This window comes from Solanum stenotomum, chromosome 8 (genome assembly GCF_019186545.1).
Source record: "Solanum stenotomum isolate F172 chromosome 8, ASM1918654v1, whole genome shotgun sequence".
Lineage (NCBI taxonomy): Eukaryota > Viridiplantae > Streptophyta > Magnoliopsida > Solanales > Solanaceae > Solanum > Solanum stenotomum.
In genome coordinates, this window is record NC_064289.1 from 10,501,978 (window position 1) to 10,644,468 (window position 142,491).

General features: G+C 33.2%; 15 protein-coding genes and 1 pseudogene across 20 annotated transcripts; 9 read left to right on the plus strand and 7 right to left on the minus strand.

The window, feature by feature from the left end:
* Nucleotides 1–7,301: 7,301 nt before the first annotated feature.
* LOC125874276 (SKP1-like protein 1A) lies at nt 7,302–7,757 on the plus strand. Its single transcript, XM_049555129.1, has one exon. The coding sequence runs from the start codon at nt 7,302–7,304 to the stop codon at nt 7,755–7,757; it is 456 nt and encodes a 151-aa protein (XP_049411086.1).
* Nucleotides 7,758–9,955: 2,198 nt separating this feature from the next.
* On the plus strand, nt 9,956–16,932 carry LOC125874994 (phospholipid-transporting ATPase 6-like). Its single transcript, XM_049556043.1, has 11 exons — nt 9,956–10,168; nt 10,843–12,787; nt 12,881–12,991; nt 13,410–13,686; nt 13,775–13,863; nt 13,963–14,050; nt 14,134–14,343; nt 14,444–14,569; nt 15,442–15,540; nt 15,645–15,836; nt 15,937–16,932. The coding sequence occupies exons 2-11, from the start codon at nt 11,010–11,012 to the stop codon at nt 16,606–16,608; spliced, it is 3,642 nt and encodes a 1,213-aa protein (XP_049412000.1). The 5' UTR covers nt 9,956–10,168; nt 10,843–11,009; the 3' UTR covers nt 16,609–16,932.
* A 1,603-nt stretch (nt 16,933–18,535) lies between these two features.
* Nucleotides 18,536–25,667, plus strand: LOC125874995 (casein kinase 1-like protein 2). The gene is made up of 14 exons (XM_049556045.1): nt 18,536–18,863; nt 18,955–18,995; nt 20,080–20,149; nt 20,235–20,383; nt 20,459–20,554; nt 20,639–20,709; nt 22,061–22,122; nt 22,205–22,268; nt 22,361–22,445; nt 22,532–22,658; nt 22,799–22,881; nt 22,955–23,018; nt 23,319–23,455; nt 24,995–25,667. Exons 1-14 carry the CDS (start codon nt 18,788–18,790, stop codon nt 25,271–25,273), a joined length of 1,404 nt encoding a protein of 467 aa, XP_049412002.1. The 5' UTR covers nt 18,536–18,787; the 3' UTR covers nt 25,274–25,667.
* Nucleotides 25,668–35,645: 9,978 nt separating this feature from the next.
* On the minus strand, nt 35,646–38,916 carry LOC125875139 (eukaryotic initiation factor 4A-8). Of its 2 annotated transcripts, XM_049556232.1 has the most exons (5): nt 38,806–38,916; nt 37,988–38,057; nt 37,754–37,860; nt 36,932–37,362; nt 35,646–36,503 (listed from the first exon to the last, which is right to left on the minus strand). In XM_049556232.1, exons 2-5 carry the CDS (start codon nt 38,053–38,055, stop codon nt 35,868–35,870), a joined length of 1,242 nt encoding a protein of 413 aa, XP_049412189.1. In that variant the 5' UTR covers nt 38,056–38,057; nt 38,806–38,916; the 3' UTR covers nt 35,646–35,867. The 2 variants fall into 2 exon arrangements, with proteins under 2 accessions (XP_049412189.1, XP_049412188.1); XM_049556231.1 differs by lacking the exon at nt 38,806–38,916 and having other exon boundaries at nt 37,988–38,064.
* Nucleotides 38,917–39,880: 964 nt separating this feature from the next.
* On the plus strand, nt 39,881–42,354 carry LOC125873140 (glycylpeptide N-tetradecanoyltransferase 1-like). The gene is made up of 2 exons (XM_049554019.1): nt 39,881–40,031; nt 40,802–42,354. The coding sequence occupies exon 2, from the start codon at nt 40,827–40,829 to the stop codon at nt 42,123–42,125; it is 1,299 nt and encodes a 432-aa protein (XP_049409976.1). The 5' UTR covers nt 39,881–40,031; nt 40,802–40,826; the 3' UTR covers nt 42,126–42,354.
* Nucleotides 42,355–43,171: 817 nt separating this feature from the next.
* On the minus strand, nt 43,172–48,881 carry LOC125875004 (U-box domain-containing protein 35-like). 2 transcript variants are annotated; one of them, XM_049556054.1, is made up of 11 exons: nt 48,470–48,601; nt 48,329–48,384; nt 47,973–48,058; nt 47,364–47,485; nt 47,054–47,245; nt 46,029–46,647; nt 45,380–45,463; nt 44,846–45,274; nt 44,015–44,767; nt 43,455–43,525; nt 43,172–43,316 (listed from the first exon to the last, which is right to left on the minus strand). In XM_049556054.1, the coding sequence occupies exons 3-10, from the start codon at nt 48,027–48,029 to the stop codon at nt 43,478–43,480; spliced, it is 2,304 nt and encodes a 767-aa protein (XP_049412011.1). In that variant the 5' UTR covers nt 48,030–48,058; nt 48,329–48,384; nt 48,470–48,601; the 3' UTR covers nt 43,172–43,316; nt 43,455–43,477. The 2 variants fall into 2 exon arrangements, with proteins under 2 accessions (XP_049412011.1, XP_049412010.1); XM_049556053.1 differs by lacking the exon at nt 48,329–48,384 and having other exon boundaries at nt 43,175–43,316; nt 48,470–48,881.
* Nucleotides 48,882–50,672: 1,791 nt separating this feature from the next.
* LOC125872506 (60S ribosomal protein L18a-like protein) lies at nt 50,673–53,682 on the plus strand. Its single transcript, XM_049553244.1, has 5 exons — nt 50,673–50,910; nt 51,480–51,614; nt 52,904–53,030; nt 53,168–53,285; nt 53,548–53,682. The coding sequence occupies exons 2-5, from the start codon at nt 51,605–51,607 to the stop codon at nt 53,599–53,601; spliced, it is 309 nt and encodes a 102-aa protein (XP_049409201.1). The 5' UTR covers nt 50,673–50,910; nt 51,480–51,604; the 3' UTR covers nt 53,602–53,682.
* Nucleotides 53,683–54,153: 471 nt separating this feature from the next.
* On the minus strand, nt 54,154–57,334 carry LOC125872490 (threonine synthase, chloroplastic-like). The gene is made up of 2 exons (XM_049553227.1): nt 57,038–57,334; nt 54,154–55,834 (listed from the first exon to the last, which is right to left on the minus strand). The coding sequence occupies exons 1-2, from the start codon at nt 57,268–57,270 to the stop codon at nt 54,499–54,501; spliced, it is 1,569 nt and encodes a 522-aa protein (XP_049409184.1). The 5' UTR covers nt 57,271–57,334; the 3' UTR covers nt 54,154–54,498.
* An 875-nt stretch (nt 57,335–58,209) lies between these two features.
* LOC125872498 (PHD finger protein ALFIN-LIKE 3-like) lies at nt 58,210–64,108 on the minus strand. Of its 2 annotated transcripts, none has more exons than XM_049553236.1 (5): nt 63,850–64,108; nt 63,297–63,329; nt 60,508–60,736; nt 59,176–59,305; nt 58,210–58,841 (listed from the first exon to the last, which is right to left on the minus strand). In XM_049553236.1, exons 1-5 carry the CDS (start codon nt 63,953–63,955, stop codon nt 58,569–58,571), a joined length of 771 nt encoding a protein of 256 aa, XP_049409193.1. In that variant the 5' UTR covers nt 63,956–64,108; the 3' UTR covers nt 58,210–58,568. The 2 variants fall into 2 exon arrangements, with proteins under 2 accessions (XP_049409193.1, XP_049409192.1); XM_049553235.1 differs by having other exon boundaries at nt 58,210–58,844; nt 63,850–64,081.
* A 3,165-nt stretch (nt 64,109–67,273) lies between these two features.
* On the minus strand, nt 67,274–82,630 carry LOC125872488 (polyadenylate-binding protein-interacting protein 4-like). 3 transcript variants are annotated; one of them, XM_049553224.1, is made up of 15 exons: nt 82,482–82,630; nt 78,332–78,527; nt 78,121–78,267; nt 77,686–77,819; nt 77,258–77,448; nt 74,436–74,613; nt 74,098–74,331; nt 73,645–73,763; nt 73,419–73,488; nt 73,268–73,301; nt 69,565–69,884; nt 69,006–69,146; nt 68,187–68,279; nt 68,020–68,082; nt 67,274–67,634 (listed from the first exon to the last, which is right to left on the minus strand). In XM_049553224.1, the coding sequence occupies exons 2-15, from the start codon at nt 78,462–78,464 to the stop codon at nt 67,614–67,616; spliced, it is 1,878 nt and encodes a 625-aa protein (XP_049409181.1). In that variant the 5' UTR covers nt 78,465–78,527; nt 82,482–82,630; the 3' UTR covers nt 67,274–67,613. The 3 variants fall into 3 exon arrangements, with proteins under 3 accessions (XP_049409181.1, XP_049409182.1, XP_049409180.1); XM_049553225.1 differs by having other exon boundaries at nt 78,338–78,527; nt 82,420–82,620; XM_049553223.1 differs by having other exon boundaries at nt 82,420–82,610.
* A 1,346-nt stretch (nt 82,631–83,976) lies between these two features.
* On the minus strand, nt 83,977–88,037 carry LOC125872487 (phospholipid:diacylglycerol acyltransferase 1-like). The gene is made up of 6 exons (XM_049553222.1): nt 87,619–88,037; nt 87,005–87,227; nt 86,639–86,922; nt 85,870–86,197; nt 85,166–85,422; nt 83,977–85,031 (listed from the first exon to the last, which is right to left on the minus strand). Exons 1-6 carry the CDS (start codon nt 88,035–88,037, stop codon nt 84,551–84,553), a joined length of 1,992 nt encoding a protein of 663 aa, XP_049409179.1. The 3' UTR covers nt 83,977–84,550.
* Nucleotides 88,038–99,843: 11,806 nt separating this feature from the next.
* Nucleotides 99,844–106,929, plus strand: LOC125872495 (protein Brevis radix-like 2). Its single transcript, XM_049553233.1, has 5 exons — nt 99,844–100,578; nt 100,687–101,069; nt 105,325–105,460; nt 105,607–106,001; nt 106,630–106,929. Exons 1-5 carry the CDS (start codon nt 100,459–100,461, stop codon nt 106,706–106,708), a joined length of 1,113 nt encoding a protein of 370 aa, XP_049409190.1. The 5' UTR covers nt 99,844–100,458; the 3' UTR covers nt 106,709–106,929.
* A 3,770-nt stretch (nt 106,930–110,699) lies between these two features.
* On the plus strand, nt 110,700–120,753 carry LOC125872497 (transcription initiation factor TFIID subunit 12b-like; annotated as a pseudogene).
* A 1,984-nt stretch (nt 120,754–122,737) lies between these two features.
* LOC125872502 (uncharacterized) lies at nt 122,738–125,153 on the plus strand. Its single transcript, XM_049553240.1, has 2 exons — nt 122,738–123,888; nt 124,863–125,153. Exon 1 carries the CDS (start codon nt 123,278–123,280, stop codon nt 123,728–123,730), a length of 453 nt encoding a protein of 150 aa, XP_049409197.1. The 5' UTR covers nt 122,738–123,277; the 3' UTR covers nt 123,731–123,888; nt 124,863–125,153.
* Nucleotides 125,154–133,857: 8,704 nt separating this feature from the next.
* LOC125872493 (serine/threonine-protein kinase RIPK-like) lies at nt 133,858–136,112 on the plus strand. The gene is made up of 5 exons (XM_049553229.1): nt 133,858–134,413; nt 134,496–134,631; nt 134,803–134,939; nt 135,038–135,161; nt 135,273–136,112. The coding sequence occupies exons 1-5, from the start codon at nt 134,000–134,002 to the stop codon at nt 135,866–135,868; spliced, it is 1,407 nt and encodes a 468-aa protein (XP_049409186.1). The 5' UTR covers nt 133,858–133,999; the 3' UTR covers nt 135,869–136,112.
* Nucleotides 136,113–139,956: 3,844 nt separating this feature from the next.
* Nucleotides 139,957–140,601, minus strand: LOC125872504 (uncharacterized). Its single transcript, XM_049553242.1, has one exon. The coding sequence runs from the start codon at nt 140,477–140,479 to the stop codon at nt 140,099–140,101; it is 381 nt and encodes a 126-aa protein (XP_049409199.1). The 5' UTR covers nt 140,480–140,601; the 3' UTR covers nt 139,957–140,098.
* Between the last annotated feature and the right edge of the window lie 1,890 nt (nt 140,602–142,491).

Here is a 142,491-nt window from a genome sequence, read left to right on the forward strand (position 1 = left end):
GCCAGTGAATTATCCATGCTTATGGAAGTTTCCTAATGTGATTGACTGGACCAGAAAGGAGATAAAAAAAAGTTGGAAATCACTCGCAGGGCGGTGTATGAAGTTTTCGAATTTTCTTGCTGGGAATAAAGTTGAATAGGTAGGGAAAGAAAAGACTAAAGAGGGAATAAAGGAAAAAGTTTATGTCTAGGTAAAAGTATTCCCATCTGATTAAAAAGGAAAAAACAGAAGCTAGGAAAAAACAGAACCTATGTGAATTGGGCACACGTCATGAGTTCAAACTCTACGGTAAACAAAAACTTGATATGTAATATGGAATATTAAATAGACGGTTTCATTATTCACTAGGTCATGAGTTTGAATTCTATGATAAATAAAAATTTATATGAATTAACTTTAGAAAGAAAAAAAAGTTTGTTAGCTAACAAAATTCTGGTTGAACAAAACTTATCCCTGACAAACTACATCATATATATGAAGCCTACTCAACAGTATCCAAGACACTTTCCTATCCACAATGCACCTAATTCTATGTTGTCCTACCATAAAATATGGTTAATATTTAGTATTCAAATCATATATTATAAAAACTAGCTACATTCATGTCATCTAAAATCTATGGTTCCTAATATCCTCTTTTTTGGTACCCACGTCTAATCAATTAGGTTGCATCTTGGTAACCGACATAGAAATATTAAACAACAACCAAAAAAAATAAGGTTAAGATGACAAATCGATTAAAATAATTATGTTTGCTAGTTAAATATATCAAGAATTAACAATATACATGATTTTGTATATCATACATATATATTATATATTTTCCCAATTAAATAATGCATTTGAAAATCACATGTAATTTTCCCAGATAACTCTACTACACTAGCCTTAATTGTAGTACATGCCTCCTCTTTTTCATAGTGGCAAGCAACTACTATAGTACTAGCTATAAAGAAGAATAAGGTATAGTCTTTTCTATATATAAAAGTCACAATAATAGGAATCTCAATACGTGGCATAAAGTCCTCCATGTCGAAAAGGGAAAAAATAATTTTAACTTTCTCCGTCGAAAAATAAGTGTCAATTAAGAAATTCAAGACAAAAAATAGTATTTAAAAAAAAATTATATTCTCATACTCTGTCTTCATAAATAATGTTCAATTTCTTACTAAAATGACACTTACTTTGAGACGAAAAAGAGTACCTTACTAGGTAAGTCAGTAGGAAGTTTCCCATAACATTCCTCCTTCTGGAAGTGTTGAATTACTTTGCATATTTCTTCTATTCATATATTCAAACAAGAAAGACTCGATACATACGTAAATGTATAAAAATAGTTGTGGTATGAGAAAAAATAGAAGTGACAACATATATACTCTATAATATTGTTGTGTAATTATAGCATTACGTGTAAGGAACATTCATGGTCAACAACAATTAATTAAATTCTTTCCTCCCTAAACAAGAAATCAAGAAATAGAAAAGATAGAAAATTAAATACAATTTTTATCCTATATAGGTAGAAACTTATCATCATTTACAATTTAAATTTTGCTAATCTACTGTTCTCTCCATCTCAATCGATGTTATTTTAAGTAAATTTATTATGAAAAAAAAGTGATATTTTTAAACTTTTCACTTTATTCTACAATTACAAAAACATTAGGACTTAGCATACGTTAAGATCATTAATTTAAAAGTTTTCATTTATTTTCTAAACTTTACGTCTATTCAAATTACATTGCAACAATTAAAACGGAGTGAAATCATGTTATTGTAGTAAGTTAAAGTTGCTTTACATTTTTCTATTGTCAAATTTGCCCTTGAAGTTACGATTGCCTTTTTATTACGTTGGTGGTCATATTTGCACCATTGAAGTCAAATAATTATGTAAATTTAAGATACTTCTTTATATGACATGTGAATGTGTGGTATCAATTGTTAGAAAAAAAACACAAAAAGAAAAAAAAACGAGTACGAAGGAAGGAGAGGGGAAAAAGAGGTAGGAAGTTTTTCTGGAGAAATATTTGACTAACTTAGAAAGATACGTAACAAAAGAAACCGAGAGGATGAAAACAAAAATGTCTATAATTTTAATGTGCTTGAAGCATTAGTTTTATTTCATGTTACATATTTTTCTTTTCAACAGTTAATTTAAATAATGTCACATAAATTGAAAGTATATCGAGAGTACATGATATATATTATGAATGGCCTAAATTGATCCACTTGTGGCAACTTCAGTAATGGCGAGTTCCGTGCATTTGTATGGCCGGTTATTAAATGCTGCTAATTCTCATGTCCACGCCTATTTCCCATTGACTTTAATAAGCCCTACAAATAAATTCCTAACATTAATTTAATATTTGTATTAAAGCTCAATTGTATTTAAATTTGCGTTGTATAAGACCTTATTTGAAGGAAAGCATGACTATATCTTAAGTTGTTTTTCCACGCTTTATTTATTTATTCAAAGTATAACTTACAGAAATTATATACATTTGGGAGCTAATTACGTTCTATCCCGAAAGTTTTTTCAATTACAAATTTTTTGAAATTGTCATTGCTCTCGGATACATGACTTGGTTGTACGATACTTTGCAAATGATACATTACTTAATGAGAAGGGTGTATCCTAGAGGAGATAGGGATGTATCCTAGAGGGAATAAGGATGTATTCGAGGAGGATAAAGATGTGTCAGAGAGGATGAAGATGTATTCGAGAGGAGATTTTTATAATTTTTTTAAATGGTATGAAATTTTAAAGATTATAATATCTTAGATGGTGTATTTGACTATTTGTATAACTTTTTCTAATTCGAAGCCCTACTACTCCTAGTAGTACTATAATTTACACTATTTCACCAGAAATTAAATGCAAGATTTCTAGAAACTCATTTTCTAAAATCCTTTTATATTATTGAAAACAAATAGTAAGAAACAAAAATGTACTAAGTATTTCAAAAAACTGACCAAGCTACTACATTTTGATGTTGAAATGTATGGGCCCAAGCACACATGGGTTGAGTGTATTTTTTTCTAATTAATCAACAAGACGAGAGTCAAGTCCTTGTAAACTTTATATTGGAAATGACAATTAAACAACTTGTAATACCACTCTTACCCTAAACTTGTTAATCACGTTTAGATTTTTTTGGCAAATTTAGAAAAGGATAACACATAAACAAAAAGTCAATGATAGAATTAGTGTGGACCCTTATATGGAATAAGAAATTATGAAAAAAGAAAGATGCACATAAATCTTTTAGTACCATCAAAGGTTGTTGGGAGAGTCGGATTTTTAAAAAAATCGCTTACACTTTGTTTGAATGGTTGTTACATAGTGTTTCATAATGTATTGTATTGTATTATATTGTATAATTTTAATGAATATAATGTTCGGATAGACTGTATCGTTCTTCGTTGTTACATGATGACTTACGTCAAAATTTGAATGAAAAAAATATTAAGGTAACAACGCAACCACACCAAGTCGATTGTTACATAAAATGAGACATTTTGTCATTATATAACGAAGGATTTAAATTATAATACAAACAATTAAAACAAACAGTGTATTTAAACTAACAATACAATACAACATATAACAACCATCCAAACAAGATGTAACCGAAGAATTTCTTCATATAAATATAGGATTTGAGTCAAAGCTATTGCATACTGTCGAATGTAATTTATATGGTGGCCGGCTCCTCACTTGGTTATGTATGGTGGTGTAATAAGTGCGTACCATGTACCCCTCGCTCCCTCCATCTTTCACAAAATTCTCGAATTTAAGGTCTAAAAATGAATTCAACAAAAAATTATATTGTTTACGTATATATGATTAAAATTATTCTTTATATATATAGTAGATATCAAATTCTATTCAAACTTTTAATCATATAATGAGATTTTCTAGCGTGAATCTAAATCAGTTACATCAAAAGAGAAGAAGAATTGATAATGAAAATGAGTCATGTCCTTTAAATCAATTCTTAATAAATAATCAATTTAAATGAAGAGTTCGATTAATTTGGTGTAGTGGGAGGCCTTAAATGTGGTCCCAAACCTTAACTTCTCCAACGACCCTATTTAATATTTACTCAATAACGTACAACTACAAGAATTATACGAACATTTAATTTAATTAATCAATTCTTAATACTAATATGCTCTCTCCAAATAAACTTTGTCAACTACAATTAGAAAATAATAATGTACTAAAACTTAATCATCACTTCGTTTCTTTTTGTATGTCATTCTTACTATAAATTGTTGGTCTATAATGGAGTACTTGTCATTTCATAAAATCAATGTATAAATTACAATACTTTTTCTTTTATACCCTTGATATTTAATTAGTCTTGAAAATAAATATTTGAGCAACCTAGAAAAATTAATAGTAATTAATGTTCATTGTAATTACTTTATACATCGATTAATTACTCTCACAATTGCATTACCATATAAAATCTGAGTTTGAAAAAGAAATCCCAACAAACAAATTAAAAATAAAAGATGAATTTATTTATTAGTTATTGAAAAATTGACTTAAAAAAAATCATTAAATAAGGATAGAACTGTAAACTTACTTAATTTCTTAATGTAAGAGAAATCTAAAAGATGACATATAAAAATGAACGGAGAGAGTAATACTTCTGAACTACTCAAAAACCAAATAAAGAAATTGATCAACTCCCTTTGGTTCAAATATTTGTGTCTCTAGCAAACTAAATTTATTTCAGAATATTTGATGTCTAAAACTATTAAGTATATGTTTTCTCAAATTTATCCCCAGACCCCACTTAGTGGGATTTCACTGGGTATGTTATTGTTGTGTTTTCTCAAATTTATCATCTTTGTTCCAATTGGTATATAATTAAGTAAGATGTTTAATCAATGAAGAATTTTCTAAAGATACGTTTGAAAATAATTATTTATATTTTAGTGGGATAAAATTACTACAAATTAATTTTATCGAGTTCAAATATCAGAAGAATAAGATTATTAGATGACAAATGACACCTTACATGACGTAGATTTATGTAGCAAATAAAAAAAATACGATTATTCTTAAATTCTAGGTAGGATTTTATACCTTGTAAGTTGTAAATAAATATCCTACAGAAAGAGACCTACTTTTTGTTTTGTTTTTATCTTTCTGGCCAAAATTTTAAATTTTATACGAAAGTTCAGTACATACTACATATCATGTAGGGGTGTGTACTATTCGGATTAAATCGAATAATCAAATCAAATCAAATTTTTATTTGGATTGGTTTTTTGGTTTTTTGGTTTTTCGGATTGATTTTGGATTTAATAAATTACTTTGTTTGGTTTTTTGGTTTGGTTTCGGATTTTCAAAAATAAAAACCGAAAAACCGAAGTGTATATATATATAATGTTTGGGTTTAGAATTAAGTTGGAGTTAACCACTTTTGTCCCTTTTGGTTATTGCCTTTCATGATGATTACATTTATATTTTATGTTTGAATTACATCTATAGTAGGTATACTTATAAGTATTGTATTTTAAGTTTTACTTATGATTTATATTAGAAAGTATATTTAAGAGATTAAATATTATTACTTTGGTTATGTTATTAATTATTGACATAACCGAATAACCAAACCGAAAAAAGCCGAACCGAATAGAGGAAAACCAAACCAAACCAAATTTATTTTGGATCAGACTGGGTTACACTTTTACAAAATCAAAAACCGAAAAATCCAAACCGAATAGTGCAAAACCAAATGCACACCCCTAATATCATGTGCAAGAAAAAAGGGGGAAAAAACATTGTAGAGTAATACGGATCCGGCTCCTCTCCATTTTTATTCTCTCTATTTTTCCCAAGTTGTTGCTTAGATGTGAGACACATGGCATAGATAAAAATTAATGACTAAGATTTAATTAATTAAAATAAAATTCTAATTATGATTTAGATAATTAATATTTCATAAGAAAAATAATAATAACATAATCATAAGTCATAACAATATAATATCTTGTCCATAAATATATTATAAAAACTTTTCTCTTTTCTTTTTATTTTCCTACACGAGTATTTATCTTCCGTTTTTTTTAAAAAAAAACTAAGTGTTAGATAGCAAATTTGATTTTTCTCTTTAAAACTAGTTTACATATAATTAATAGCAAAAATAATATCACGGAAAAAAAATTAGAAAAAGAAATTATTTTATAATATATTTATGGACAAAAAGACAAGATAATACTAGAAAGAAAAAGATTAGAAAAAAGGAATTTTTTTAATAATATATTTATGGACAAGATAATATATTGTTATGATTGTGTTATTGTCATTTTTCTTATTAAATATTAATTATCTAAATTATAATTAGAATCTTATTTTAATTCAATTAAATCTTAACCGTTAATTTTTATCTATGCCATGGCCCATGTGTCTCACATTCAAGCAAGAACTTGGGAAAAATGAAGGAAGAGAAATGGAGAGGAGCCCGATCCTAGTTATACATAGTCATTTTCTTAAATTTGTTAAAATATGAGTATTATTTAAACAATCAAATTAAGTTATATTCTAATCGAACGAACAACAACAACATACAAGTAAAAATCCACAAGTGGGACATGAAAAAAGACAAAATGTACACAAATTATATTAGATACAATATTTCAATTAAATACTTTAAGATCAAATTTGAAAGAAAAAAATTTGCAAGTATTTTCATAGTTTAAGAATCTGGTTAGGTATGCATTTGATTTTCAATCAAAGTTCTATAAAAAAGTTAATAATACAAACATAATAATAGAAATTAGTAAATGTTTTTTCTTGTAAATATTAGGGATGGACCATATTAGACCACACATAAAATAATAATATAAAAAATTCAAAATTATGATTAACATTAGTCTAGTACTTTTGCACGGAAAACGAAATACCAACCCCCACCCAAAGAAATATATGTTCAATTTTATATTGGAATTATTTAAAAGGTATCAAAGAAAAAAATGTTTGTGTTATGGTTTTGAAACCTTTAATTTTCCTTTTAATTTTTCATTAATTAGTTTTAAAGAAGGAAAAGAAGCCATTCTTTTTCCTAATTTGACATGGTTTATACAAAATTGAGTTTAATTTTCATATTTCTTTTTTAATTTTCTCTTTGGACTTCCTACTTTAATTAGGATAGTGAAAACCTGAAACTCTATAAATTAAGCCCTTCAAACCTCCGAGACATTATAATCATTCAAATCTCCTTTCAATAATATTCTCAACAAAATAAATTAACATCTCTTAATCAAATATATTTTTTACTATCATGACTTGTTCAACAAAGTTCTTAATTCTAAAGACTTGTGATGGCAAGGAATTTGTACTCGACGAGGCGGTAGCCGTGAGGTCACAAGCCGTCAAGAACATGGTGGAAGACGATTGTGTTTCAAATGTCATTCCCTTGCCTAATGTCCATAGCAAAATAATGACCAAAGTGATTGAATACTGGAAGAAACATTCAGAAGAAGGCATCTCGAAAGACATGTTGATGGATTTTGACAAGAATTTCGTGAAGGTGGATCACTCGATTTTGCATGATCTTATCTTAGCTGCTAATTTTCTTAACGATAAGGAGATGCTGGATGCAATGTGTCAAGAAGTTGCGGATAGAATCAAAGGTAAATCTCCAGAGAAAATACGTGAAGAATTTAACATCAAGAATGATTTTACTCCAGAGCAAGAGGACGAAATCCGTAAAGAGAATGCTTGGGCTTTTGAATAATTTTATAACACTACTGTTATTTTTGATTTTTCTTTTTTTTAGTTTTACCATTAGAACGGTCTAGTTAGCTATATCCTATTTTATGTGTCTACTTTTATAAAAAAGATATTCATTTTTTTACAAATTTTAAAGTAATTTATTACTTTATTTCTAATATATTCTTATTGTTAACAATAACTATTTATAAAATTTTAAATTTATTAGTATATTAAAAAATGACAAGGTAATTTTTCATATTAGTGATTGTCTTTTTAAGAGTGTGTCAAGGCAATAATAACAAGTTATAGTAGGATCGGAGATAATTGAGATTCCTTTTATGCTTAATCAAAAGGTCTCAAATTTAAGTCCTAAAAAAGAAATCCACTAAAAGCATTGTCCATAAAAATAAGTTCTATAATAAACGTTTTTAAATTTTATCGAGCTTCAATATCGATACCGACTCCGTAACAAAAGAGGAAAAAGATAGTTAGTTATTGAGTTCCTATTCTGATTAATAGAGTCATGTGGGGCAATTTGTCAGAAAAACCAATCATCTTCGATGTGTTGCTTAGTGCCACGTATGAAAAAGAGGGAACAAACCCCATTCAAAATTCTCTACTAATCTTTGTTTTGTTTGGTTTATTCTTAATTTAATTTAATTTAAGTAGGATTGATTAAATTATGATTTTATCTTATAATAACGACAAAAAAGTGAAAAAAATTTTAAAAAATATTTTTTGTACCCTGTTTTTGATGAAATGGTTCTATACAATCCTTTGTAATGGAAATAAAAATATTTTGGAAAATTTGATATAGAAGTCAAAATAATTTTTATTTTAATAATGATTCACAAAATTGGTTTATTTTTTTCGTGAGGATTTATTATATTTTTTACGAAGAAGGGTGATTTTTAGTCACGGTTCTAAACTTCTAATATTTATATAAGAGCATGATTTTTTTCCCTTTTCATAAACTCCATTTTTCTAATCGTGTTTGAAAAAAATTCACTTCATTGAGTCAATCACATAATTTATTTATTTTTAGCTGTTATCATATACTCCCTCCATTACATATTAATTTAATTTTTGAGGTGTTTCACACCCTATAAGAAAAATAGATTAAGACATAAATTGAACATAGTTTTTCATTTTTATCCTTATTAATTATTATCAAATTTATGATTAAAATATCTAACTATTAATTAATCACTAATTCCAATACTAACTAATGAATGGTAAAATTGGAAGAACACTCTAAAAATAGTCTTGAAAACGAAATAATTAAGTTAATTTGAAAAATGAAAAATGCCTCAAAAATTAAATTAATATGGAATGGAAAGAGTATTAAATAGCGTGCAAATCTTTAATGTTAGTAGAGTATGTACTTGCTACCTGTTTTGTTGCCATAAATGCAAATTTCACATACACATAATATTTTTTAAAAACATTGTGAAATAAAGCAAACGTTTCTAGTTGATAGATTTTTATAACACTTCAAATCTGTATGAGATTTTCAAAATTATTAACTCAAAAATTTGCTATTTTTAACATGAGTAACAAGTACAAGCAAGAAAAAGAATTACTATTAAAAATCTAATTAAAATAAGTATTTTTTATCACATAGCGGAGGAAAAAAGCCAAGACAAGTCGTGACATGAATAAAATGTGAATTTTTCACCCTAACTCAGAAAAAACGAAAAACTCACCTAATAAACTGACCTTGAAACTTGATCCAATTTATTTTAATCACGATTTTTTAAAATTATATATAATTTATGAATCATACGTTTAACATGCAAATGTACAAAGTTGATCAAAATATTAATACATAATTACATACCTAATCTTCTTTTTTTAGATAACCAACCTCACTAAGACTTAGTCGTCATGGTAAAAAGATATTTTTGTATAAAACTTTAGAAGAATGATAGGTAAATATCCTTTTCAATACAGTTACAATTAATTAAAATACGAAAAAAGTGAAAACATCTTAAATACATATATACATATTTCATTTAAAAATAAAAATTCAAAGAATGATTTAAAAGTAGTTGTAAATGGCATGTCGTAGTCGAAACTCAGAAACATAAATTTGTTATGATATATTCATAAAAAATAATTTTAATACTTTATTATATATACAATGTAATTTTATAACGGAAGTGTTACGGATGATTTCGTGTACATATACCTACATTTGTTATTTTCTGAAATAATACTAAAACTAGTTTGAATCTTCAGAAGGAGTCTATTTTTTGGACTAAACCCAAAATCCCCTCTTCTCTCTGTCACTTTCTCTCTCTTCTTCTTCTTCTCTCTCTCCTACATTGTACATTGCGATCTCTGCAACTCCCAAGCTATTTTCGTCTTCTCTGTGTAGCTTGACTATCTGGGTCTGCGTCTGTTTCCTCTTTGGTGTTTTGTTGACTTCAGGTGACTCTTTTTTCTCATTGTATTTATCATCAAAGAAGAAATGTATTTTCCACTCAACCCTTTTGTTTTTTGCTTCAGTTTTTGGTTTGTTTAGAATCAGTTGATGAATTGGTTAACAAGTATGGTGGATTTTGGTTTGTCGGTTAATTTACTGTGTTTGTTATGTTAATGCGGTTGATTAGCTGCAGCTTAGCTGAAATTTAATGTGATTTTCGTCTTTTTTCTCGTCATTTCTTCTTAATTTTTTATTTACCGTTTTATGGGGAAGAAGGGGATTTTTGGAGCCAAATTGGGGTTTCATCGTTTCAATTTTGATATCTTGTTTTTTGGGTTGGTCAACTTTAATTAGTTGTGATTTGGGTAAGAAGCTAAATCTGCGGTGATTTGAGTTTCTTGTAGATATGCTTCTGGTGGGGTTTTCCCCCAATTTACTTAAGTTGACTAAAATGTCGTTCAAATTTTTTGTGAGTAATTGGATGGGTCTTAAACAATTAATACATCCATGTTATTTGTCTAGGAGGGATGTTTTTTTGTTGAATCATAGTGTCGCATTCTGCTGAGATTAATTTGTGCTTTCGATTTTTCAACCTTTGAGCTGTGGGCTTGGCCTGTGGATTTCTTGTTTGAACATGTGTATTGTCTAATTTATGAGAATCATTTTTTTCGATTGACAGTTCAAACTGCACGGTGTTGAAGGGAGGCTGATCCACAATCCAGTTGAGCAGGATATTGTGCATGAGGGTGCCCTTTAATTGTCCTGGTGAAAGAAATTGATAAGAATATTTTTTTGAACTATAATGTGGGTGTATGATTGATTTTGGCTTTCGTTGGGAGGAAAAGAATGGCACGAGGTAGCAGCAAAAGGGCAAAGATCCAATGGAGCAATCTCTATACATTTGGTTGCTATCGTCCACGAACTGATGAGGAAGAGGGCCCCCATCGGCTAGGGGCTGGGTTTTCTAGAGTAGTTCATTGCAACCAGTCCCATCTCCATGAAAAGAAACCTTTTAAGTACCGCACAAACTACATATCTACCACTAAGTATAATTTCATCACATTTCTACCCAAGGCTACATTTGAGCAATTCAGACGTGTTGCTAACTTGTATTTCCTCCTTGCTGCAATTCTGTCAGCCACAACAAATCTTTCTCCATTCTCATCTGTCAGTATGATAGCTCCTTTGGTCTTTGTTGTTGGGTTGAGCATGGCGAAGGAGGCATTGGAAGACTCGCGGCGGTTCATACAAGATATGAAGGTCAATCTGCGAAAAGCTCGTCTACGTAAGGAAGGTGGTGTGTTTGGTCTAAGGCCATGGATGAAGATTCGTGTCGGAGACATTGTGAAGGTGGAAAAGGACCAATTTTTTCCCGCTGATTTACTTCTTCTATCATCGAGTTATCAAGATGGAATTTGTTATGTGGAAACTATGAACTTAGATGGGGAGACAAACTTGAAGGTAAAAAGAGCTTTGGAGGTTACCCTACCATTGGATGATAATGAGTCTTTCAAGGAATTCAGGGCTACCATAAAATGTGAAGATCCCAATCCTAACCTTTACACTTTTGTGGGGAACCTTGAATATGATCGTCAAATTTATCCTCTTGATCCCACTCAGATTCTCCTCAGGGATTCAAAGCTCAGGAATACGGCATATATCTATGGAGTTGTTATATTTACTGGTCATGACAGCAAAGTTATGCAAAATTCTACAGAATCTCCCTCAAAAAGGAGTAGGATCGAACTTCAGATGGACAAGATAATTTACGTCCTCTTCACCCTCCTTGTCGTGATATCATTTATCAGTTCCATCGGCTTTGCCGTAAAAACAAGATTGAACATGCCAAGCTGGTGGTATATGCAGCCTATGGACAAGAACAATAACACAACTGATCCAAACAGGCCTGAGTTGTCAGCCATTTTCCATCTGATCACTGCACTAATATTATATGGCTATTTGATTCCTATTTCCCTCTATGTTTCTATTGAAGTAGTGAAGGTCCTACAGGCATTGTTCATAAACCAAGATATTAATATGTATGATGACGAGACAGGAACTCCTGCTCAAGCACGAACATCAAACTTAAATGAGGAGTTGGGGCAGGTTGATACCATCCTCTCAGATAAAACTGGCACTTTGACATGCAACCAAATGGACTTCCTAAAATGCTCCATTGCTGGTAGTGCATATGGGACACGGGCCAGTGATGTAGAACTTGCAGCCGCAAAGCAGATGGCAGAGGACCTTGGTGGGCAAGACCCTGACATTTCACGGAGACGGTCATCAGAAATTGAACTAGAGAGGGTCGTCACTTCTAAAGATGAGATCAGGCCTGCAATAAAGGGGTTCAGCTTTGAGGATAGCAGACTTATGAAGGGAAATTGGATGAAGGAACCAAATGCAGATGTCATCTTGCTATTCTTTAGGATACTCTCACTTTGTCATACTGCTATTCCTGAGTTAAATGAGGAGACTGGCAGGTACAATTTCGAAGCAGAGTCTCCTGATGAAGCAGCATTTCTTGTTGCAGCTAGGGAATTTGGCTTTGAGTTCTGTAAAAGAACTCAATCAAGAGTTTATATACGTGAGAAGTATCCTTCTTTTCAAGAGCCCACTGAAAGGTGAGACAAGGCCTCAAATTTTCCCAATTTTTTTCCAGAGCTGCATTACCTTTGTAGTATATTACCAACTTACTCTTGATCTTTTAACTCTAGGGAATTCAAAGTTCTCAATCTATTGGACTTCACCAGCAAGCGGAAGAGAATGTCTGTTATCATTCGAGATGAGAGCGGCCAGATTCTTCTATTGTGTAAAGGAGCAGACAGGTCTTTCTTTAGACATTTTCTAAAACTAGTCTCTATTATGTATCTATAGTCCTGTATTCCTTGAAGTTGTCTATTAAAGAGGTTATTATGCTTTTAAAGATGCTGCTAACATGCCTGTAAATTCCACTCCATTTTTCTAGTTATTACTCTCCATTTCCACCTCCCTCTCTCACCTCTTGTGCTGGGTGATTTTCTTCTAAATTTTTTGTTCCCGAAATTTTTATTTCCTAGCCCATCTTTTTCTTTTATTGGAGATGGAACCGGGGTTTGCTAAGTTTTGGGATTGCTGAATGCATGAAAATGAATTTCTAAGTTATGATTATCTCTTGGCTGGCTAATTGTTTAGTCACAGATGTGGCCTTCGGCGACCTTTCTGATGTAAATTTGTAGATGATATGCTGTTTTTTTGGATATGCAGCATCATCTATGAGAGATTAGCTAAGAATGGAAGGAGATTTGAGGAGGCTACCACAAAGCATTTGAATGAATATGGGGAAGCAGGGTTACGTACTCTCGTGCTTGCCTACAAAAAGCTGGATGAGACAGAGTACTCTGCGTGGAATGAAGAATTCACTAAAGCCAAAGCTTCAATCAGTGGTGATAGAGATGCCATGCTTGAATGTCTATCTGATATGATGGAAAAGGAATTGATCCTTATTGGTGCTACGGCTGTTGAGGATAAACTACAGAAGGGAGTATGTACATTATGTTCCTCAAGAATCCAAACTAAGTTTTCTAATAGTATCCCTTTTTGACTATTCCACATCTGTCCCTTTTCATCAGGTTCCTCAGTGTATTGATAAACTGGCGCAAGCTGGTCTCAAGATCTGGGTTCTGACAGGTGACAAGATGGAAACAGCCATCAACATAGGGTCTGTCTCTTATTCATAGATATATCTTGTACCATCTCATTCATACTTGTTTAGTCATTGGATTTAAGCTGGTAAAATAACACTCCTGTTTCCACGCAGGTACGCATGTAGTCTACTTCGGCATGGGATGAGACAAATATGCATAACGGCAATGAATGCAGACTCAGTGGAAAGAAGCTCTGAACAGGTAGGTTACTATAAAACAAGTTTTTTGAGTTGTTACTTGTATTATTATTCATGCCGTCTCAATTGCTCTCTTTCACTAATCAGGCTATAAGGGAGAACATTTTGATGCAAATCACAAATGCTTCTCAAATGATCAAGCTTGAAAAGGACCCACATGCTGCATTTGCCTTGATTATTGATGGGAAAACTCTTACGTATGCTTTGGCGTATGATATGAAACATCATTTTTTGAATTTAGCAGTCAGCTGTGCATCTGTCATTTGCTGTCGTGTCTCTCCTAAGCAGAAGGCCTTGGTAAGCTATGTGAAATCCATCAACCTTTTCTAGTCTAACCCAATTGTTCATTCATGAAATTGGTCATATTTACATTAATTTGTATTCGATTTGGTCACAGGTTACTAGGTTAGTAAAGGAAGGAACTGGAAAAACCACATTAGCAATTGGTGATGGTGCAAATGATGTTGGGATGATCCAAGAAGCGGACATTGGAGTTGGCATTAGCGGTGCAGAAGGAATGCAGGTTGGTGATACATCTAGCTGGCGTTTTGGTGTTCTTAATATACTAAAAGAATTTTTACATTTTCCTTCGGACAATAACTTTTTCAATACTGCATTTTAGAAATTTGTCAGGGAAATACAGTCAAAGGGGTGCAACACATGTACATTAAAGTTTACAGACTGACTTGAAACAATATGAACTTTTAAATACCGTGAACCCAAGATAACCAGATTCAACTTCCTTGTGCAATTTTGTTCAATTTTACAATTTCTTTTGGGACTAAGACTATAATGCATTTGTATTTTATTTTATTTTTTGGAATTTGTTTATGTGATTAGGGCTTATAGCTGACTGTTTGATAATGTCACAAGATCACTTAAAACCTAAGCAGCAACTAAACCTCAGGCCTAATTAGGCAAAACTGATTTTCTAGAGACTTCGGGAAACCACTACTCTTCTCATTGATTTGTAGAAAAATAGTTGTGCAGAACCTTTTACCCGTTTAAATCATGCCAGAATGATCTGACATATACTAATTTGATATCACATTTTAAATGCTTCCAAAAGTTTGAGGACATTGAAATGTGATTTGATGACTGTTTCTTGGCCACAATCTCTCCACTGTCCGATCCATCTTATCAAAGTTGATAAACTATTTAGTGCGGGCACGGACACCTTCGATATTGACAAGAAAATAAAGTTGACCAGCGACTCAGCAAATTGCATCTGTGTTTTTGAGTAAATATGACCAACTTAAGCACTACCAACTTAAAATAATCTGGAAAATCTTCTCTAATTTGGTAATATGACCCTAAATCCATCAGCTCAAGTAAAACATTGCTTTTGTTCTTGGAGTCTGTAAGTCGGCTTACTTGATTATTAGCTTCTTGCAGGCTGTGATGGCTAGTGACTTTGCTATTGCACAGTTTCGGTTCTTGGAGAGACTTCTTGTTGTACACGGGCATTGGTGCTACAAACGAATTGCTCAGATGGTAATTCCTCTTGATCTGTTTTATTTTATGATAGAAAATGGTCATGTTTTGGTTCATGGATGCTTGTCATGTTTCATCTAACTTACTGTGTTTTCTTCATGCAGATATGCTATTTCTTCTACAAAAATATAGCTTTTGGTCTCACACTCTTTTACTTCGAGGCTTTTGCGGGCTTTTCGGGCCAGTCTGTCTATGATGATTCATACATGATTCTGTTCAATGTGATTCTTACCTCACTGCCCGTGATCGCGCTTGGAGTATTCGAGCAGGATGTGCCTTCTGAAGTGTGCTTACAGGTGAGTCTACTCAGTTCCTTTTTCTTGGAGTTCCTAAAAGATCAGTTTGTAGAGTAACCTCATTGAATAATAGTAATTTAAACTGTAACGACGTATGCAGTTTCCAGCACTGTACCAGCAAGGGCCCAAAAACTTGTTCTTTGACTGGTATAGAATATTCGGTTGGCTTGGCAATGGTGTCTACACCTCTCTCATTGTTTTCTTCCTCAACATTATCATCTTCTATGATCAAGCCTTCCAGGCTGAAGGGCAGACTGCCGACCTGACTGCTATGGGCACTACGATGTTCACCTGCATTGTCTGGGCTGTCAACTGTCAGATTGCACTCACAATGAGTCATTTCACATGGATACAACATATTTTCATCTGGGGAAGTATTGCTAGTTGGTACCTGTTTCTTTTGATCTATGGTATGATAGCGCCAGATTATTCTAAATATGCCTTCAGAATCCTTGTGGAAGCTCTAGCTCCTGCTCCAGTCTACTGGTGTACCACCCTTTTAGTAATTGTTGTCTGCACCCTTCCCTACCTTGCACACATATCTTACCAAAGGTCATTCAATCCAATGGATCATCACATTATTCAAGAAATCATATATTACAAGAAAGACGTTAAAGATCATCATATGTGGAAGAGAGAACGGTCTAAAGCAAGACAGAGTACGAACATTGGGTTCACAGCAAGAGTAGATGCAAAAATTAGACAGTTGAGAGGGAGGCTGCACAAAAAGTATACCTCAATGGGTACCCAAATTGAATTAACACAACCATAGCTGTGCATTACTGATTTTTTCCTTTCTTTAGGGATTCTCTCCCCTTTTGATCACATAAGAATGTAGGGTTTTTGCCATTTGCAATTCTTTTGCTGGCCCTTTTTTTGACTTGTTTTTGTAAAATCATTGTCTAGTGTAGGTCATTCGTTTGTTCCAAAGTTAGTGTGCTCACTGTATTGTACAATACTCATATGATTCAAGTACAGCTTGGGAAAGTAGCCAAATACATCATAGTCTTTTATTGTTCACAAAACTGTTTGCTTTGTATATACTCTTATTCACACAACTTATGGATATTGATAATGATACACCTTGAAAATACTATATTATAGATCATATTTCATTTCTTTCTTATTTTTAGTTGGACCAACCTTATTCTTGGTTTCTTTAATTATTGTGATCATAACAATAATGTCTTCTTTTAGGTCTACCAAACATACTGTGTATATAATCAATCAGCTCCTAACCTATATCTTAGATAATTAGTTGAGCTTACCTCATTGACTAAGCTTGCAGTGTGATTGTGACACTGAAATTTGGTTTTGTTGGCCAGTACAATGAGCCAAGCTTATTACTTTAGGTTGAACCAAACTACCCAACTCTTATTTTGCATACTTATATATGTAATCCTTCGTTTCAATTTATTAGTCTTATTTTTCTTTTTAGTATGTTTTAAGAAGAACATCTTCCTTTTTTGACAACTTCTTATATCAATTTTCTCTGTGACGTATTTAATATATGTATATTGACTAGCGACTATAAAATATTTCTGACTGAGCAACCAAATGTATAATTCCTCAGAGTTTGTGGTATGTAACATACACAAACACCAACTTAAATAGTCACACATTTTTTTTTTAAATAATCAAAGATTAGCTTAAAATAAAAGACGTAATACATAAATATGTCATTTAATTCGGTCTCATATAACATTTATGTCTTCTAACTTTGGGTGTGTATAAGTAAAATTGAACAAGTAAACATGCATATCCTATATAGCTCAGCGTCCTACGTATGACAATCTCGAATTTGTACTTAGCTAATCCAAATACCACCATTATAAAATAAAGGGAAAAAGGATAAATATACCTCCGAACCATCTATGCAGATACTCTCCGTCGGATTTTTGGGACATTGGTGCCCCTGCCGCAAAAAACTAGAGCATATATGCCCTTCACTCTAACGAAAAACTAAATAGGGACACGTGACACAATCTTGTTCGTTGATCCGATATTTAATAAATGTTGGATCAGTGAATTAAATTATGACCCGTGTATATCCATTAGTATAAAGGATAAATATATTATAATTTTTGAATGATACCTAAAAATATAACAGAGAGTATCTACGTACCATTTACCATTGTTCCTAAAACAAAAAGATGGCCATAGCGATAGCCATATTTTTTGGAAGTTTCTGATTGGAATACGTATGGGCCGATATGAAATCTGTATATTCACTTAGTTCCCTCTGACAAACTTCCAAACAACTCTCATTCAAATATATCTATAGCACTACGTACGACGCCGTATCATTGGGATCGAGGGGGTGGGTGGGGACAAGAAGCTATTACGAAAGCAAAAAGACAGAAAAAAACGTATATAGTATATACTCCCTCCGTCCCTTTTTAGTTGTCCACTTTAGAAATGACACACAGATTAAGGCAACAATGATTAGCATAGTGAAGTTACAATTTTACCCTTATGACAACTTTTCCCTTCAAAATTACAACCACTTATTTGAATTAAAGTGAAATAAATTGGAGGGAAACAACATACACTTTTACAATTTTTAAGAAGTGTAAATAAGGGTATAATAGGAAAAAATTTGTTGTCCTTTCTTGATTTGTCAAAATGGACAACTAAAAAAGAAAATATGGACAAGTAAATAGGGACGGAGGGAGTATATAATGAATAATAATAGAAGGAAGAAATTTGGGTAAAGAGAGAGAATCAGGGCCAAATTATTCAAAATGGGATGATAATTAAGCATATAGTTGAAGCTGATGCTGCTTCATTTTGCACCTTCTTGAGGCCAAGCTCATGAAGGAACAAAACCCCAAAAAATTTTATTCAAAAAGCTGAAATCTTGATGTTTTTTTGATTCATTTTCATTGTATGTTGGATTGAATTTTTGAGGATTTGTGGGGTGAAGGTTTTTTTAAAATTTTTAGTCTCCGATGGAGCCTCGTGTTGGTAATAAGTTCCGGCTTGGCCGGAAAATTGGTAGTGGTTCTTTTGGGGAGATCTACCTCGGTATTTGAACCCTTCACGTTTTTTTTTTTCAGGTTTTGTTTATATTTTTTGGGGTTAATTTAATTGGTGATTTGTTTATATGTTCTTCAAGGTGGTAATGTTCAAACTAATGAAGAGGTTGCTATCAAGCTGGTAAGTTGAAATTCTGTGTGTGTGTTTTTTTTTTGTCTAAACTTGTTATAGGAGTATTGTTATGTTTTTTAATTGCTAAAGCATATGGTTTTGCTATGAATAAACTTGAGAATTTGTCATTGTTTTGATGATGGATGGTTTTTGGTTAGCAATTAAAACACAATTATACGGATGCGTGATCCGTGTGTTTAGTTGCTAATTGTTATTAGGGTGGAAGGGGGGTGATTAAGAACAACTAGATAGATACCCAGTGTAGTGTAATTCCATAAGTGAGGTTTGGGGAGGGTAGGATGTATGCAAACCTTATCCCTACCTTTTGCGGGGAGAGGATTAAGCTTAATCTTTTAAAGAGAACATGTTTAGTTATATTTTATCATGCCTTGTCCGGTGCAAGTGTGGTCCTTTTCCATGGTGAGGCACTTGTAGCTGTCTTTTGATGAAGGTCATAGTAACATTGGAATTCAGGATCTTTGGTTGTTCTAATACCATGTTAATATGAGGATGCAACACTAAACTTAAGATAATAGGTGGAGTCATCCAAAACCGTCATAAACACCCCTGCATGTCGAAGACATAACTAAGCAAATAAACTTGTCCCCGCCCTCTGATTACTTAGATTCTTAGATTAAAAAGGCTCTCACACTTAATAGGGTTTTGACCACTTGGTCATTTGGTCTTATGATCACAGTTTGGTTGAATGCGCTGTGTTTCAGGATGTTTTGTGAAGTTATGAAATAACAACCAAGTTAGAGGAAATGTATAAATTTGTGAAGAATTAATGTCTTCACCGTTGTTACCTAGCCTACAATTTGAAACTCCAAGTGGTGAATTTGCATTAACTAAGCAAATTCGTGGTTTTGAAGATATTGCAACAGTTTCACTGCTTACATTTGTCTTTCTGGAATTTTTGAAAACTTGATATCTATTTTAAACTGAAGTTTTTTCTGTCTTGCTGATACTCATGACATCATTGTACTTCTGCAAATGCTTAGTCATTTGTGAACTTTCCTTCAATTGCGTCATAGATGATTTTTTTTTTAGTTTGCAAGATTAAGTTGCTGATTTTCTTATTTCTTCTACTCAGGAAAATGTGAAAACAAAGCATCCTCAACTATTGTACGAAGCAAAGCTGTATAAAATACTACAAGGAGGAAGTAATTTCTTATCTTCATGTTGCCTGTTCTTCCTTCATTTACTACTCAATGCTTATTAGTTGGATTTCTCTTTTTATATTGGTAGCTGGAGTCCCCAATTTAAAATGGTTTGGAGTTGAAGGAGATTACAATGTCCTTGTGATGGATTTACTGGGACCTAGTCTTGAAGATCTTTTCAACTTCTGCAGTAGGAAGATGTCCTTGAAGACCGTTCTCATGCTTGCAGATCAGATGGTGTGTGATGTTTTGTACCACTTATTTATTCCAATAACAATTTAAAAACATCATCTCACCCTTATCAATTTTCAGATCAATCGGGTTGAGTTTGTTCATGCCAAATCTTTTCTTCATCGCGATATAAAACCTGACAACTTTCTTATGGGATTAGGAAGACGTGCAAATCAGGTATTGGGATTAAAGCTCTTACTTTGCTGCTAAATTCACCTATTGCAGGCATGGCATCTTCATAACCACGATTAATTAATATAGGTCTATGTTATTGATTTTGGGCTGGCTAAGAAGTACAGAGACTCATCAACCCATCAGCATATTCCGTATAGGTCAGCTCCCTTGAAGCACTATGAGGTTGATATCTGTTTTGTTTAAGAAGATGAAGTACTCGAAATATGGGTATTCATGCATATGAGATGCCTATATGAGCTTTGTGTGGTGGTCTGTTTGCTCTTTCGCTATAGAGCAATAGAAAAGAGTGAATTCTTTCAGTTTGCATCATTTTTAAATTCCTATGAACCTATCCCCTCACTTTTTTTAATAATTGTGGACTTGTGGTGTCTGGGCAAAGCTTGCACACACCGAGTAATTCCACAGGGTACTTTCTACCTCCCACTAGCACAGAGCACCAGGTAACTCTGTCCACCAAGACTTGGACAAATGAGAAGAAATTACCTAGTGTTTTGATCATGTAGTTCCAAAGCATGTGTTAGTATAGGTGCTTCCTTATTTTTTTTTTTTTTTTGTGTGTGTGTGTGGGGGGGGGGGGGGGGGGGGGGGGGGGGGGGGTTCTTTATGAATTAACAGGATATAAGAAGAGTAGAAACACACATTTTTATCTGTATTGCATGTAAGATAAGTCATCAAAGCTATTAAATGACTTCACAAAGGTATCAAAATGCATGAACTTTTAATCTGCTTACTTAATCTCTGTTCGGGAATAATCATATCCACCCCTTTTTACTGTTACTACTTTCATATTGTACACCTTCTCACTACTAACTTCTAGTCATTTTTTAACTATCCTTTCAATATGATCAAACTGTTTTGTTGGTTTGCCTGGCACTGCTGGTTAAGAGGAACGAAGCGACAAATGGGGTAGTTTAAACAAGAAATATTTTATCACTTCGTAAATGACTGAAAAATTTAATGATAGGGAGAAGAAACTGATATCCTTCTTAAATTTTTTCTTTAGTTAAAGCCTTAATATCCTAACCCTTTCTATTACTAACTTTGATTAGGTGATAGCATTGAAAAATGATTATTGTTCTAGTTTCCTTTGACTGGGACAGGGAAATATCAGTAAATGATATGGAACCAGATTTTGTTGATCTTTCCCAACTGTTTTGTTTTGGTCATTCGTCATACATTTAACTAATAGAAAGATTTGATGGCATCAAAGATGCAGTGCCATCATGCTTACCATAGAGGAATTGATCTCTTTATTTTGTAGAGCTTGTGCAATTCACAGAAACTTTAACAGTGAATCTGGAGATTTTTCTGTATTTTGTAAATTACAGTTGGTCATTTGTATTTCGAGCTTGTGAAGAAGTATATTTATATGTTGAATCATGATTAATCACATTGGATGATTGTACTCTTAATCAGTCAATTATCTTACAATGAGATCATCCTCCAGGGCATGGATGTATGATTTGTTTTATTTTTAATGTGATACAGAGAAAATAAAAATTTGACAGGAACTGCTAGATATGCAAGCATGAACACTCACCTCGGCATTGGTAAACTTTTGTTTTATTTTGCCAATTTGTTCCCAATTGTTTATATGGACTGTTTACTCTGCGTTGTCTATGAACCATATAGAACAAAGTCGAAGGGATGATTTGGAATCATTGGGTTTTGTCCTGATGTACTTTTTAAGAGGAAGGTAAATATTTCTCCCTCCCTAGATTTTCTTTTATTTAGTGTCTTTACTTTTCTTTCATGGTAATCTTACATTATGCTTTCAAAAACATGTAGTCTCCCTTGGCAGGGGCTGAAAGCAGGCAATAAGAAACAGAAGTATGAGAGGATCAGTGAGAAAAAAGTTTCAACGTCAATAGAGGTAATTTATGTTCCTCCAATTTTCATATGCTAGCTATTTAGTTTGTTATTCACTAAAATGATGCTAGTGCAAATTTTCCTATATAGACCTTGTGTCGAGGCTATCCTGCAGAGTTTGCATCATATTTTCATTACTGTCGATCACTGAGATTTGATGATAAACCAGATTATGCTTATCTCAAGAGAATTTTCCGTGACCTTTTCATTCGTGAAGGTATGATCATTTTTGCTTTTCATGCCTTTTCTATTTCATCTGTACGTCTATATTACAACAAGTACCTCAATTTCAATGTTCTCAGAGTGTCTTCCGTTTTCCTTCCCTTTATTCCTTTTTCTTTTTCCCATCTATTCCAGGGTTTCAGTTTGATTATATATTTGACTGGACCATATTGAAATATCAGCAATCACAGCTTGCCAATATTCCATCTCGTGCTCTTGTAAGTGACTTAAATATATTAGCTTATGTCATTGGTCTCAAAATATAAACATGAAATGATGATTTTGGGACAGGGCGGTACTGCTGGGCCAAGTTCAGGGATGCCTCATGGTCTTGTTAATGTCGAAAAGAAATCAGGTATGTTCGATCTCAACACCCCTCCCCCACCCACATAAAAGAAGGAAAGATTAACAAGAAAAAGTTAATTGGATGACTAAGCAATCAGTCTGTGCTAACTAGTGTGGCATAAAGTGGTAGTATGTATCTTGTCTCTTACATATAAGCGAAAAGTTACAATTGGAATCCATTTCAATTGGTCCATTATATCATTTATTTTGGATGGCATGCCAGCTGTTCTGTTCAGGAAAGTACATTACCTCTAAATATGCTAGCTTCTTATTCTCTGGGAGCTATATGTGCTTGCTACTCAATATGCAGGTGGTGAAGAAGGACGGCCAACTGGTTGGTCTTCATCAAATCTGACACGTAATAAGAGCACTGGGCTCAATTTCAATTCTGGAAGTTTATTGAAGCAAAAAGGCACAGTTGCTAATGATTTATCCATGGGTAAAGAGGTTAGTCCTCTTCTCCCCCCCCCGTCTTCTCCATCTCCCTATTGGTTTTACCCTTTCTCTTGGTTGGGATGTGTTTGGGGAAGTGTAGTACTATTGCATATAAATTCTGTGGCAACTTTACTTATTACAAAATCGATGCGAGTGCATTTGACTTTAATCGATGCGAGTGCATTTGACTTTATCCAGCTATAGGACAAAAATTCTTTTGCAATCTTGATTTGTCAAGTACCTCGGCATGAAGAATTAGATGCAGTTTCCAAAGTATAAGCAAAAAATTCCTGAACTTGTGTGGCAATTTCAATTTACGGAGTACTTCACCAAGTAGAGAGGATAAAGTGTGCATTCTCTTAAGTAAAACTTTCTTGAATCAATTTTACATTTTATGTTATCCTGAAAATAATTTGATGTATAGCAGGTAGTCTGCAATTCTTCTTTCTCAAAAAAAAAGAAAAAGAAAAAAGGGGTAGGCTGCAACTCTTTCTGGTGCTCTAGGTTTTTCTTTTGCGTGAGGGGATGCAGAATAGATGTGTAAGGATAGAAGTGGAATAATTAGAGGATGAAATGTTGTGCAGTTAGCTCTCATGTGGGTTCTTTGGAGGGACAGAAACAGGAAATTTTTGAAGCAAAGGAAGATGACTCTGTAAAGCTTAGGGTTCATCTTTCATTTTGCTCAACTTTTGGAGTACCCACGAAGTTCCTATAGGCATAGATGATTGAGAGTCTTTAATAAAGAACCATGTTTTATGAACCTATTCTGATTATGAATTATCCGTTGTAACGCTGTTCCCAAGAACTAGCAAAGTCAAAACAGCAAAATTCTTGGATCATATCAATGGGTGCACAACTGCATATTTCTCTGGACCATCATAGTGTACATGCACATGCCTATTCAGAGGAAGGTCTTTTCATGATGATCCTCAAACTATAATGATGACTGCATGAAAGAAATATGAAACATATAAAAAATTCTCGCTGATGGAAATAGACCCGACGGAGATACCTCTTGTATACTGGGGTTTCCTCCACAACATCAGCAAAATACTACTTCCATAAAAGGAGTGGAAGTGGAGTAAAATAGAAGTAGCTAAAAGGCATTGAACCCCCACCCAAAATAAGCACCCTTCTCTCCGTCTGCTGCCTTTTGAATTACCTTCACTGAGTGGCACTGATGATTGCCTATAGGTTAAGAGGGCCAAAAAGGTGGTGTTGGTTCGTCTATATGACAGAAATAGATGGTGACTGCACAATTAGGGGTAGCATTTATCTTTTTCTCTTCTAACGTTACCTTTACCTCTATTACTTCCACATATTTGTGCTTTCCCTTCATGGAACGTGAGAATAATTTGTATTCGTTTGGTAGTTCTTGAATATAATGGCCAACCTGAGAGCAAATCGGTGGTATACACTAAGAAACAGAATTTAGTACAACGAAGGATCTATCATGCTTATACTTTGGGGAATGTGGTTGAAATTTACTCTTGTTTTATGACCTATATCTAGCAGTAAACACTACAGACTTTGACTGGGTTTGTTTTGCAGTTACCTAGTTCTAATTTTTTCCAGTCAAGTGGATCAGCAAGGCATCCTAATGTCTCTAGCAGTCGAGACCCAGTGATTGCTGGGGGTGAACCTGACCTCTCCCGCAATCAGACACTAGACGCAGCAGGCGCACGATCTCTGCGTAAAATATTCAATGCTGCACAGAAGACTTCACCAGTTGTGTCCTCAGATCACAAGCGCAGCTCCTCCACAAGAAACACAAACCTAAAGAATTTAGAGTCTGCCATCAAAGGAATAGAGGGTTTAAGCTTTCGATGATGAGGGACTGGATTAGTAGCTCTGCTTTGTCACAATTCCCCTTCTACTGTATATTTTGGCACATCAAAACACACCAACTTGGCGGAGTACAAGTTCTGATATTAGTTGTTTCCAGCAGGAACCATAAGCAATGCAACCCCCGCAAACTCACAAATCCCAGTTTATGTTTGTCCATACAGACAGACAGTTATAGGCACTTTGCATACTCTTTTTCGTCTCTTATCTCTCCTGTTCTTGTTCAATCGTGTTCTTATTTACGTTATGTTGTGAATTATGAAGAGCCTCATGTATAATTGCCGATTTATATGTTCTACAAGATGTTTGATGCTAGCAGATTCTTTTGCTTTGGACATGAACAAACTCTTCTTTGTTCAAGCAATCTAAATATCAATCAGGTCTCTGTGTGGTCATTCACTCAGTTAGCAGTCTTAGTGGGCTTTTGTTCATTAAAATTGTGAAAATTGGACAAATGTAGTACTTGTTTTTAAGTTAAAAATGGTATTTGAAAATAGAAGTTGTGTTGGAAAAGTGTGGCAATTAAAAACAGTTTTCTGCCTCAATCAAGTAGTAAAAAAAGGTTGCAAGTACAGTCATTCTATGCAATGTAAGAACCAGAAATATCATTCATATAATGAGTTGTGTTGGCTTGACTGAAACCTCTTCCTTCTTTCAGTTTGTTTGGATAATTGTTACCTATTGTTTTGTATTGTATTATATCGTATTGTAGTGTATTATTTTAATGGTTACAAGTTTACAACGTTTAGATATATTGTATAGTTCTTTGTCGACGTAATGTCACACATTAATAATTTGAATGATAAACCTATAAGAAAAGTAAGATATGAATTAAATCTACTAGGAAAAAGTACGGTAAGGTATAAAATAGAATTATTAAATAATACATAAAGATAAAATGATAAGAAAATATTAAGTAACAACGTGATCACACCAAATCGATCCTTACATAAAATGAGACTTTTTGTTGTTACCTACTGTTAGATTCAAATGATATAGTATAATATAATTTAAGTAAGGGAAAGTACATAAAAACACCCCTGAAACTTGACAGCAAAACTTACTTTAACACTTTAACTTTACGGGTAATTATTTACCCCCTAATCTTATTACAAGTGAATTTAATATCACCCGAATGGCTGACGTGGCAAATTTCAAAAATATCAGCACGTAAATAAAGAAAAAATAAATTAAATGGGGCCCTTTTTTTCCCTTTCCAGCCAATACTATTTTTTCCCATTTCTTCTTCTTCTTCCTTGCACCCATCACCCCAAACCCAACTCATTTCTTTTTCTTTTTAATTATTTCTTCTTCCTCACAACCTGCACACCCTCTCCTCTCGTTCCTTTATGCATCCTTTATCTCTGATTTTTCCCTTCTTCTAAGTAGTTTATATTTATAATAAAAGAGAAAATTTCAAATCAAAATAGCAAATCTTTAAAAAAATTCAACTATGATTTGATTAATAAAGAATTAACAAAGTGTCAGAACCTTAAAAAATAATTAATCATCTAACTTTAAACATTACTTATTCTATACCTGGATATGTATTAGGAAGTTAAACAAGAAAATTAACAATAAATCTAAAAAGTTAAGCACACTAATTTTGCACAAATCTGAAAGCGCCATTGTTGATGTAAGTTGAAGCTTCACTTAGCTGAAAAAAGAGATTAATGGAAGTAATAATAAATCATTACAAAGTAATGAAAATAGAATGAATTGGTCAGAATTTTAGAAGTTAAGAAATTGACCCAAATGAAATAACGAAGATGATGGGTGAATAGTGAAAATATTTTTTTTTAAAATGTAGGGAAATAAAAATAAAGAAAAAATATTTTTTTTTTCAATTATCCGACGTGTCATCGATGTGGCATAGAGATGGCACTTAAGTGGCGCGCGTGCATTTCACCCATAAGTATGAAACTGGTATTGTATGTGTAAGGTGCTATTAAATTCACTTGAAATAAGTTTAGGGGATAAATAATTACCCGTGAAGTTAAGGTGCTAAAGTGAGTTTTGCTTTTTATGTATTTTCCCTTTAAGTAACAACAAAAACAAACATGTTATTTAAACTAACGATATGATACAATAGGTAACAATCATCCAAACAAAGTGTTAATCAAAGATTTTGGATGGTTAGAGCCCCAAAACGGGGGGGGGGGGGGGNNGGGGGGGGGGGGGGGGGGGGGGGGGGAAGACATGTTGAAAGCATTGCCCTCAGAAATAAGTCATTCAAGCAGATTATGAATATGGATATCGAATAAAAAATTAAAAAAGAAGAAGAGGAGGTTGTGGAATTCAGTGAAGTTTTCCAGTACAATGAATGCACATGTTTTGTGGGACTCAAAATATCTGTCTACTGATTCTGTTTTACTCTTTTTCAGCAAAAGACAGACTGCCAATTAAACAATTTATTATAGTACTCTACATTTAATTATTGAAAGAGACAGCCTTCTTAAACCAATTTCACTCCAACTGTTATTACTCTTTTTATTTTTTGACAAATTTCATCGTTAGATTTTTATTTAGAAAAATGAAAATCCAATAAAAGAAATTAATTTAAATCCTTGTTGAGATTTATTTTCTAAAAAAGAATATGTCCTAAATCCCTTCATTTAAAAAAAAATAATTATCGTTTAAATACTATAAGACAACTTTTGATTGGTAATAAATCAAATCTTATAAATTGAAAGCGGCAACAACTATTTTAATTGGAATCATCAGTAATAGTAGCCAATAAATACTGTAATTGAACCAATGTTCTGAATTAATTTCTCTATCTGCCAACAAAAAACTAAATAATTATTAATAAAATTAAATTGAAGAATCGAACCAATGTAAGTAACTACTACCAGTTGTTTTTCATCAATAAAACTCTATTAGTTAAGATTTGAACAAATAAAAAAAAATCACCTAATATTAATGCTTTAATTGGAATTTGCACCTAAAAGATTCTATTTTTATTTTCAACCACTTTATTGATCAGAAGATCGCACCTTGTCAAGTATAGTCAAAATTGGAAGAGGAGAACAATTTGTTACATTAAGATAATGAATTTTTACAAGATCACAACAATCTGAGTTCATGGGACTCTCAGATCATTCTTGATAAAAAGGGGGAAAAAAGAAAAAACTGTTTCTAATTAACAAAAGATTAAATGCATAATTATGAAAAGACAAATGAAAAACAAACAATTAAGAACATTACCAACCAACAACAAACATATCCAGTATAATCCCATTGATAAGATTTGAGAACGATAGAATGTACACAGACCTCACTTCTATCTCGTGAAGAGGTAGAAGTTAGAACAACTGTTTTCGAAAAACCCTCGACTGATAATTGATGACCACTCACCATAATCCATGTACAACATGATTGCAAGTATTCTTGATCCACTTAAAGCTCTTTCTAAGTGTACCTTTCATCTTACCTTCCACACCATAAGCTTTATATCCAACAACCCTTTTCTTCCTTTGCATTTCAGGATCATTAAAACTCCAATTCTTCGAAGAAGATGATGAAATCACTTTGCTTTTGCTCCTCTTCATCTTCACTTCCTTATAATCATTATTATTATTACTAGAAGTTGTTGCATGTGAATTAGTACTATAACTTCTCAAATCTTGCATACTAATTGGACCTCCCCTTCTTTCTCTTGTTGAGTTTGATCTAAAATTCTCCATTTTGGGACACAACAAAAAGAAAAAAAACAAGGATTAATATCTAGGCTTTGCTTCAAATTTAAGTTTGGAATAAGTATTAAGGACTAATTGGCCTAGGAATAGCTCAATGTGGTGCTTTTAATATTTTTGAGTACTACCACCCACCAACCTTAAAGGTGTGTGATGATTTTTTTCAATGATGCAATGAGGCTGGAAAAATTAAATGTTGTAGCCCACTATTTGAATGTTGATGGCGCATGGCCTGTTAAGTGTATCATTCTTTCACAATCACATGCCATTTGTATAATTGATGGTCAATGTTGACTGTTGTACCAAATAACTTACTTTTTAATTGGGCTCCAATACGAATATCGAATAAGAGAAATGATGGATAAGCCTCTAGAAATCAAAATGGTTGTGGTGCAGTGATGAGACTACTTCACCCTTCGAGCTTTGTGTATGAAAAAGATTCTGTTGGGAGTATCACTACTGAATGAGCCCTAGTACAATCCAAATTTAATCGGGGCTCCAATGTAAGCTTCCGGACACCGAATGAAAACAAAAAAAAAGCCTCGAAAAGTGACTTGATATGACATTATTATTTGAAGATTTCCAGAGTTTTTCAATACAAGAAAACTTGAAATACCTTTTGGCAATTTAATTGACGCTTTGCACATGAAAGTTTGTTTTCACATGTAGAGTTGTACCAACTAATTTATGTTGACATGTAACTCTTCTGTTCCGTTTCAATTTGTTCAATCTTATTTTTATTTTTAGTTTAATTACCAAAAAAAAAATTAAATAAGTAGTAAATTTTATATACTTTAAAACGCAAGATTCAAAAGATTTTTTTCTTTTCTTTTATTTTATGTCAAGTGAAAATCAAACAAATAAATTAAAATAGAAGAAATTGTATATAATTATATATATAAAGAGTACTTCAATAGTGAGTCCTTTGAAGGGTCAGAAGCCCAACTTGTCATATATATTCCCTTAGTCTAATTTTATGGGAAAATTGTACATAATGACAAACTATTAATTCAAATTAAATGGTATAACCATACTTTGATTTAATTGTGTCCTATAGCAAATTGTTTGCCAGTTGTCTCTCTCCCTCAAACTCTTGCTCGCCACTCTCCCTCTCTCGCTTTATACAACAGAATTGTATAAATTGCGTTTCTGTTTGTATAAAGCGACAGAAAATTGTATATACACATGCAAATACACATATATTCGACCTATACACTTATAATTATACAATAAAAATATTCATCTGCCCAGTTCTCTTTTGCCTTTCTCTCTTACTCGTTTTATACAACATAATTGTATAAATTGTGTTTCTGTTTGTACAAAGCGCAAGAAAATTGTATATACACATGCAAATACATATATATTCGTCTTATACACTTATAATTATACAATAAAAATATTTCCTTGCCCAGTTTTATGTTTGTATAATGTATAATTTATGTTTGTATAAAGCGAAAGAGAGCGATTTTTGATATACAAATATTTTTGTCAATGATTTATACAAACGAGAGGCTAACAACAATTTATACAAATGACCTGTCAGCGAAATTATACAAATCTGAAGAGGAGCCAATGAATTATACAATTGCTTCTTTTTGTATATACTAGTATCACGGCACGTGCGTTGCACGTGTGTATCATATCATATAGTATACAATGTTGTAAAATAGAATTAATATTACTAAATTTAATGTTTTTAGTAAATAATTATAACTAAAAGAATATTGGGCAGGTGCTTTTAAATGATTAATATAGTTTTTCATAGAGTTAATTGTTTTATGAGTAAAAAATGACCAAATATCATTGAAACATTTCAAAATGCATTAAAAAAATTTCAATATGGAGAGAAAGTGATATTTCTTAAGTAGTATTGTTCTTTACTTTACTCAATCTGGAAAACAAACTTAACCAACAAAACAGAAAAATAATATCAAGATAAAAAAAATGGCCAACATTAACTTTTCCTCTTGAGGTTATGACTGTAAAATATTTTAATATTGTATATTTAAACGTGATATATCTTGTACAAAATATTATTATTCAATTAATATTTGAGTGAGGCTATGATATAGATGTAATTTTCCAAAAAAACAAAAGTGTACTTAAATAGTGAATGTTAATACTTTTATAAGAACAATGTTATAGAGAAAAGTATATTACGTCAATAATTAGTTCTAAAGAAAATTATCCTTTATTTTGCCACATACATATCATATAGAAGTTGTCTTATGAGAGTATCTAGTATCTTATATATGTTCTACCGTGACATAAAACATTAAACTGTTTCAATTAAAAAATTAAAAGATGAAGAAAATTTAAAGTATTATTTGTAGAATTTTTAATTTGATTTAAGATCATTTTATGATCATTCACTATTTTCTTATTATTTTTATATAGCTAGCAAAGAGTGTATCTTGTGACATAACATTTTCTTAGATCAAAATGAACACAAAATAACAGGAAAGTAATACTTTATAAAATTAACTCAACATAAATATAAAAAAAGTAAAGATATGTGGATCAATTCATAGCCAATGAAGAAGGAAGGTGAAAATATATGTTCATGATATATTTACCCTAGTGTTTCATTTGATTGAGATCTCTTGCCAACAACACTTTACTTTCTCCTTTCATTTTTACTTACATATCTATAATAATATAATTATTATCATGGTTATATTATCATATTATAAGTAAAAGTGAAAATCTATTTTTGAAACAATAGACTTAACATAAAAACTATTAATTCAATGAACTATGTTGATGCCCGATGTTTTAGAAAAATTAGAAAGAAACTCCTTCATGTGATAATAAAAGAATAAGAGATGGAAATACAAACAAGAAATATCTTACCCCAATTATGTGCTTCTTTTGTATTTGTTTATTATTATTGTCTCTCCCACATCTTTATCTATTTATTTTATTAGAACAAATAATAAACAATGTGTGTATTTAAAGTCTCTGTCAAATGAAAACACAAAAGAAATTATTCAAGAAACAAAATAAGAAAAATAAATGAAAGTTCCCACACACTATATATAGAAGATTTATGTGTGAAGCAAAGTTCAGAGATAATTGCATATTTCTTTGTTCTCTTCTTTTTTTCTTTAATAGAAAATCAATACCTAAATTCCAATGCTAAGAACTTCAGCGAAACATATCAATGTAATGGGGATGAATCATTTATGAAAATTTTAAATGATCTCAAATTGTCACAGAAAAGAGATCCCCAAGAATTTATAAGGAGTGAATGGTTGTGATTTAAGACTGAAGAAACATGAAGGTAGATATTGTTGTGACTATTCGTAGGTAATTAGTTTTTTTTTAATGAATAAAACATGTAGGTTAATTAAAGAGTATTAATGTTCTAAAATGATATAAATAATATTGATGTATGTATGTGATTAAAATCGTCAGAGGAAAATATAAGTGTGAATTGATGAATTATTTGCTACAATTTATTCACCAACTCTTTCTTATGTGGTAGCTCGAATTTCGTTGGGTTTCGAACTTAATTAACTATTGCAACTAGTAGTTGAGATTTTTTAAGAAGAAGAAGAGTATAAAACCTAAAAAAATTGTAGTTTAAAAGAGAGAGGAAACCCGTCTATTTATAGCTAACAAATAGTAGTATGAATATATGTTCTTATTGTGCCTTATTAGATAAGTCGCAACCCTTCAAAAAAGTCCATGCTCATCGGTAAAGACATAACCCTTTGAAAAAGTCACAACTCATCGGATAAGGCACAACCCTTTGGTAAAGTCACAACCCTTTGAAAAAATCACAATCCTTTGGAAAAGTCACAACTCATCGGAAATGTCACAACCCGTCAAAAAAGTCACAACCCTTTGGAAAGTCACAACTCATCGCAAAAGTCACAATCCATTAATGTGAAAAGGTATCAACTTTTAATATAACATAATTAAATAAATTGAGTATTTTTAATTGGGGGTATTATAGTAATTCAACATTCATGTTTGGGAGTTCATGCTTTTAAGGTAGTATAGATGTATAGCGAAATAGATATAGCTTTCAATTGTATATGTATAGCGAATTATACATATATATGTTTGCTATGGAGCGCAATTATGCAAACTTTGCTATAGAAAACAATTTTTTTTTGTTTGCTATATGTGAAAGTTGCTCTTTTATTTTTGGATAAACTACCTTATTAGACATACATCACTACTATATATACTAATATTATCTTTACTTTTAAATAATTACATATATTACCACTTTTAATATTTTATACCATATATTAATATATTATTTGAAGATACAATTAGATTATTAGATACCCACATATCTTAAAACTAGGATTGATTAATTATCTGCTTAATTAACTCTTTCACTCCAAATCAACCATTATCTCTTAATTCTCCCCTCCCATATTTATCACTCAATTATGTCTCCTCCTTTATGATTCAGGAATTTCATAGTACAATTTCATTCCAACAATAGCTAATCTACTCTCTTCTTCCCAAGATATCATCACCATGGCCGACAAATTCTCCTGAACCCAAATATTATTCTGTATTGTTTATTTATAACTAGATCAAATCAAAGTAACTGCTACAGAGAAAACTTTAATTCAGAGTGGGTCTTGATTGTTTGTCTCTGGAAGAAATGGATCTTAGTTTTGATTATGTTATGCCACAACGCAAAAGGATCAAAGGGAGTATTGTAGAGAGTTTTTGTTTGCTGGTGTTCTTCTAAGGCTTTCTTTGGTTACCGTGACATGGATTTGGTAGTGCCAATATTACTTTGATATAGCCCTTGAAACATGCGTATCCAATAAGTAGTAATCTTAATTAAGATCTGAGTTGTATTTTTAGTAATGTGGAGTCTGACCATGTATATGTATCCACCATTAAATTTCGGATACATGATTTTTAACAACACGATGATATTAATGATACGACAGATACTCTACAGTCGTGATTTGTTCCTAAATTCATGTGATTCAACTACATTTCATAGTTAGATACAAATAATTAAATGTATATGCTTATTATGTATTCGAGATACATGTTTTTGGATATAACATATGCAATTGATACTTGATACATCAAATTAGTACTAGATACACATAAAAGATACATGAAATTAATATTATATATATATATATATATATATATATACACACATAAAATTAATACTAAATACCTATAACAAATACATGAAATTAATGCTAGATACTTCTATGATACATATGAATGTACTTGCAGGACACTTATGTATCTAAGTGTTTAGTTTGTTGGATACATCATATATTGATATAGATACATCAAATTAATGAATTTATTATTTTAAGAGTAATAATTTGAAATTAATCAAATTGCATTACCAAGATATACATGTTTTTATCTTATATTAATAATATTAATGAATTTACTATTTCAAAGAATAATAAAATGAAATTAATTATCTATGTATTTTGAAAATCCTCAATTACTCCTCTAATTAATGAAATTAGTTCCAACCAATTAATTTAAATAAATAAAATTTGTATCTCAATTTTAAAATTCGACAAATACTGCATGTATCTCATGGATTCAGACTCATGTATCCTAAGCATAAAATATGGTACATGAAGTAATATTTGAAACTATTGAGAATCTTAATAATTAAGACCTAAACTAGTGGATTTATGTGGTTTGCGGTTGTGTTAAAATTAAATATTTATTTTTATTTGTTTGATTTAAAAACTCAAAAAAAATTAGTACTTGATTCCTAATTTGCCCTTATCATTAACTATTATTATTTTCTAGTTCATTTTCTAAATCATTAAATTTATTGTATTCAAATGATGATATAATAAAATTATTGTTCTATTTATTTAAAATGTGTATCAAGTTAATACTGGACAATTAAAACTAAAAAGAGGAAGTACTAACCAAGAATTAATCAATCACATACATTGAATACCACATTTTTGGTGTATGCAATGCATTTCAAGTGTGCCAAGCAAAATTGTGCAGCTGACAATTCGAAAATCATTTGTTCTCTTTTTTCTTTGTGGATACAGAATAAAAACTTTAGCTAAAAAGATCCAAATTAAACTTTGTATAATGAGGTTAAATTTTCATTATAAATGGCTGTAGTACTAATTACAATCACTAATTACAATCACTAGTTGGCATCACTCATTCTGGTTAATTATTGCATACCAAAAGTAAAAATATTGCCAAAGATAAACTACTTTTCTTAGGGTAAATTGCTACAAGCATATTTTCCTGTCCTTTCAATAAACTCTTCAAATTATTTGGCGAAATGCTACTCCATAATCACTACAAAATCGTCGCGATTTTCCCATTGAATAATGTTTAGTGGCTATTCTCAAAGACAGTTTGATTGAATTTGTCAGAAAAGAAAAAACAATAATGTTTTCATATGGAAAAAATAGAAAGTTGTCCACTATTTCAGTGAGAATCTGTTTTCCACCATGCATTTACCTGGTTAACATAAATTTTTCACGGATTCACGGAGGTAAAAAACATTTGTTTCTAGTAGTTAAAGGTAAAGAGACAAGACTTCCACAAGCTTAAAGAAGAATATAAGATCAATAAACACTCATTAAGGATAATAACAAAAAATAACACTATCAAGACTTCTCAGTTTATCATTCATATTTCTGTGCTAAAACAAGAACACAACATTAATCAAGAACTTAACTACACTAAAAATTAATGCCAAAGAAGTATAAGAATTTGGAAATGAAATAAAACCAAGACCTTACTACATACTGACTGCAAAATTCTTAGCAACATTAATGCCACGGGTGCGTTTTCGACGCTAGATAATAATGGTAGTTTAAAATGATTTCTTTACTATAAGCTTGGAAAATTATCTTCTTACTCACCTTATAAAGATGAAGTTTTCAGAGGAGGTCAGCAACATTTGAAGGGAGTTCTTCGATGACCACATTGTAGAATTTTTGAATATCAAACAACATTCTTTCGTCGTCTGTTGTCACAAAGTTGATTGCAACTCCTTTCCTTCCAAACCTTCCACTTCTTCCAATGCGATGGAGATAATTCTCCGGCTGAGTTGGGAGATCATAGTTGATAACAAGGGATACTTGTTGTACATCGATACCACGGGCCAACAGATCAGTTGTGATAAGGACACGGGAAGAACCAGAGCGAAACTCACGCATGATTATGTCTCTAGTGTTCTGGTCCATATCTCCATGTGTAGCTGAAACCGTGTGGTCACGGCTTCTCATTTTGTCCGTTAACCAATCGACCTTGCGCCTAGTGTTCACAAAGATAACGCTCTGAGTGATGGCAAGTGTCTCGTATAGATCACAGAGTGTCTCAAGCTTCCATTCCTCCTTATCAACATTGACATAGAACTGTTTGATACCCTCGAGTGTCAATTCATCGCGTTTAACCAGGATTCTCACAGGCTTATTCATGAACTTTCTTGTGATGTCAAGGGCTTCTGGTGGCATGGTCGCAGAAAACACTCCGACTTGAACTTTGGTAGGCAGCATTTGGAAAATATCATATATCTGCCAATATAGTCACATGGATAAAGATTCAAATTTACTAATTTCTCAAAGTCGGCATCGAATCAAATCAGAGGGAAAGGTCATGAACTCTGTATTTAATTTTACTAATCGTAATCAGCTAATGAAGGAACAAATTCAATGGGATGATCAATTTACATTATGTCCTTAGGAACCAAATAAATGGGAGAGGTACTAGTGTGTAACTAAACTCAATTGCTAATTCCCGACAATGATTAAGATGACTGGTTAACGGAGTACAAGAACATCTTAATGTCAACTAAATCTGTATCTTCTATATTGATTTCTTCAAAAGAATTAATTCCAGCGATAATCCCAGATTAGCAAACCGAGGGACCTCAAACCTGAATTTATTCAAATCATATACTTAGGTGTAAAATGCATTAATCTAATTGTAGAGGTTGAAGTACCTGATCCTTAAAACCTCGTGACAGCATTTCATCAGCCTCGTCTAGCACAAACATTCTGAGGCAATCAGGACGGAGGGACTGTCTTCGCAACATGTCAAACACACGTCCAGGGGTGCCAACAACAACATGAACACCAGCTGCGAGAATACGTTGATCCTCCCTGACACTAGTTCCACCTACACAAGCATGGACCTTAACCCCAAGATAGTCACCAAGTGCTCGCATTACCTTCTCAATCTGCTGTGCAAGTTCCCGAGTAGGTGCCAACACCAATGATTGGCATTGAATTAAACCATAATCAAGTTGCTGCAAAATTCCAGAGCAAAAAGTAGCTGTCTTCCCTGTGCCAGATTGAGCTTGTTGAATTACATCAAGTCCCTTGCAAAATGGTACAATACCCCTTTGCTGAATGGCAGATGGTTTCTCAAAACCTTTAAAAGATCACATGCAGCAAAAAAGGCGGAATCAGGGACACAATCAACAATTTTAATCCAAAAAAGAACCTTTTTTTCAGAAAACTCTCAACTATACGGTACTCCCTCTCTTTCAATATGTTTGTCTGGCTTTGGCTTTGACATGACACGAAGTTTAAAAAAGTAAAAGAAGACTTTTGAATCTTGTGGTCTTAAACATGCCATGTGAAAAGTTGAAATAAAAGGTTGCAAAAAAAGGAAAGTAAGACAAAGTGAAATGGAGGGAGTACTTCTGAATAAGATGAAAAACAGCTGGATGTATCAACTATTTTTCAAACTACTGAACATGTAAAGAAACAAAGAACTGCCCTAGACTTGAGAACAATAATTTAAAAGGTTTACATAGTACCATAAGCATAAATGCCCCTGAGAAGATTTTCTTGCAGACCCATAGCATCGAAACTGTCATAAACCTCGTCATATGAAGTAAAGAAATCTTTTCCCTCAGCGGCAAGTCTGCACCATATATAATATAAGTAATAGAGACAAGTGCAATTTTCAGCATTTAACATATAAAAATTGTATTGATTCAAGGAAGAAATGACTAAAATAATACTGTGCAATGAATATCATGATAACTTACAAATCATTCATCTTAGAATCGAATTGTCGAGCATCAAATTGAGTTCCATCTGTTGCCACGCGTGCCATGACTGCCATGTACCTTTATGCGTAAGTGAATACTAACACTACAACAAGTGATAAATCTATGACCATATTAATAAAGGAAGAAACTTGAATCTCGAAATGATCGTTTTATTGAGGAACCAAAAGGGCAGGGAGAGACATAAGCTTTTCTTCTATATATGTTCACGAAAATGTCGAAAGATCTACCAGTCATGTATAATTGAACACAAGTATTTTCTTCTATGTCTACATGTGGGCAGACATTTGAATGTAGGTAACAAAATACTTACCCGCACTCAATTTTTACACCAAACTAAACAATTTATTCATAACAAACACAAATCAAAATTAGTACATAGCAATATAGTAACTCCGCCCCTGTTTGCAGTATGAACCAATAATGAATCCAGATTTACATACCTCCTGTTTAATTTAATGGATCTCAAGCATAGTAGATTACATTGCCCTCATAATTACTCGAACCTTAAACTACAGATCTCGTATCGATAACTATATCTTAAAATGAATAATAAAAAAATAAAAATTCTCAACAGCTCAAGTTTGATTAATTTTTCTGGGAAACATAACATAACATTCTTCATTATTACAAGTTATAACTAATGCTTCTTCCAAAAAAAATCAACCAAATAAGATCCCAGGATTGTTCGATAATTATTATTACTATATATAAACAGAGACAATCAAAGAATTAAATGTGTAAGTAAGTAAGATATGTGAAAATTAATGAGGAAAAAAAAGACAAGATTAACGTACTGATTAGTATAAAATTAGGAACGTCGACGGTAATAGGGTTGTATAAGAAAGTGAGAATGAGCTAGCTAAAAATAAACACTTAATTTTTTTGTTTGTTTTTCTGTTAAGAGAAGTATGAAGAAGAGGCAAAGGTCTTTCCATAAGCATATAAAACGGGTCTAAAGGACAGGTGTCAAAACATTCCATGCACTTCCCTTGTTTAATTGTTTTATTTTATTTCGTGTTTGATTATATTAATTAGTTCCGTTAGAGTTAATTTCATAAAATATTTCATACGTTGAAATTTTCTTATATATATATATATATATCTTATCTGCATATACGTAAGTGTTTTAATTTATAGTGTATATAAGTTTCGATATTCTAAGGACCTTTTAGATGGAGAAGTGAATCATTGAAAAGAGTGTTGAAGTTCAAGAGATCAAAAATTCTTGAGAAGCAAGCACCGCTTATCAAAAAATGCCAGTTTCTTCTAAGGAATGATCTCACTCGATTGCTTGATGGAGTTCATTGAAGGTACGATCAAAGATCAGTATGAATTCTAAGTATAGGAGTGACATATGCATTATACTTGGTACTAAATTTTAGCATAATGTTTAGTTGTAAATTTGAGTTTGGCTATACACCCCATACTATTTTTATAGGATATTGGATTTTAGTTTTCTTAATTAATTGTTCATTTTTCCTTTTTTAGTTGTCCCTAATTACTTGTTCATTTTGACAAATCAAGAAATGACAATTTTTTTTACATTATTATACCCTCATTTAATTACTTTGAAAAATGTAGAACTTCTTGAAAATCTTTAAGTTTTTAATTCATCCACTTCATAATTAATGGTAAACTCACTATGTCAATCATTATTTTCTTAATAGGTATGTCAATTCAAAAGTGAATAAGAAATTAGAAACAATAGAAATACTTAATACAGTGTATTAGTATATGAAATTAGTAATATAGAATTAATTCAAAACTTATAAATGCAAATTATAATCTCGAAATAACCTAATCGGCGCACAAGTCCAAAATGGAATATTGGACAAAGCCCAATAGGAATAGGAAATAGGATAGTACAAGGCCCATTGGAATTTTCATATTCCTTCGTTGGTTCCAATGCTAAGCCTAAACAATTTTCTTTGTCTTCTAAGGTACTCTCGATCATCTTTGTCAATCACTTTCTGAAACCCTAGATCTCGGTCACCATACTCTACTGCAAACCATTTGCAAGGTTTGATTCTTATTTTCTCTCCTTTTGTTTAGTTTTTGGAGAAATTGGTTTGTTATGATTTAGATCTTATGGAACTGAATTTGCTACTGTTTCATGCTACCATTAGAAGCTGTTCAAGTTTGAATCACTGGTCCAATGGTGAAGTTTTGATTTTTTTTGTTCGTTTTGAAATATTCGATATTGGATTATGTAAAAATTGATGCGGAAAAAAATAGTAGAAGTTTGATCGATGATCAGGATTCTATTGACAATGTGGAATTCAGCTGAGAAAACAGCTTGCTATTATGTTATTCTCATTAACAGTTATAATTGAGCTCATTTTACTCGGGAAACCTAAAATTTTATTTTGATATTAGTGCGGCATTTAGATAGGTTGATACATACAGAAGTATAACTCGAATAGTTCTTGTCAGGATGTGTTTTTATTCATCTCTGATACAAATACAAAATATTGCGAGCATGGCATACCTGCTGCCTTCAGAATGTTGTGAGCATGGCAGACCCGCTGCCTTCAGCTCCTATTATATGCGTAGAATTGTTACATACACGTATAGTAGGTCTGAACCCATTTCACAAAGAAGTAGTGGGTGCAATGGTACGCTGTATTCTACTGACTTAAACTCCTGGATGGGGCTTTGGTTGTGGAGTGTTTTTAACGCTTATGGTCTCTGCCAGCATGTGTGCTGTAAATCGCTTATAGATTTGCTAATATGTTCGTTCATGTGTTATATACTGAATGCCGGATTTGATAGTTTGTTGTGTTATGGCAGAGAATAATATCCCGAAGTTGGTAAAATGGCTGACGATAGTAAGGCAGCTGAGAACCATAACCTCACTTCGGATAGTAACTTATCTTCAGAAAGCGGTAATGAGGTATCAATTGATTCCTTAACACGAAAGTTACAAGAATCTCTCTCATTGCCGAAGAGGCATAAGTTTTGGGAGACCCAACCAGTGGGCCAGTTCAAGGATCTTGGAGATGCAAGCTTGCCTGAAGGTCCTATTGAACCTCCAACACCCTTAACTGAAGTTAAACATGAGCCTTACAATCTTCCTAGTCCATATGAGTGGACCACCTGTGATTTGGACTCAGAAGATATGTGTAGTGAGGTCTATCTTCTGCTAACAAACAATTATGTTGAAGATGATGAGAACATGTTTAGGTTCAATTACTCAAAGGAATTTCTTCGATGGGCACTACATCCTCCAGGTTACTATAAGAGCTGGCACATAGGAGTCAGAGTGAAGACCTCAAAAAAATTGGTTGCTTTTATTACAGGGGTACCTGCAAAGATACGTGCTAGAGATACCGTCGTGGTCATGGCGGAGATAAACTTTCTGTGTGTTCATAAGAAGCTTAGATCAAAGAGACTTGCTCCTGTCATGATAAAAGAGGTCACAAGGAGAGTTCACTTGGAAAACATTTGGCAAGCTGCTTATACAGCTGGGGTGGTTCTTCCAACACCTGTATCCACATGCCAATATTGGCATAGATCTTTGAATCCAAAGAAGCTTATCGATGTCGGGTTTTCTAGGCTTGGTGCGAGGATGACAATGAGCCGCACAATAAAGCTTTACAAGTTACCTGATCAGACCGTGACACCTGGGTTCAGAAAGATGGAGCCCCATGATGTTCCCACTGTTACTCGGTTGCTTAGGGATTACTTGAAGCAGTTTGTGGTTGCACCTGATTTTGATGAAAATGACGTGGAGCACTGGCTTCTGCCAAAGGAGGGTGTTGTTGACAGCTATCTGGTTGAAAGCCCCGAGTCTCATGAAATCACTGACTTCTGCAGTTTTTACACCCTCCCTTCATCAATTCTTGGTAATCAGAATTATTCCACTCTGAAGGCTGCTTATTCTTATTACAATGTTTCAACTAAAACTCCATGGATTCAGTTGATGAATGATGCTCTCATAGTGGCTAAGAAAAAGGATTTTGACGTTTTCAATGCTCTAGATGTTATGCATAACGAAACTTTCTTGAAGGAACTAAAGTTTGGCCCCGGTGATGGGCAACTCCACTACTATCTCTACAACTATCGAATAAAGCATGTTTTAAGACCATCAGAACTTGGGCTTGTACTGTTGTAGTTTGTGCTCGGGAGATAATTACATGCCTGGGAAGCTTTTTTTTTTTGATGTGCTCGGTCTCATTTTGAGCCCCCGTAATTGCCCTGTTAAACTTTGTTTGCATCCATGAATAGATAAAGGCACAAGTGTGAAACTTCTGAACATAGTCTTTGCACTTAAATTGATTGTACTTTATGATGTCTGATCTTACATAGTTCATCCATGTTGATTTCAAGATCTTAAATATTCAGAACCATGGATAAAGAATTTTTTCTCTTTACCTTATTTCTTACTAACTGTCATCTTTTGCACAACTCCGGATCTAGTTTAGTTTTGTTTTAAGTACACACAATTGTATGTAGCTCCATGATGTAAATTTGTGATCCACCTTTAGTGCCAACTATTAATACACAAAATTGTTACCTATGTCAAAAATAAAATAAAATGTTACACCAAATACATTGAAAAAATTGGGCCACTCTGGTATTGTTCCTGTTATCTGGAAGGTACGAGATTAATTGTGAACAAAGTATAAAGTTTAATGCAAATCTTTCCTCTTGTAGTGATATTTTTTTCTTGTTTAGTTTTACTCTGTGTTGCTTAGAATGTATAATACTTCTTGCAATGCTTAAAATTTTACACCTTTATGATCCTTTAGCTGCAAGTTTCTAAATTAATTACCTAGCAAGAATATATGTTTTTTGCATGGGATGTCCATTTTGCACTACTTACATGAAAACGTGCTTAAAGTGGAAAAGAAGATAAAAAGTCCGTTTTGGTTTGATGATAAGCAAATAAGCATCAAGAGTTAAAAAGCACTTTTTGCATTGAAACTGATTTTACAAACTTGCAATGTGATTTCTTTACCCCCAACTGCGCGTTGGTTTACTTTTGCCTTTGTCTATTGTCAAAAGGCAATTACTGTTCTGGAGAAACTAAAAGTATGTCCATTCAAGTGCTTTTTCCATAGGCTCAATGAACCAAGATTCACCAAAAATGACGATTTCATTAGAGTATCAGTTTTTGTACAAGAATTCCATTTACTTTGGCATTCACTGGAATCAAAAAAGTATTTTCCTGTTTCCAAATTTACAACGGGGCGCTGTGATGGTGACTATATATTGTATCTCTGTACATTTAGTATTCACAGATTTTCTGGACTGAAGAGGCCAAAATATGCTTGAAAACTGAGGTGGTGACCAGCGGTATCACCTGAATGGCATCAAAGTTGAGATATTAACATATTTGAAAACAATTCATGGAACCCCAGTCGTCAGGGTTTATGGAAGAGGGGAAATTTTTCAGAAACTATTTTGTAAGTAACTAATGAAGGCTTCTGGTAATCATTACCTTGTCAATAGGTACAAGAGCAGTTATGCTGCTTTATCTGATTGACTGTCAGAAATGCTGTTTCTTACTTCCTGATAGAAAAAAAGGACATAGAGCAGCTTAAGTACATGTAGTATCCATTTGATTAAAAAGGGCAGCCTGGTGAACTAAGTTCCGGCTATGTGTGGGCACAGGGGAAACCCGGACCACATTGAATGCGTATAGTATTCAGTCAATGCCTATGTCCGAAAAGTATGAGCAGTTTCCACTCTGCTCGTACTGAATACAGGTAATTCCCCGCCACTTGCTCAGCATTTTAATAGAGGGACAGCCAGTGGTGAGGCCATTGGACCAATAAAATATAGGGACAAGATGCTTGAAATTAAAAAGGGTGAAATCAGGGGCTAATCTACCTTTTCAGCCTGAGTTAAGACAAAGGAATGGTCTCACTCAAGAGGAATGCGCCTTCATTAAATGAAGAAGCTGAGTGATTGACATCGAATAAGAGGTGTGATCAAATTATGTTACATTAGGGGTACCCGGGCCGAACATAAAATGAAGCTTAAGTTAAGGTAACATACCTCACTCACTGCTAAGCTCTCTTGTGAACTTGAGGGACGTAAAGTGAGTCGACCTCTGGGTCTGTAGTCTAATGCAATGTTTTTTAGTCGTTTCAATTCAGGCAATATGACTGAACCAAGGTCTGGCCTGTCCTTCCTCCTGAGTTCGCAACATTTCAGAGACAATTTAGCAAAGGATAGCGCCTCCTCCAAGGGCCAATCATTCACTGATGGATCTAGTATATCATCAAACTTTCCTTTTTCAATTGACCTCTCAACATGGTGCGTCAAACCCATTGGAGGCCTTGCTGTAATTATTTGTAATAACATGATTCCCAAAGAGTAAACATCCGATTTTGTATTCAGCATCCCAGTCTGTTGGTATTCTGGGTCAATATAGCAAAATGTCCCAGCAGCTGATGTCATGAGACACTGAGTGAATCTGCCTGAGACAGACGCTGGAACCAATCTGGCTAGGCCAACATCACTAATCTTACTTTTGTAGTTAGCATCCAAGAGAATATTAGCAGGTTTGAGGTCTCGATGCACGATGGGTTCTGGTTTTGTTCGGTGAAAGAAGTGAAGAGCAGCAGCAATTTCTGCAGCTATCCTGAAACGAGCAGGCCATGGTATAGGAGAACTTTTGTCCTTGCAGAACAACCTATCCTCTAAGCTGCCATTCTCCATACATTCATACACAAGGCAACCATACTCCGGACATGTTCCCAAGAGGAGAACCACATTTGGATGTCTCAAGCGGCTTAGAACCTCAATCTGCAATAAAAAATAGGCACCTATAACTGTATTGGATTTCCAAAAACATCTGTGTTATCTGTAAACATGAAAAAGTACCTCTTTCTGAAACTGTATTTGCCCCTGCGTGATGTCCGACCTTAGAACCTTAATAGCAACTGAAGTGTGATCCAGATAGCCTTTGTACACAGGACCATATCCACCTTCACCAATCTTTTGTGAATTGGAGAAGTAGTTTGTTGCAGCTTCAATTTCATCTGTTGAGTATCTCCTATAGCAATTTTCACTGCCGGCAAATGCATCTTGTGCTTTCTTCTTCTCTTCTGCTTCATGCCGAAATTTCTTTTCTACACCCTTTCGCTTCTTAGATTCCAATTCTGCCATGTGTTGCGCCATCTGTGCTACTTCTAAAGCAGCTTTGCATTTTTGCTTCTCCTTTTCCGACATAGCATGTGAAGCCTCAGGGGCCTCCTTGGCTTCTTCTAAGTTGCATGCCTCTTTTGACGTTGAACGATCAATCTCTCTTGCCTTAAAAAATATGGAAAGTAAGTTGCGTCTAAATGTATAATTATATGGAGTAGCGAAAATGAATAATTCAGGTGCTGACAAAATATGTGACTGTCAAACTCTGACCTGTCGTCTACAGATTCCATTGTGCATGTCCAGGCTTTGCTTCAGTTCAAATTTTAGCCTTTTCATTTCCTCCTCCAACTCATCCTGTATTGTATGTAAAAATGAGGAAAGACTTGCCAGTTGATCTGTGTTAACTACAATATTTCAGGTCACATTATGGTGCAGTTTTTAGATAAGCTCAAGGACACTTAAAACTTAAATATCTTGCGACAATGAGTAACATAGATAGGCCATAAGATTCAATCTACAACTAGACTGCCCATATTGGTTTTCGGTAAAGTTTTTAAAAACATAGATTTACTCTGACAAAATAAACTGAGTACTGATGCTGTTATCTAATCATGTGATAACCATTACCAAGGAAAACTCAGGAGCTTAAAACTTTAATTGGTATTGTGACTTAATTGTCCACTGCACAACTATCTCCTAGCTATACATGCCCATTTGGACAGGGTTCTAGCAGAATAGTTGCTTGTGGTTTCCCTACAAAGAAAAAAGTAAACGACATAATAGCCTTAGATGTTTGCTGCTGTAGTAAATAGTGTAATAACAAGTGATCTGCAACAGCCAAAATGGTTTGTGAAACCAAGGTTTATGCTTTTAGAGTGGTTCGGTTTTTGCCAAATCAGGGGAACATATTTGAACTTACTGCATTTTGGGAGGAGATGGAACACCTAGAAGCATCTGAAACATTATGAGAAGAGTCCGAATGCTCAAAGGACATATCAGAGAAACGGTAACTTGAGGAGCTTGAAAGATTACTCGAACCAGATGTAGAGTAGAATGAATTCTCTTTAGGGTGCATGCGAAGATTTAGGTTATTGACTTTGTGCTGGGATGGAGGTAGTAGGCTACCAAGGTGTCTATCATGTAGTATTTTTGTAGTATCCATATTTGAAGTCATAAAAGCCTGGGAGGAATTTTCACTGCTTCCAACTAGCTCTGCGGGTGGTGCCCATTCACCAAAATCACCACTATTGCTCCACGATGGGATAGGAGTAAGATTCTTGCAGCCAGGCTGCCTCGTTAGTTGAATTTTATTAAATACTTCACCGATAGTGCTGACAGATCGATCTGGTGAAGGATTCCTGCTGCTGTGTCGGCTGTCCGACCATGCCTTTGGTGTACGCTCACTAGCACTGCTGTAATTTGGTGAAGTACTCTGACTTGCAGGATGCCTATCTGAGGCACTACTGCTATCAGAAGATATGCTCCGGCTGCCAGCATCAATAGATTCAAAGGTCCCAATACTTCCCCAACTCTCCTGGCTGAAAAATTGTATATTAAAATCATGAAGTAAGATGTTATGACATACAACAACAACAAACCCAATGTAATCCACAAGTAGGGACTGAGGAGGGTAGTGTGCACGCAGACCTTTCCCCTACCTGGTGAAGGTAGAGAGATTGTTTCCCATAGACCCTCCGCTCCCAGTAAAGCATAACAAAAATCGTAAGAAAAGGAAATACAGTAGTGAAGAAGTCATGTAGAAAAAAGGAGAAAAGAACTGTAGCAACAACACATAATAATGATAACTGAAACAAAGGAATGTTATGACATACATGAAAGAGGAATAATCTTCTGGAATAATTATCTAAAGAATCTTATCAGTAGCATAGAACCATGATGAACCTTACTTTCAACAACCATGGGAGGTTTTGTGGATAGACTTACGGAATATGAGCTCGAGAAATTGGGGAATTGTGTGAGAATCCTGTTTGGCTGGAGCTTGCTTTACTGCTAGGAGTGGCAGGTTGACTTGCTGACTTAAGTTTTAGAACCTTCCCCCTTGATATGGCATAGATTGAGCAGAATTCAGGCACAGATCTGGATAAAGAGCTTGGCACATCTTGAATTTTAAATGCTCTGACATAGAAAGCCGAGAATTAGAACTCTTTATTAACTACAAAGAAAAACCAAGGAAGCACTTGATGCTCAGACCCTGCTAACATACTCTGGACGAAAAACTAGCACTCACTCATACCTTGTAAGGGCATTCCGGGTTGAAGCGCCAAAGACGATGGTGGTGATGAACTTCTGAGATATATACTCGGTTAGTGCTTGTGCAACATCAGTGTCCTGGAGAATCACTTCCTGTGCCTGAATCTGGAATGATCAAAGTAATCACAGAATGCTCACAACTGCATAAATTCTAATATCATGTTAAGTTGTAACCTTGTGATTTCCAAGATTTGTGGATCCTTTCGCCTCAAATTATGAAGAACACTGTTTAAGTATTCACTTTTTTTCCTCACAGACTATAACCAAAGACTGAATATCATGCTAATTGCTTTCAAGAAATAGAAAAATCCCAAAATTAAAATAAAGACTAACAATTTCCAATCGAACTACTACTTAAAACATCTGATCCTCTATTATCCCTTTTGGCTTTCCTTCATAATCCCACAAATTGAACTGAAATATGAATAACACTTCTTAACAACAGCAACAACAATATACTCAGTCTAATCCCACGAGTAGGGCTGGGGGAGGGTAGAGTGTACTCAGAGACTCTTGGGTCAGTTAAATCAACAACACTGCTTAAAAGAGACCAATTAGATTTTAAAAAAATAGATGATTTCAAGGTTCTTACCCCTTTTCGAGCACAAATTCCACGATAAGGAAGGAAGAACTGCTGCATTTCAGCCATTGTGGGAGAATGACTAGCAACTGTGCTTTCTGTAATGTATGAAAAGATGAACATAAATGCTAATGTTAAACAGATAAAAAATTAAGATCTCGACGTTAACATTAGATTTTATACATCAAATTTGAAGGCATTGCTCCTCTTTTCTTTTGCTTTTTAATCAATTCCTTACAAGTTAGCTTAGCAAAACACAGATTAATCAAGGTTGCAGCAGGCTGTGGCGGAGCCAGGATTTTCAGCAAGAGGATTCAATTTATAAAAATATAAAACACGAAGAAACCTTATACTGTGATTTTTTTTACCAAGTGGTTCCCCTGCGTTACCCTGGCTCCGCCCTTGGCAGCAGCCAGCCGGATGACTATCAACATGAAAATTATCGAAATAATTACACAGAATCCACATAATTGCCCTAAAAAAAGTTTAAATTGAGGCATAATACATACGGGAATTGAGATTTTCGTTATGGAGATGAACGTGTATAAGGAGGATTTCGCCATTCTTCTTTACAGGGAGGTTATCAACCGCCCAACGCACAGCATGTTGGCTATTTTTGTCTCTGTCTATGGCCACAGCAATCATGCTATCACTCCTTTTCATGATCCGGCGAATGTAGGATTTATAATCCTAGCTGAGTATAATGTGTACGTATATATATTTACACAAGCATTAATTTTTATTTTTTTTGGGCTTATGTACTTGTGAATCAAGGCGAAGCAATGGATTCCATTGAACCGCTCCTCGCCGGTACCGGAATCAGCACCGGCAGCCGCTTGGTTTGGTCGTTAAAGGCGGAACACAGCCATGAACGCACCGTTGTGCGCCGCCGCCGGCACCACCAAAAGGAAACGGAAAACTTGTTGTTATTGATATTCTGAATGGTTTGGGGAAAAAATATATGAAAATGATAGAAAGAAGGACGTTGTGTTTTTGATATATGGGATATAGTTCTTCGTTGCATGCTCTAAATTTTAGGAGCCATTTTCAAAGCTTCACCTCTCAATATTCCAAATCATAATTCATAATGTCACTCATTTATTTGACTCCCAACTTCCCAAAACCAAACTGTTTTAAACAAGAAATGGAGGAAGTGTAAAGCTGGTTAGAATTATGCATGCACATTTATAAGGTAGATATTAATTTTTTCTCTTGTACTTTCATCTTTTCTTTTTAGTCCGTCCCAAAAAGAATATATCTTATTATAATTAAAAATATTTTAACTTAAAATATCCCGTTTATCCTGAATAAAATGATTTTCAACCACATAAATATCTAAGAATTGTTTTAAATCACAAGTTTCAAAAATTATTTTTTTAAACATTGTATCAAATCAAATGGTACCACATAGATGGACAGAAGGAGTATTAGTTATGTGAATTTCGTAACTTTTTATTTTTTGAAGTGTTTCTTCGTGTGTAAAGTTGAGGAAAAGGAGAATGAGTTTGTCCGACACATGAGTTAGCACCGTTATTTTTAAAAGGGAAAAATGACAAATATACTCCTGAACTATCGTAAATTATGGAGAAACTTACATAAATATACTATAAATAAAAAATATTTACCATTTATAGCAATAACATATTTTTTTCACTTGATTTTAATACAATTATAATACACTTTTAATTCATATTACAAAGAACAATTTATTATTCACATATAATACAAGTTTTATTGATGGATAATACATTTATCACACATTTTAATACACTTATAATACAATGTGTCAATTTCTTACCAAACAAGCATAATATATTTTTAAAAACAGTTATAATACATATATATTGTATACTTAATTTACTTTTAATACATATTGCAGATATAACATAGTATTGCTATAAATGGTAATAAATAAAAAGTAGCTAAAATCAATAATTATTTATTAAAAGGCAGCCATCCAAGTAATTTTTCCTAAATGTATGCAGATACCCTTCGTCATACTTTTGGGACATTGGTGTTCCTACCGTTAAAAAATTAGAGCATATATGCCGTTCACTCTAACGGAAGACTAAATAGAGACATGTGGCGCAATCTTATCCGTCGATCCTATATTTAATAAATGTCGGGCCGGTGGATAAGATTATGACATATGTATGTTCGTTAGTATAAAGGATATATAGGCTCTAGTTTTTGGACGGAAGGGGCACCAATGCCCCAATAGTATAACGGAGGGTATCTGCATACCATTTACGATAGTTCAGAGGTATATTTGTCTTTTTTCCCTTTTTAAAAACAGGTTACGTTAGGAAGACCAAAAGTGTTCCATTTATGTAAAGTCAAGGGATTAAATATGCTTAGAGATATACTCCCTCTGTTCACTTTTATTTGTCATGTTGCATTTTTCGAAAGTCAATTTGACTAATTGTCAAAATTAAATTAGATTCCATTAATTTAATATTTTAAATAAAAAATTTAGGTATTAAAAAACTATACTGAAAGTACTATAAATTGTAATTTTTTGTATATCAATATGATGGAAAAATATATTGTAAAATGTCAGTAGTAAAAAAGGAATTAAATTAAAAGTGGACGGATGCAATATTTGTTAAATCCAATGCATGAATTAATGCAAACTAAAGAGGGATATTCTAGTAAATTACACCTTATTCCTTATATTTAAAGGACGTGGAAAGAACTAAAATGACAGTTGCAACTTCTGTGAACAACCGGTTATACGATAACTGGCGGGAGCAAACCACCGATTATACGGTAACTGTCCGGAGAAAACCACCGGTTCAGTGCACGAACTTCATAGCCGGCCACACTGATTATCGAGCTAGGACGAAGAGACTGTCGCTGCTTTCAGTGTCTACCAGGATAACCGTTGGTTCTTCGTCTTATTCCTTCGCAATTTCTTCCTCGCAGTCCTGCTCTGGTTCTTCAGTTTGGGGTAAGACATTTTCGTTTTCAGTCTCTTCTTTATCTTTGGCAATTGGCATTGGGGGAAGGTGTATATTTCAATCAATTTACTATTAACACAAATTTCGAAGTAGTTGAAATTCTTGATATAATTTGCAAGTATTTTACTAATTAAGACAAATTAGGGTTTTAAAGTCAAGTATTGTTTGTTTCTCAATGTTTGATATGGAAAATTGAAGAAGGGTTTTGGAAGTGATGCGTAATTGTGTTAACTGTGCTGGGTTACTAATGCTTTTCTTGTATCGTACTCAACTTCGATTGCACTACGCTGATGGTTCAAGCTTCTTTGGAATCTTGACTAGAATCTTGGCTTCTCTTTGTGTTATAAGATAGCAGAATTGCAAGCCATGTTGTAGTTGTGTTTCCTAGGCATATGAGAGTTCTTTATCTAAACGTAACGTCGGAATTTAGTGGTTACTGATTATCATTTAGTGAAAGTTGAACTCAACATGAACAGTTAGAAGTTAGATGTTCAATTTAGTTCCGTAGGTTCAGATGAATTTTGTTCTGAACATGGCATTTTATTTCCCCATCCCACAGTTAATTTGCTTTAGAGTTTAAGCACAATTAGATTGGAGCAACAGCTGCTGAAGCTGCAAATAGCACTTGTTGCAAGAGTCGTGGAGGACGAATTGAGGATCAGAAGTCAGAACCCAGAATACCACATGGATCAGAGTATGTAATCGTGTTTGATATTATTAGCCGGATCCACACTTTGTTTTCTTAATGAATCTCGTATATTATTTGCCTTAAACCTCAAGTTGTTGCATGTTGCTAACATTATGAATCTGGTCTTTTGTTGTGCCTTTTGGTAACTTTATGTTAATGAATCGGGCCTTTCCTTAAAAAAAAATTTACAAGCATGGACGATACCAACTTCTGACATTCGTTCTTTATTTGAAATTGATAACTTGAGTCAGCAGTATTTATGTTGTGAAGGTGGGTAGTGATAAAGATCTCTATCTTGGAATTTCATGATTTTGGGAAAACGTTTGACTACAATGATTGGGATTGTAGATATTTCAATGAAGTAAACTCTTTTATTTTAACTATCTGGATATTGCTATTCTTTGGGCATAATAAATTTTTTTTCGAGAAAGGTAACATTATATTTATCATTGGCACAAAGCCATGCTGGAGTTCTTTGGGCATAATACTCTGTTACAATGATAGATGCTGTGGTTCTTCAGAGATTGATTTAAGATGTAATCACTAATGCGGTTGCATTAATGATTGACCTTGGATTTGTTTTTTAAAAAAAAAGATGGTCGGCTTTGCTGGTTTCAAATGTCCTTCAGGTTTAATTTGTCCAGTTTTCTCGTTATTTCACATTCAGAGGACAAGAATACAGTATGAACATGAACACTGTTCTTTAAAGTTTTATCTCTTTCCTTGAGCTTCACAGAGCTATTACATTGTTGACTCTTGTAAAGACATCTGACTATATTACCTCATGTACAGTAATTAGAGCATTATATTTAAGAAAATAGAATTCTGTAGTGATACTTCTGTTTCTAAGCTTCAGTACATTATATCAAGCTCAAGATCAATTATTTATTTCTATTCTACTCTTACCTCAAAGTTAATGAGAAGACCTAATAGCCTTTTAGGCATTGTATGTTGAACTTCATTAGCCCTGAAGAATACATTTCTCATGTTTCAGCCTTTCAGGCATTGAATTTCAAAAGCCAACCTCTATAATTCAAAATATAAGGTCAAGCATGAATTAGGACTTCAGAAAAGTAGTTCTAAGTTCATATATTTGTTAGCAACTTTAAAAGATTTACCATTCGATATTGAATGTGGATGGATACTACTCATAAAACAAATAAATAAATGGAGATGGATACTAGTTATATATTATGTTGCTGCAGTCTACTGCATCTAATCACTGTTTATTGACCTCACTTTTTATTACAGTTTATGACCAGTAGTGGTTGCTTATGTCATTTTTATGCATACAGATCTCCTGCAAGATGCCAAAGAACATCCCAGTAACAGTAATATGCCCCCGGAAGATGCGGAAAACAATCAGCTGGGAATCTTTGACAGACCTCTTCCTTGCTTTGGTTGTGGAATAGGATGGTTTTCGTGAGTTTCTTGCTTGTTGCTCCTCTTCTCATTCCCCATCTGTCATTTGTGTCATGATCTAGGCTTCTCTTCGGAGTTCGGACGTATCTTATATGCTCTAAGTTGTTTTCTTCTTCTCCTATCTATTTCAATTGCAGCCTGCTACTTGGTTTTGTATTCCCATTCATGTGGTATTATGCAACAATTCTTTACTTTCGGAATTACTACCAGAGAGATCCGAGGGAGCGGGCAGGGTTAGCTGCCAATGCAATAGCTGTGAGTTACCATCCTTAACCTTAAGTGCAAGTTGCATTGATTCTGATTTCAGCTTGATCACCTAAAAAGTCCTTATAATGTCAAGGGAATCTATCTTTTCTACAGCATAATCTTAGTACTCTTACTGATCTTCTCGGAAATTTAAAAAAAAAGCCAATGAAGTTTAGTTGTCAGTTATTTGTAGGATCAGCAGCATTCTGTCCTCAAAATCCTCTATCTATTTACATTTGTACATGTATCTCAAACAAGTTCATCACTGCAGGCTCTGATATTTACTGTAGCAGCTCTAGTTGCAGTTGCCCTGATTGTATTGTAGTCATCTTCTGCTATACTCTTATCTTAGCTGAAATCCACAATCCAGAGAACTAAGTGATGACTCCCCTATGAAGAAAGTGACTTCACTAGAGCACGCATACAGAAAGTGACACCTGCTGGAATAATGCTGCAGGCAATGTGGGGAATGGGAGAAAATAGCCCATTACCAAGGGTATGAACATGTAAAGATGTGTAATACTAGTGTCCATTTGTTGTGCTGTCTATTAGACGATAATATGGCTTAATCCTGTAATATTCACGAGGAACCAAAAAAGATAGTTTTTCAGTTGCTCATGGGTGTGTATAATTTTTCATGACTAACTTTTTTTCTTGTTGCTGCCACTGAATAATATGTATGTTGGTGACAATAATTAACTAAAAAAAATTACCAACTGAGTTTTTCTAAGAAAGAAAAGAGTGTTACATGCAAAGCGAAACTACTCAAATAAGATGCCTGTATAGATACAGTATCTAAAACTGAATCCTCTTTGAGGTAACAATGGCCCTTCTGAGGTAGCCAACAACATGTAAAATAAACTTTTCCCTTCCAAGAAAAGGTATGATTTTCACGATAAAAATTCAGAGCCATTTATTCAGTTTTCATGCCATTATCACCCTCAAACTAGAAAACACCACTCATTTGAGGCAAATGCTAATGCTACAAAATGTTCAGAACCAGTTCTGAGTTCTGACAATAGCCAACATTAGTCAAAGGAGCATAAAAATAGCAGAAAATTGCAACCACTAAAAGTTCCATTAATTTACTTAAAACATATTTCTCTCATAAGAAACTCTGAGCCTTTCATGACTCTACCTAATTCTACCAGTGGAAGGATTGCGAAGATGAACTAAAAGATGATGATTTTGGTATATCAGCAGAACTTATTCTTCCAAAAAGTTAGAACTTGGAATTTTTGCTCAATAAATACTTCTTCAGAACATCCATGACGGATCCAAAGTCTGCTTTCACCTGTACTGGGGGATTAGCAAACCGACACTCCATGTTCTTTATTTCTTTTGAATGATAATCAACCTTGGATTGAGTAAACTTCAATCCATGAGCTGTACTCACAACCACTGTCCTATCAGTAGGCGCAATAACTCCAGCCTTTCTCAGCTTGGAGAGTGCAGTCAATGCCACACCAGTGTGGGGGCATATAAACATCCCAGTTGAGTCAGCCTGAGCCATCGCATCCATCAACTCTTCCTCAGTTGCCTCCTCCACTATCCCATTGGACTTCTTTAGAGCAAAGACAGCCCTATCAATAGATACTGGGTCACCAATCTGTATAGCAGATGCAAATGTTGTATTTGCCTTGACAGGTTTGAAATCTTTCCAACCAGACTTATAATGCACGTAAAGTGGATTTGCATTGGCTGCTTGAGCACAAACAAGTCTTGGGATACGATCAACAAGCCCCAGCTCCTTGCACATGTGGAAACCTTTGTAAAATGCATATATATTGCCCAGGTTACCACCAGGAACTATCACCCAGTCTGGAACTTCCCATTCAAACTGCTGCAGAATCTCTATTGCTGCCGTCTTTTGTCCTTCTAGCCTCAAACTATTCAAGGAATTAGCCAAGTAAATTGGCAACTCAGCTGTGACTTCGCGAATCAACTGCATACAACCATCAAAATCAGTGTCGATACTCAACACAAAGGCCCCATTGGCTATTGGTTGAACCAGTTGCGCCATAGATATCTTATTTGCAGGTAAAAACACAATTGATGGAATGCCTGCAGATGCACAGTAAGCCGACAGCGCAGCGGACGTGTCTCCAGTGGAAGCACATCCAACACCCACAACTGGTTTATGCATTTTCCGCAACCGATTTACTTGACTCACCAATACGGTCATGCCAAGATCCTTGAAGCTACCGGTGTGGCTGATTCCACAATGTTTGACCCACAAATCATTCATGCCTAGGAATTGTTTTCCGTAACGCTCAGCCCAGAAAAGATTGGAATTTCCTTCAAAAGCACTGACAATATCATCACTGTCAATTTCAGGCAGGACCCATTCTTTCTTGGACCAAACACCTGAACCATAAGGCCATGTTGTCTTGCCCACCCTGGAATCAAACAGGGACCGCCAATACTGGCCGTCAAATTTCTTTAGGGCGTCCATATCGTGTTGGACATCAAGTAAGCCACCGGATCGGCTGCGATAAATAATCTCATCGAGAGGATACCACTCGCTGGAGTTAGGATCGGCATTAAAAGGTACATACCTGCAGAAGCATATGCAAAATTTAAAGTTAACAAGTGTCGAGTACAATTGCACCCACATTTCGGTAAAGTAGATGGGAGCTTGATGTAAATATATGTCTATGATTTGCTTGCTACACTTGGGAAGTAGCAAATTTAGTGAATTTGTATTATTCCACTTTAAATGCCAATGTTATTTAACTGAGCCTATTCAACCTTCAAAATGTGTGATTTTGTTCCCTGAGATAACGTTGTTAAAAAACTTAACAGAATCATTATTTTTACAAACAAAACAGAAGATAAAAGGTGAAAAGAGTGTCGATTGCTGATGTCCAGCACTGATGGGAGGTGGGCATCAAACTAAGCGCACACAGCCTTCATCCTTAAGATTTCCTCGGCATTTCAGCTCTTCTGATTCCACATTTACGCCCACAGAAGGCAAATACTCTTAACTTTCCCTCTCTACGCTGCAAAGGTAGAGGAAAGGTTTGCGTACATCCTACCATCCCTAGACCCTACTTGTGGGATTACACTGGTTATGTTATTGTTGTTGTTGTTAAGGCAGATACTCTTACAAGGAGAAATCTTCATTTGCATCTAAGAGCACTCAAGCTTTCAAACTCATTATCACTTCCAGACACCTCAAACAGTCAAAAAACTTGATTTGTACTACATTCAGATACGGTGGAGGCAGAAGGCCTCTCCATTCTTGAGCCAGTGAAGTCCAATCTCTCCAACATTCACAGTAATCAGGCAACCCCATAGTCCCATCGTTGTAAAACTCCCAGTCAACAACCCACCATTTAGAACCCCCAAAATAACATTTTTTCTCGCAGCAGCAACAACAACATATCCAATGTGGTCACAAGAATGGGGGCTGGGAAGGTAGTGTGTATACAAACCTTACCCTACCTTGGAAGGTAGAGAAACTGTTTCCGAAAGACACACCTACCCACAAATTAAGCTGAAAAAAAAAAATTGAATCTTGAAGGATGATTAAATAAGGAATATCTATTTCTACTATTTTTCTAGTTTCTCTATTCATTTAAAATAATGATTCCCTTAAAGCTGAAACTTTATAAAAAAAATTGAATGAATAGAAGATTAAATGCGCTCATTCAAATAATAAGGAAAACCAAAAACGGAATAACGCAATAACAAAGGAACGTTAAATCCCAATTTATATAACTGAAGTCGAATGTAAATGGGTAGCATAATACGCATACCTAGCAGAGAAATTGTGGGAAGAGATGTCTCGTCGGGCTTCCTCACGGATATTCTCGTCAGCAGGGCGGCGGTGCTTCTGAAGTTGTGGAGATTTGGAGTTTGCATCGTCTGAAGAAGATGTGGCTTTGATAGGAGTGAAGAAGTAAGCACGGTTAGATTTAGCAGGGGATTGTTGATGAAGATGAGGGTTAGGAGAGAGGAAAGAGGATCTGAGCATGCAAGAAGCCGCCATTGTTGAAGCAGTGAGAGTGGGCTATGAGGCAGTAGAGATGGTAAAGAGGGAAAGAGAAATGTACTCTCCAATTAGAAATATACCTCTGCTACTGTTAATTAAGAAAAAAATGATAAATAAATATAAATTGTCCAATTTCTAAATAATGTGATTTTCCTTAAGGTGACACTATTTTGAAATGGAATGAGTAGTACATTTTTAAAAGAGTGATACAATAATCAATAATGAACGTGATTTTCATTATGATGACACTTATTTTGAATGAATAAAATAGTAGGGACAACTTTAGAATCTAACTTAATATTATTTCAAACAGTTGAGTATTGTGGAAATTATACATTATTAGGAATTACATTTTCGCAAACAAACAGAAGTGAAAATTGTACTTAAGCTTATCAACAAAAAAAAAAATCGTTATGACTCATTATGTTTGGCTGGATGTAATTTGTATTATCAAACCAAGTCGATTTTTCTCAAGTATAAACAACAACAGACAAGGTGTAACCAAAGTTTTCATGTTACGGACAATGTAATGTGATGTTATTACACCCCTCAAGAAAAAGTGAAATGTCATAGCCAAGAAGACTAACAAATTCAATTATTGTATATTCCTTTCGTTCACTTTTTTTTTATATGACAAGGGAAACCCGCAGTTGCTATTCTTTAGGTGCGCACAGAATAAAACTCCCGATCCTATGCAATAGCTCGCAAACCACATAGGAGAGGTAACCCGCACTAGGCAAGCCTGGTGCGATGAGCTCAACCCAAAAGGCAAACCCCTTGCTTTCGAACTTGAGACCTCCAACATGGAAGTCCCAAATCCAAACCACTGGGCCACCCCGAAGGGTATTCCTTCCGTTCACTTTTACTTATATATTTCAAAAATAGTATTTTGGTAGACTAAGAAATATACGATCTGAGTATACCATCTCTTTTGAATGGTGTATGTAATCAACACGACCATAATTCACAATTATAGGCAACATCAATGTTTAAAAACCAAGAGACATGTACACCAAAGTTGGTGGAAGCTCAATAGATCACATCAATGAGACTTAATCCTACTAAAACGACTAAAGAAGAGACATTAACTGTTTAAACTCACAGTATGTACCTGTTTTTGCTACTTAAGACTCTTTTTATAACTAAACCATCAATAGAACCTTTCCCTATTCATCAGCTGCATGTTCTAACCAACAGTATACAAAGATGAATCACAGTGCCATGAAACTTCCACTAGTTAGAGAGCCAAACGGCCTGAATAACCTGACTAACAGAAGATGCTACTTTATCAAATTTTATATGTCAACTCGAGCTCTCTTGTGGCTACAAGACGGACACTTGTATTGCTTGATATGCTCAGCCTTGGCAGGGGTAATCTTCACACACTTGCCGTGGAACCACTTTTCACATATGTCACAGCATATCCAAAATTCATCTGCTGCATAATTTTCTCCACAGGCACCACACAGTGTCTCGCCATGCTCATCCTCATCCTCCTGCTCATCCAAACCCTCCTCTTCATCTTTAGGCTGCAACTTTGCTAACTTCTCCTGATAATCTGGTGCCCTCTGCTTTTGCCACCAAAAAGAAAAATAATGATAAACCAAAAGAAGTGAAGATCATGTAGCCAGACAATAGGTATCATTGTTACAGGGTTAGATCAGATTAGCTAGTCCAAGGACAAGCTCTCCTTGACATCTCTAATATATCCCGGAAAACAGAAAAACAAATATGCAGTAGAATGTGACAGGTGTTCAATCAAGATCGAACATACTTGATAAAACTTTAAAATTAGTATCTCCCAAGTCAAGCAAGCAACTAATGCAAATTTGTCTAAGAAAAAATTAAACATCATGCTACTTCTGACCAGCAAACCAACATATTTTCCAAAGATAGACTTACCGCCTTGGAATTTGACTTGGATTTTTTGCCACTGTGGCCAGAAGACTTTTCTTTCTGTTGTTTCTTTACAGCACCAGTCACTACTTCATATATTGTAGGCAATTCATTTATCATGTTGAAAAGCTTCTTCCTGAACGAGATAAAAGAAACTATGAGAAACAGAGAAAAAAAACGCAGTGAAGTTCATGAGGTGGGGAACTGTGATGACTTCTGTCACCACTGAGGCCATATTGACAATGTATATCCTGATGTGGGTTTCAAACAGGGGCACAATCTTGGGTAGGTAAATAGAAATGTGAACCTAATAACTACAAAAAAACAACAGAAATTAGCTTTGAATTTCATCACTAAATTTGGTCGTAGCTAACAGCAGTCACTAAATAGGTTTAGCAATGCATTTTGTTGTTAAGCTATGGAATTAGTCCGTCCTTAATGCCTTATTTTTTAAAGTAGTGAATAAACTATTGTATCCTATATGCAGTAGGGCTAATGGAAAATTACCAGAACATGGCGTTCCATTAACATCAAATTTACTTTTCTAAGTGAAAAGTTGGAGCATTTTCGATTCATCAAACCCTCTGACGAAGGATCCTACATGTAGCAAACACAAAATGCAGAAATGAAATAAAATTGAACCTTGCTCAATAAGAGCTCTTTCTCAATTTCAAAGAAAATACTTGAGCTTGAATACAATGATGTTGGTTGATTGACTGTGTTTAGCCAAAAACAGGTTTGACAAGGCTTAGATATGTTAATTCATACAGATATCCAAGCAAGAGAGGTCAACTGTCTATTGATTTGATTTACATTCCATCTGAAATCTGTCCATACATAACAAATAATGCAAGCTGGAGGAAGAATTTCTTTAACCTGTAACTATAATATCTATGCTTCTAATTTAACCAGCACAGTTCTGCCCATGCCCAATAATTCTCTATGTGTACAACTTAATATTAAGCAGACTTAACATTTATACCTCCTCTGGAACAGTAGCACAGCTATTAGTGGCAGCTTGATACCAAGCACTGTCTGAACTATATTACCAATAACAAAAAAAGATTACTTCAATGCAACACGTCCCAAATCAAATAGATGCATGGAATTGCTTGAGAAAACAACCAGGAAAACAGATAAACAATTTGATTTACTGGGGATCAAATACAAATATAAAATCATCAAAGGAAATACTAGAAGCAAATATCTCCAAAACTTATCACATCGCCAACAGATATGAATTACCAACATATTTTAATCAAGTAATGTTCTTAACGTCCTTTAAGCATGGAAATTTGTGTACTTACAACAAATGAAAGTTTGGATGAGAAAAAGTACCTGCTGGCTTTATCAAATCCAAATCTAGCACCAAAATAGAAGGCGACAGAAAGCAGCCAGGAATCACTATGGACAGCAACCAAGGATAGCCAGTCCTTGTCTTCCATCCCATCTCGAGCAAAGTTAATACCAAGAGCAGGCTCAGGGAGCTCTGGTGGTACTTCTTCAGCAGGCAGATTGACCTCCCATTGTTCATTTGGGAGACCATACAAGCACAAGTTTTCCTTCTCTGGATATTACACAATGGAGATGTTTAACTGCTTGAACTAGAAACTACATAATCATATAAGATGGACTAAATTACCAAAAGTAAAGTACACCACACTAATGTTAATAAAAAAAAATTGTTCAAAGAAGGGGACCATGGTGTGAAAAGGAGCATGGTAGATGTTACCACAAACTGAGCCTCAATTAAAAGAGAAAGAGAAGAGTATCAATAGGGAACTAAGTACTCTAAATCAATCACCTAATATATGACACATATAGCAGGAGTATGAGTCAGTGCCATTACATATGACACTTCCAGTAGTAAAGAAAGTTCACTTTTGAAAACTTTGAGAAAATCTTTTCATCCATAAATTACCACTAAATGCATCCAAGTATGGCTATATTTAGGTCCATAAATTTAGCACAGCTAGGGAAGCAAGGAGTAAAATCAAATAAGGAGCAAAAACTCGAGATGAAAAAAATGTTGAAGCTCAGTGCCCTGTAATTTAGAAGTAGTGTTCTGCTTCTAGAGTAGGTAAATATTTATTACAGATATGGAATTACAGAATTTATAAATACGCAAGAGCTTTTACACTTGCTCAATTTTTTTGCTTTTGCACTTGGCCAATGTAATGAAATGGAGGAACTACAGAGAACATGACATGACAAACTGAGAATTTATGTATATGTTTACTGGCATATACAATAACATACCCAATGTACACAGATCCTCGGCTCAAGTAACACATAACAAGTCAGCTTGGAAAAGACAATACAGATTAGTACAAGGCATAGCAAATAATAGAAAAAACACAACAGACCATACAAAGTGGTATATAAATCTAAAAAATATAAGAATTTGTATTTATAGGCATATAAAGGTACAAAGTACAGTAATGCTAAGACTATCCTATCTTTAGATAAATCTGAATAGATTCTAAGAAATTACAAGTCTATCGAGACAACTTCATTCTACATAAAAGTTTTAACATTATAGGTGATTCAGAAACCCAATGCCACCTAATTTTCTCCAAAGAGACCTAATTATATGTGCAGTACAAATAATTGACTGCTCCTACATAAATTCCTTGGACCAAAACACACCCTAATCCTCTCTTCCTACTCCGACCACTTATATTGGCGCAATCACCTATTCATTGGTGGAGCTAGAGTTAAGGCTATGCCGCTATGGATTCAATAGACCTCAATAACTTTGGCAAAAATTCTATATTTGTGTCAAGAAATTCAATTGATATACAACAACATACCCAATGTAATCCTACAAAGTGGGGTCTAGAGAGGGTAAAGCTTATGCAGACCTTACCCCTACCTTGGAGGTAGAGAGGCTAAGTGGGTGTTTGGATTGGCTTATTTTAAGAAGCTTTTGCCTTTTAAGCTCTTCTTTAGTTTTGTAAAACACCAAAAGTACTCTTAAGCACTTTCTTTTAGGCTGAAAAAGTACAAAGAAAGCCATAAGCCAAAGTTTTTTTATTTTTATGACAAGCAAAACCCGCAGCCGCTACCCTTTGGGTGCGCACAGGGTAAAACCCCCGCTCCTATGCAATAGCTTGCAAACCACATAGGAGAGGTAACTCGCACTAAGCAAGTCTGGTGCGACGAGCTCAACCCAGAAGGCAAACCCCTTGCTTTCGCTGGCAAGGGGTTTCGAACTTGAGACCTCCAACATGGAAGTCCCAAGCTCAAACCACTGGGCCACCCCGAATGGTAGCCATAAGCCAAAGTTGGGTGTTCCCAACTTATGGTTTTTAACTTTTAGACAATAAGCCACTTTGAAAAAAGCCAATCCAAACACCCTTTAAATCCACTTAATATGTATAAATAACTAATCCAAAACCCAATAAGTTCTCTTTCTAGAATCTAGAATCCATAAACTCAAATATTTTGGATCCACCTTTGCATATGTCACCACTCACCACCATCCTAAAACACATATGATAAGGGAGCCAGTTCAAGGGGGAAGAAGAAAGAGGGGGGAGAAAGAACGCTGAAGCAGATGTGCGTCTAGTATCTAATTAATCAAACAATACACTTGTATTTGCGAGGTATAATCTGCAGTTCCTTCAACATGGCTTCTTTATCGCATGTGACTGCATATCAAATAAACAATTACAGCAGCTTGTTGAAGCTTTAGTTTTGCCACAAATGAACCCGCGTATCAGAATCACATTTAATATCTAAGTCAAGTCAACAGCTAGGTATCGGATAAAACGCTCACTGTGGGTCAGTTCTAGATTTATTGTACATAGTTATCAGCACATGACAACTAACACAAAACTGTTTAACTACTTCATAATAAACTGATCCTGTTTCCTTAAGATCTTTTCAGAAAAAAGAAACACACACACGGCATTGCACACAAATGATGCCAATGAACAAACAAAACTCTGCTACGATAGCAAGTTCAATCATTCACTGCCAAAACACAATGATAACATCTTCGTCTAGTGCAATATCAAATTCCATAATACCCAAAACTAAAACGAAACAAAAATCCCAATGACGGTCAATAAAAAAATTCCAAACTTTATACTGAAGAAGGTCCAACTGGAAAAAACACTTACCAGGATCACACTGCTGATAAAATTCTTCCACATCTGGAATACAACAAAAACAAAATACACTGATTAGATACAGAATAAAGACAAACAGTAAAAAGAAAAGAAAAAAAAGAGGAATAAAAACAAAACGTGAAGCAAAAGGGAAACATTATTACTTCTATTTGGGAATTCAAAAAAATAAATAAAGGGAACTGTAATTTTCTCAAAAGCATCTAAAGATTGAGAAATCTCATCCTAATTTCACAAACACACCCAAAAAAAACTCAAAAAAATCTAGGGTTTTCAATTTTCAAAGAGCAATTATTAAAATTTGAAAGAAAAAAAAAACGAGCAAGACGAGAAACAACACTTGAAGCAACGCGAAACATCATTACTACTATTTAGGAATTCAAAGAAAAAAAGGGGGGACTGTGATTTTCTCAAAAAAATACTTCTAAACATCAAAAATCTCATCCCAATTTCACACACCACAACAAAAACTCAAAAAAACTAGAGGATTTTAATGGAGCAGTAATTAAACTTTCAAAAAACCAAACAACATCAAAGAAAAACCTACCGACGGTAAGAGCCTTAATCAAAGCAGTACGTCGTCTCTTGAAATCCCCAAAAACATCTTCCACAGTTCGGGAATCAAACTGTTCTCCTCCTCCACCACCGTCCATTAATCAGTAGAGCAACCTCGAAGAAAATTTGTAAGACAAAGAGAGTGGCGTACGGCTGCACAGTTCAAGGGGGGGAAAGGGAGGGAGGAGGGGATTTTGAATTGTGAGTAGAAACAAAGAAGAAAGGGAAAAAGGGTTTTAATAAGTGAAGAGAAGATGACGAGGAAACCTAGAATAGTGGATAACGCTAAATAGTGGACTAAAAAACCTAATTAAAATTGGGAAAATTACGTGTATAAGCAAATATATACTAGTAAATTAATTAATATAATTATAATTTGTCTTAATTACAATTTGCGGCCTACTTTTAGTTATAATTATGTGGCTCAGCTTTTTAGTTTTGTATAATTTGGAATTTGTATAACTTTTATATAATTCGAATTTATATAACTGCTTTCATTTCTAATGTTTGTAATTATATAAATTTGTTATTTCAATCTTATACAAAAATAACTGAATTATACAAATGTATCTGCGAATTATACAAACGAGACAACTTAAATTGTAGCTACAGCACATAATATGCAAACTATAGTTATGAAACATAATTAAGTTTATTATAGTGGCTATTTGTGAAACTTGCCCAAAATTTTGTTATTTTTAATAAAGCCAATTACATTGTGGAGGATAGAACCCTCCTTGAAAAGTTGGGAGGGTAGGTAGACAACCAACTAAGCTACTAACACTCTGTTTGGATCATTGTTACCCATTTTTTCATAATTTATTGTATTGTATTGAGTTGTACAGTAGATACAATGTTTGACTAGATTGTATTGTTTCTTGCTTTTTAATAATATTTTTATTGTTTTGTTTTATTGTATCGTACTGTATTGTAATTTATAAACTTACTAAAATATTCTTAATTATTCTAAATACTAAATTTATCAATAATTACTAATAAAATAACAATACTATCATGCACATTTTTTTATGTCATATGAAAATAACATAAAAATTATATCATCAATTATAATTATATTATTAAACATTATCATCACGTTTGTAACTAGATTGATTGAATTATATTTTTTTTAAATCATATAAAACAATATGTTAAAAGAGGCAAAAGTATTTAAAAGGGGGGGGGGGGGGGGGGGNGGAGGGGGGGAAGGGGGTGAAAAAACTAAACCTAGATGGAGACAAAGCAATGTAATAGTTGTTGGGTAGGAGGTTTGAGTGGATTAAATAATACAAGGTAAAGGGTAAAATAATATTATGAAATATTAAGTATGGACATAATTGGAAAAAGAAATTATGTAACAATGGGAACACATCAAATCGGTTGTTCCATAAAATGGAGATTTTCATTGTTACGTAACAATGAAATTTAACAATACAATACAGCACGTTTTAAGTAACAATCAAAACAAACATTATATGTGTGGTAACAATATACAATACAATACAATGGACAACAATGATCCAAACAGAATGTAAGAGTCTCCCATTATAATTTTGTTTTCTCACCAAAGTAAAAGTAAAATTGTATTACGTGTATGTATCACCCTACCAAAATATCATTTGCGAGATTACATGTTTGAATCTGATCAAGAAGGATAGAACTTGTATTAATATCTTTATTTCAATTCAAACATGAATTTGATTTGCCGTCCGTATTTTGAGGGAATCCACTAAATTGAGGGTTTCATTCACTTATTTGATGCTCGTTTAGAAACAACGAATGAAATGCACAATCCTCTTTAGAGATATGAGTGAGTACTATTTGAGTTCGTAAGTAAAGCACGGAACGAGCCTTATTTACAAAGCAGAGCGACCTCATATTGTTTGCTTCCAACTAAGTGTTGTTAATTGTCTAAAAGCTATAGTTAATGAAATGTCTTTTGAAAATAAATCACTAATCCATCTTAGATACTCTTTTAAGTTTGTGTAAGACAGAAGAAATGAAGGAACCTGTAGAAGATTGAAAATCATAATGCACTAGGGAGTTAGCGCAACAATTTAATATTTTTTTTTAAAAAAAATGTATTGTGTGTATACATCACTTTTATCAAATCTCATTAGCGAGATCATATTAAATCTAATTTAAAAGGGACGAATTTGCATCAATATCTTAATTTCAATTCAAACATGAGTTTGATTTTACACTCCATATTTAGAGGACAGCCACCAAATTGAGGGCTTCATTCGCTCGCACTGATTTTTATTTAGTAGACAACAAGTGGAGTGCAAAAGCTCTTTAGAGATAGGGGGTGAGTACTACACGAGTTTGTAAGTGAAGTATGGAATAAGCCTTGTCTACGAAGCAAAGTGACCTCATCTTATTTGCTTCCACTAAAGTGTTGTAACTGTCTAAAAGCTACGGTAAATAAAATTCAAATTGAGAATCCGCAAGAGGCTGAAAAATTGTAAAGTTCTTAGTTGTTTTTTTTTCTTTTAATTTACATAAGGTCCGTAGAAAAACGTATGCTAAGGCTTATAGCTAGCTTTCTTTGTCCTTAGTTTATTTTGGGAATTTATCCAAAACTAATGTGACATGGCATCTCATCAAGAGAGAAGAGTATATTTTGAGAAAAAGATAAATAGATGATGATATTATGATTCTAAAAGAAACAAAAATGATATTATAATATAGCGACTATCTAAAGAATTTACTCTTGCTTTAGAGAAACAAATGGAACTGCAGATTTGCTAGCAAAGGTTGCTTTAGAGACCAATTGATCACGGAAGAAATTTGAAAATGTGAGTTTTTGAAGTTGTGATTTTTGAACTTACATTTTACTTGAATTTTTTATTTTTATTTTTAAGTTTCATTAGTGAGTAAAATTTCTCCCAAACACTAGCTTATTGAAAATATTTAAAGATTAGATTTTTAAAATTTGACAAAATTTCATGATCAAGCAAATAAGATTATTATTTCTTGGCATTAAGCTCATACATAGCAGTAAAAGCAGCCACTAATCAATTATCAATATCCTCTCAATGAATTAGTAGAGAAATTATCCCAAATACTTGAGTAAAACATTATTATTTCTTTGCATTAAGCTCAGACATAGTAATAAAAGCAGTCACTAATCAATTATTCCCAAATGCTTGAGTAAAACTTACAAGTGGTCATATATACTCATGCAGTTAGAATTTAATTGATAACAACATACTAATGTAATCTCACCGGTGGAGTCTAGAGACGATGGTGTGTAAGAAGTCTTTGTGGAAATTATCTCACCGGTGGAGTCTAGAGATGATGGTGTGTAAGAAGTCTTTGTGAATAATTTCAACGCCAACGAAAATAAACTAAAAAAAGTGTAAATTGACTCCTCACTTTTTAATCTTTTTTTTTTTGGTTTTAGTTTCCGCCAATAAGCAGCTAAAAGTCTACTAAATAGTATTGAAAAAGGAAGAGAAACATACATTATCAGGAATACAGATCAAAGAGAAGAAATATCAACAGCAGTATACCAAAGAAACACCACAGTTAACTCCAAGAAAGACTGTAAATCTGAAAGTTTACAAATCTATGATTATGACAAATTCACAATCACTGATACCCCAGTATAAGGAAAAGCTCTAATCAAATCATTGGATCCCCCTTCATCAACCAGCTAAACTTCCTTCACCAATCCATGAAATCTAGTGTCAGGAATTATTTCCTACAGCATCCATCGGTTCAACCCACCACGCAATATGGTTTGCCAACTGATTAGTAGTCTCGTCGCATTTCCTATCATGTCTCAACAAAGCAACAGTCAGTTTTGAGCCACTATAAGAGGGAGGAGAGAGTTGACAATTCCACTAGTTTGTTATATGACCCAAGACTCTAGCTGAACTGTGGCTCTCTCTAAAAATAAGAGATTTTTTCATAATATAAGAAAACTCAAACTCCTCAAGTACCCGGTCTACTTATGCACAAAAGGGTTATTTGGCCAAACATAAACAATCAACTTTATATGCATAACAATCAGAAATGCTGTTATTAATGTATGAACCAGTCAACAGACTGGAGCACAGCTTAAGTGTTTGGCTGCTGTCATGTAAATTTATCATTAATTTGGTGTTACTGGAGTAAAGGCCAACAAAAATAAATGTAAAATGTAAATATTTCTTACAGCGGGGTAACTCGGCATATAGACTACTTGCCGAGGGTGACCAATCATCATCTGCTGTCCATACTGCATCAAAAAGACGAGAATTTTGAACATTCTGAAACCCATTTCAAACGTAATGACAGAAGAATCAGTACACATATATGCTGGTAACCAAAACACTGACAAACCTGTGGTCCATTTGGATGAAAAAATTGTTGTGGTACAGGTGTAGCTTGTGGATTAAACATAACAGGCTGATGTGCAGAAAATGATGGACCAACCTGCATCGCATATATGATTAGCAAACCTTCAATAATGCATTAAAATGTGAGGGGGGGAGGCAATAGCACCTCTTTAGTTGAAACACTAACAAGTACAAGAAAAATATTTCACAAAGATGCGACAGTAGCTTCAAAAGAATTGTGAATTTCTCCAGCTATCTTCCAACAATATGAAAACAGTAGGCAGATCAAACGAACAAATTTTCTCAATAACAACATATGCATTGTAATCTCACAAGTGAGGTTTGGGGAGAGTGGTATATTCAATACAACATTAATTATACCTGATAAGAGAAGTACAATATTTTACCACAATTACCGCAACAGCACATAGAGTTTCAGTTCCACCATGAAAAATGAGAATGAAGGGCAAGTAATCCACAGCAGAAGATTACAAAAGACAGAATCCATATGTATTCCACTCATGAAAATTACCATTCTTAGGAAAACACACTTGCAGATTTTACACAGTACCACCCAAAAATGGGTTACCGACAAACCAAATCCATAAACATTTCTACCAGCATAGCCAAATATTTGACTCAAAATAAAGATGATAGACACTACATAAGTACATATCCAAAATATAACTTAAGTAATGCAGCTATGGAGTCTACCATGCTTTGACTTCCAAAGGCAGACCAGGTAAGATTCATAAAGTTTTTTTTTTTTCTGTCAGAACAAACTCCGCATATATTGACTATAAAATACACACACATCACTTACCCCAACAGGAATGCCATGCATATTTGGAACAGTAGCCACACCAGCTGGATAATAGAAGGAATTATCAGACACCGGAGAAGCAGGTCTCAAAGGTGATTGAAATGGCATGTAACTCTTTGCATTAGGATTTAGTTTAAATTCCTGAAAAAATAATCAACAGAACCAGAATAGATAAACATGTAGATGATTAGCCAAAGGAAGGGGGAAAAAAGAAATGGCATAACTCTAATAGAAACTATGGAAATTTTTTTTTGATTTGCACCAGGTGTCCGAGTCTCTTTGAGCCCCAACTAATCCCGGGGGTGCACAGGCCCTCGGCAAGGAGTTTCCCGCAAGTGCACCACGGTTAATTCAGGTTTTACCCAGTCCGATGGCCCTCAGAAATTGTTTGCACCTAGTGGGTTTCGAACTTGAGACCTTGAAAGGGAGCAAACCCCAAGGCTCAAGTCAATTGCCAGCAGGCCAACCCCTGAGGGTTAATAGAAACTATGGAAATTATTGCAGGATGATTGTTCTTTTCATTTTGTTGAAAAAAGTAAGATTCAGAAATAGTTCTTGCCTTAGCATGTGGATTCAATGTGGATTTTTCTGACGAAAATGAATTTACAGAAAAGGTTCGTGATAATCCATTGTCAGCTGACGTTGAGGCAGCACCTGTTCCATCAGAACCGGATAGAACAGAACTACTAGGTCGTACACGAGAATTAGCAGATTGTGAAGCCCCTTGAATCTTGGAAGACACTGCACCCTCAAACTTCTCTCTAGAAGAACTCGTGATCATATCCTGGTCCGCTGGATGAACATGCAATGCAGAGATGTCTGAAGACAATCTACCCCCATCAGAGGTCTCCATTTTCATTCTTGAAGAAGACTTCGAATCTGCACGAGTTAAAACCTAAGGTTAACAGAAATGGAAGTTGGAAGAAAGACATTTTGACATATTTGAATTTGCATTGTCAAAAGCACAAGTGCATTACAGACCAGGAGACAGAAATTACCGACACCAAGTAACTGTTATTGCACAAGCATGACAGATCGCATTTCTTGGTCACAAATTCAACTTCAATTTTCAGGATGTGAGTTGAATGTAGGCGAAATGTAATCACCCTATAATTTTACCATTTAATTACGCCAAAGCCAATATAAGCAAATGTTTCAAAAGCTAATCCCAAATTGTATCTCTATTATTATTTTTATCAAGTAATCCCAAATTAGAGTGAACGTTGTGCTGCTAAAATCCAAAACATCCACAAAATGAATGTCACAGATATGCGGATGCTAAGATGGATGCGTCGTCATACAAGATTTAAAAAGTTCAGAGATCATTATATTCGCGAGAAATTAATTTCACCATTTAATTGTGCCAAAGCCAATATAAGCAAATGTTTCAAAAGTTAATCCCAAATTGTATCTCTATTATTTTTTGATCAAGTAATCCCAAATTAGAGTGAACGCTGTGCTGCTAAAATCCAAAACATCCACAAAATGAATGTCGCATATATGCGGATGCTAAGATGGATATATGGTTAAGAATGCTATTTCGAGCAAGCTACTGAAAGAGATTAAATTTGCAAGCTACAATAATGAATACAAATTATAAACAGAACTTAGAACTAAACTAAATGCCCGTTTGGATTAGCTTATTCTTAGGTACTTTGACTTTTAAGCCTTTTTTTTTGTTTTGGAGGTGTGTAGAGAGGTTAAAAAAGCTATGTTGCTCGGACTCTTCAAAAATGTTGATGGCTTCATGTGGGATTCTCCAAAAATAGTGTATTGTTGAAGGATCCGACACGTGTGCGGCAACATTTTTGGAGAGTCCCAGCAACTTTGCTTTTAAGCACACACTTTTAGGCCAATTTTTTTTCCAAATAAATCAAAAGTAGGGTATACTCTACTTATGCCTTTTAGCTTTTGACTTATAAGTTACTTTTTAAAAGTCCATCCAAACAGGCCCTACATCTGTCTGCCAATGAAGTGTGCTTAGCTCAATATAAAACTACAGAACGCTAATGGCAGTTACCATTACATTTTAAATTTTTCAATGAAGTGTGCATGTGTTTGGTGAATCCTATGGAAAGAAAGAAATGAAAGATGCCATGATGGAAAAGCTAGCAGTCTCCAAAAGATCAAGATGAAAAGTATAAGTTTTTGTATTTTTGGAATAAACAAGATATAGTGGGGGAGATAGTTAGCTTAGTTGATCTCATAGGACAATTGTAAAGTTTGTATCTAGACTTTGGTCTTGATGATACCCTCTAGGGTTGTAAATCCCACCCCATCAACTTTTACCTGATGGGCCTTTTGGTAAAAATATACAGTTACCATTCTCAAAAAAAATTAAAAATAATCCACTGTAAAGCACACTTAGATAACCTAATTAATCAGCAAACAGAAAGTCAAAACTTAAATAACTAACTAGATAAATTGTAGCCTGTAGATTGAGTAAATAAAAAAAATTGAAAGCCCATATGAATGCTACTTTATCCTCTCTCTCCCCCCCCCCCCCCCCCCCCGCCAACTTTCATAGTTCCACAAGAGCAAGGTATGCATCATGTACAGGTATCCACCATTCTACAGCAAAACTTACAATTTTATACGCTGAACAACATGTTTTCCTTGCACAAGTTACCAACGACTACACCTTAGTCCCAATCAAGCTTTGTCAACTATGTGAATCCATATTTCTTCAGTTAGCTCATATCATATCATCATAGTGAAAAGTAACATAAGAAAATAAATAATAATAATAATAATAATAGAAGTTCTCTAACAAGTCTAAAACCTATCCTCAACTAGTAGCCTTATATGGATCTTTTTCTTTCATTATGCCCTAATCTTTAACTAAGTCTACTATCTTTAGCTAAATCTACATTGAAACCAAGGACTTGTAGGTATTGTGAAATAACTTCCTTCCAGGTGATTTTAAGTCTACGTTGTCCCCTTTTAATACCTTCACTTACCATAGCTTCACAAGTTGCCAATTCGAGAAATTTTAATTATTAGAGATTTCTTCTTTTCCTTTTAAAAGATAAATGTTCTCTTTTACTTTATTTACAATTGGTTACTCTCTTCTATGCTTAAATATACTTCTAATTTCTTAAGGTATCATGCGTAGAGGCAACTTCACTATTTTTGTTGCAAAAATTTTTATTTAATTTACCCAAATTAACCCTGTCAATCTTTTTTACCTTATTAAACAGTTGAGAATTTTTTGTCTTTTCACTTAAAGTCACAACTCTCCTCCTCTTCCTTGGATAGTCCCCTGCTGCTTCCCTTCTATGAAACAATTCATGACTTAAAATATTTGAAATTAATCTTTTGATTTCTCATGGTTTGAGCTCTCAAATACCATGAATAAAGAGAAATATTCAAAATTGGAAATTGATTATGGGAAGATAAGGATACCCATTTACAATACCCAAAAAGTTCATTGTGAAGAAGAAATTGAAGAATTCTCTAAAAAAAAAAAAAAAAAAAAAAAAAAATTGAAGAAAATGGCCATAACTATGAATCATACATTCAGTGATGTTTAAGCCCCACGAATGAAGTCAGCCCCTTAAGTTCTTAACCAATTTTTATAACTTTCAAAAGCTTCAAATCAAGTTGGAGAAATGGGAGAAAAAGGGCTTAATCATCAATGTACAATTAACAATAACATTTCTCTGCTCATAAAAATATGCTAAGAAACATTCTTCCCACCAATAATTTCTGTAACTTCACTAAATCCTTTTTTAAAAAAGAAAGTTAATCATTTCTCATATTCTCTTTTCGTGAAGTTACCCAAATAGAGAGATTACTCGCAAGGTCACTATGAAAGAAAATGGTTTCTTTGTTGTCTTGAAGTTGCATTGTTATCTTGTAAAATTTGGAAGACTCATGGATGAGAGAGAAAAGATTTAACACAGAGAGACATAGATAGATGAGGAAGAAGAAGCACATTTGGTAATTGATGTGTTTTAAATGACTATTGAGAGGGTAATTTGGGTAAATCAAAAGTGGGCACATGCTAACCTACTACATGACTTACTACCTTCATGTGTATACATATATATAGAGAGAGAGTATATTTTTTCGGCTCATTGACAGAGATAGCGACCTCAACTGTTTAGGACTGAGGTATAGTTGTTTTTACTGTAAATGATGAATGCAAATATGTTGGCCAAGTGTCCACTATTTTCAACGCAAGGGAAATAATTTAAAAATTCCATTCGCAGGAGTTCACATGCAATATCTAACTACTCCAGCTCACAAGACATACTCACCTTCCAATACTGACGTTTGAGCAACTTCAGCTATCTACATGAAACAAGGAACACCAATCATAAGAAAGTTCTCCAAGAAAAAGTACCCAAAACATTAATAACAAGTTAAAATGAAAACAATAAGCATTATGGAAGTCAGAGATAAGCTAACCATATGATTTCTTGTATCCTCCTTATTGCAACTTGCTCCAGCATGCTCACTAAACAGGGTTTTGCGACCCCTAAAAGGATCATTTCAGTTAGAGAGACGATAAATGAGATTACTAACAAGGCTAACGTTATCTTTAAAACTACTAGTCGTGAAACCAGAAAATAGACTTTACAGGCTAAGGGAATAAAAAGTATCACCGTGGTAGAAAGGAATGATCAGAGCAAACCTGTTTAAGATAGAGCCACCTTTAAGGACAACTTCAGCTGATGACTGTTTCGCATGATCATCATAACAAGTCTGGTAGACATCCCTACTGGTACTTAGCTGGGAAGATTGCACTTCATCCTACGGGCAAGATAGGCATAGAAATACTAAAACGCGTCATATAATTAGCTTATATTTACTATAGTCGAGTACACAGAAGATAAAGTATTACTCATAGGCTCTCAAACCACATGATTCACACTGAAAGTGCTTGGTATCTAAGACGTGGATAACTCTTAAATTCACCAGCAGTAGTAGACAATAACCAATTAATATATTTTTCGACTAGCTAGAGATATTTGACTAACAAGACAATATCTTCCTCTGTCATCCATATCTTAACAGAAGGAAAAAGACTCAGTACCGTAACAAACAATTCTTACAGACTAATGATTGTGGTTAAACAAACTTATACCATGGAGGAAGATCTTGATGAAACTTGTGCACCATCATTCATTTTCCTTCTGCTCATGTCAGTAAATGACTTTCCCATAGCACTAGATATACCTTGAAATGTCTCATCATTACGTGAATCCAACAAGATGTCCTCACAGTCATCATAGCCGCTATCATCAACCTCTCTAACAACTGCGGAAAATCTGGTTTCCTCGTCAACTTCTAGGTTCTCATGAAGTTGAATCCCTCTCTCCTATGAAAAATGAATTAAGCAACACAACTAATATTAGAGAGAAAGAAGCAGAGAAAAATCACTTAGAAACAAAGATTTCTGTAAAAAGGATGTAATTACCCCACCTCTGCTAGATGAAGATCATGTGTATCCTCACCCTCAATTTCTCTAGCTATTCTTAGAGCTTCTTTTTCCAACTCACTCATCTGAGGACCTCTCTCAAGCTTTGTCGTATAAAGGTCCTCATCAAATGTGCTTTTTACTCCAAACAGTGTTTCATTGGCTTGAAACTGATCCCAGCCCCTGACAAATACGCACATTATAAAGGTTGAAGCAACTATAAAGGAGATATCGATAGATGACTAGTATAGACACGCAAAAATCAAAATTGGCACAAGTATAACAACATTGGACAAAGAGAGTCTAGTAGTTACTAATAACTGGACGATATAATAATGAAACACACCATTCTATGCATTCATCTTGCATTGACATAGAGCAGAAACGGACACTAGCAATGTAATTGAGTGAAATTCAGTTTGTATCATACGAGAAAGGGGCACTCATCCTGAATTAAAATACAATAATGTGCTATAACAAGTAGATGTGATCTTCAGACCAGGGAATGACACCTTTTTCCTCCTTTTGGTGATTACACGCATCAAAATTAAATAAGGAGCTACAAGAGGAATTTACCCTTTTCACCAAGAAATATTGTACTTCGAAGACAGTTGAAAACTTAAACTAGAGGAACTTTTCCAGTGCTAATATCTGGCACAATCCAACTCAATGTCTGTCTTCAGAATAAATTCAATTCATATTTACTTAGGTTTAGGGCATCTCCAAACCTACACTCTATTTTACTCTCCAAATATAGAGTTCTCTATTTGTTCAGACAACCAACTTCAATCCAATTCTCTATTTTACACTCTCTAAAAATGAATCATCTTCTCTCCTCAATATTATATTATTATTTCTATTTCATTTTTGTTTTCTTATTTCATAATATAAATCTTTTCTTTTGTTTTTCCAAATAATCATCCTATATAATTTTCATGTAATATAAAATTTATTTATTTTTTGTTTATTTAATATTAAATTATATTTATTCTAAATTTCTAAAGAACAATTACGAATAATTGAAAAAAGAAATCACCAAGCACAACCGCAATCACAACCACAACTTCTCTAAATCATACACAAATTCCTTTTTCGAATATTGTTAAATCTAGAAACGACCTACCGGATTACTAAATTATTGTTGTAATTTTTAAAATTATTATGTTATGTATTGTATTGTTATCTTGTATTTAAATTATTATGTAATGTATTGTATTTTGAAATTAAAATTTTATCTTATCATTTAAATTTTGTGCATTCTTCATAGTGAAAATTAATAATAACAACCAATTGTATCACAAAGTGACGAAAATTTAAAAAAATATTTAAAGTATTATTAATTTGAGATGAAAGTAGTATATATACAATAAAATATCTTTAAAAATGTTATATTACATTTAAAAAGAATTGCAAATATTAGAGATTTAATTAAAAGCCTTATATGACAAATAATATGTTTATTTAAAATAATAGAAATAATAATATAATATTCAAAAAGTGAAATAGAGAATATGAATAGTAGTTCTCCAAATTTGGAGAACTACTATTCAACTCTCTATAATTGGAGAGTAGAGGGTAAAATAGAGAGTGGTTGGAGAAGGCATTCTCTATTTTACTCTCCAAATATAGAGAATGGAGAGTAAAATAAAGTAGGGTTGGAGATGGTCTTAGAGAAGAAAAGATGCCTATCAAAGGAAGAACTTCACATACAACACTTCCACGACAAAGTAGGAATATGCTTTGGATAGGAAAAACAACACTGAGACAGATAGAAAGGAGGAATATGTTTAGAATATGTAGGAAGTATGCATGAGAGGGACGGGATGAAGAAACACAATACCGCCTCAATCCCAAGATGGGAGGAGACAACAACAAATTTTCACTATCCATTTAAACCCATTTCATCCGAACATTAAAAAATTTGGGGTTCCATAAACTAGAACTTTCAATTCCTACTAACACAAATCTCTAAGAGGACCAAAGAGACCCCTAAAACCATTGGACCTAATGTAAGTATAACGTCAAGACTAAGCCTTAATATCACTAGCTTGTGTTGCCTATAAGGATCTTTTTGTCCTATTCTTCCAGTTTCTCCACTAGATCTGCATGAATTACTAGAGAAGATAGGGTCTTATGAATGTGATGCTCAAGAACAACTAACAAAACAATCCCACTTGGAGTATCACAAGATTTCTATTCCTCTGTTTCAACAAGAACACAAGATAATATTTTTATAAGAAGTTGATAATGACATAATGTAAGCTCAGAAATTTTTTCCTGTTAATTTCACCATGGCCTATAAGTGGCAGTAACTACTTAAACCCATGTCTGCTAATAATTATGAATTGATATAAGTACAGTGTTAGCATTATTTTTAATCGTAGAACTTGGGGGTAATGATAGGTCAACGGGTATGGGTGTTAAGATACAATCAAGAAATGTCTATTATGATATTTATAAGTATATATTTCGTCAATTAATTGAAGTTATTGAATTAGAGCTTAGTATAATTAAATTCTTTGTAAACACTTACTTTGTATACATAAGTTATCTCATTTAATACCAAAGTGTTCTAGTACTTTATGTGAATATATTTATAAGGCACAAACCGAAAACCAAACCAAATAGCTAATCAACCTATACTTCTTGGCCATAAATTTATTCAAAGCACCCGAGTTAGGTTGATCAAATCTAGAGCGGATCAATCACCCACACACAAATCATGTCAGATCGACAGTGGTACATCAAGGATTTGAAGGATCAGTGCAGTACATACTACAGATATCTAAAACATAAACAATCAAAGGAAATGATGTGAGCTAGCAACCTATTCCAATGGCCATCAAATATATTGTCCAGTTCAGGACATTCAGGAGCATCATCATCAGGCACCCAGCGTTCCAACTGCCGCTCTACCTCAATATGCCGAGATTGTGAAATACATGCATCTGTCAGAAGTTCGTGCTGCTGTTCCAGCATGAATTCTGTTCTGAAACCATCTAAAGTTGTAGGCACACCCTACTCCAAAGCAATAGAGCATCATTATTATAACTAAAATTAATTGATAATCACAACGATCAGAGTCAAAAATTGATTTGAAATTATATATAAAGGTCTTCCATGAAAGACCATCACCATCATATACTGTGATCTGATTTGCCTGGTTGATTATTTAAATTGTAAAGTATTATCATTGTTGAAATCAGACAATGCATAAATAATTGCTGGAAAGAATTATAGTAGTTGCACACAAACCTTTGCTGTAACTTGTACAAACTCTTTACCCGGTATTATCAAAGTCTTTAATGGAGGCTTGCTAAAAGTTTCAGAAGTACTCTTCATCCCCTCAGAACTATCTTTTATCAACTGCGCCATTTTCAGAATAATACCTGTGTCAAGTGAAGGGAATAAGCCAATGTTAAATATAAAATAGTTGAAGTATATTTTTTTTTTGATAAAGGTAACATGCAAAATAGTTGAAGTATATTTTGAATAGGGGCTCCTGTTTTGGTTGTAAGTATACTTTGTAAATTTCTTAACTTAGCATTTTTTTCATGTGCTAAATTATGGTTTAATACAATTGGTTACCTTCGACTCAAAAAAATAAATAGTTGAACATATGCCAAGACAATGGTTAGTCTTCAATTAATACCCAAAGACCTGCAGTCTAAGTTAACTTTTCTAACATACCAAAATCTTTTTCAGCGTTTGTCGCATGAAGTATCCCTGAAAACACTGATCCGTCCATCACTTGTACTTCCACTTGATGTCCAACAAGACAGGTAGTGAAATAAACAAGTCGATCATGTGACAGGCTTTGATATGCTCCCCCTTTACCTGGAACACTTGGAATTAGAACTACAGAAGAAATCATAGACAATCGTAAGTCAGTGGCTCTCACCTACACCTGTAAATTGACGAGAAGTAGTTTTTCCAGATTGCACTTTATTCTCCAACTTAGTACTCATTTCTCTATCAACTTTACGACGGCCATATCCATTGGCAGAAGGCCTTGGCTGCACGGGTTGCTGCATCTTCCTAAGAAATGTGTTAATTTTATAGGCGAGATGCAGTTCAGCTCAGGTACAGTCTATACACTGCAGAAGACAATACTCCAATAAGAAAATAATCGTAACTGCTAAAGATTGAAATTTGAATGAAGCATCTTTTTTTGCAAGCATGACAAAGTACCAAACTGCACAGAACACACCAAGGCAACAACTAAGAGAGTAGACCTGGATATTCCACTAGCTGGTATACAGAAACCAGGAACAAGAATTATTTAACACGAAACATAATGCATCTTTTGAACAATAACTAGGCATTAAGGCACTTTATTGGACTGTGTGATTAACAAGATACAAAGTAAAATAGAAGGCAGTAACCTCTGAAATGCAAGGTGAGAATTGAATGTTAATAGATGCAGACCATTAATTTCTCTTATGACAAATAGAGGGTTTCAGCAATTGTTTTGCTATTTGAGCGTTGGTTCAGGTATTGGAATAGTAGGTTCTTTTATATGTTAGAGAGGCCCAAAGGATTGGGATCCTTAAAAGACTTTAGACATTGTTGCTTGCCCAAGCCAAAATTATTACCCCATTGTTGACCCTAACTCATTACGCGTTATCCCAGTTACCTCACCATCAGATCTGAAATTCAAAAAATTTCGTGTCTCCTCAAAAACCCCTCAGAGGTCCATTTGTTCACCAAAAATTCCAGTGACAATATCCTTTCCAGGACAGTGAGGCTTTGTGACTGACAAATTGTAGTGCTTTCCAACCCAAATGGATATATTGTACTCGAACTCTCCAGAATCCACTGAGATGGTCCCCGGAATACAATTAACTGATTAAGAGGCTTTTGACAAGAATTCAAGCCTATTTTAGGTAGCCTCTTCAAAATAGTTTCTTCCTCTATTTTCAATCAACCACGCAATTTCACCAATTTTCTAAAAGTATCATGATTCCATAGGGTAGAAGCATACCCAACAAACTAAATAGCTAATCCAACACTATTTTGGTATATCGTTGTCTGAGATGAATCCCAACATTTGTGACTGTGAGAAGACAAGAGTTTGAAAGAAAACTCAGCGGGAATTAACTCATTAAATTCCTCCATAACCGCCTGAACCTGTCCAAGATAAGTTGACATATCCAAGTCCTGCTTTTTAAGGTTAGTTAACCGAGAAATCACATTATAAAAGCGGGATATGTCAATTGTGTAGCCCACGAGCCTTTTCCCAAACTAAGAAGCAAGTTTGAAATGGTCAAAACAATGGCATCAACTTTGAATCAATAGATTTCCATAACAGACTACACAATTGAGCATCAATCTTCTCCCATTCTCCCCTATCTTTTTCAGTAATTCCTTGGCCTGTATAACCAAGTGATTCTGAACACCTTGTCCCTTGCACCATAATTGAACAGAGGAGGACCAAGATAAATAGTTTGCACTACCTATCAAAGGTTCTGTGGTAATGCCATAGTTTGGGTTGGTGGAACTCACAGATTTAGTGCTAAACATATTGGATCCGAGAGACATGAAAAACAGATCTATTAGTGTTCAAACATAAAGTAAATTATGGGGAAAAAACCTGAAGAACAGATCTGGAAAACAGGAGAACTGCTTGCTGTCTTGCCAGAAAAAGTTGCTGGGAAAAAAAACTGCCAGAAAAGTGGCTGAAAAACACCACAAGCTGAGAGGATTCCGATCGTAATGGTGGTACTGGTATATGCACAATACCCCTAGAGAGTGTCGGAATCGCAGAACAGTGGAGGTTTTGCTGGGAAAAAAAATTCAGCAATTTTGTTCTCTCATTATTCTTGTTTTCTCACTAAAGAAAGCTTTGATACCATGTGAGAAGCTGATTTCTCTCTCAAACTCGTCTTCTCACAGTGACCACCAGTCCAGCCTAAGTTCCATGTTTTTCCATCTTCATACTCTTTTGATTCACCGAGATTCCTCATCCAATGTTAGTTCAAAGATAAAACTAAACCCTTTCATTTCGAGGACCTGAGGACCCCCCCGCCCCCCCACAACCTTCCAAATGTTCGAACCCATCTTCTTAGTTTTGAGCCTATTGGGATATCTTAGTGAACACCCTCAAATCTCCCCCAACAAGCAATTTTGAAGGGACTCCCTCTTTTGTTAAATAATTTTGTTATCCAACAGTGATTTTAGGCTCCAACTAGTTCCTATCTTTCAGCCCCATTTCACTTTCAGAACATCTCAAGTTCTCACTGCCCCTTCATAGCACTGTGGTTGCTTCCCTTTAGTAATCTGGCTTTCTTTATAATTTTTTGTATTTTTCAAGTTATATCGACCCAGGCTTCTGTTTTGCATAGATTGCCACAAATCTTCCATTAAAATTAAAATACCGAGTTACAGAAAACTCATAGAGTTGGTCCAACTGATTCCCTCTCCTGAATATGTTCCCAGATCCTTCTGATGCAGCAATCATCTTTAGGCATATATACATATTAGGACTCGTCTGCTGATCGTCAACTGCCTTACAAAGTTTCTTCTTCTTTCTACCCAGTTGCACCATATGTGGTGGAATGGAGCATATTCGATGAGATCAAAGGACTTAGCACCGGCAACAAAAAATAACTTTCTTGACATTTGATGGATTAAGTTCTAAAACAATCAGCCTAATAAAATGATTGGAAATAAAACATAACCTAGGACCAACAAGAGCCTAGTTCCAGACGACAGAAAAACCCAGTCTACCAGGAAAAGCCAAGAGCTAAACATTTGAGAAACTACTTTTTTAAATTAGAGTCCGATGAAGCAAGCTCTTACAAATCTTTTTTTTTTTTTTTTTTGATTTGCACCGGGTGTCCGAGTCTCTTTGAGCCCCGACTAATCCCGGGGGTGCACAGGCCCTCGGCAAGGAGTTTCCCGCAAGCTCTTACAAATCTTTTTACTGGCAGGGTTCTGGGAAAAGAAAGGGAAAATGACTTTACGCTCAAGATCAGAGTGGCATTTTTCTTTAATCAAGTAATTTTTTTATTAATAAGCCCAAGATCAAAGACTTGGTGAAGGAACAATTGTGAACTAGCTAAAACCTCGGCTGCTATTAAGCTTTTAAATGATCAATTATTGAACATTAGAAGTGGAGTGTTTGGTAATTTTATGTGGGAGAGGCAGGGGGTTAGTCTCCTCTTCTCATCCTCCCTTTATTCAGTAGTATTACTTTAATATTCTCATAGTATCTTATTCTTCATTGTTACGACTACGTGTTGTTTCATTTGCTTAATTTATTTTGCTATTTAGTTGTCGTTATTTTGCTTTGATTACTCTTCTTTTGAATTGAGGGTCTTTCGGAAACAACCTCTCCCAAAAAAGGGAAGCCCAACTACCAGAATATTCAAAAGCCAACTAACAGTAACCAAGAAACAACATGCTGTGAATCTATTTTCCCTTCATTGGAAACTTAAGCTCAACGTCTTCTGTCCAACCTGCAATTGATATTTTTCTTTTCTCTTCCCTTCTTTTTCGGTACTATACATAATCATATCAAGTGATAAATGGAGTCTACAGGTACCTATTCACCATTGTGAGTTAATATACACCATCAACTCTCATCCTAAACTAGTTGGTTCAGCAACATCTATATCCATTCGGCTATATTTAGGTTCATTTATTGATTTTTAGAAACTTGAAACAACAAGAGCCAGAAACAAAACAAACGATTTGGCACAAAAAGCACGTATAATAGGAATAACTGCATTCTCCATAAAAGGAATCTTCTCCAAAGCACCCAACTTCCCAAACAAAACAATCAACGCAGTAGGAGCTAATCCAAAATCACAGCTTTTACAGCTGCTTCACAAAATCACAAGTAATTAATTGAAATCCCAACTTTAAAACAAAAAAGAACCACTTCTTTTGCCTGAGCTCGATTAAAAAACCCTAGACCCATATTTTTGTGCGATTCAAACTACATGATCCATCAATAAACAAGTAGATTAGAAAGGCGATACTTACAAAGAGAGAGAATGTGGCGATCGTAGCAAAGAGAAAGTGAAATTGATAGTCAGAAACGACACCTCTGTATATGTGTCAACGGAATTGGAAGGGTGAAGTCTCTGCGCGTCTTCCGCCACCGAGAAACTGAAATTGCCCCGAATTGCTCAAAATGGGTTCTCACACAGAGTATATTATGATGTCCGTTTAAACACCTTTGTCTGTATAGTTAACAAATACAGTGAAATTACTGAAGAATATACGTAGACTTTATAATTATTTTTTCTAAATAAAAAATCGTTTTCGAAGATCTTCGCTCAAACAAATCAAAATAATAATAAGATAGCTAATAGCAAAATTGAGCTGAGCATATATGCAAGGATATTTATATCTATGTTTATATTTATATAAAGAAAGAAATAAATTCGATATTGTTTAGTAGTTGATTAGAGTTAGGGAAGTATTAGTAAATATGCAGAACTAAAAAAATACTCCTTCATTCTTAATTTTATTAGCGAACATTTTATCCTTTAACGTGAATTTTCTGGCATAAATTCGAAGTTAATCCAACTCCAAATGAGAGTAGCTAACATCAAATGAAAAACAAAAAAAAAATTGCTATTGTTACATTATTTGGGTTTTATTTTTCTTCTTGCATGATGATTGATGACAAACATTTTTGTAAGCTATGCAGAAATTTATATGTTATTTTAAATAAAGTAAAAATACATTATTAGGAGTAGCAATAACTAATAAGTATACTTAAACAAATGTTTTATGTGATCCAACTAAAAATGACAAAAACTGTCACTTACATAGAGCATAAAAATTGACATTTTATAGTACCTAATTTACCTAACACAATATTCCTTCCTTTATAATATTTCATTAAATAAACCAAACATAAAAATTCCCATGCCCCCTCAATTCCTTCTTTTTATACTCAAAAGTTATTCAATATTACTGTTATTATTTCTAAATTCAACAAATAGTAGTGTTAAATGAACACTTTCGTGTTGATGTAGATCTAAGCGCATGACTAAATTGATTTTCCTGTTCCATTTAGTATTATTTATATAGTAAAATTTAATTTGTGTTCGTAAACAATATAATAATTCAGGTTTTATATTATAAATGAAATTTAACTTGTTATAGAAGGTTGTTTGCTTTATATTATAGTTGCAAAGTCAAACTTTATGTAATTATATACCTATATGACAAAGAATCCAATGAGCTTCACAGATTCCTTTTAGTGATGTATTCCCACACCCATATGTCAGACCTCCTCTCTATCCAATCATTTTTTCATAGGCCATTTCTTTTTTCATTTTTTCCATTCCACCTTTTTATTTGTCAATTCTATTAAAAAAAAAATAGCTCGATGTATTAAGATTTCTTTATACGTGAAGTTCGGAAAAAGGTCGAATAACAAAAGTTTATTGTACACAGTTTTATCATGCATTTCTACAAGATAATGCTTTCACGTGTAAATAATCGAAGATCAATTTTTTTGAAAACACTCCATTATAAGTAAATTCAACAGAACTAGAGAATCCGAGAAATTCATGTTATCACAAATACGGAGCAAAAGTTGTTCATTCATTGAGTAGCTATTCCACAAGTCTGTATAACAACACATTTGAAATACAAAATCTTTGAGAAAACTATGTTGGTACAATATCAATTCTATTCCTAATTGTTCCTGATTTGGGTAACTAGCTCCAACTTTGACATATTACACCGCGAGATGCACAAAGCATCCTGCATTCTATCTAGGATCTATTTAATCGTCTACTTAGTCAGATAAAACAAAGTGTTGATAGGCTCTCCAAACGTCAGTGGTAGATCCACAAAATCCATGATTTTGACATGATTCCATAATTTAGTATCTCCCACGAGTGGAATTATACAGGGTATGTTGTTGTCCATAATTTAGTATCTCACATTTGACAGGAAGGGTTTGTGTGGCTTCCAGATGAACTCATATCAGCATATAACTTCGTGATTATACATGAAGCAGACATCTTGACATGATGAAAGTTAAAGACGTAAAGATGATCACCATCACCATGATGTAAATATGAAAGTGATATTCTAACCGTTGAGTCAAGTACTTCATCATATAAGAGAAAGCAGTGCACCCAGTGTTCCCCTAAAGATGTAAATCAATCTTCTCAGACCACTTGAAGATGTCCGAGTGAACTTGATCACCTCCCAAGTCTTTACCCGTTGCACCAGCTGCAACTCTCATAATATCTTCAATCAAAGCGAAATTTCCCATAATATCAACATGAGCTCCACTCTGTGTACCACGGCCCTCAAGAAGGTTCGCGGGAGGAGCATGATCATACTCCCTTGTATAAGTTTTGATTCCTGAAGGATTAAATCTAGTTTTTCCACGCCATCCTTTTGCACACATGAAGCCTGCACTTAAAATAGGCACCGTCTCATCGCCATCAACAGTGAGAACACCATTCTTCAAACAACACTCATTCCCTTCATCAGCTGAAGTTTCAATCTGGAATGGAATATGACATTGTGCTATTGGTGTCTGCCCATAAACATATGCTCTTTCAGTTGGAATGCCAACTCCATACATTGAATAAAGCTCCATTTCAGGAGCATTTGGTAACCTGTAGGGTTAACAAGTTAAAAATAAAATGAACCCGAGGTCATTTTCTACTCGTTGACTATAACAAGAGGCATCCTTTGTACAAAGACAACAACTAAAATAGTATGGAGACAGAGTTCAAATGAAAGTACTCACTTTGTTTCCAATGGATTTGACCAGTATTTGTAGTGTGAATACATTGGATCATCCAAATCTTCAGCTATCCCATATGAAAAATGAGCGCCTCCACGAGCCATCATCTTTGGGGCAACAAAGTGAAGTAAATCCAAGATATCTCCAGCTGTATAAACCTTGTATTCTTCCACAGCTTTTATACCAGCAACGCCCATGTCATAATACTCTGTCCACACATCACATGTGTTATTTGCTTTATTTGTGCCCTTCACTGCACCCTGCAGGTAAACAAACACAGCTACTTCCAGACAACAAGAAGTGAGTGGGAAAGAGATAATTTCGCTAAGCTTATAAGTACAAGAAATTAAGGCATAAATTGACATGTCAAAAATATTAAAACTTGGTATAATAAGCTCAGATATCCAAACTATGGAAGGACATAGATTGATACATCACATATTATTCATCCTACTGTACTACTGAGTTAATGTTCTTTCATATATTTGTTTCGATTGAATTGTTGTAGTTATACTTTTTATTTGTGTTTCTTTGCTTTATAAGGATCAAAATGTTAGATGACAGGTCTACCCAAGCTATGCCTCACAAATGTCTTTCTCAAGCACAAAAATCCATGTTTGTGAGCCTTAATTAACATTTTGAAACGAATAGAAGAAAGCATAGAAATATGTATAGAACGAGAGCATTTAGTTTCTGGTTAACATTACTCTGAAGTCAATCCTAGTAATATCTGATGAAGGTTTCTGTGCTGCATCCTTTCCAAATGATATCATCCTTCCATAATTAACATGTTTTCCTTTAGATTCTATAGTTTGATTGTCCTGATGGCTTGACATCTGACTAATCTTGTCCCTTAGTTTTCTTTTGCGAGGAGAATAGCCTTCTTCTGGAGACCAGTCGAGACCACCCCAAATCGTCTCTCCTCCTTTTGGTAACATAGACATGGTTGAATCCCAAGTCCGAAGCATCTTCATTAAATGTGGTAGTGTTTGAATACGAAATAAATCTTTGTCCATAACAACTGATGCTTTACTCCTGAAATTTAAGTAAATTAGTAATGATCAAGAAGACTACCAATGAAGAATTAGGAACAGCCTACACGCGGAAGCACTCAAAGACTTGTATTTTCCATGAATGCCTACTTAAAATCATTTTGTACATAACATCTAGTGTTGAAATATAAAAGGCTATCAAATAGTATCTCTTAGAACATCAACGATTCATAGTGGAAAGTTGAGGGAAAAGGAAATAAGGATGTAGACCACATGTTTAACTGCAATTACTACTCACACGTCAAAGCATCAACACATACTCAAATCTAGCTCAAGAAACAGATATGATTAGAATTTTTCACGGCCTTATTTACCAAGCTCGGGACTAGAGGAGCATTTTAGGAATCTGATTTAGCTCTATAGCATATGTACTCTTTCTTTATTTGGCTGTCAAGGAGAAAACATCCACATGAACCAATTTTACCTTGCAATGGCGACATCTCGAGCTTCAGCTGAGAAAAGTGCAGCTAATGCTTTTGGAACACCTAGAAACGGCGCACCAATATTCATCACTGCTTTAATATGTTTGGCACACCAATCAGGACCACCACCACCACCCATTGGAGCTGGTGCCTCTACCCACTTCATGAAATACAAAAAGTAAATAGCTCCCATAGAATGTGGAACAATTACTGCCTTATTGCCTCCATTAGTTGCAACCATCAGTTCTATATTGCTTTTTATCTGGCTTAGCGTCTGGTCACGCACCTGATGAAATGATTTCACCATTGACATTACAACTTTTTAAGGAAACAACAATGCTCAAGCTTACGGAAAGTGAAATTTATACCTCAGTATTCTGAATGGAAAGTCTCCAGTCATATGCAGCCATATACATCGTTTTCTCCTCATATCCTATTCGCGCCAAATTAGCAATCAAAACTGCCCATACAAAATATCCTGGCGCAAAGTAATCTGCAGCAACAAGTCCAGCAACTGGCCTAACCCGAATTCCAGGAGGATCCAACCCAGATTCATTGTCCAATGACATGTGTTCCGCCCAACAAAACGGTCTGTTACCATCACACAAACAGATAAACATTAAAATAAACTTTTTTCCGTTTTTGCAATTGTTACGCATACTAGCTATTCAGTGGCAAATTTTAGACCATAACTCATATCATGTATATATATTTAAAAATTTATCAAATATTTAACCATAAGTCTATTTATTTTGAGATAGCCCTACAAACCCATATCCTAGATCTCATCTCATGCTATTGATACCAATGAAGTTTATTCAATCCATGAAAACAGACCGGGTTCATTTGAACCCAATACTTTTAATGCAGAGCATAAGTTTATGCATTAAAATTCCGACAAATATCAAGTCTGAACTCATATTGATTATAACAACTTTATAGATTGAACCTATAAATTTCAAATTCTGGATTCGTCTCTGACCTTTTATACACTTCGCCAAAAGTGCCACCCCATAACCGCTTCCGAAACAATCCTTCAGCACACTGATGTCCCTCCCATAGCTCAAGGCCACAAGTAACAATCCCAGGTACAAAAACTACTGGATGTTTAGCCTTTAGCCCTTCATTTCGTAGCTTTACGCCAGGAGGATCAGCTACTGGCCCATTAATTGCCTCTGTTACGTACTGTGGAAACGAAGCTGGCATAGCATTGTACAAAAACAATAAAATCCACCATACAGTACAAATATATCCTACGAACCAACAACAACTATCGATACATGACCATTTCTGCTTCGTTACAATCTTCCTCTTACTTTTCTTATCATCTTCCTCGTCAAGTAGTTCGAGGGGAGGAATCTCATTTTGATGAGGTGCATTTCTTCTTCTAATTAACTCCATTCTCAAAATTCAGTTAAACAAATTAATAGTATTATTTTGTTTGAGATTGATACAAGTATGTTACGTTATGTGTAATACCTTCCTATAATGGTGGATCAAGATTGTAGATTAGTGGAGGGAAAAATAACACTTGTGCTTAATTAATTTTTTGTTAATTTGAATTGATTGATTGATTGTTTGGATTATATATAGAAGGTTCATTTGAACCAAACCAAAACATTATGGTGTTTCATCAAGTTTTTGCATTTGTAGCTCAATGAGTCATTGACTATGACCTAATTTCGTAAGACATAAGTTTAGTCAGCTTTTATCTTGTCCGACATAAGTTGTGTAGTATCTAATTTTGTTAGGAATAAGTTGTGCCACAACTTTGTTTATTCTGAAACTGAACTTATGTCTCTATTGATATAAGTTTCATACAGACCAAGTTATATGTTGCGAGACATATATAATTTGTTGGTTATGAACTTATGACATAAGCCTAGAACTGATTTTATGCCTCTATCAACAAAAGTTTATAGGAACTAATTCATGTATATACGCTGCACTTATGCCTTTTTTTAAAGGTTAGGAATATTTTTGGCTAGCTTTTGTTACTTACAAGGGGTGCCAAAATAGAGGCATCCGTACGAATAACCAGAGTTTCATTGAAAATGTTTTACGACCAAATCTTTTGATCGATTGCTTCGGCCCACCATGCCATGGGCCTTAGTACTTGGGCTAAAGGACGTCTTTTTTTCTTTTTTTTTTTATTTCCCACCCGATGTTCGGTACCCACATTGAAGGCTGACCAAATCCGGATTCGCGTCGGAAAGTCCCACATTAGGGGGTAAAGCGCTCCCTAACAAAGGCGACTCCGTACCCAAGGGGGCTCGAACCTGAGACCTCTTGGTCTAAAGGACATCTCGGTTGTACAATTTGGGAGAAATGCTAAATTATTACAATATTGGTTTATCGGTTATTGGTTCGATCATCGATTTAATCACTAGGATTTAATCAAAAATAAATAAATCGTTGAATATCACTTAGAAACCAGGTGAAAACTAAATGAACTATGCACATGACCAGTTGACAGATTTCATCTTGCTCAAAAGCAACACTGACACGTTGTAGAATAATCGAGATTTGAGACAACCAAAAATAAAAGTATGAAACTAAACTCTAAGTAAGGACCGTATATACCGAATGGCATCATAATTTATTAATTTACTATCGAGTTATCGGTTAACCCGTTAGAAAAAAACAACCGTTAAAAAACTGAAAACCCAATAATTAAAAAAATAAAACTGTTACCAAAATCGATTAATCAATAATCCATTAACAATAAATCAAATAACTTTTTTTTGATTCAATTTTAAACCGCCCTATCTATCAAACACTATTCGAAACTTTTACAAGTAAAGTTTCAACACACTAAGCTAAAGTTCAAAAACTTCCTACGTGTGAAGTTAAAAAAATCTTATTTTTCCAAACTATTAGACGACAAATACTCTATTTTAATAAAACGCAGGTAATTGCATTCGTAGCGTATATATATAGAGAAACTTTCACATATACCAAACATAAAAATTATATTTGTATGTTATATCTATAGTTTGCATAATTGCGCTCCATAGCAAATTTTATGTTTGTTATGGAGCTTTTGATTTGTCTAATTCGCTAGAAACATAAGTTTTATACAAATTGTTGTGTTTTGTATAATAAGATCTATATTTGTATAATTATAAGTGTATAGGATAAAAATATACGTATTTGTATTTGTATATACACTTTCCTCTCGTTTTATACAAACACAAACGCATTTTATACTGAAATGTATAAAATAACTAATTGTATAACGAATCAGATGGCAAAAAAATTGGATGTTTGCTGTGAATTACAATTAAAATAAACTATGACTATAACATTTAATTTGAATTAATAGTTTGTTGTTTCATATAATTTTCCCATATATATATACTAGAAGTGGATGGCCCATGCAACAAAAATCTCACATTTTAGTTTACTTATTACCATTATCCCCTATAAGTTTTACAAATCTCCAAAATCCCTTATTTTCACGCATCAGATTAGTGTATCTCGCGCATCAAATTAGTGTATCATGTATAAAATGTAATGTATCGTACTTAACGATTAATGTATCTCGCGCATCAGATTAATGTATCAGCGCTTATATTATTGTATCCGTTTGAGGCATTTCTGTAATTATAAACTTTTAAGGGAGAGATTGTAATTTTGCCTTAAAAGTATGTGATTTCTGTAATTTGTCCTATAAAGATTGTGTATTAAGTACATTGCAAGTGTGACACATAGATATATATCAAAATTATATATTAGTTGTTGGAGCCAAGTTTTATAAGATAGGTATGTATATTTTATTTACATAAGCAAAAGGAAAATAGTGACATATAAGTAGTAATGGAGAGAATATTTTAGGATTATAATAAGCATTGATGTTTTTGCAACCTTATAGTTAATTCTCTCTCGGGAGTAAGGGTCAAATCCCTCATTGAAGAAATCATAATTTTTTTTTTGTATGACATTATTTTTTCAATTTTTTTTAAAACATTATTATGTTTAAAAATAGTTTTAACTTTAAAGATTTTAATTTATCAAAATTTTGTACATTAGAACCTATAATTATGGACCCCAAATAAGTTAATATAGAGTTTTTTTATTCCAAAGTAAAATTCCCTGATATTTCAAAGAGTAAAAAAAGTATATCAATATTTAGTTAAATTACTTCACAAAAATCAAATAAAGGAAGTAAATCTTTGGTTAAATTATACCACATAATTTAAAAGAAAGAATGTGGTTTTTTGCCCTTTCTTTCCATAACGTCATTTTAATAATAAAAAGCAATTCAATATTTATCAAAAAGAAAAAAATTCTTATTGATCTTGCAAAAGTATTGAAAGTTCAGTAGAAAAAAAAAAACTTACTTGCAAAGAAAAACATGCTATGATTTCTTATCTTTTTACATTGATAAATTGTGTGTAGAATATAAACTCTAATAATTAAATATTAGTGAATTGTATTTACACCTCACAAAGGTGAAATATTATTTGAATACTTACGTCGAGTTTATAAACATATACTTGATTTAAATTAATTTGACGTTTTTCTTAATAAATTATTTATTAGGAGTTTATTTTAAAAAAATTAATTTTATTAATTATACTTTAAAAATATAAATATGACTATTAATAATCTTATATAGTTATTTAATGATATATATAATATTAAAAAATAAATTGTTTTGAATATAAAAGATAAATAATAAATTTTTATTAAATTATGTAACTATATTAAATTTAAACAATTGAATATGTAGAGAATAAAAATGAGAATATATAGAAATTCAATAAAGTAATTATTGTATACGTGTCAATGATAACATTAAATGGACCCCACTATACTCAACGATAGAAGGCATAATCTGTAATTTAGTAGAAAAGTATAGGCTTTTTTCAAAGGATGTTAAGAAGGCCCAAATAATAAGGATGATAGTACAATTTTTCTATACAATGCTTTTCACTTTGAAAAGTTGGAATACAAAAATATCATCACTTGCCAATTAAATGGCATGTTGAAACTGTCTCTTATAATATATATAATTGTTACTGGAGAACTAATAGTTATAAATGTATGATGACTGATAAGTAATTATTCATCTTTAATTAGAAGTCTTGAGTTTGAATTTTTCTAGGTACATAGTCGCATTGTTAGAAAGCCCTTTACCCCTATTCAATATAGAATTTTCTGATGCAAATTCAGATATAATTAGGCTCTAAAATAAATATCAAACATCGACAAAAAAAAAAAAGTAGAATCTTTTCAACATGGTGTGGACAAAAGTAAAGCATTTTAGATTTAGTAGTCATAGGGGCCGACTCTTGGCAGAACTCAACTTTAGGAGACAAAAGTATACTCATGTCATACAACGGAAATTCCATTTTCCTCTTCCCTACCCATGCAACGCAATCATTTATCAAGGCACTATACAAATATTAAATTTAGGATGAGTAATATCACGTTTGATATTTGTTTAAGAAGTAAAATATTTTTGTATAGATTAATATAAGATTTTATTTGTAATTTAAAAATTTATATAACTACAACATATATAAATCATGAGGAAATTTATGTATTACATTATGCATAATATGAAATGAAATAACTAAATTGTGCATAACTAATCGCAGTGTAGTCGACAACGTAGCTACAATAAGTTTGTTACATTATTTTTCAAGTAATAATACTAGATTTGTTAGGAAGAGTTACATATTGTCCAATAATAAAATTAAAAATTTATATAAGTAGATTGAAAAAGATAACAAAATAACAAATTTGCACATATGATCTAAAGCAATTTATGACTCTCCTTGCAACTTTACTTCTCTCTTATGTCAAAGAAGAAGAATTCAACCAAGTCCAATTTACTCAATAACTTTGCGAAATTGTCCAAATTTGTCATCGTTAATAGTTAAAGGTCAAATATTACTCTATCATTATAAAATTGATCCAAGTATGCCTTTTTATTATTATTAATCTTTTTTGCTTTTCTATCTGATGTTTGGAGTCTGCATTAGAGTCTCGATTAAATTCAGATCATGCACTACATGATCCATTTAAAAATGACATTTCCGACATGATTTTTTATATCCAAAACTCAAATTCGAAACCTCCAAGCCCTTAAACAGTATAAATATTTCAAATTTGGCCCTAATTAATGAATGTTGAGTGGTGGATGAGGTGGTCCCTCAATATGCTGAAGACTTTCCTATTCTTTTCTTGTTTTTCAAGCTCTGATCATCCCCCAAATTCCGGAGCTCATGAGCCCAGTGTATTCATATACTTTCTCCGTTCATTTTTATTTTTTTATTATTTATTTTTAAAATAAATTTTTATTTTTACTTTTCACTTCTTACTTATTAAGAAAAATTTTTAAAAAAATTTCATATATTGTCCTTAGCACTAATATGAGCATTATGGTAATTATTATTTTTTAGAGATATACAAAATTTAAAATTGACAAGTAAAATTGAATGGGAGAGGAAGTGTATATGGCACAAAAACAAAGTAGCAGACCTAGGATGATCAAGAAAGTCCCGAACCATTTAATTTGATTTGCCACACTATTTAAAGCATATTATTATAATTTATTTCATGTCCCACTTTATGAAAACCGAATACATTGCTGATCAAATGAAAAGTTACAACGGATAGAAAATAGTAATTAATGAATACATATGATGACATTTATTGACCTCTACCATATTATTCAAAACTTTACTCATTTCACCCAATTTAGTTGTTTGGTCACACAAATTAAGTACAGCAATATAATTCTGGCTAGAAAAATTAAACCAAACCACAATCTAAGTCAATATAGTTTTAACATGTGATATGTTTTATATAAAAATTGAGAATTCAAATTTTACTCATGAAATTATACTGATCACTGATTATGCACGTATGATAGAAGCTTAAAATTTAGCAAGTGGTATTATTTACCACCAAATGCTAATTATAGAAAAAAAACTCATTTTATTTGTTATTTTTCCTATAGGAATAAGTTAAGATGTCCTTTTGCATTCTTTATTATACACCTTGGGGCTAATTGCTGCTGCAAGCTAAGTATGCAGTATAACATAGAATAAAACCTTGGGGCATATTTTGTACCTTTGTTTTTTTATATTTCACTCTGTCTCTTTTTATACTTGTAGTAGGGTTAGATTAATTTAAATTTATGTCGTACAAGATTCAGTAAAGAAAAAAACAAATACTTTCTTGAAGTTGAAATATTTGATTATGAATAAAATAATTTTATTTATCACACCACAATTATAGTTCGAACCCAACAAAAAAGGCTAGAAATTTAAGCATAAATAGCTTTATTTGGCAATTAGTTGAAAGTTGAATATGCCTATTCAACATAAACTAAGGCGCTCTCTAAAGAGTGCTTTCGACCTTTCTTTCTTCCTTTGAAAATAGGGAAGTTAGAATGGATAATAACGAAACTCGACTTGAATAGTGCATCCTCATAAAAGCTTTTTTTTGGATCTGACAACTTATGTAGGAACTTTCCAACAGACGAATTACTGCTTCCACAACTAAAAAGTCTTTAGTGAAAGCTTTAAAAGAGTAGGAGAAAAGGGATGTATGAACATTGAATAATGAAAAGAAGGTAGAGTTGCTCGGAACCTAGTGATCGATTCTTTTTCTTTTAAATAGGTAGGGTTGAATAGTGACTTTATACTCCTTGAAGTGAAGAATTAAAAGTCAGATGACTCCTTAATTAAATCAATGTAGTAATACTAATTTTACAGAAAAAATTATTTAATACTTTAATTATATATAGTAACATTTTCAAATAACAAACCCAAATTTAGTAAAATATAAAATTATAGTTGCAAAAATAGAAAAAATAACATAAAAAATAGCTATTATTTTCGTAAAGAAGAAAATCCTATTTTTGCAAGCTAAAAGAAGCAAAAATTAGAAGGAGAGAATGTAGACGTTATAGAATTAAATATGAAATGTAATTAGATCATGTATATATTGCGGTGGGTCCTTTATATAGGTTATAATAAAGAAACTATATATTAAAAATAATAATTAAACATCTTTGTTCAAATAAAATAGCCACATTTCACGTGGCTTGATCATGGACTACTTACTTTATTTTTCCCATCATTTACTTTGTAGGGTTGTAGCTAGGTACCCCTAGCCCCCTCTTAATTCTCATATGGTAAGGGTCCGTTATGTTGTCCAAATTAATTAATTTGAGTATTATTTATTTCCACTTGTTCATTTTATGTTTTTAACTGTATAAATCAGAAAATTTCAATTGGAAGATAATTTGTTTCGCGTCAAAAATGACTTTATTCTTGGAGCTCAAAATTGAGAAATCTAAAACTTTCACATATAGCAAATGTAAAAATCATATAGCAAATATAAAAATTATATTTGTATGTTATAGCTATAATTTGCATAATTGCACTCCATAACAAACTTTTGCTATGGCTATTAACATGTATATTTCACTATACATATACAAAAAGAAGCAATTGTATAATCTGTTTCGGTATACATATATAAAAGAATCAATTGTATAATATGTGTTTGTATAAAGCGAGAAAAGAGAGAAGGACAAAAGAAAACTGGGCAGGGGAAGATTTGTATTTGTATAATTATAAGTGTATAGAATGAAAATATATGTATTTGTATTTGCATATACAATTTTCTCTCGTTTTATACAAACACAAACGCAATGTATACATTTGTGTTTGTATAAAGTGAGAGAGGCGAGTGAGAGCAGCGAGTGAGATCTGGGAGAGGGGAACGAAAATACATGTATATATACAATTTTCTCTCACTTTATACAAAACACAAAAACATTTTATACCTTTGTGTTTGTATAAAAGCGAGAGAGGCGAGAGAGGCGAGGGAGAGACTGACAAGAGTGGTGAGCGAGAAACCTAGGGAGAGAGGCGAATGACAACAGCTTGCTACAAGTTATAATTAAATCAAATTGTGATTATAACATTTAATTTAAATTAATAATTTGCAATTATATACAATTTTCCCTTTAAATTATAATAATATTTACTATTAAAAATTGTTTGGAGAATAACGATCAAAATCGGTAGACAGGATCAATATAGTGGCCCAAATACATGCACTCGGGGACGTTGGATTTTGTCTCAAATTCAAAGAACCGACGGACACAATCAATCATGTTCGTCAACTTGTTCGAAGCAAACTCATATATTATTTATGACTTTAGACAATTCTACCGCTCAATCCACTTACGTTTTTTTATTAAATATTTTCATCATTTTAATTTATACTCTTCAACTACAATTTCACACTTCAAAAATCAACAAAGTTCCTCGATATTATAAACAAATAATAAAAAATCAAGAGATTACGTCGTTTACTTTTTTTTTTTATAAAAAAATAGTGAACATCGGTTAATTTTCTATTAATTTTTATAATTTAAAAAAAAAAAACGAAATATAGGTGATTTTCCCTTGATTTTGTCAATCGATCATGTTCGCCGATTTTCTATCCCTTGCATTATTTTTAGTAGTGTGACCAGATTAATAATTAATCAATAGACAGTTTGTTTATATGCCCTACCATATACAGAGGCAAAGCGAGAATTTAGAGTTTGGAATTCTAAATTTCGTTAATAATCGTCAATCAATTTTATCAGGGTTCACAAATTAATATATATAAATATTTAATTAATTTTTTATTACAAATATAAAGTTTATGAAAAAACTATTGGGTTCGTTCGAACTTTTGAATCCTTACCTAGATCTGCCTATGACCTCATAAGCTATGAAAAAGGAATGCAAGACATAAGATACTTACATTTCTACAATTAGTATTAATAATTATTATCATTATTTTGTATGTAAAGCGATGGACATACTTTCTAAATAAACAAGCTAGAGAAAACAGTCATTTTCATCATACTCTAAATTGCCAACCGTATTTGTACCTTTCTTGCTTTTTTTCGTAGCATTTAAATAGAGATTCTATCACTACCAACTTTTGTTGCTAATCATCACATAAAAATAAAAAGAATATAAAGAAGCCATGTAGTGAAGCTTCTTTTTAGCAGATGGATAAAAAGCTTCATGTTTAAATTAAAGCCTCAAAATCATTTTTATTTCTTTCATTTCTAATTTTAATTTTGACATAAAGTGAAGACATTGTCTTTACTTAAAACTTTAACTAGAGGCATACTTTACTATTCTAATCTTACTATTGACATTTTAAAAATCTAAATTTGACTATTATTACTGTATCATGCAATTATTCAATACTACGGATAATATGAAAAAAAAATGATAAAACTTTTTTAATTTGTTAAAAATAAACCAGTAAAATAAAATATTTATTTTTAAAGAATATAAAATTGCCATAAAGTAACTATGGCCATAATGAGTAAATTAGACCTTTTACATTACATGAAGTGGTGGCAATCGTTTCGGAGGTGAAATTGGGACAGTATAATCTAGGGTGCGCATCGGTCAGTTCGATTTATCGGTTTTCGATTTGTAAATACTTCAAACCGATAATCAAATCAATAACATATTTCTTATCGGTTTTTGGTTAATCGGTTTATGGTACTTAACGGTTCGGTTTTCGGTTTAACCAATAAGAAAATACTCATATATATTATATACACAATAAGAAAATTTTCAAATAAATCATATGATTTTTCCAGCATTTGGCATGAAAGTAATAATCATAAAAGTAACAATCATTTTTCTTGCAAGTTTAGACACTAGACACATTCAAAGGAAAAAGTGTGAAAGTAACAATCGTTTAACCATTAACAAAAAATGTGAAAGTAACAATCGTTTAACCGTTAACAATAAGACTAGTAAATTTAGTATAGTCTTATTGGGTTATTGGTTTAACCATTAACAAAAATTATAAAACCGGAAACCGAACCAATAGCCCAATAAAAAAATTTTCAAAACCGTTTAAAAACTGTTAGCCCAATAACCCAATATCAATAAACCAATAGTATTTTTTTCGGTTCGGTTTATTGGTTAAATCGATTTTTGCACATCCCTAGTATTATCTAATACTCCATCTATTTTAACTTATGTGTTACTTTTCATTTTTTGAGGGTCAAATAATTTAAGTTTGATCAGAAATTTATTCATGAAATCTTTAAATTTTTTAAAATGTAATTTATACATTTATAAACTACGTAAAAAATATTATATGTCACAAACTCACAATAATTAAGATATATGAAAAATCTATGATCAAAGATAAACTCACTTAAATCTCAAAAACTAAAAAGTATCATATAAATTGAGACAGAGAGAATACTTTAAAAAAAGATAGGTTGAGAAGGGACCACACATTTTCACAAATTTAGTTCACAACATAGAAAAACGAAAAAGGGTAAAGGATATTTTCTGAATTGTAGTGAATATTATTGAGATAACAAAAGCATCATCACACAAATCCGCAAGCAAAGGTTACTGTTTAAAAGAGAGATGATGACATAGCAAATAGCCAAATACCCCTTTTTTGCCTTTTGGGGACTGAGAGCGACAAACATAGAGTGGCGCACGCACGGCACGATCAAAGGATCAATGCCCAAAAGACCCGCCCATGTAACGCCTACTTTTCATTAGGATTGCCAAAATCGCCACAACTTTTATCCTACGGTCTAGTCAGAGACGAATTAAGAATTTTATACATTTTCAATTATTAGAAAAGTTGTATAATAGTTTTATATATTATTAATATTTTATTTGATTTTTAAAAAAATTATGTATTAATAATGCTTATATTAGATAGATATTAAGATATGTATAATTAATATATAAAAATTATGATATTAGTAATGCAATGAATTTTAATATATGTATTAGCATGATTAGAAACATATCTGCCTCTCAAAATCATTTCTACAATTTTCTATTGTATTTGTGGAAGGTGTTCTTGTATTATATATGATTTTTTAAAAATTATGAAATATATGTTATTTTTAATACCAAATTAAATAGTGCATGAGAAACAATCTCAGCACAACAAATAATAACATAACTAATATCCTTATCAATAATGTAAGCATTACTAATACACGTTATTCAATATTATTCTTATACATCCTATGACTCATTAATTCTTTATTTAGTAGAATTTACATCCTAATTCCCACGTATAACTTATGCACAACAAATCATGGTATTAGCGATGCAAGACTTATTAATACATGAATAAGTGTGCCTAAGGAACAAATAACTAGTACAATATACCAAATCAAACAATGGATAAGAAATATCTCATTGTAACTAATTAATATACCATATTCAGTTTTTCTCTATTTCAATTTGTTTGATCTACTTTCTTTTTTAATTTGTTTTAAAAAAAGAATGTCTCTTTTAATTTTTAGCAACTCTTTAACTTCAACTTTCTATGTGCTTTAACTTCAACTTTCTATGTGACATATTTAACATCATGCGATTAAAAATAATTTAGTACATTTGACATATGTTTAATTTTAGAAAATAAAATTCAAAAGCCTTATTTATTTATTTAAAAAAGAAACAAATTAAAACGAAAGAGTACTCCAAAATCATCGCCAACACCTCTCCACCTATTATATACTTCCTGTTCATTTTTTATTTGTACATTATTTTAAAAATAAATTTTGTTTTACTTATCATTTATAATATGTTTAGAAAAATTAATTTCATGATATACTCTTAACATTAATTACTTATTCTCTAAATTATTTTTTTCAATATATAACTGTCTCTCCGTTCCTATTTAGTTATCACCATTTTAGATTTGATGTCTCTTAACAAAACTAGATAAATTTACCATTATACCCTTACTTAGTGTTATCTTGAACTCAAATTTTTAATAAATGAATATGAATTAATTTATTTTGATTAATTAAATAGACCAATGAGCATGAATTAATTATTTAATTTTTTTATGTTGATCAAATTTATATTTTTAAGACTAATAAATCTCAATGATAAAATAAAAATAATAATATCATTTGTATATTGATTTTGTGAAATCACAAATATTAAAGAACATTTACTTTTAATAAGAACAACACATAGAAAATAGAGAGAGTAAAATAACGAAAATAGTAAGTACTATTTTTATACGCTCTACCAAACTATCCCGTTAACCCCTCTCCGCCTTATTAAAATAGTTGTGACATATACTGAGTTGTAAGGTGAAGAGAGAGAAACACAAGTTGCCACAACCCTCCGCTTTGATACTTGGCCCCCCTCTATAGCATCGAAAACCCCACAAATCTCAACAGCCCTTTCTCTCTCTCACTTTCTACCTGTAACTGCTCAAGTTCCACAGACAAAAAGAGAGTGATGAGTAATAACTGGGAAGAATGGAAAACGAGTATTAATACTAGTAATATAGTATACTCACTCCATTTCATTTGAGTAATGAAAGTATAGTGAGATCCAGCTCTCTCTCGCGATCTCATTTTATATCTGTACTCCCTATTTTCCGCCTTTAACGCCTCGGTTACTCCATCCTCCTTACTAGTATTCTACTCTTTTTTTTTTCTCCTTTTCACAAAACCCAATTTCATATTTCTCTCTTTCTTCTTCTTCGCCGTATTCGAATTGAGCTTTTGTTTCAGATTGATCTGAAGACTAGCATTTGTGTTTGCTTGTTTGGTTTTCAGATGTAAATCTGTCTTTAATGCTCAAAAAGACTGACCCCTTCTGTTTAATTTTTCCAGTTTTGGGGTTAAGTAGTGTGTAATATTAGTCCTCTGTTTCTACTCTGTTTTGCTGGTCTGTAAGTGATGAGTGCTTAGTTCTTGACATTAATCTCAATTTTGTGTATTTCTTCTTAGTGGGTATTTTGCTAGGTTGAAAATTTGAGAATGTTGACTTGTATAGCATGTTCGAAGCAGCTGAATACTGGATCTCTGCGAGAACCAGAGGAAGATGAAACGGCTGAAACACCCAGCACAAAGCAAGCCATTAAAGCCCTTACTGCTCAGGTGTTTTTTTTTTCTCAATGAAAAAATGAACTTAAAAAAGCTGTTGACGTTGTTAAGTTCAAAAGCATGTTTATTTAACTGTTATTTTGATGTTTTTTTTTTTTTCAGATCAAGGATATGGCAGTTAAAGCTTCAGGAGCGTATAAGAACTGTAAGCCATGTTCAGGGGGTTCAAATCATAACCAGAACCCTAACTATGCTGATTCTGAAACTGGGTCTGTGTCTGAAAGATTTCATTACTCGTATAAAAGGACTGGGAGTTCAAATTCGACACCAAGGGTGTGGGGTAAGGAAATGAAAGAGAGATTGAAAGTTCTGTCCAGTGGTGAAAGTACGCCGGTATCAGTAAGTGGCCGGAGCGAATCCGTTGTCGGTATGGAAGAAGATGATGAAGAGTCTAAAGAATGGGTTGCTCAGGTGGAACCTGGTGTTCTAATCACGTTTGTTTCTCTACCTGAGGGTGGTAACGATCTGAAACGAATTCGATTCAGGTATTCTTTTTCTCTGCTTTGATCTGTTCTTTGAAAGTTCTTGTTTGTTTGCGAGTAATTAGTATTACTGTTTCAATTTTTCCTGCTTTTTTTTCTGTGTGGCGCCGAATGACCTTTTGATGAGTCGTTTTCTGGAATGTGATTTTTAATTGTACAGTAGACTTGTAGTTGGATATATCTGCACTGTGCTGCACTATGCCAGAAATTATGGAGTGGACCAAAAGTGGGTCTTTTACCAAGGCTTAAAATACTGTCTTGCTGACTTAACAAATTGAATCTCTCCAAAGTACAAAAGAAGCATATACAATATTCAAGCATGAGTGTTTTTCTGCTTACGTCAAATGGAAGATTTCATTAAGATCATCCGTTAGTATTAGATTTGAGAGCAAGTAACTGGTGAATAATCATGTGGAGCGAACAACCAGTCCGCTCTAACCGGTTATTTGTACAAGTCTTTAATAATTTGCTATGTAAGAGGGGACACCTAGTTACCTGCCTAGATGTATATGATATTGGCAAGACTGAAACTATCCAATTATGTTACGCTGAAATACGTCAATCAATAACATCATATACCAAAATCATCACTCTCTCTGACCCTGTTAATTAACATGAAAGCTGAATGTCAAAGTTCGAGAACAAGTATACACAAATGATTTGACTTGATTTATTTATGAATAAAGCAATATATATTTATCAAGACTGGAAAGAGATGTTGATTTCTAGTCAAAATATATTTATCACAACTTGTCACAACGAATGTCTTTTGGGGTTATTTTTGTAATTAGAGGGGCTAACAAGGGTAGATCAATAAATTCTCATTTATTTGCATCCAGAATATCCTTTCAAATTTTAAACTACTAAACCAACTCCTAAACCACTACCCAATTTTCCTAAACATTGCCCATGGAATACAACCTAAGAAATAACCCTGCTCAAGAAATAACCATGTCAAATCCAAACGATTGTCTTCCATTCTTTATCCACCTCAATATTTTGCCCACTATATTTCTTCCAATCTTTTTGTCTTCCATTGTTGTGTTCTTTTATTGTTCATCATTTTCAACATTCTGCTATTTTCTGTCTCTCAATCTCTTTTGTCAATAAATTTCATCTCATGGGCAACTATGTCTATATTGTTTTTAAGGGAAAAAATAAGGTATATACTTTTAACTTGGTAAGAATATGCAAAAATGACCATTGGAGTTGGTGAAAAATTGTATTAAAAATATGATAGGTATGATGATGTTGTTGAAGCTATAAAAGATTGGAATCTTTGAATAAATAAAATAAAATTATTCGATGATCATCTCGTAATTCAGTAGTGGATGGAAATAAATTAGAACTTAATGAGCAAAAATATGTCTATGTTAACAGTATTTTTGGCTGGATTTGTTTTGGAAAATTATTGAAAGATTAATTTGTCAAGTAAATCATTTAGGTGATTTTTTGGAATGTAAATTAAATGTTCTTTATTTTGTTACGTTAGTTTAGGGTTTATGATATTTTAACATGAACAAATTTAACAAGGAAAAATGAAAGAGAAACAATATAGACTTCGGGTGATTAGCGTAATAAGTAAATTTTTGACATGAAAAGAAAGAAAATCTTTTGCATTTCTTTCTTCTACATATTTTGGTAGATTTTTTGGGGAAATGAATATTGTGTAGAGTAACTTAATAACTGACAACCTATCAACAAAAAGACTACTCAATATAGACTTTTTTGAGTCTTTTTTGTAGAACCAATGTGACTAATCAATACATTGAATCTTCCAACATGCCTTTTGGATTTCTTAGGCTTCAAATACACTCAACCCTCTTTCCTTCTAATATCACTTGTCCATTATCTTACCAAGCAAAAAAGTCTTTAGAATAGTAAACATGACCTGTCTTCTTCCACAAATGGAAATGCACGTGGTGTACGAAAAAGATTGTACCCTACTGTTTGGGAGATGTTGAAAGACGAAGTAAGGGACCTTAATTATTTTGTGGAAGAACTGTGGGAGTTGAGGCATTGTTTCCATACCTACATTGAGGAGGTTAAGAATGCCAACAAGGAAGAGGGTGGTGTTGATGTTGATTTGGTTGTTTGTTATTCTTGGCTAATGTGTTGGATAGTCGAGTAGTGGTTTAAAATTTAGAGGGCATTCTGAGTGCAAAAAAATGTGAATTTACCGATTCACATACTTGTTTTTTCTTCTTAAAAACAACATAAACATATTTGTCCATGAAATTCATCAATGAAAGAGAGATTAAATAGCCGGATGTTGAAAATGAAAGAGAAACAACAATGGAAGACAAAGATTGGAAGAAATAGAGTGGATAAAGAATGGAAGACAACCGTTTGGTATTTGACAGGGTTATTCTTGGCTAATGTGTTGGATAGTCGGGTAGTGGTTTAAAATTTAGAGGGCATTTTGAGTGCAAAAAAATGTGAATTTACCGTTTCTCCCTTGTCAGACCCTCTAATTATGAAAATAACTCCAAAAAGCACTAGTTGTGACAAATATAATATTCACTAGAAATTAACATCTCTTTCCAGTCTTTATGGATATATCTTGCTTCATCATTTATAGGTAAATCAAGCCTAATCATTCATGTTTACTTGTCCTCGAGCTTTGAGATTCGGCTTAACTGGCAGTGTTAGAGGGAGTGTTAGAGGGAGTGACGATTTTGGTATATGATGTTATGATTGGCCTATTTAAGCGTAACATAATTGGATAGTTCCAATCTTGCCAATATTATCTTCATCTAGTTTAGGAAGGTTTCTTGTTCTATCGACAGGTAGTTGGGTATCCCCTCTTACATATCAAATTATTGAAAACTTGTGCAAATAACCGGGTAGAACGGACTGGTTGTTTGTTCTACATTGGCTGAGCAATTGCTTCAAATCTAATACTAACTGATGATCTTTAACGAAATCTTCTATCTGACGTAGGTAGAAAAACACCCATGGACATTTTTTCTGCTGTCTCATTTCTATCATGCACGTGTGTTTACTGTTTAATGCTACTGTGAATTAAAATTGAACTAGTGGTTCTTGTGATAACATGTGACCTTTTTTTTGTTTTTTATCCTCTTAATTATATGCTAAGTTATCATAGCCCTTAGAGAATTTCAGCTAAGACCCGTGCCTAATTAATTATGAGCATGAGTTTTCTTATTGTTGGTCATTTTAGTTCATTAGTAAGTGAACTTTTAAATTTCTTTAGAAAAGTAAATACTTCTTCCGTTTCAATTTGTTTTACCTACTTCCCCTTTTTAATCAATTTCAAGAACAATTCTTTCCCTTTTTAGTTTCATCGCTTTCACATGACATGTTTATGACCAAAATATTAAAGAACATTTTAGTACATTTGACATATCTTTAGTTTAAGACCACAAGTTTCAAAAATCTTCTTTGTTTTATGAAACTCTGTGCCAAGTCAAAGTAGGCCAAACAAATTGAAACGAACGGAGTAACGTATAAAAAATTAATTCATTTCTGTTTGGAAATATATGGATTCATGGCTTTATCAGGTCGTAACATTAGCAGAAACATTTTTGTTTTTAATCTCATTTTGGCGACCAATTTTGTTACTACCTAAAACTATAATGCAAAAAGTACAACTTTTTTTTTTCTTTCTAGTTTGCAGTTCAATTCTTGAGTATGTTAGTGTGGGCTTCCACCTTCCTTCATAGCATGCTTCTATTTCTACCTGTAACTATACAAAGTTGACTAATTAGCTTCTGCTTATTGCATGAGCTGCAACTGAAAATTGTGTCTTAACAAAATTGATTGTGATGAATTAAAAGCATTGTGATCTTGCTCCTCCTGTCCCAGCACTATTTTGCTAACTCTGCTATTGCTTCAATATTAGAGTCCTTACTACTCTGAAATGCTGTAATCACTAATTGCCAGTCAAGTCCTGAGTTTTGGAATCTTCAATTGGAAGATCAGCTCAGCATGAGATTTCTTTGGTTCAGAATGAAACTTGATTGAAGTTGCAGACCTCACTGGTTGTCTTTGTTGAGCTGTCAACTCCCTTATGTCACTACTTTTACTGACGACTGTTATTAACTGAAAAGAGGATAGCAGTGATGTAACACTTTGCCTTTTTTATCTGAACTGCAATAGTTGCAGCTTTCTCATGAGCATATTTTATATGCATGGGTGACTGATCTTTATGATTGAATGCATCTTCCACCTTCCCCACAGGCCATAATTGGTAAACTGGTTGAGAGTTCTAAAATGTTACTGATATTTTTGTCAGCCGTGAGCTATTTAACAAGTGGCAAGCTCAACATTGGTGGGCCGAGAATTATGACAAGGTCATGGAATTATACAATGTCCGCAGGTTCAATCGACAAGCAGTACCATTGCCAATCCCTCCGAGGTCTGAAGATGAGGTGAGCCTTGTGGGTTAGTAGCAAAATGTTACAACCAATCCTCTTAAATTGCTTGGAGCAGCACTGTTGCTTTTTTGCTCTTTTGTATTGCAAGTACATGTATTCATGTATGTTTCTTATTCATTATATGTACTATTTTGTTTCAGAACTTGAAGCTTGATTACGCTGAGAGTAGTCCGGTAACACCTCCACTAACCAAAGAGCGTCTCCCTAGCCACTTTCATCGTTCAACAGGGGTGGATCACTTGCCATCAGGCTCTCTTGAAAGAGATCCATCACAATCTCATCATTGTTATGATGCAGGTGGTCTCACTTCGACCCCTAAGCTCTCCAACATCAGTGCGACAAAAAGTGAGACACCATCAATGGATGCTTCTGCACGGACTAGCTCTTCAAGGGAGGCTGATCGCTCAGGAGAGCTGTCTGTTAGCAATGCCAGTGATGTTGAGACTGAATGGGTTGAAGAAGATGAGCCTGGAGTCTATATCACGATTCGAGTGTTGCCTGGTGGTACTCGAGAGCTTAGAAGAGTCAGGTTCAGGTTAGTAATTCTTTTATGCGTTTATCAGCTCCTATTTTATAACTCGACAATATCAGAAGAACTAAATCTGTCCATCTTGCCTTTTGCTGGCTTCTAAAACTTCTATCTTGATTTCTTCAGCGCCGCCCTCTACTCCTATGTGCATGAGTTCTTCTCTAGTGAACGACATTGAGGATAGAGGGTTATGAATTTTTAGTGCCATCCCATCAACTGAGTCATTTTATTTTATCTAATACAAGAGTGAAGTTTGTGTGTCATTCTTGTTCCCTGATTCACAAGGGCAATTTGTCCGTCTACTAAAAAATGTTTGATGGTTGAAATACTGTGGCATTTACTTTCATACTAGTACTAGTATATCTAAGGTTGACATCCATCTATATATTTAAATGGGGATGTTTTCTTGTGCTTTCCATGCTTTAAATTGTGAGTCATTCCTAAGGTTGATTACTGCTCCAATGATTGTGAAAACGAATCTTCTCCTTATTTTTAATTATGATCCATTAGCAAATTGAGTAATCTTTAATGAAACAAAGCTCAGCAACAAAATCTTGTATATAGTTGTGTCTCACGATTGAAAGATTTAAGCAATAAGCTCTTTTCTGATGCGGAATGATTTTTTTTTATGCAGTCGTGAAAGATTTGGAGAAATGCATGCCAGGTTGTGGTGGGAAGAGAACAGAGCCAGGATCCAAGAACAGTACTTGTGATTTAGGACATAATTTGGAGTTCTTTAAATCAATATTCATCCATAATTAGTATCTTAATGCTCCTCTACTTGGCATCAATCCGGGCCACTCATTGTTTTCTTTCTCTTAAACTAGTTGCTTAGGCTTTTTTTTTTCTGGGTGGAAAGGCTTAGAGGTCTTTTTGATGTTGTACTGACTGTTAATGAAGAAATATAGACAAATACTACAAATCATATGAAATGTAGCTTATGTTCATGTATATGTAGCTATTCTGCCATGATTTTCGAATATGTTTATGTAACTTCTTAGATTAGTGTTCAGTTCATTTTTTAGTTTACAACCTTAATATGATGTTGGTTTGCGTAAAATAATTTCATTAAAACACTTGCGTGAATAAAATAGAGCGAATACTACCAAGGCTGCTCCGCTCTTATTAAGAGGTATCAGATTTGATCTCTGAGTAATGAGAAAATCATGATGGGAGCACCACACACAGAATGAGCCTTGTTGTGTGTGCAATTCAAAATTAATCAGTGATCCAATGCAGAATCAAAGAGAAAATGATATAAATGGTCCCTTAACTATAGGAGTAAGTCTAAAATGGTCCCTTAACTATACATTTAACGGATTTAGTCCTTTAACTATTCAAAAACTTAACAGTTTTAGTCTCTTAACTATACATTTCCAGCTTTAGTCCCTTAATTATAAACTTATCGATTTTAGTCCTTTAAGTATTCAAAAACTTATCAGGTTTGGTCTTTGTCCATTTTTAAAATACAAATAGCTTAGATTTATATTAATCAAAATCTTCGTGAAATTAAATCTTCAACCCATTTTTAAGTTGTTTCTCTATCCTCGTCCTTTTTGCTTCAAACTACTCTTATGAAAAGAACAATAATGCCAACGATTCAAAATAAAATAAATGAGGAAAGAAGATAAGTCTTAATTTTATTTAATAATTTTATTCAATGGAGGATAAAATTAGGCTAAAGTACTCATTACCCCCCTGAACTTGAAGCTTTTTATTCAGTGTACACTTAAACTAAATTTTATTTTAATTACTCCCCTGAACTTGTTTATTCCTCCGTCGCGTACACCTTTATTGTCCACCTGGCATAGAAATTGACAACACACTCTACTAGGCACGTGAGGAAGTGATTTTTTGCCACATCATAAAGCTACAACGGTAAAAAAAAAAATGTTAAATCTCCATTTTTCTTTAATATTTGGCATATTTTAAACGAAAAATAGGGGAAAATGTAAATGAAAAGTAAAGGAAACAAAGATTAACACTTGGTAAGAATTTCAGACAAATTTGAAATTTAATCGACCAACTTCACGTCTAGAAAAACTCAAATCCAGAAGGAGTTCCGCGAAATCAACCCTTATTCAAAAATAACTTTTAAACAATGAATTTTAAATTTAAGAAATTTGTTTTTTGCAATATTAATTTATCTAGGTGGCTATTATTTAATCAGGTGGAAATTCACATCACCACTTTTGCCAGCTGTCGCGCGCGTGTAGTCACAATAGGAGCAGATGGACGAAAAAAGTGTACGTGATGGAGGAATAAACAAGTTCGGGAGGTAATTAAAACGGAATATAATTTAGGTGTACACCGAATAAAAAGCTTCAAGTTCAGGGAGGTAATGAATACTTTTACCATAAAATTAAGCACTTGAATATGCTAAACAGTGCGAATTTTATTTAATTTACTCAAACTTTACGTAAAATAAAAAATGAATAGAATAATAAAATTGATCTATTTAAAATAAATTTTAAAAAAATGCAAATCTACCATTTTATAAATTTCAATTTATGGAAAATTAAAAAAAAAATCGTTCAATGAAGTCGTTGGAGTACAACCTTTGGATTTGACGCATAATAATTTTTTTCTTTTTATAATAAAGTTTAACATATTCAAATCATTAGTAGCAATAATATGCTTCATTTTATTCTCTATTGAATAAAATTATGACTTATATTTTCTTTCCTCGTGAATTTTATTTTAAATCGTTGAGGTTAAGGTTCTTCACACAAGGTTAATTTGAAGAAAAAGTAGCGGAGAGAGAGAAATAACAGAAAAAGTTGCTAAAACAATTTAATTTCTCAAGGCATGGATTCCGTTAATATAATAAGCTATTTGTATTAGAAAAAAATGGACAAAGACCAAACTTGATAAGTTTTTGAATATTTAAAGGACTAAAATCAGTAAGTTTATAGTTAAGAGACTAAAATCGGTAAGTGAATAGTTAAGAGACCAAAACTGATAAGTTTTTGAATAACTAAAGGATCCGTTAAGTGTATAGTTAAGGGACCATTTTAGACCTACTCATATAGTTAAGAGACTATTTATGTCATTTTCTCCGGAATCAAACATTGGATGAAAACAATTCAAAATTAATCAGTGATCCAATGTAGAATCAAACATTGGATGAAAACTCGAACAAAAATGAATTTTCTTTAAAATAGAAAAATAAATTTCTTAAAAATGAGATGAATCACTTCTCATATTTGCATAAGTTTCATTAGTGACATTTCATATTTATTGTATTCTCTCAACTTTCCAAAACACTTCATTTTGACCCCACAAATAGGAGAAAATGATATAAATAGTCCCTTAACTATAAAAGTAGGTCTAAAATGGTCCATTAACTGTACACTCAACGGATTTAGTCCTTTAACTATTCAAAAATTTATCAACTTTGGTCCCTTAACTATACACTTACCGGTTTTAGTCCCTTAACTATAAACTTATCAATTTTAGTCCTTTAAGTATTCAAAAACATATTAGGTTTGGTCTTTGTCCATTTTTTAAAATACAAATAGCTTAGGCTTATATTAACGGAATCCATGCCATGAGAAATTAAATCCTTTAGCAATTTTTTCTATTGTTTCTCTCTCTCCACTACTTTTTCTTCAAATTAACCTTATGCGAAGAACCTTAACCTCAATGATTTAAAATAAAATTTCACAAAAAAAGAAAATATAAGTCATAATTTTATTCAACGGAGGATAAAATGAAGCATATTATTGCTACTAATAACTTGAATATGCTAAACTTTATTATAAAAAGGAAAAAATTATTACTTGTTAAATCCAAAGTTTGTACTCCAACGACTTCATTGAACAAAATTTGTTCAATTTTTTAGAAATTGAAATTTATAAAATGATAGATTTGTAATTTTTTTTAAATTTTTAAATATATAAATTTTATTATTCTATTCATTTTATTTTACGTAAAGAAATTTGAGTAAATTAAATAAAATACGCACTGATTAGCATATTCAAGTGCAAATTCACGTCATTAACAACAATAATATGCTTAATTTTATCCTCATTGAATAAAATTAGGACTTATATCTTCTTTCCTCATTAATTTTATTTTGAATCGTTGACGTTATTGTTCTTTTCATAGGAGTAGTTTGAAGAAAAAAGGACGGGATAGAGAAACAACTTTAAATGGTTAAAGATTTAATTTCACGAAGATTTCCGTTATATAAATCTAAGCTATTTGTATTTAAAAAAGGAACAAAGACCAAACTTGATAAGTTTTTGAATATTTAAAGGACTAAAATCGGTAAATTTATAGTTAAGGGACTAAAACCGGTAATTGTATAGTTAAAGGACCAAAGCTGATAAGTTTCTGAATAGTTAAATGACTAAATCCGTTAAGTATATAGTTAACGGACCATTTTAAACCTATTTCTATAGTTAAGACTTAAGAGACTATTTATGTCATTTTTCTCCCACAAATAGCACCATAGTCCATAATATTTGTGTAGATTATATTTAAATATTTTTTGGTTACAAATACAAAAATAAATATAAAATATTCACTTAATTTTTTTTGAAAAACATTCTTCAAGAAAATATTTCCAATGAAAAAACATTTTCATTCTCCCACAACACACCCAGTACACAATTATATCGAGCATATAGATATTAAGCTATTTTTGAAAAAATGGTGGATTTTCTTTTCTGCAGAACTTTTAAAGTTCTTATCAAAGCTTTTTCAACGAAACGCAACTACAAAGACTCTTCCAAATTTTTTTTACCACAAAAAAGATCCTGTCGGCAATTGATTGAGAAATCAACAACCTGTTGATTTGAATCAGGATTTTCTCTGTCTCTGTTGTCTGGTCAAGCTTGTTGCAGGCACTGCCCAGCTCAATTTGCAATTTCAACTTCTGGATTTCGGTAATGTCTTCTTACTTTCACTTCAGCACTTGTATGATTCCTCAGAAGGTGTACAGTAACAAATTAAAATTTGAAGTTCTATAAACTCTTCGCATATTCATTAGCGGAGATGCAGAGATGTTGGATGTAGTAGTCACGGGATAGAGGTAGGCCAAAAAAGTATTAGAGGAAGTGATTGGACAAGACATGGTGCAGCTTTTGACCTTAGATAAGAGCCGCCTATTAGGGTAGAAGATTATTAGCTAGTGAAGTGTTGTGCTTTCGAGGGTTCAAGCTTATTGGTATTCTTGTAGTTGTAGTTTTTGATATGTATAATCATTTTGTTTATTGTGTTTTGTCTACTTCACTATTTTGTTGTTGTTCATATTCTTTTCTTGTAGGCTTTGCACTATTTTTCTTATTAGTTGTTATGTTTTTTTGTCACTGTTTCTTCTTCTTTATACCTGAAATTGCTGCAAGTGAGCCAAGAGTCAATCGGAAACAACTTCTCTACCTCCACGAGGGAGTGGTAATGCCTGCATCCACTCTATCCTCCCCAGATGTCACTTGTGGGATTTCACTTGGTATGTTGTTTTGTTGTTGTTGTTGTTCTTCTTCTCATATTCACTTCTGACGATTTAAGGCCCTGTTTGGATAGAAGATGCCTTTTTTTGTTTTAAAGAAAAAATACATTCCATATTCGATTTCATATGACAATATTTGGTTAGGAATGGAGTAGTTCAACATGTTTATTTGACTTTAGATTATATTAGCGGGAATAAAAGAACGCTCTAACGTGATTGTTGAGAAGTTAGTTTAATAGAGAAAACATCACATCAGAATTTACAACAACAACAACATACCTAGGGGTCGTTTGGTTTGAAAATGAGTTATGATGGGATAAGTTATGTTGGGATAAGTTATGTTGGGATTAGTTATGATGGAATAAGTTGTGTTGGGATTATTTTTTATTGAGTGTTTGGTTTGTTGTATTCAAAATAATAAATTTTAAGAACAATTTATTTATTTACAAAAATGCCCTTCATTAAGGTAAAAAGTGATATAACAAAAAGGTTGAAAGAGACATTTTTGTCATTTACCTACTTTATCCCGGGATAAGTTATCCCGGGATTACTATACCACCCAAGGAGAGGGATAACTTATCCCGGTACTAATTATTAATCCCGGGATAAGTTATCCCGAACTTGCCAACCAAACAACAAAATAAGCGGTACTATAATTTAATCCCGGGACTATCTGATACTATCCCTTACACCAAACGACCCCCTAGTGTAATATCCCACAAGTAGGGTCTGGGGAGGGAGGCTGTTTCTGATAGAGACCCTCTGCTCAAAAGGAATGTTATCAAAGCAGGAATCACATCAAAATTTGAAATCTCAAAAGTTCACTGGATTTAGCTGTATTGAAATAGAACAGAACATTTTGCAATGTCCCCAAATAGGACTTGTGTCATATGAAATGCAACTGACAGTAACCAATTATGTAACAAATTTTTGTTTTAGGCACGCCATGATGGCAGGATTGATGCAGTCTTCTCTGTGTCATCGAGGGAATTTCCATGGACAGTCTTTTCAGGGATGTAGGCAATGGGAAACTGGGAATAATGGGATCTCTTAATTTCTTTTCTGGAGAGCTTTTAAAGTTCTTATCAAAGCTTTTTCAACAAAATACAACTACATAGACTCTTTGAAAAGATTTTCTCTGTCGGCAATTGATTGAGAAAAGTTTGAATCAATAACTCTTTGATTTGAATCAGGAATTCAACTTAATCAGCATAATAGGACAAACTGTCAAGCTGCCTCTGTTGTCTGGATAGGCTTGTTGCAGGCACTGCCCAGTTTAATTTTCAATTCCAACTTTTGGATTTCCGTAACAAATACTTGCTTTCACTTCAGCACTCGTATGATTCCTATGTACAGTAACAAATTAAAATTTGAATTTCTAATGTCTCTTCTCATATACGTCGGCGGAGATGCGGAGGGGTTGGATGTAGTAGTCACGAAGGAGAGGTAGAGCTAGAGGTAGGCCGAAAAATTATTAAGGAAAAGTGATTAGACACGACATGATGCAGCTTCTGACCTTAGATAAGAGGGAGAGGGAATGGAGACCACCTATTAAGGTAGAAGATTATTAGCTAGTGAACTGTTGTGCTTTCAATGGTTCAAGCTTATCGGTATTCTTATAGTTGTAGTTTTTGATATGTATATTCATTTGCTTATTGTGTTTCACCTACTGCACTATTTTGTTGTTGTTCATGTTCTTTTTTTGTAGGATTCTTATTAGTTTTTATGTTTTTCGTCACTGTTTTCTTCTTTATACCTGAAATTGCTGCACTTGAGCCATGAGTCAACCGGAAACAACCTCTCTACCTCCACGAGGTAATGGTAAAGCCTACATACACTCTACCCTCCCCATACGTCACTTGTGGGATTTCACTTGGTATGTTGTTGTGTTTGTTGTTGTTCTTCTTCTCATATTCACTTCTGACTATCTAAGACACTGTTTGGATAGAAAATGTTTTTTTTTCGTTTTAAAGAAAAAATACATTCCATATTCGTGTTCATATGACAATATTTGGTTAGGAATGGAGTAGTTCAACATGTTTATTTGACTTTAGATTATATTAGTGGCAATAGAAGAAAGCTCTAACGTGATTGTTGAAAAGTTAGTTTAATAGAGAAAAAATCACATCAGAATTTACAACAACAACAACATACCCAGTGTAATATCCCACAAGTAGGGTTTGGGGAGGGTAGAATGTACGCATACATTACCCCTACCTTTGTGGGGTAGGGAGGCTGTTTTCGATAGAGACCCTTGGCTAAAAAAGAATGTTATAAAAGCAGGAATCACATCAAAATTTGAAATCTCAAAAGTCCAGTGGATTAAGCTATATTGAAATAGAACGGAACATTTTGCAATGTCCCCAAATAGGAATTTTGTCATATAAATTGCAACTGAGACAGTAATTGATAATGTAACAACTTTTTGTTTAGGCACGCCATGATGTCAGGATTGATGCAGTCTTCTCAGTTTCATCGAGGGAATTTCCATGGACAGTCTTTTCAGGGATGCAGGCAATGGGAAACTGGGAATAATGGGATCTCTCAATTTGAGCTCTCAACTGAGAGTGCATCGGGCCCTTGCATATGCCCAACAAAGGATGAACAAAGGTCAACTAAGGAAGAGGTTGTCTCAGCAAACTTCCCTCATCATCAGTCAGGTGACAAATTTTGATATCTCCAGCTTTATATGTAATTGACTAAAAAATCTGACTTATCATTTTTTCTGCTGATTTTTTCACCACACTGTGGCTGGCATAGATATGACTTCCTTAGGCTATTTAGTGTATTTGTTTTCATATTTGAGTTGAGGTAGCACCCTCCAAAGACGTTGTCATAGCTGTGTTTTACAACTTAATCAGGTCATGAATTTAATTAGTGGTGAAAGCCATCAAACGGAAGAAAATCCATTGATGTTTTGTTCTTTTGGGAATTTCCTATCACATGAGGTATTTTTCGTTGAGAAGAGTCCTGTACGAACTGAACTAGATTATTGCAGGTATATATCTTAAAATCAGCTTGAAATTCCTTCAATCATTGGCTTCCTCCTTTCAACTCGGGATGCCTAATGCTACCTTTTTTTTTTTTTTTGGATAAAGGTAAAGTTGTATTCTTCAGCATTAAGGGTAGCTACCTCCAAAAAGTTACAAGCTATTTCCATAATTACATAGATCCTAGGAAATCTACCAATTGTTCTACTTCTTCTATACTATCTTCTTTACACATAAAAACATGTTAATGCAATTTTCTTTAACCTTCGGAGTAGTGTTAGTAATATTCTAATGCACCTGAGATTTCTCTCTCCAAATAGCCCACCAGACGCAAATAGGTACCCTAATGCTGTTATTTAGTGCTACAGGCTAATTGCCATAAAATCTCCTATTAGGTCTTCTTCTGTTGCAGGAGGTCAAGCATTTTTCTATGGCACCCATTTACTTTGCTACTTTGGTAGATCTACTAAAGGAAAAAACCGTTCTTACTGTAATTTTATTTTCTTTCTTCTTGATTCAATGATTAACAATTTGAAACTAGGCCTGACTCTTTCTTAAAGATAATTGGTTAAGATTCAATTGAAGTTAGCTATTCCAAGATATATGGCACAAGTGCCTCCTAATGGATGTAAAGCTTTCTGGTAGGGGAACGAAGCTTCATAAAGTGGTTCTTAAAAAACTATTCTCACTGTAATTTTATCGTCTTTCCTGTAGATTCAATGATTAACTATTTGAAACTAGGTTCGACTCTCCTTAAAGATCGTTGACTAAGATTTGATAGAAGTTAGCTATTCCAAGAGATATGACGCGAGTGCCTCTTAATGGATGTGATGCTTTTCGGTAGGGGCAAGAAGCTTCATAAAGCGGTTCTTAAATAACCGTTCTCACTGTAATTTTATTATCTTTCTTGTTGATTCAATGATAACAATTTGAAACTAGGTCCTACTCTCCTTAAAAATCATTGATTAAGATTTGATAGAAGTTAGCTATTCCAAGAGATATGGCGTGAGTGCCTCCTAATGGATGTGAAGCTTTCTGGTAGGGACAAGAAGCTTTATGAAGTGGTTCCTGCTGGATGAGATGAGTAGAAGTCTTGATTTCGTTTCTATAAAATAATAACATGAGTTTGCGCCCTCTTACCCTATCCTAGGTGGACAGGTTTACTTAGAACCTAGATTGTCAGGACTAGCAAGTGTCCCAGTGAATTATTGAGGTGTGCCAAGCAGACCTGAACCATAAAAAGGAAGTTAGAGAACTCTGTTTGGTGCTTGAAGTTAAAGAACTTGAAGCAGTTATTCATTTGCATGTTCGATTATCTTGTAGATGATTAGAATCATCACCATCAATAAGAAGAAGAAGCTAGAGAATTCTTTTTGGTGTTTAAAGTTAAAAAACTTGCAGCACGAAATTGCTTCATTAATTGGACTTGTCTTTTATCATTTCATGTTCGACTATTTTGGGATCAATAAAGATGATGGAAAAGTTTACCTCTTACACAATCAAATATTAAATATGATTAGAAATCAAGTGTTATTACGTGTTCCTTCGGAGGCCTTTCCCAGATGTCAAACAATCATCTCAGAACTGGTACAGACAAGGGGAATCCAAAGAATAAAGTGCAATTACGTGTCCTAGTATCTTGTGCCTCATTTTTTACATTAAGATTAAGACATTTGAATTTGAATGCACATTAGAGTGATTAAGGTTGTTTGTTTTTTAACATCTGTATACGCATAATTTATTTATTTTTAAGTATAATTAATATACAGTTCAAATAAAAAAGTTATTAAATATTAGAAAAAATATATAAAATAAAATCATTATTTGATAAAAAATGAAACATTTATGTTCTCTAGTAATGGTGTAACTGGTTTGTAGTGGTGGTGGTGATGGTGATGGTTAGTACTAGTGGCTAGTAATGGCGGTGGTGATAGTTATGATGGTGAAGGTGGCTGGTGTTGTAGTGGTTGGTGCGATGGTGGTGGTGATGATGATTGTGATAGTAGAGTTGGTTGATGTTAGTAGTTGGTGGTAGCGGAAGAATGTATGGTGGTTGATGATGGTGTTAGTGTTGGTGGTAGTTGGCGGAGGTGTTAGTTGTAATTGTGGAGGTGGTTGGTAGTAGGAATTGTCCAGAGTGGTGGTATTGACCGATAGTGGTAGCGTCAATAGATATTAATTATAGTGATGGAGGTGGTAGGTGTGGTAGCGACTCACAATAGTGGTTGACAGTGGTAGTTGATGACAAAGGTGGTTGGTGGTTGGCGACGGTGGGTGTGGTTGACCGTGGTGATGGTGATGGTAGAGGTGGGCGGTTGTTGACAAAGTGGTAGTGAATAAGATTACACTTTATTCAAGGTTTTAATGATTTAGAACAATTCCGAACAAATAAATGTTTAAATCTTAATGTAAACAAATGCATTTAATGGCCTAAGGTTTGAACCATTCAGATTTAGACCTCCATTAAGTGCAAACAAATGAGCCCTTAGACTTACTTGCATGTGCTGATTATCCTTGGAAAATAAATATGCCTGAGAACTATAAAGGAAAAATTACTGCCCAATACCTTTGGGCCATCTAGTTTACAAAATATGTATACAATGTATATGTAGTGTATACTTAATACTAAATATTGTACATACCTATAGTGTATATTTTGGTCATGTATGGTAAATTAGATGGCCAAATAGTATATATTGGTAACTATCCCAACTGTAAATCCCCTTTTAATAAAAAATAGATCAACTGAAGGACATTGCAATTGTTGCATTTAGGTCCATATGTATACCTTTGAGTTTTCGTGTTAAATCTCAACCCTTAGTGTCATGTAAGCTATACATTGAAATATAGCTCTAGAACAAAAATGTTTGTGTGTGATTGTGATTAAAGTTATGTCTGCATGTTTTTGTGTATGTGTTGAAACTGAGAGTCATTTAAAGCTGCCTTTATTATGTGATTATCTTCACTTGTTCAATTTTGCTTTCTCCTCTTGGGAAGGTTGCGTATAAACTTGTTGAATTTAATGTCTAAGCGGTAGTCAATGTCGCGTTCTCTATTCCGTTTTATAGTAATTTGGTTTTTCTGCTCACTTTAGTGTTGTAACTTACTACAAAAGGACATCATGTGTGAAACCTAGGTTTGCCTTTGAACCAAAATGGGAAATAAAATTAAGATTCTGAATACTTCATCACAACTTAAGTGGTTGAAGCAAATGCCTACCATTTCTTCTCCGAATTTCCCCTCTTACCGTCTTCAACAGCAGAGGCAGCATCGAATGCTTATACAGAAATAATTAGCTTCACTTCAACACTTGCGTCAAAAATCAATGCTTTTGAACCCAGAAGAGTAATCGCAAACTGCACTGCTGCCACAACAGCAATTGGGGCATCCCCAGATGCATCAGAATCAGCAGCTCCAACAGCAACAACAACAACCTCAGCAGGTTTTGCATCAGCAGCAATCTTCTCCAGCAATGGACTTCCCTAGTGACCACAATTCTCTGAGTTTGACTGGATCAGAACCAGATGCCACTGGATCTGGGACAACGACTCCTGGGAGTAGTTCAAGCCAGGGGACTGAAGCAAGCAATCAGTTTCTTGGGAAGAGAAAGATTCAGGATTTAGTTTCACAGGTTTTCCCTTCACCTTGTTAATCTCCAAAGCTTTCTGTTTTCCTTGGTGGTTACTCAAGCCAATCGTTGGAATCAATTTTAATTTTTTTTATTTTCACAATCAATTAAAATTGGTGCACAAAGTATGTGAAAAGGCTGTTTTCGATAGACCCTCGGCTCAAGGAAAAAAAATAGCATACTTGTCAAAACAGTTAAATTCTATTTATAGGTTTTGTGGTTATTAATACTGCAACTTTTTAACATCTTTCCACATATTATGATAATGTTTCAGGTGGATCCACAGGGAAAAGTTGATCCTGAAGTTGAACAGCTTCTTTTAGAGATCGCTGATGACTTTATTGATTCGGTGAGGCATAGAAATGATTTGTTCCTTGTTATCGTTATCTTTTTTGTTAGGATTGGGCCAGGAGGTTGGGAGACTGCGGGTTTCATGTTTTGCATGCTGCCTTTCTCATTCTTTTACGGTTCAAGTTCTAAGATTGTTAGCTTGAAAAACTGTGGTTGAACATTGACATAGCCAGTAAAGAGGATTTTTTCTTGAACGGTCATCATATGCTGATTCTGGACTCTTCCTTTCACACTTACCCCTCACTCAAATTTAAACTAACAATTTAAAAAATAATAATAAAGACCCCCCTCTTTTCCCATTTTTGAGTTGTAATGCCAAAAAAAATATCAAAGGCATGACAAGGAACCTTTTTTAAGAAGAGTTTTCTTTTGAAATACTTTCTGGAGAAACATTGATTGTTTGTCATTTTCTTTGCTAAGTTTCATGTTCCATTCCTCTTTGTAGGTTACTACTTTTGCTTGCAATTTGGCAAAGCATCGGAAATCTTTGACTCTGGAGTCCAAAGATATATTGTTACATTTAGGTTTGTGCCAGCAACTGCAAAATATGCAAACTTGCTTACTTTGTTTTGTTTTTTCAGAAAAAAAAAGCTATTTATCAATTTTTTAGAATGTAAGATAAGTCATTTCATACTTTATCAAAGATGATAGAATTATAGAAATTAATGGTCCTAGTTGTTGCGTATATTTTCATAAGAAGATCGTTTTTATTGCTTTCTGTTAATGAGTGTGTTTTTTAAATGATTATATGGAGAGATCCTCTGCATTTAGCCTATACACAGGTTTCTATCTGGAATGTAATCAGAGTCTCAAAATTTGACACCGTACTCCTACTGACACAAACTGGGACCAAACTTTGTTTTCATGTCTGTATGGTGTACCATCAGTCTCCACAGTTTAATGCCTTTAGCTCTTTGAGCCTTATGCGCACAGCCAACTAGTAGAATTTGTATTCCACCGCCTTATAATGTATGCTTCAAGAGTTGCTAGCGAGTATATGATGAAAACAGTTTGAATAGCTAAGCTTTCTCTTTAGTCGTCAGGAGTGGCTCTGAAGTTAGGTGTGATCCGAGTCCTGACTTAGTTAAAAAGTTGAGTATCTGAATTGTCTTAGTTGCATCTGAGAGAGTGACACTGTCATTGTATACAGTATATATAATGGTTTACCTTTTCGTGAATAGATTTTGACTTCCTTAGTTGTTTAGAACATGTACAATGCAACTCTATCTTGTTCCAACACATCAACTGCTGGTAAAATTTTGGTAGGCAACAACTTTCTGCTTTGCCTAATGCAGTTGATTTACTATTTTTGACGGAAAGGCTGCTTCATGATCTCATCAATGCAGTAATTCCTGGGAATGCTTACATTTGGTCTATCATTGCTTAAGATGTTTTATAACATAATTTGATTTAGAAAGATCAAAAAATGTGGTATTGGTCTAAGTTAACTATGATGTTTTTTACAGAGAAAGATTGGAATTTGACTGTTCCAGGTTTTTCAAGTGAGGATAAGAAACACCATCCTGAACATGTAAGCTCTTCTTCCTCTCTTAGCTTTCATGGGTGGTATACTGGTCTATCGTTATATCTGCAAATAATTGAGGAGTTGAGTTGTGATGAATAGTTAATTATGATCCATGGCCTCTGAATACTGAAAGTACTCGATAACATATTTCTTGAAAAAGGAAAAGAAAGGCTCAATACTCAGCTTTTTGCCCAGGTCTTGTTTATTGTAAATTTAAGTTTCTGATTACAGTGCACTCGTCGCGTTATAAGTCTTCTTGATCTCTTTCTGGTCAATGATTGTTGTAACTTTAAGCTGAGTGGAAATTCAGGCTGTTATAATTAATGACAATATGTTTCTAAACTTTGTGCAGTCATCAGGTGATCTCTGCAAAGAGCGTTTGGAAATGGTAAGTTGGGAGTTCTTTTGTGATAATACTACCTGCATTTATTTTAGATGTATAATTCATAGTCTTGGTGCTTGACTCAGATACCTGCCATGATGGAGGCTTCACCACAAGCTGAAACAAGTACAAGCAGCAGCGCTAAGGAGACCGTCAGTCCAGGGCTGGGTGACCAGGTTGGTTCGACTGACATAATCGGACCACCAAGTTCAGAGGAATTGGCTTCACCATCTAATGGTGAAATATAGTTCAACTATAACAAGATGTGATATCCCCTGGAGATTGGTATACCCCTTGCTTTACTGTAATAAAACCTTGTTCAACTATAGTTTGCTTGTCGACTGATGAACATAAACATAAGTCTGCTGTGAATTTTCATGATCTCAACATAAACATAAGTATGTTGTGAATTTTCATGACCTTTTGTTGGTAATGGTTGCTGACCCTCTTTGGTATGTTATGTTAAGTTTACCTTATTATTTTCTATGTCCTCTTTACTTCTGTATTGTTCTGTTAGCTGCTCCGGAAACAACCTCCCCACCTCCTTGTGGTAGTGGTAAGGTACGTGTATACTCTACCCTCCCCAGATCCCCTTTTTGGGACTATAGTGTTTTTTTTTTTTTGTTGTGTTATTGCGTGATTGTTCTCCCATTATGCCATTTTTGTCATTCCTTTTGCCACCTCCTCAAATCATGTGTCTAAGCTCCCATTTATTTGACCGAAAGTTTTTCACTTTTTCAAAAATTAGTTTAGAGTAGTTTTTCAAGCTCTTGAAGTCTTCGACTTGCAAAACTTCAACAGAAAATGCATATCCAAGCACAATTTCACTTCCAAAAATCATTTTTCACCTCATCTTGAAAACCCACCATATTTTTGCATTACAAGAACATTTAAGGAGCCTCATTTAGGGCTTAGCTTCCACCTTATGCTTATGTCTGGGCCGATCTATCAAGCCCAGTCTTATCCGGCCCAGGCCTTTCTCGCCTCTTTATTGGGTCTGTGTTGGGCCAATCCTTTACCGGGTTTACTAAGAATCTGTTTGGATTAACTTAAAAGTTAGTCAAATCTGCTTTTTAGTCATTTTTAGATTTTAGTAATGTTCGATAAATTTAAAAATAACTTTCAATGAGGTGTGTGTATATATATATATATATATATATATATATATATATATATTATATATAGGATGGGCATTTAATATTGGAGTCCCATTTGCATGCCATGTTCACTTCATGGCTTTACATTTCTTTGGATGTAGACTATATAATATAATACCATTAGTATATGATTTTTTTTCCAAGTCTTAATATTAGCCTGTCAGTAAGATGGTCGGGCTTCCTCGTAAAGACAATTTTTCTTCTTATAAAATATAATCCCATAAAAAGAAAATAAAAGAGAAAAATAGATTTTCTTCTTTCAACCGACAAACTAAATTATATTACATGAAGATTCAATGTTACAAAAAATTTAACCTGTTATCATCCACAATAAACATTCCAAACTTTGAGTTGCCTTTTTCTTTTTTGAAAATCTTTGAAGAATACACTAGGCTTGAAATATCATTAAAAATTATGGTGAAATTATTATAATCTCTTCACTTTTAATTGATTTCGAACCTTACGTGCATAAAAAAAATCAGGAAATATTTAGTCCTCTATAGATCTTACACAACACATATTTAAATTAATCTTAATAACGAAAAATCAAATAAAAAATAAAAATAGAACTTGAATATCATAGTGTGTAGGATAATGTGACTTTTAACCTAATGCATAAGACAACCATTCAAATAGATTTTACTCCCTTGTTTGGTTAAGTTATCTCTAACTAATATACTCACTTTATCCCAATTAATAACTCTCTTTTTTTACTATTAGTCTAAAAATATATATTCTATATTTAGTAACAATTTAATTTTGAAATGTTCATTTTAATCCTAATGAAATGATTTATAGTTACGCTAACATCTATAACTTATTTTAGACCATAAATTTCTAAAAACATTTTTTAATTAAAATTCATACCAAATTACACTATATCAATTAAGACGAAGAAGTTTATCTTTTACATTATTGATTCATAAAACTTAAGTGAGTACCAAAAATCAAATCCAAAAACACAAACATGTAAATGAGTCTTGCTTCTTCTTCTTTTCTTTCGAATGATTTTTTACTCGATATTTGCTATTCATATTAAAATCTGATACGTTCAATAGGAAAATTTTGTGTTTTTTCTAGCTTTAGCAAGATTTCTTACTATAGTTTTGCGTTATCAATTATAAAAGCGATGCTTCTATCTAAATTACTCTTATTAGCTCAAATCCGAAACTTTCGATAATGTGTCCAAAATGTGAAATGATGTTGCATTTTTATTTTTGGTCATGGAATTAAATTACCAAATTAGACCCACCATTGAACCATTCCACTTCTCTCTCTAACAGCCACTTCTCTCTCTTACCTTCTTCGTCCCCATTTCTGTTTCCTCCATTTCTCAGAAACAGGGGTGAAGGTTAACCCAATTTATGACCCGATTTCAACTCCCGTATCCGACCCGTTTCCCTGCATAATCACCCGGACACCAATACATGATGCCCTAGTTCTTGGGGGGCATCATCATCTTCAACAGTTCCTCTTTAATACTTTCGAATTTCTGGAAGAAATCAACATTTTGGGATCGTTACATTTGGGCCCCATTTAGTTGATTCCTCAAAATCAGAGAGACAATTGGTGGGTGCCATTTATTTTGCAAATTGATGAACCCTAACTTGTTATGCCTAATTGTTAAATTTGGTGAAGATTTTGCTTAATTGGGGAGAAACCCAGATGCCAGGAGGATTTGGGGAGTTGATTTGGATGAAAGGGGTTCAAATGAAGGTAAATGGGTATTGAAGATTCATATAGTTGACACCAAATTAGCTTTGAATTGAGGTTTAGTGATTGATTTGCCCATGTATGGATCCGTCATTGTTGATCTTAACTTTTTTGGGTGTTTGCTTTTGCTTCCTTGCTCTTGCCGTGCAATCTCAGCAAAATGAGAGTCCTCCTCCTCCTCCTCCGCCGTCTAAGGAATCTCCACCTCCACCTCCACCTCCTCCGCCGCCGCCTCCACCACCATCACCGCGGCCTCCTCCGTCATCCCAGCAAAAACACCATCCTCCACCACCAGCAAAATCTGTTCATTCTGCTCCGGAAATGACTACCTCGGAGAGTAAACCCTCTAATCATGATAAAAAACACCACAACTCTTATGAGAAATCGCATCAACTAGCAAAGAAAAAGAAGCCAAATTTGGGGAAGAAACTGGGGTTAGTGTTTGTGGGTGTTGCTGGGATGTTGCAGGTGTGTGTGGTGGCGTTCTTGCTAATAAAGAGAAGACAATTGTTGAAGGCTGGTAGTAGATTTTGAATGATCATTTGAATATGGATGTATATTAGTTAGTTTAATTAATTGCAGATTTTTATGAGAGGGCGAATGGCAATGAACACGGCATTGATGAATTAGAAGCATTGGGTTCATCTGAAATGTAGATTTCTGCATTTGCATTGGTGGCTACTGTAAATTTGGTAATTCTTGATCAATATTCATATTTATCTTCAGCTGTTCCTGTTAATATTACGTTTTTCGTTTATTATGAATGATTATCAATGTATCATGTATTACTAGTGTGAATGATTTAGAACTCATTGTGATTTTTATGTGTTCCATTACTTCGAAATCTATTTTCTTTGTAATTGTGCTGCTGCTTTAAGTGAGCGTTTATTCAACGGGTGGATCGATAAAATTGAACATTCCGGTAGTCTGAAGCTGCTAACAGCTTTTGTCAAAAGTTATGTATGATGAGTCCCTTTTTGCTGGAATATTCAGCATATGTTTGTTATTAGGTTTGGTCTGCTCTTTAGCTGAAATATACTGTCCTGCTGGAAAGCTTTATCCTTTTTCGATGATAGTGAATTATAAAGAATGTACTTTTGCAGTGCATGTTGAGAAATACAGATGAATGTGCAGACTTAGGATGCTTTGTTTCTAGTTGCTCGTAGTGTAAGAATCAGTTTGAAGTCCTCGATTAAGACCATCTTTAGGTCTCGATCAAGCATAACGATTCAATTAACAGAGAAAAGGATTAGTGGATTTTCACTCTCTTTTGCATTAAAATGATCTTTACCAGTTTTACTAGTTTAGAAGAAACTAACTAATTCAAGTAACGGTTAATGTAGATGAGGGGAACCTTTTTCCTTAAATTATTAAATATGATGTGGTGTTTGGACCTAGTTGCACGTATCTTGACTAATCCACCGGACATTCCAAAGAATGGGGACTAAATAGATACTCAGACTTCAATTGAATGCAAAACCATTTCTTGATGATGGGGGTTGCTTGGTTTGTACTAGAATTAACTTGCTATTTGTTCGCAGCTGCTAAAAAGTGATTTGAAGTTCTGTCTAACAGCAAAAATACCTCAGTTACTGCTTGTGCTTCCTTGTTGTGTTTCTCTAGGAATGCCAACTCTTCATGACTCCTTTTTTTTTTGGTATTGCAGGTCTTAAAGTTGTAAGAATGATATCTTGCTTTGTTTGTCAATTTTAAGGAACTGTCTTGGATTTGTTCTGGAGAACATAATGTTACGTCTTCTCTGTCCGGTGAGTAAAGAATAATGTAGTGAAACGAGCATACTGTTGATGAAGGCATGACCTGTCATCGTCGAAACTGAAATATGATTTCTAATGTAGAGGTTAAACCGAAAACTCTTTAACTGTTGGTATAGTCTAACTGTTGTATCTGATATGAAAACTTACTAATACACTGGCAAAATAATATCTACCTTTATTCTTGAATAATGCTGCTTTATTGCGTTATAATATCTACACGGTAAAGACATATTTCTTGCGTTGAACGTCCAAAAACATGAGTTGCGAGGTTGAATACCATGAGGTTTTGGGTTCAAAACTCAGGGTGGACATAGTTAGGTGATTCTTCCCATTTGTTCTTGCCTTTGTGGACATAGTTACCTGGTAGGAGGTGGTAGGTATCTTGTGGAATTAGTCGAGGTGCGCAAAAGCTAACCCGGACACCACGGTCATTAAAAAAAAAAGAGTTGCAAGGCTAGGACCACTGAAAAAATGTTATCTTTAGTCTGAAAATGTGTTCCTCTTTGGTGTGAGCATGTTCCTTTTTGACATGATAATATGAAGGATTGTCGTTTTCCCTCTTTCTTTTAAGCCGAAGGTCTATACAAAATAATCTATCTACCCCACAAAGGTGAGGGTAAGACCTGCGTACATTTTACCCTCTTCCAACCCCATTTATGAAATTGCACTAGGTATGTTATTGTTATCGTTTTCTCTCTTTCCTTTTTTGCACGTAGGTTCGTGGGTGCATCTTATTGTTCTTTCTGGAACAGTAAACGAGTTTTATATTATACAAATTACAATATACATGTTAGTATTATATACAACAATTATGTCTCAAACAAGTTGAGATTGGTTCTATGACTTCATTTCTCCATTTAGGTCCAATTCATGTCAGTATCGTACCAAAGATATATATATATATAATCAGTGTATATATTTTGACCAAATTAATTAATAAGTTTGACGGAATTGTACATATTGATAAGAGTCCCATTTCAGTACTCCGTCCTAGCTATGTCGCTTGAAAGAAAAACTTGTTTCCTTCGTTCATCTTTACTTGTTCACTCTGTTAAAATAGATGTTTATGTTTATTTGACCTGTTTGAAAAATCAAGACGTAATTTATGATTTAGTTCTTGATTTATCTTTATTATTAATTATAATCATTTTCTCAATGCATTTCGCAAAATATTGAATTTATTATATTTAAAAAGTGATGTAGTAAAAAAAATATTATTTGTTATACTTCTTAGAGGGTGTGTTAAGTTAATATTACAATTTGAATACATATGCTTTAATTTTGATCGATAGAATTACCTGATACCTATTGTTGATGGGAGACACTAGATAGTAGATATTCTACGAAATTCGTTGAGGTGCACACCTCAATAATAATTTAAGGAAATAGATTGTGAGCAAATCTTCATGATGAGGCATTGTTGCCCATTCTAGAACTTGAAAGACTTTAGTGTCTAATTGTTTAAACTACTCTTGATAGGGATTTACCAGCTTGAAAATGGACAATTATATTACATAATTTAAAAATCAACTCATACGTCACAATTCATGACGTTCCAATTTAGACTTCTTTTTTTTCTTCCTCAGCTCAACAACTGGCCTTTCTATTCTTTTTTCTGCATTTTTTTTTGTTTCTTTCTCCTTTTTTGTGGAATATTTTTCAATGATTTTGCAATTTGACGAGGAAAATTAAAGACGTTCTGTTAAGTTGTGGTGCATGTTTCCATTATACGGTAAATTATGGCGATCGTCAATAGTAGCGTATTCAGAAATTTTTAAATCAATGCTAAATTAATTTTGATCCAAAAATTGCTTAATTAATATATTTGAGCGAATTATTTTTTTAAAAAAATATATAAATAATAGTGTTTGACTCCAAAAGTAATGGTAATTGTTTGAGCACCAATATGGCCATAACATAGCTATGTTATCGTTCGTTGGATTTGTGGTCAAATTTTGATAATTTATAAGGATTAGTTGTCAATATTTTATGATCCATCATGATTTCTAATAAGACGATCTCAAGTTTTCGCTAATTTTTTTTTTTTGGAATTTCTTTAAATAAGGTTAAAATATAAATAGTCATGAGTATTATTTCATTCATAGGATTAAAACCTAAGACCTTTGTTTAAAACTAAAAGAATCTCATTCATTACGTCTAGACTGATGGTATCTTGTTCTATTTATCCTTTTCTTAAGTTCTCGTTAGCTTAAATACACCCTACATCCTGTGGTGAAGAATCGAATCATATTGATTTCTCCCTCAATCAATATATAATTTTTTTGGAGGGTGAGGGTGCGGGTGAAATATCATGTATCCTCTTATTGACTTTGTGTCTTCTTAGCCCGAGCTTTTAGGTTAAGCTAAAGTATTATTTACAATTAGCTTTCAATTCAAATTTTATAATTTTGTCTTAAGAAATATATACTGAATATGCATAAATTATTAATATAAAACCTAATTCCATAAAAAGACTAAAATTCCAAAATAATGAACTTTAAATTCTGATTTTGCATTCCACCAGGCCACAATTTTTGTCAAGATTCAATAGCCTAAATTCTAAAAGTTTAGCCAACTCCATTCTTTTTCATCAATCGCAAGTCTTCATTTATTCTGCGACAGTCCCCACGTTTTTTTTTAATTAAATCATATAAGCCTTTCTAATAATTAGTTACTTAATTATATAGTTACACATTAATTAATGTCTCCTATGTCTAATTTTTCTGCATGAAGACAAATTATCCTATTAATATACACGTTTGTGCTACAGTATATATATTATGTTACGTTGAAAAAAGTGCACCCAAAGGACAAATTTGTTAATATTAGTCAAAACATAATAAGTAACATTGTTTTTCCTTGAAGGAAACAGTTAAAAAATTGTCTATTATACTATAGTATTTTCTTTTTTTTCTAAGAAGAAATTAATTAATTATAGACTATAAAAGACTCTATAACAAATGTTTGGTGTAAAAAGCAGCTAAGGATTTTAGACGCAAACTCATAAATTCCATAAAACTACAGCATTTAACTGGAAATTTAAACCTAACTTTATGTCTACCTACCAAATTAATTAATTAAAAGTTAATAAGAATTTCAGCCAATAGATTTCAACATTCTCTGATGTCTAAGACAAGATTAGGATTTTATATTAATTGAGGAAAATTGTGCGCAAAAGAAAAAGAGGATTTTTTTTTCTCGTTCGGTGTTTGATAACAACTTTGGAACTCGATTAATTTAGTTTCATGTCGAAAAATATCATTTTAGTGGTAAGAACACTTAAGGGTTGTTTGGTTGCTGGTGGTTTGAAAGTGAATTGTTCATGCATTAAAATCAACAGAACTAGTACACCATATTTGGTAGCATTTTTACTTGCTATGTATAAAATTCAATACACCAAGTACGATATTTCTTTTTCTTTTGATGATCATAGTGTCAGAACTAGCTTTCGCACAACTCGACTAATTTTACGGGATACTTATCACCTTCAATGAGCAACATGTATCAGGTAATTTTGTCCACCAAACCTAGGACAAATGGAAGGAATCACCTAGTGTAGGTAACTCTATCTGCCAAGGTTAGGACAGATAGGAAGAATCACCTAGTGTAAGTAACCCTGTCCATCAAGGCTAGGACAAATGAAAAGAATCACCTAGTGTTTTTTGTCTCCACTGAATTTTGAACCTAAGACCTCGAATTGTCAATCACTTCATTGACCACTAGATCACACCTTTGGATACAAATCAAGTACGGTGTTTAATTACCAACTTAAAATCCTGCAAATGTAATACATGTATAAGTTATGAGTGTACTTACCTATTATTCATATCGAGTAGAAAAAAATAGAATTATAACTAGTACATGAATACAAAATCTTGCGCAACTAAACTTTATATTATTAACACTTGTATAAATCTAACCAAAAACAAAATGACATATTTTTACGAAATTAAATTTAACTTTCAGAACTCGAATTCGAGACGTCTAAATGAGATTTAATAATAGAGGGAAGAAAACATAATAGAACAGCGAGAAGAATTAACGCGTTGACGCCGATTTACTGTTTTAAGAGTATGACAAAGGAGACAAGATCCACGGCATGGCCAGTCTACCTACCACAGCATAGTAAATTAGTAACATATTTCAAATAAATAATAATAGTGTTTTTATCTTCAATTTTTTCAATAAATTTTAATATTAGTTTTTCGTGATATATGATTAAACAATGTTTACTTTTAATTAGCTTAGATATATGGTTTAATTTGGTCCCTTTATATATGATTTTTCTTATCTAAGACTATTTTTAGAATTAATTATCCTAGAAAATGGAGTAACAATACTAATTCAATCTAGAACACATTAAGATTTAATTATTCATTAAATTTGTGAAAAAACAATACGAATGGTTCATTTTGTTTTTCTTCGTCTCTCTTTTTTGAAGATTGCGTTTTTTTTTTTAAAAAAAAAAAAAGTTTTGTAGTTACTTTTTACTCATCATTTCAGGCTCAAGTCCATCTGAATTTGATATTTTTAATGTGAAGTATAAATTTATATGTAAACTATATTAAAGTTGTACAAATAGTAATGCAAATATTGAGGAGGTGTGGAATTACTAAATATTATGGACTAGCTATATTAATAACAACATATTCAATATGATCTCATAAATGGGATCCCGAGAGGATAGTGGATATATGATTTATCCTTACCTTGAAAAGTCGAGGAGTCAGTTCCTCAAATGGTCATCCAACTTATAGAAATGTCTCACTAAAGTAACTTTTGAATTTTCGTGATCAATGTAGTCATCATACTACGTTCGTATTTCCAACAAAATAAAAAGGAAAAAGGGTTTGAAATATATCTGGACTTTAACCGAAATTGCTGTAACAATCCCAAACTTTAGGCAGGACCTATTACCCCCTACACTATTTTATTATTTAGTGTATTTTAAATATATATAAGTGCCCACGTGGACATCATAAATATTGCATCATTATAACTTGTTCACGTTGACACTTATATATATATTTAAAATACACTATTAAAAAGTGCAGGGGTAATAGGTCCTGCCCAAAGTTTGAGATTGTTACAGCAATTTCGGTCAAAGCTTGGATATATTTGAGACCTTTTTCCCAAATAAAAACTAACGGCAAAGTGATTTTTTATGAAAAATTGCATAATCCCAATGTATGAGACTCATTTAATTAGCTCATTCTTAATCTTTTGCGGATAAAATAAAATTTTAATCCAATCCGTTAGAAGATACTCTCTGAAATTGATTTTCATATATAGCACTACTAATTATAGCTCCTACTTTATAATTAAGATATTGTAATGTCTAGCAAAAAGTTTAATGTATAACCAAATATGCATAAGAGTTGTTTGTTTATACATAGTTATTATCTAAGAACTCATGTATCAACGTAATTTGATCTGATATGTAAATTTAGTAAGTTTATAGTTTGTTTAAACTTCTTGGCAAGAGCAATTAAGAAATATTAACATTGTTAAATTTAATTTCATGCAAATTAATCAGAGTGTACGCATAAGAAAATTATTACAATACTTTTTTAAGTATTATGTATAGGTCCACTAACTATTTGAGTTCACCTATTAATTATGATTAAGTGGGAAAATGAAAATAAACTGAGTTGAGAATGGTTGTTCAATTTATTCTTTGACAATAACAATTATATTCGATTTCTTTCTTCTTCTTTTTTTTTTTTCATCCGGTGTTTGATGTTCGTATTAGAATCTGACTATTCCAAATTCGTGCAGCGTAGGTCCCCATTCGGGGAGAAAGGCTCCCTACTTTTTTTTCATTTTTTCACTTGGTGTTTGATATCTGTATTAGAACCTGACTATTTCAAATTTGTGCAGCGTAAGGCCCCATTTGGGGAGAAACACTTAGAACCAGACTATTCCGAATACGCGCTACGTAGGGCCCAATTCGGAGAGAAACACTCCCTATCAAAGATTTTTCCATACTCAAGATTTGAACCCAAGACCTTTGAGTAAGAAAGAAGTAGTCTCATTCACTGCACCACCTCCATTAATAGTGTAGCAACTTCGATTTCATTTGAATTCGTTTCATTTTCCCTCTTAACAATTTATCTTATATTTGGAAGTATGAGCATAGTTTGATGGCCATATTATCCATAAAAAAATAAAAATAAATCTAAAGTTATTATAGTAGGGAAAACTTTAACGTAAGGTAGAAAAAATATTTTTAATAAACTTTAGCATTTCATTGCATATGGACTGAGAGTGGAAATTTGTAAATATCTTAACTATGTAATTAACTAGTGCATACATTTATTGCTTATTTGAAATTTAAAAAGTCCCCTCCTGCAATAATTATACATAGCAAAGGTCAGTCAACAATTCTCATAACAAATTATAGAACCATTCATTTCTACTATACATAATAATAAAATCTTTGACTATATAATAATTATTTGACCAATTAAAATAATCATATCCTGACAAATAAATAAACACAGGCAAATTAGTTACTAGTAAATTTTAGTTTACTAGAATAATAATTTGTTTATGGGATTCCCTTTGTTTATTAAAGTTAAAACAACATTTTAGTTTTAACTAAGAATAGTTTAAAGTTTTTATACTATCATATGTGTAAATTAAAAGATTTCAAGTAAACCATCTTATTTTCTCTCTTTATATAGCCAAACAAATGTTGTTTTATCGTTTGGTATTTAATTAGAAGCTAAATTATTCATGTATTAAATTTTACATAAGTAAAAATATTCTTGTGTTGTGTATTAAATTTATATGTATAGAAATAATTCACATTATCAAATTACCCAAAATATACTTATAGATAATTTTCTTAATAAAAGAATTAAGGGAAAATGCATAAGTACCCCCCCAGCCTATGCCCGAAATCCCAGAGACACACCTAACCTTTACTAAGGTCCTATTACCCCCCCCAAACTTATTTTTTAATTAATTTTCTACCCCTTTTGGTCCTACGTGGCACTATTTTGAAAAATTTGTCAACACGTGCTGGGCCCACATGAATAGTGCCACGTAGGACCAAAAGGGGTAGAAAATTAATTAAAAAATAAGTTCGAGGGGGTAATAGGACCTTAGTAAAGGTTAGGTGTGTCTGTGGGATTTCGGGCATAGGTTGGGGGGGTACTTGTGCATTTTCCCAAGAATTAATATAATTTGTAGGTCCTTAATTTGTAATGTTGAAACCAAGGTGGGTTATATACATGCTACAACTGATAAATGTGATATGATAGTGTATTGTTTTTTATGATGTTATCGTGTACAAGTTAAAATTCATTTTTAACTGTTATTTTGTGTAAATAATATTTTTTAATAAAGTTTAAATTAAGAGTGATAAAATTAGTCAATAAAAATATGATTCGCTTAACTTGCCCAAGCTTAGGAAGGTTGATTACAGATTCATTTATCAACAATTTAATTCAGTCCGTTCAAAATTCAGCATATTTAAAAGTTGGGGTGATTTGGACAAAATATGTATCTCAAATTAATATATGAGAAATTTTATTAAAATATTTCAAAAACAAATTTTTCTTTTTTGATATATTATATAGTCATATAGAGAGAGGGGAAAGAGTTGTTTTAGTAGTTTTGTTTGGTATAAACAAATTGCGGTAAGAAAATTACTAGAATAGTTTTTCATTTTATTTAAAATATAGTTTTTGATCATGAAAACTCCTTTTTCGCTTTTGGAATTGTAATTGAGTTCATTCAAACATCTAATATTCAAAAATGAAATTATAACAAAAAGTATAACAAAACATAATTCAATCTTCAACTTCGATATTTAAATTTTTAAATAAAATGAAAAATATTTAAAATCTCTATCCAAACAACTATTAGGAATTAGATGGATTGAACTATGGTTATTTGACTCATTTTCATTTGATCTTCTCAACTCAAATAATTTAAGTGAATTATTGGCCAATTTTTTTTATTGAATCAATTCATTGAAACCCATTCAAATTCAATCCACTCAACCATCCATCTAATGCCACTAGTTTAAACTATAAAAAATTAAAAAAAATAAAAAAAACACTAGTTTAAACTCCACTACTACTTATGTGTAATGTGTACTATTTTTTACCTTAAATATTCTAGAATGATTGATGCATTTCAAATTTGCAACCATTGAATAGGCCTTTTGCTCATACTTCTTTCCTATTTTTTTTTAAAAAAATTCCATTCCATGTCCGAAGCCTGCAATGAAATTGTGACTAAATTTAAATTGCATGTTGCAGTACCTATTTGGGATCTGCCACCGACATGATATTTATTAATCTTATCCATTGACCCGACATTTATTAAATATCATAATCTTATCCACTCACCTGATATTTATTAAATATCGAATTCGACGGATACAATTGTGTCACGTGTCTCTATTTAGTCTTCCGTTAGAGTAAAAGGCATACATGCTCTAGTTTTTGAACAACAAAAATATCAATATCCTAAAGTATGACGAAAGATATCTACATATCATTTACGATAGTTGAGGATATATTTATCTTTTTTTTTCCAAGATAAAATGATCCCACCACTTACTGTACAAACTCATTTAATTTCTTTCCCACTTCAATTGTCCTTTCTATCCTTACTTGGATACCCTACCCCAGTCATTTTAGAAGTTTCCATGCATCCAATGTTTCTGTCCCAAAATCCAAAATATTGAAATATCATAGAAGCAGCTTGCTCAAAGAAAATGTGACCAAAATTTTCATACAATATAATATAATAATATGCTACCATACACGCTCTATATCAAGTCAAACAAAATACGACGACTTATTCATCCCACTTGCCTTTTCAAATTTACATTATATATAAGCTTACATTATGCATGAAAAATAATATAGAACAAATTAAACCGTCACTTTAGACTTGTTACAAACTCTTCTCCCTTTTTGGTTTCATTGACACATTTTGCCAAACACCTTGTGAGCAGTAAAAATTGACACCAAACTGATCAAATTTCATTGGATTTAGTAGAACAGCTATGGTTACTTGTGGAATTGACTGGAAATCTGTTCTGCCTAATTGTTTTAAGGGCAATAATGATACTAATAATGTTCGTTCGGAGGCGAAGGTGATGGAGAACAGTAAACAGATGAATTCTGATCATCATAGGTTAGCTTTTTCAGATATAAGTACTGATTCTAGATCAGTACTTATATCGTTGGATGATCTCTCATCCAACGCGGTCATTGGTTCAAATCTTCATGTATTCACATATGAGGAGCTTAAACTCATCACTAGTGATTTCTCCTCTGCTAATTTTCTCGGTAAAGGTGGATTTGGACCCGTTCACAAGGGGTTTATTGATGATAAGATTAAGCCTGGTTTGGATGCTCAACCTGTTGCTGTTAAATTGCTTGATTTGGATGGAAATCAGGGCCATCAAGAATGGCTGGTGAGCAATCCTAAAAGTTGCTTTTGGTTACAACTACTGCTTTTTATTAGTAGTAATATTTTTTGAATTGTTGAATTTTCAGACTGAAGTGGTCTTTTTGGGGCAATTGAGGCATCACCATCTAGTGAAGTTGATTGGATATTGTTGGGAGGAGGAGCAGAGACTTCTCGTTTACGAGTATATGGCAAGGGGAAACCTTGAGGATCAACTATTTTCGAGTAAGCATTGATATTCTTGTGTATGAATAAACTCCACGAATAATGTGTTTTTCACTCGAAGTGCTTAGTTTAATGAGTTATCTTCATATGATCACTTTTGTCAATTGTAAAATGAACGAAACTTTTGGCTTCCTTTCTGTTTCTGATTTTTCATGTGATTTATCAAAACAGGATATTCGAGTTGTTTGCCATGGTTGACCAGAATAAAAATTATGGTTGGTGCTGCAAAGGGACTGGCTTTTCTTCACGGAGAAGAAAAGCCAGTAATCTACCGCGATTTTAAGGCTTCTAACATCCTCTTAGACTCGGTAAGTTGTCTATGAAGTATTGTTTTGACATTGAAAAGTTCAACACTTTTTTCATGATGAAGTCAAAGCTAGAAACTTATAATGCTATGAATTATCAGGATTACAGGGCCAAACTATCTGATTTCGGGCTAGCAAAGGATGGACCAGAAGGCGATGACACACATGTCTCGACTCGTGTGATGGGCACTCATGGCTATGCTGCTCCAGAGTACATCATGACTGGTACAATTTTTCATTATCAGTGTATTTTAACCTGTTGTAACATGTTATATGTCTCATTTATCGTGTTTCCACTTATTACGAATACTTAAAACTTTCATTTTCTTTAAACAGGTCATTTGACAAGCAAGAGCGATGTGTACAGCTTCGGAGTAGTTTTGTTAGAACTAATAACAGGACGACAAGCCACGGACAAGAAACGCCCCCTCAAAGAGCGAATCCTGGTGGATTGGGCAAGACCAATGTTAAGGGATCCACACAAACTTGACAGAATAATGGACCCACGACTTGAAGGTCAGTACTCGACACAAGGAGCAAAGAAGGTAGCTGCATTGGCTTATCAATGCTTAAGCCACCAGCCCAGGTCTAGGCCCACTATGAACAACATAGTGAAGATCTTGGAGCCAGTCTTGGACATGAAGGATATACCAATGGGCCCATTTGTTTACGTCGTCCCCTCCTCAAAACCTGACAAGGGAACGGAAATTGGTGAATTGAAGACTAAAGTGGACGATGAAAACAAGGCGAATGTAAGGGAAAAAGAAGTAGGAAATGCAGGGGAAAACAGAGAGGATGGTAATGCTAAGCAACGGAGAGCCGGACACAGGCATAAACACAGGCTAAGGACTGATGCTTCTGTTTACTCAGATACTCATTTGTATCACAAGACTGTAAGGCACGAAAGAACAAACAAATTAAATTCTTGTTGATTAATCGCAATGAAGAGATGAAAGGGAAAAGAGATTAAAAATGTAGAACATGTGTGAATAGATTGTATAATGAAGTACTCCAAATGTATTTTTTTGTTAAATTAGTTTACATTTTAGTCTCAGTTTAGGACAAGATCCTAGTGTTTTCGTTTTGGTTGTTGAAAGCAATGTACATAGAACATTCTTATGACTTTTATAAGTTCTAAAAAGTTGTTTGAACAAGAAAAAGTTATTATGAAAACGATAAGAATTATTCTTCTCTCCTCTTTGTTTCATTGTTCCTTGTGGTCCTAATAATTGTACTCTGAGGGTTGGTGAGATGTTCAATAACACAGTGGTTTAATAAAATTAGTGACTTAAAGCCAGATTTTAATAAGAGGTCTTATCTGGATGGATATACTTTTACTTGCGCCTTATAAAGACAATTTAATTAATTAATCATAAAACGCATTGGCTAAGGAAGTATTTATTAAGTCTGACTGACCCTTCCATTTGTTTTCTTTTAAAGTATCTCTTATGTCAGTGTTGTCATAGCTTGCGTTTTAAAATGAAAGAGCTTATTCAACGAGTTTTTATGTTAATCTTATCAATAATTATAAATTATATATATAATATGGTCTGATTAGGGACAAGTTCTGTTCTGATGATCTTCATAAGGACAAAACCAGATACATATTGACATAATGACATGGCTCTTTATATTATATTAAGTGGTCCTGATTTTTGATTCCTTCTTATATTATAAAAAATAATAAAATCAATGGTGACAATTAACATGTTCTATAATGTCCAAAATAAGAGTCCTTTTTGGATTGGCTTATTTTGGAGGTTTTTAATTCAATAATTTTTAGAGATTTTTATAGTGTTAAGTAGGGGTGTTCACGGTTTGGATAAAAATCAATCCAAACCGAAAAATCGAACCAAATCAATAAAATAAAACCGATTTTATTTGGGTTTGGTTTTAGATTTTTGAAAACCGATAGTATTTGGTTTGGTTATGGTTTTATTCGAAAAAACCGAAGAAATAATCGAACCGAACCGATGAATTATATACATATATTTTATTAATATACATACTTAATATATTATTTTTATAAACAATTTTAAAGATCTTATACATATTTTCATTAAAATTTCTTTCTAATTTACTTATTGAAAACAAAAATACCCGAGATGAAACATTTATCTTATTGATTTCATGTATATGAGTGTCTATGACAATTCTTTGTGGAACTGAAAATGTTATTGTCTCTTCCTTCTAGGCCAATATAGTGAATTTTAAAGCTTTATTGATAGTAAATTTAGTGATCAAAAGTTCAGTAATGTAAGTCATTCTAACTATTTTTCGTTTTAAATGGATTGTTGTCACTTTTTTCACATTTTGAATGAATTGTTTCTTTTATTTTTGTATATGGTTAATAACCGAATAACCGAACCAAACCAAATCGAAACTGATAACCACCAAACCGATAAATGTAAATTATATTTAGTTTGGTTTGGATAATTTAATAACCGATTACGTTGATTTGGTTTTGGTTTTGACCAATAACCGATCAAAACTGACCCGTGAGCACCCCTAGTGTTAAGGGTAAATAAAAATAATAATTTTAAGCACTTATTTTTAAGTTATAATAACAAAAATAAGTCAAACTATATCACAAATTAGAATTTGTAACTTATGAGTTATGCTTATAATTATAAGTCATAAGTTATATCGAGCTTTTATTTTATTTTATTCATATTAGAACTTGTTATGAGCAAACTAAAAAATAAATACAACTATCTAAATAGATACCTATAGTTTGAATTACAATATTTTTAATTTCCAATCTGAGTCTTCGTATCTATTGGAAGAATCAAATCACTGAATGAAAAACGATAGGGCAGTTATATCCATATCAATGAAGAATTTCTCTGAAATTTACTCTTTAAAATTTGTATTCACCGGTCACTAGATCTACAAATTTCGTTATATTCTCAAACTTGATAACTCAGTTGATTGACACTCCTATGGGCTTTCTAAAGGCCCAAACTGATTGATTTGAGAACCTGTCAAAGCGACAAATAGATCTAAAAAATTAAAATGTTTCACGACTTTAATTCAATTAGAAAAACATTAAGTGACGATATAATTAACCAAACGAATGAAATACTCTAGAAGGCTGTAGAAAGACCTGATATTTATTACATAGTTTAATTAGTTGGAGTGCAATATTGTTCTCACCCTTATGCTTAACTAATTAGTTATAAGTGTTTTCTTTTTGTAAAGATTATTAAGAAATGTAAGTTGCCCTACCATGCCATCAAAACAAAAACAAATGGTACATCTTTTAGTTTAGCTGACTTTTGTCTCTTTTAACTTTGCTAATTACTCTCCGTTCATTTTTACTTATCTATTTCAAATTTTGCACGTTTCTTAAGAAATGATATTTTATTTGAAGAGAAGATTATAACTTAATTAATTCGTTCATTTGAAAAGATGACCTTTTTATTCATTTATTTGATTTTCTTCAAAACCAAAAGAAGGACGTGACAAGGCCATGTGATATTTCTAAGCTCTAAGCTGTACTTGATTCAAAAACAAGTTACACTTGAATTTTAACTTTCTCATCACGTACGTTGATTGCAAGTTCAAATCCCATGGCACTCTCCCCACCCCTTTTTAGGCTCAAGTGGAGTATATCATTACAAAAAAATGTGAGTTGCCCCACGTTACGAACATGAAATGGTTTGGATATATAAAGAGAAGATGTACAGATGTCTTAGTGAAGAGATGTGAACAGTTGATTATAGATTGTGTATAAGAAGAGGTAGCTGAATAAATATTTGGGAAATGTGATTAGAAAGGACTTGATCACATACCTGCAATTTACTTACTAAGGATATTACCCTAGATATTGAAGATATGAAGGTCGAAAATTAGGATGGAAAGTTAGTAGACAGTCCAACATTGTCTAAGTTCCATATTAGTATTTAGTTATCAATATTGTTATGGTTACTCTCTTGTTGTCATATCTTTGATTTTAAAATTGCTTATTATTTTTTTGTTTTTATTGTCGTACTATTTGTTGCTGCTACTTGTTCTCTTCTTTAATTGTTTTCAGGATGACTTCGTCGCTACTATATTTACTTTACATTCTTGATCTTTTACTTAAGCCAAGGGTTATCAAAAATAGGATCAGATTGTGCACACGACACCAATACCCTCCTCGGATTACACTTATGAGATTACATCGAATAAGTTGTTGTTAGACTAATGTTTGTAAAATGTTCGGTAAGTAGGTACGTACGTTGTATACTTTTGAGGCATATAATTCATGTATAGTGTGATACAACTATTCTTCTTATTATATACCGTTAAAATATATATACCCTATAAACTGCTACAATGCAACTTCTTTAGGGACGAATTTCGTATATAAAAATAAATACATGTTATTCTGTATGTTCACTTTCATGTGCATTGTGCAACTTAATTGCTTATTTATATTTTCAAATACTCATTATGATTATATAACACTTTCTCGTAATTTGTTTATCCATCAACATGAATGGGTGGTGAAATGATTTGAATTCCTTCTTATCCTTAATCAGAAGTTTGAACACGTGAATCCTAATTTAATCAAACTCTAATATAGATATTAAATAACAATTTAGAAAAAAACAACTTGTTACCCATAATTTAGCTCGCTCACACCAGAAGCCACTTTGACCTTTCCTGGAGTTTTAGGTGTTGCTTAGGATAAACTTCCCAAACATATCAATCATGATTGTGGTGAAATGATAAATATTCCTTTCATTCTTAATTAGAGATTTTCAATTCAAATCTCTCAAAATATGAAATCGTCTTTATTGAAAAGTGATTTACCCCAAACATAAAGCATCTAACAGCACAAACATTCATGCATTGTATTAAACATGCATTGCAATAATTAAATGTCATGTAGTTGACTATAGTTATAACAAAATAAATAAATACTTAATAGATAATGATTATTTTTTCTGATATGTTATAAGTGAAAAGTTATTTAAAAAATATCGAACAAATAAAAATGATCAGACGAATATGTAATGAAACTATTCAACATTTGAAAAAATGATGCATTATTGAGGATTTTATTTTCGAATTATTTCAATAATAATACAAAGATTTCCACTCATGATTTTTTCAAACTTTTATCCAAGTAAAAATTTCACAATAAAAATACTATTTACCAAAAAAAGATAGATTCAAGTGCCATAGTGATTTGGAAAAGTATTGAAGGAAAGGCCCATCACCGGAACGGCAAAAGAAGTCTCCAATAGTAAACGTTGCTGAAACGAATCCAATGCTCCGCCATTTTCCATTAAATCTTTCACCGCAGACCGATAATATTCTCTCAGTTTTTTCAGCAAACACGTATACTGCAACTTCAACCACCGCAATTTTACTCGCCGGAAAAGCTTCGCGACGGAGAATCCCCGGCGATTGTTGTTATTCTTCCCGCCTCCTAGCCGCACCGTCGGCAACCTCTTCTTCCGGAATGAAAATTTCCGGCGAGCTAGTGGTCCCCATCGGAATACGGTGGTTGGATGCGCTTTTTCGACGATATTAGCAGGATTTGAAGCCATGAATTTTGGGATTTGGGGAATGAATTGGAGAGAAGATAGTTAATTTGAGGATCGATGAGCTGCAAACAATGAGCATGTGCTTTCTGCTTAAATTACGGTTCACATCTCCTGCATTTTCATTAGTTTTCTTTTATTGTACCTAATATAAATTAAAATAAGGAATATAATTGTATATATATTGATCTTCTAACAGATAGCAAGGACAAATTAGTACTCCAAAAAAATGATGTGTTTTTATTTGATTATACTTTATAAAATTAAAGTAGATTTTATTAATTTAATATTTTAAAATAATATTTTTTTCAGATTAATATAATTAAAAAGATATATACTTTAGAATATAGTTTGACTAAAAAATATTATACCAAAAATAAAAGAAAGTAGAAATTTCATAGACAGCTAACACAAGATAAAATATGGAGGGAGTGTCATTTTTACCCTCAAAAAGTTTACTTATAATTATTTAAGACACAAATATATAAATATGTTATTTAATTTGGCTTCAACTAATATATATATATATATATATATATATATATATATATATATATATTATAATTTTGAGTTTGCACAAATTGACAATACTATACAATATATATTTTCTTTTGATACACTAAATGACAAATAAAAGTAAATATATATTTTTTAACAAGTGGACAAGTAAAAATGAACAAAGCGAGTAATTAACAATACTATACAGTATATATTTTCTTTTTGATACACTAAAAATGACAAATAAAAATAAAAGTATATTTTTAGAAAAGTGGACAAGTAAAAATGAATGAAGAGAGTAATTAACAATACTATACAATATATATTTTCTTTTGATACACTAAAAATGACAAATAAAAGTAAAAATATATTTTTAGAATAGTGGACAAATAAAAGTGAACGAAGAGAATAATTAACAATACTATACAATATATATATATATATATATATATTAAAAAAAAAAACCGTGGACCTAGTTATTAATATAAATTAGTTTAATATTATTATAAAACTTCATAAACGGTAAATCTTGCCTCTATAATCATACCGTATATGGTGCATCCGACCCTATTGGTAACTTAGCCACAAAAACCAGTAACACTATATGATCAGTAATTTAATTATATTGATAATGTCATCCCTTTTATATTAGTAATAAAATAATAATAATGCATGTAACTTACTAAATTAAACTCAAAAATAAATACAAGTATTAACTGTCTAACCAATTTATGCTTCCAGATAAGAAGACAGTATCCTCATAAAGATATATTTTGTGTACTTAGCTAAGAAAGAAAAAAATAAACAAACAAATCTCCACATGATCAGAAATAAATCAATAGTTTCAGTCCACACAAATATGTATGAATTATGATTGAAAACTGTTGGGGGGTGTCCGAGATCTCACTGAGGTCTCGAATTTAACTCTTAAATATAAAATTTTAATCTTCAAAATAAGACGTAGAACTGTTAATGCAAATTAATCAGTTTTAGAATAGAATATGTTATTAAGCATGCGTTTTGTTATAGTATTTTTTATTGAATTTAAGCTAATATATAGAAGATTAATTATCATTTTGATTTATTAATAGATGAGATTTTGAGATGGATCAATATGTCCTATAGATTGGATGATAATTATATATCAGTGAAATAGTATTTGTCTAAACATTGATTGGATAAAATAAAATAAAAAATAAAATTATATAGATTGGATAAAATAAAATGGATTGTCATCAGTAATTTAATTTATTGATTAGTATTTGTCTTAACATGGGGAATTACATAGGTGTTTAATGGACAATTTCAAAATATAAACGGAAGAGTGCAACTACGAATTTCTAGTGGAATGATTTCTAATTTATTATCATAAGAATAATTCAAATTAATTTCTGAAATTATTTCCATAATAGGAAGCCTAATAATTAATTTTGTGGTTTTTATAATCCATATTTAACTAGAACTTGAAATCCTATTTCGAAAGGAAAAGGGAGAAAGTGTTTTCCGTTTCAGCTTTGGAC

Excerpts from the sequence above, each read along its gene's own strand:
- LOC125872498 (XM_049553235.1), bottom strand. The coding sequence starts at position 63,955 with ATGGACGGTGGTGGAGGAGGAGAACAGTTTGATTCCCGAACTGTGGAA. Across the intron at positions 63,330-63,849 it reads GATTAAGGCTCTTACCGTCG|ATGTGGAAGAATTTTATCAG; the intron begins GTAGGTTTTTCT and ends GTTGTATTCCAG. Across the intron at positions 58,845-59,175 it reads CCAAGTCAAATTCCAAGGCG|CAGAGGGCACCAGATTATCA; the intron begins GTAAGTCTATCT and ends TGGTGGCAAAAG.
- LOC125874276 (XM_049555129.1), top strand. The coding sequence starts at position 7,302 with ATGACTTGTTCAACAAAGTTCTTAATTCTAAAGACTTGTGATGGCAAG.
- LOC125875004 (XM_049556053.1), bottom strand. The coding sequence starts at position 48,623 with ATGAAAAGGAGTGATAGCATGATTGCTGTGGCCATAGACAGAGACAAA. Across the intron at positions 47,486-47,972 it reads GAATTTGTGCTCGAAAAGGG|ATTCAGGCACAGGAAGTGAT; the intron begins GTAAGAACCTTG and ends TGATCATTCCAG. Across the intron at positions 44,768-44,845 it reads AAATACAGTTTCAGAAAGAG|ATTGAGGTTCTAAGCCGCTT; the intron begins GTACTTTTTCAT and ends TTTTTATTGCAG.
- LOC125872487 (XM_049553222.1), bottom strand. The coding sequence starts at position 88,037 with ATGGAGTTAATTAGAAGAAGAAATGCACCTCATCAAAATGAGATTCCT. Across the intron at positions 87,228-87,618 it reads TTTGGCGAAGTGTATAAAAG|ACCGTTTTGTTGGGCGGAAC; the intron begins GTCAGAGACGAA and ends TGATGGTAACAG. Across the intron at positions 86,923-87,004 it reads TTTCCATTCAGAATACTGAG|GTGCGTGACCAGACGCTAAG; the intron begins GTATAAATTTCA and ends TCATTTCATCAG.
- LOC125872506 (XM_049553244.1), top strand. Across the intron at positions 53,031-53,167 it reads TGTGGAATAGGATGGTTTTC|CCTGCTACTTGGTTTTGTAT; the intron begins GTGAGTTTCTTG and ends TTTCAATTGCAG. Across the intron at positions 53,286-53,547 it reads TAGCTGCCAATGCAATAGCT|GCTCTGATATTTACTGTAGC; the intron begins GTGAGTTACCAT and ends TCATCACTGCAG.
- LOC125874994 (XM_049556043.1), top strand. The coding sequence starts at position 11,010 with ATGGCACGAGGTAGCAGCAAAAGGGCAAAGATCCAATGGAGCAATCTC. Across the intron at positions 12,992-13,409 it reads TTGTGTAAAGGAGCAGACAG|CATCATCTATGAGAGATTAG; the intron begins GTCTTTCTTTAG and ends TTGGATATGCAG. Across the intron at positions 14,051-14,133 it reads TGGAAAGAAGCTCTGAACAG|GCTATAAGGGAGAACATTTT; the intron begins GTAGGTTACTAT and ends TTCACTAATCAG.
- LOC125874995 (XM_049556045.1), top strand. The coding sequence starts at position 18,788 with ATGGAGCCTCGTGTTGGTAATAAGTTCCGGCTTGGCCGGAAAATTGGT. Across the intron at positions 20,150-20,234 it reads TAAAATACTACAAGGAGGAA|CTGGAGTCCCCAATTTAAAA; the intron begins GTAATTTCTTAT and ends TTATATTGGTAG. Across the intron at positions 23,019-23,318 it reads TAATGTCGAAAAGAAATCAG|GTGGTGAAGAAGGACGGCCA; the intron begins GTATGTTCGATC and ends CTCAATATGCAG.
- LOC125872493 (XM_049553229.1), top strand. The coding sequence starts at position 134,000 with ATGGTTACTTGTGGAATTGACTGGAAATCTGTTCTGCCTAATTGTTTT. Across the intron at positions 134,632-134,802 it reads TGAGGATCAACTATTTTCGA|GATATTCGAGTTGTTTGCCA; the intron begins GTAAGCATTGAT and ends TTATCAAAACAG. Across the intron at positions 135,162-135,272 it reads TCCAGAGTACATCATGACTG|GTCATTTGACAAGCAAGAGC; the intron begins GTACAATTTTTC and ends TTCTTTAAACAG.
- LOC125872504 (XM_049553242.1), bottom strand. The coding sequence starts at position 140,479 with ATGGCTTCAAATCCTGCTAATATCGTCGAAAAAGCGCATCCAACCACC.
- LOC125873140 (XM_049554019.1), top strand. The coding sequence starts at position 40,827 with ATGGCTGACGATAGTAAGGCAGCTGAGAACCATAACCTCACTTCGGAT.
- LOC125875139 (XM_049556231.1), bottom strand. The coding sequence starts at position 38,064 with ATGGCAGTCATGGCACGCGTGGCAACAGATGGAACTCAATTTGATGCT. Across the intron at positions 37,861-37,987 it reads GATTCTAAGATGAATGATTT|ACTTGCCGCTGAGGGAAAAG; the intron begins GTAAGTTATCAT and ends TATATGGTGCAG. Across the intron at positions 37,363-37,753 it reads CAGGGGCATTTATGCTTATG|GTTTTGAGAAACCATCTGCC; the intron begins GTACTATGTAAA and ends GATCTTTTAAAG.
- LOC125872490 (XM_049553227.1), bottom strand. The coding sequence starts at position 57,270 with ATGGCGGCTTCTTGCATGCTCAGATCCTCTTTCCTCTCTCCTAACCCT. Across the intron at positions 55,835-57,037 it reads TCCCACAATTTCTCTGCTAG|GTATGTACCTTTTAATGCCG; the intron begins GTATGCGTATTA and ends ATGCTTCTGCAG.
- LOC125872488 (XM_049553224.1), bottom strand. The coding sequence starts at position 78,464 with ATGCAGCAACCCGTGCAGCCAAGGCCTTCTGCCAATGGATATGGCCGT. Across the intron at positions 73,302-73,418 it reads AGGATACAAGAAATCATATG|ATAGCTGAAGTTGCTCAAAC; the intron begins GTTAGCTTATCT and ends TGTTTCATGTAG. Across the intron at positions 69,885-73,267 it reads TCAAACGTCAGTATTGGAAG|ATTCGAAGTCTTCTTCAAGA; the intron begins GTGAGTATGTCT and ends TAACTCGTGCAG.
- LOC125872495 (XM_049553233.1), top strand. The coding sequence starts at position 100,459 with ATGTTGACTTGTATAGCATGTTCGAAGCAGCTGAATACTGGATCTCTG. Across the intron at positions 100,579-100,686 it reads TTAAAGCCCTTACTGCTCAG|ATCAAGGATATGGCAGTTAA; the intron begins GTGTTTTTTTTT and ends TTTTTTTTTCAG. Across the intron at positions 105,461-105,606 it reads CTCCGAGGTCTGAAGATGAG|AACTTGAAGCTTGATTACGC; the intron begins GTGAGCCTTGTG and ends ATTTTGTTTCAG.
- LOC125872502 (XM_049553240.1), top strand. The coding sequence starts at position 123,278 with ATGGATCCGTCATTGTTGATCTTAACTTTTTTGGGTGTTTGCTTTTGC.